The following is a 144,179-nucleotide window of genomic DNA, read 5'->3' as shown; positions in this document are numbered from 1 at the left end:
AATAGGAGTATTCAGCTTTTATTGATAAGGGGTAGCTAGCAGACAGAGGGAATGACTTCCTCTCCGTTGTCATGGTTTTCAGGTGGTGAGGGCAATCCTTGAACCTACCAGATTTGTGTAGGTAAAGTTGCTAGGCAATGGGGGGGAAGAACTTCCAGGTCGGCTAATCAATGAATTCCCAATTCTGCTAGAAGGTAGATTACTATTGGCCAAGATAAATAACATGTATTAATGTAATTGCACATTCAGTTTGGATGACAGGTTGGGCGGCAGAGACAAACTTTTGAAGAAGTATATCTGTTTTACACATGTACTGTAACGTCATAGAGAAGTTGGAATCTCCAGCTGTGTCTCCCATTGCGTATTGGTTAACAAAGCACATCTTTAACTACGTACGGATTTTCATGAGCCTGTGTATTAGTTGAGCTCAACTCAATACATGGCACCAGAGGGAAACCCTCAGAAAACCCCCTCACAGTTATATATCAAGATATCTGTATTTTTTTTTTAAGTAATTTACAATGATGTAAAATGAGGTTACCCATCAGGTAGTGGACAAACCCACTGATTAAAATGCTGGTTTTTTTGAAAAAACTTATTTTGAGCAGTTGTAATCAAAAAGCACCATATTATCTCTCTTAAATACAGTAAGGAATATTTTTCAAACTAAAGAATGTTTTTGCAAGAATAGCATTCTAAAACTCCAAATGATTTCTTGGTTCACAGCAGATGTTGTAGTTGGCAATATGCAGAGAAGTTTGAGTAGAACCTTGACAAAATAAAATACTTCTCAAAACTAGCAGTTTTGGTTGTAGTTGGCACTCGGTTATTGCATTCAAACTGGATGCTCTATCCAGTATCAATTCTGTAACTCCCATTCCCGTTGAGAAAGGTACAATGGATAGTGAATTTTTGGGATATTTAGAAAAATGCAAAACAACACATAGGCGGACTCAAGCTGCATGAATTTCGCCGAAGTGTAAAATGCTGAATTACTCAGTAAAGTCCAACAACTCTGCCCAACATGTCTCTCTTGTAACAGGAACACAGGCTGAAGGTCAGATTCTGTTCCCTCCTTATGTCAGTGAGCATGCATCTCACACTGCCCCAGCCTAGGAAATTTTAGTATATGCATTTCTATCAGAAATGCATTTTGTTCCAGTGCATCACATTTGAGAACGTAAATTGTTAAGCTAATAATAATCACTTTTAACATTAGCTACTTGCACATGGTTGTTTGACGGGCTTGTTCTGTTTCAGTTGGTATATATTTTATTTTTAACATTAGCTCAAATGCTAATGTTACGGACAGAGATTAGAGAGAGACTGCAAAACTCCCAATGCCCCTACTTTACAGTCCATAATCAGGGAGAACTTCTTTTTTTGGAAAGGAAAGTGAATATACCTCTCAGCCCGAGTGTATGGTCAATTTCTGAGTATTTATCAGCAAGCTTTTGTGAGTTTAAATTAAGAGGGTTATTTATTTTCATGTTTACTTCTACTGCTATGACAATCGTTAGTACACACACACACACACACACACACACACACACACACACACACACACACACACACACACACACACACACACACACACACACACACACACACACACCTAAAGAAAAATGCTAGGTAAATAGGGTAGTACACATTTGTAAACAAAGTTCCAAGTTCATGCATTTGGTTCATTGCATGAAAAGCAGTCACTTGTGGCCCGCTCATGAAAGCATTTTCATTCCTGAATGGGTAGTCTAGGTAGTTTTGCTAGATGCATTATTATCAGGATAATTGTAGGGTTCTTTTTAAGTTACGGGTGTTCAGCAGATCACAAAGTGAGTCACCTGTACTTTCCTTACCAGAAAGTCAGGTACAGATGGACTTAGAACTTTTGTTTACAAATGTGTACTATCAAATTTACCTATCGTTTTTCTTTAGGGTGTCTGTTCCTGTGTGTGTGTGTTTGCATGCGTATGTGCATGTGTGTGTATACTAGTTATAGTCATAACTGTAGGAATAAATTTGAGAATAAATAACCCTCTTAATTTAAATCCACTAAAATTTGCTGCTGATTATTCACAAATTGACCACACACTCGGGGACAGTTTTGAGGTTTAGAAATGTGTGGATCCAGTGCTTTCTATAGTCTAACCAGTTTCCCTCTTGGGATAAAATAGTTAATGATTTGAATCAGTTTCAGTCACATGATTAACTGTTATTTTCCACCCCAAATGGTTTGGAAGTCTGAACCCATCATAATGGGAGATAGGTGATGGCCATTTGGAGCTCGGGGATGGTAGGTCAAGGAGCCTATAGATGATGAGTGTTAGATCCACCACAAACCACAACCAGTGTAAACCACACAGATGGGGTTCAATTTGACATGATAGTTGACAGAGGAGACCCCCATCCATTGTTATTCAATCAGGAAATTGCCAGAGATTTGAGGCAGTAATTGCAAAAGTCACCTGACCTTTGGCAGCCATTTTAGCTACCTGTTAAAAATGACATCATCAGACCCCAAATAATGAATCTCGATGAGGGCCTCACCTGCCTAGAGCCTGTTAAAATTGCGGAGGGCACATTTTCAGTGTGTATCCAATGAGTATCATGCTATCTACATTTTAGCCTGCAGATGGCCTTTCTCATCAGGCAGTTGGACAGAGATGTGTGCTAACACCTAGGCCAGAATTTTACCACCTTGCCTGCCACAGGAATCAGAGGGGGAGAGGAGCGGAGCAAGGAAAGGTCTGTTGATCTTGGGCAGGGTTTTACAGTTTTGGGTCGAGCGAGACTGTAAAATCCCATGCCTTGCCTTTGATTTTATTTTAAATATTCACTATTATCTTTTCAGATAGAATTCATCAGTCTTTGAGGAGCGTCAATATATAATCACCAAAATGAAACTGAGGTTAGTTCATTCAGAAGTGAGGCACTGGGAAGCATTGCTTCACACAGGGTAATGGAAATCTGGATATCTTAGCCCAGAAAGCTGCTGAGGTTTGGACAACTGTAAATTTCTAAACTGGCACTGACAAACTTTTATTAGGTTGAGATATTAAAGGTTAAATGATTATGGAAGATAGATGGAGTTAAGATACGGATCTAATTGAACACAGAACAGGTTGAGAGTCTGAATTGCATCTTTGGAGTTCCTATGGTATGACTTTCATTGTTAAGCCTGAAATGAGTTAGAATACAATTATTTTTAAAAAAGAAAATAGGTCTTGGACTATTTGGGTGTAATTTTGGCACATAAGTCCCTTTTTTTGGGTGTAATTTTGACACACAAGTCCTTTTTTTTGGTTGCTGTTTTATCCAGCAATACAGACAACACACTGACTCTCCAATGTTTCAACTGAAATTATTTTCATAAAAAAAAGCTTTCCTTCTCTTCCACACCACCCACGGGAAATTCAGTGTTTGCTTTATGGAAATGAGGATGATTCATAGGGCAGGTGTTCAATAGAACATCTCTCCTCATCAGAAGGGATTATAATAAGTTACTGCAGCAGATTCATTAGAGTCGGGAAGTCCGATCATTCGATTCAAAGAGAAAGTCAGCAAAGCGGAATATATTCCAATTAATGTCATCTTAATCCTCCTTCCTTAATGTTACCCCAGATTGGCTAATCACAATTATGATAATTAAAAAGATTTGCAATGAACTGAAAATGTATTTCTTATAAAGTATTAGTGCCCTGTGCAGTATGTTGATACTGAATGATTCATCCAAGGTTCCAAACGATTGCATGCTATCTAACACTTCTAAAACAAGTTCTACTTGGAGATAAGTGACAACCCTTGCAATACAAGACTTGCATATCCCCACAGCACAGACTATCTACTTTCCTGTCAAATTAGTGGTGGAAGAAGTTGACTATTCTCCTTTATTTTTCCATGAAAACAAAGGCACGTGTGGCACACATGCGAAAAGAATCCTGCCTAAGGTTAGAAGCGATTCACTGCCCTCTTGTGATCCTGTTATTTATCAATGTGAACATGTGAACTGATGCGGAATACTTGGAATGTATTTGTCTTTGAATATTGTGGCTTACCAATCTGGAGGATTCATTCTTCTATTATATGATTATGAATGTTTCAGTATTCGGGGTCATATTTCCCCTTTGAGAACACTGTAGGGGGATGCACTTGAAAGCATTAAGTCTATCAAGGCAGGCTGCATTTCAAAGTCATCTTCTCTGTCCCTCTGTAGTCGATCAGCTATCATTCCTGGGGAAATGCTGTCATATCTGGCAGCATTGCGCAATGAAGCACAAGTTTTATCTTTGATGGTGACAGCATGAAGATCTTGTGTAGGAATTGGAGCGCATGAGAAATGTGCTGTTTCTCTGTCTTGGCCGTGAAGTATGTGGACAGAGAGAGAAGCCATGAAGTTATTGACACTTTTTCAAAACCATTCACCATTACTTTTGGTGCTTACAGTTACTCACCACAGAAGCTACAGCAGTGTCTCAGGGGTAGTGTCGTAGGCCCAGTCATCTTCAGTTCCTTCCTTCCATTATAAAGTCAAATATGGGGATGTTCGCTAGCAGTTGCACGATGTTCAGCACCATTCGCCACTCCCCAGATATTGAGCAGTTCATGTCTAAATGCAGCAAGACAATATCCAGTATTGGGTTCATAAGTAACTAGTAATATTTCCACCACGCAAGTGCCAGGCAATAACCATCTCAAACAAGGGAGGAACTAACTATTTCTCCTTGATATTTAATGGCATTACCATCACTAAATCCCCCACTGTCAACATCCTGGGGGTTACCATTGACCAGAAGCTGAACTCGATTAGCCATGTAATTACCGTGGTTACAAAAGCAGGTCAGAGGCTAGGAATCCTGCAGTGAGTAACTCATTTCCTGACTCACCAAAGCTGTCTACCATCTACAACTCACAAGATAGGAGTGTGAAGGAATAATCTCCAATTGCCTGGATGAGTGCAGCTCCAACAACACTCAAAATGCTTGACACCAATCAGGATAAAGCAACCACCTTGACTGGCACCCCTTCCACAAACATTAACTCACTCCACACTGGCAAACAGTGGCAGCAATGTACTATTTACAAGTTGCACTGCAGGAACTCACCAAGTCTCCTTGGGCTGCACCTTCCAAACATATGACCGCCACCATCTAGAAGGACAAGATTAGCAGACACAAGTGAACATTTTCACCTGCAAGTTCCCCTCAAATACGCTCACCATCCTGAGTTGAAAATACATCGCCTTTCCTTCAGTCACTGGGTCAAAATCCTGGAACCTCCTCCCCAATAACACTGTGGATATACCTGCACCACATGAACTGCAGCAGTTCAAGAAGGCAGCTCACTACCACCTTTTCAGAGGCAATTAGGGATGGGTAATAAATCTGGCCTAGCCACATCGCGTAAATTATTTTTTTAAAAGTTCAAGAAAGCAGCTCACTACCTTGAGGGCAATCAGGAATAAATAATAAATGCTGGCCTTGCCAGGTTTGTGGAAAAAGAAGGCGAAAGGGGTGACATTTATTCTTGTCACATTATGTCCAGCACCACCAGAGGCAGTCCATGTGGTGCAGGGAAACCCACAGTGTTATTGGGGAGGAGGTTCCAGTGTGCCCCATAGATTTCTTTGACTAGAAAAGGTAATTGATTCCCTCCAGCTTGGGGACCTTCAGAAGATCTCAAAGTGTTGGACGCCAGGCTTCTAATGGCACAAGTTCTGTGGAGAACAATCTCCTCAGCAGCTCTGCATCTATGTCCATTTGAGGTAGAGGCAGGGGGAAGATCCTCCCATGGTTTCTTTCCAATCCAAACTCACAGAAAATGCTCCTTTTTTTCACATCAGTGTCACTGTGCTGCATTGTAACCAGAATCATAAATAGGAATAAAATGAGTTGACAGATAAATATTATTTTTATGTTTATAGAGAAAATTACTGAGTGAAATGTTAAGCTTCAGTGAATATCTGTTGCTACAATCTACAGTCAATGACAAGCTTCAATTTATTTCAGCTTTCCTTTAAGTTTTCCAAATTGCTGCCATAATGCGTGATAGATTTTCTTTGAAATGCTTAGTTGACTATCACCTATAATTATTGTTTTAACTTTTTGGTGATAACTAATGTTTATACAAGGGCGTTAATTCATTATCCTTCTTCGTATCATGAACAGCATTGCATATAATATATGATCAGTTTGATAGACGACACTAATATGAAGCAGGGAGTTTTATACACAACTACACTGAGATGAGAGAACCTTCAACCGTTTTGTGGAACTAGACTAGAATCACTCCATGTGCCACAGAATGCCAATGTAATTAAATGTTCCATACACAAGTCACAAGGCAAGCCGGCAATGTGAAGAAAAAACTAAAAGGAGTTAAAGGAATGTGGAATATGGTGGTTCTCTTCTCAACCCCACCCCAAAAAAGACACATTATGTCAGGGAGAAACATCACATTTTCTAGGTTTCATGTAACATTGTAATGACTGCAGCTGCTAATGTTCTATAGCTGCTAAAAAATAGCATTAATCAAGGCAGGAATTTTCTTAATTCTTTCATGAGATGTGGGCGTTCCTGGCTAGGCTAGCATTTCTAGCCCATCCCTAATCACCCTTGAGAATGTGCCGGTGAGCTATTTTCTTGAATCACTGTGTAAAAATATGTGGGCTCTGCAAGGTGAAAACATGCGCTAGTGACATCAAGATAAACTTACAGCATTTGTGGAGCTTTTTTTTGGTCTTTTGGTAATTTTATCACCACATATTCCCCATTGCAAAATAGCACCTTGAGTGAGTTGAGGCATGTTGGTGATATTATAGCTACTCTGTGCTTTCTGATGTGGGCTTAATACATTAGCAAACAGCAACTGCAAGGAAATAAGAAAAATACTAGACCAGTCAATAACTGGGCACAAGTCACATTAATGTTAACTGATCTGTAATTTTCCAATACCTTAAAATCTTTACACCACCGGTACTATAAATTACAATTCAGACAGGTAAAATACTGCACAGAGTCTTAAGCCAGAGCTGCACAGTGATTTAAAAAGAAGTGACAGCATCTCCAATAAGAAATTACTTATTAAATCTTAGTGATGCATTGCATTTTATCAAGAAGCAATACAGTTGATACTTCCTGCCATGTTTTGTTATTCAATATGTGTAACATTAGCAGAACTGCATTCCTCATAATTTTCAAGACTTCTGTGAGATCACTTATATGTCCCAGGAACTCTGTAAAGAATTCCCCAGTCTCTTGCTGTAGTTTATTATTATTTTATTATTAGTGTCACAAGTAGGCTTACATTAACACTGCAATGAAGTTGATGTGAAAATCCCCTAGTTGCTAATATCCAGCACCTGTTCAGCTTCACTTAGGGAGAATTCAGCATGGACAATGCACCTAACCAGCACGTCTTTCAGACTGTAGGAAGAAACCAAAGCACCCGGAGGAAACCCACGCAAAACCTATATACTTTTCACAGACAGTGACCCAAGCCGGGAATCGAACCCAGGTCTCTGGCTCTATGAGACAGCAGTGCTAACCACTGTGCCACCCTGCCGCCCATGTTGAATGGGAGAAGAATTAAATCCCTGTACAGCAGGGCCCATGTTTGAAACCCCACATACAAAGGAATCTTGGTCAAGAGAGAGCTGTATCTTCATCAAATGGTCATACAGCAAGTGTAATCTTTAATGATGAACACTTGTAGGTTGTCCAACGATTCAGAGAGTTACAGCTCAGCTGGTAGGTAGCCACCGAGACAGGTTATGGTCTTGACTGCAGAGACTTGACAAGATGCAGGCTGACGTTGCCAGTATGGTGCTAAGGGACTGCTGTCTTTTCAATAAGAAAGTAAACTAAAACCCCAGCTGCCCTCTATGGTGTATGCCAAAGATCCCACAACGCTATTTCAAGTCAGTTTTCTTCAATGATACGTACGCACACAGCTGCCTCCCCATTTTGTGCCCAAACACACTGAATTGGTGCCATCCTTATGTCACACAGCGCAACCAGCCGATGATATGCCATTATTCCAAACTTGGACAATGTTGGCCTCGGTAATGCCTGCATTTGAGCAAAGACACATTAAATAGCAAGAAGCATCCTGAAATCAGAGGAAGGGCCAGGCACCTTAGTTCCTGCTTCGTTACATTTTTGGAAAGTTTTCTTTTGGAAAGTGAAAGTGTTTTTGAATGTTTTCTGAGGTTTGTATTTGCCATGGAATGTTATTCCATTCTCACAGGGATGACAGAGGTGTAAGTGACTTGTACACAGAAAGGTGTGGGGTCTGCCCTTGGCAGCATGACAGGAGTTGACACAGTTTCTGTGGATTTGTCAAGCTCTGCAACATGCCCGCTGCTTTGATGGAGCCAACCTCTTCCATGCTCCTTGATGTGACAGGAGACTGCCTGGTAGGCCAGCCAATGCATCTTGGTGTTCATGCCCATTCTCCTTTATGCTGTCCTATTAAACTCCTTACCTGAGACCTCTGCCACAGAACAATGAGACCACTGTACCTCCTCACCCTCTGGTGAAGTAGTGACCAAACAACCTAGTTGCATCTTACTCATGTCATGTGACTCACAATGAGCTGATTTCCATTCTGTACTAGCCTCAATAATTGTGGTGCCAGTATTAAGATTAAGTGATCGGGCCAATATCAGACTAAGTGATAGGGCTTTGTCTTCAATAGTGTGCCATTGCTTTCTCTCCTCCTCTCATTAATGGACAAGTGGTTATGGGGAGAGGGCAGGAATGTGGAACTGAGCCATGACAGATCAGCCATGATCTTATTGAATGGCGGGGCAGGCTCAAAGGGCTGGATGGCCTACTCCAGCTCCTATTTCTTATGTTCTTATGTGATAGTTCATGGGTTTCTGAAAATATAAAATCGGGGAGAAGTTGTATGGGATGAAAAGCAACAGGTCCATGATCACTCTGTCAGCAGCCGGTTCATTAGGCCAGATAACAGCATGGGGGTGAGAGTTGCAAAGAGGCTTAAGGCAGGAATGTAGTTTCATCCTCTCTGTTCTCAGTAACCTTAGATGCTCTGAGCTCTGTCAGAGCCAATCCCATGATGCTGAGAGCCATTTCCTCTATAGAGTTCAAGAAATGCAGATTCTCTGAATTTTAGTGAAGAGGATGCACAGCACATGTGCAAATGGAACAGAATGAGAGGCTTGTGTTGTGGTGGGAGGGAAATGGCATTAAAGATACATTCACTGGCATTGACCACCCATGTGAGGCCTTTAGAGTTCTTGTGGCACTGCAGCCAAGTTCTCCACTCTAGACTCTGGGAGTTGATCTTCCTGGCCAGCTTTTCACACGTCCTTCTCAAGGTGGACCTTGAGGGTCTCCTGGACCCTGCCACAGGATCATGGCATCTTTTCTTGTGCTCATTTGCACCACTAATGCCTTCATCAACATCTGTGTCTACGGATCTCTCTGTCTGTCCTGCTGATCAGTTTGCAAGAATTTCCACTTTTTCCCAGCTTCCCTTTAAGAGGCAACCTGCATCAATGGGCCAAATGGCCTCCTTCTGTAATGTAGGGATTCTATGAAAGATCAAGCTGACTGTACCATGTGGTCTGCAGTAACACTGCTAGTACCTCCCACTTTGTGCAGAGCTTAATGACAGCATTGAGAAGTGAAGCTCAATGCTGGAGGCAAAGAACCTGTAGCAGAATCATTCCACTAAGGTGGGTGGGCCAATTTTCCATCTTTGTAACTTCAATCTAAGCGGGTATGGGTACAACTTGAATGTGGCATCCAGGCCCAAAAATCGAAATGAATTAATGTTGTGCTTGTTATCCCCGTTGCTAGCACATTGCAGTTTGTGGGACTTTACTGTTTGCAAATTGACTGCCTTGTTTCCCACATTAAAGTAGTTCCTTAAAAGTGCTGTTAAGTGTATTGGGATGTCCTGAGGTTGCAAAAACCACTACTACATCAACACCACTTTTTTTCTGTATGTGAGGTTTTCATTATTTGACTCTCTGTTTGAGCAAAGGATAACACGTGTATATGATTGATAGAGGTTAACGGATAGAAGTGTGGAATCGGGTGGATCCCCCTATTCGTTTACTCAAGGCTGATAAGGTTAGCTGTACCGTACAGGGCGGGGTTCAGAGACTGAAACATTCTAGCTTGCGTGGTTCTGTTTGACAGCTTGTTAAGGAACAAGCAAAATGTTGTGATGTTAGAAAATAAAATGCTGAAAATACTCAGCAGGCTGTGGTAAATCTTTGGAGAGAGAAAGGAAATTAACAGGAGAGAATTCGAAAACCCTCGGTTCAGGCTGGTGTGGGGGGAAGGGGGAAGGGTTATAGTCTTAAAATAGTTAACCTAACCCAAAGTTATTGTACAAGTAACTATCTCCAGTTTAACTAAAATGGATCATAGAATCAAACAGTGCAGAAGAGATCCTTTGGCACATCGAGTCTGCACCAACATACGAGAAACACCTGACCTCTGGCCTAATCCCATTTGCCAGCACTTGGCCCATAGCCTTATGCCTTCCATGCTCATTGGGACTGGGGTGTATTATTGACAATCTTTAACCACACGTTAATTTAACGCTTGAAGTTTATTTCATGTTTTGTCTTTAGTTTTGGGTGGTTCCCTCCTTCTTGGGGGCTGTCTCTTTTAATTTGTCCCTCAGTCTTTTCGATTTGGTTTATTTCATTTGCCAAAAAGAATGAACCATAGCCTTGATTGATAAGATATGCCAAGTGCTCATCCAGGTACTTTTTAAAGGGTGTGAGACCGTCATCACCATCTGGGGTAAAAAGGTTTTTCCTCACGAGCCTCCTGCCACTCAACTTGAACCTATGTCCCCTCGCAACTGACCCTTCAACGAAGGGGAACATCTGCTCCTTATCCACTCTGTCCATGCCCCTTACAATCTTGCACATCTCGGTCAGATCACCCCTCAGTCTTTTGTGTTTTAACAATGACAACCCAAGCTTATCCAGCCTCTCTTCATAAATGTTCCATCCCAGAGGCAGCATCCTGGTGAATCTCCTCAGCATCCCCTCCAATGTAAATATACTGTTCTTATAATGTGCTGACCAGAATTGCACATAGTACACCAGCTGGGGCCTCATCAAAGTTCTATACAATTCCGACATGACTTCCCTGCTTTTGTAATCTATGCCTTAATTGATGAAGGCAAGTGTTCCGTGAGCCTTTTTCATCGCTGTACTAAAATATTTTGGGGTGGTTGGGTGTTTAGAGAAAGCAGTCCACCTCCGGGGGTGTCAGATGAACCAAGGTACAAGGCAATGACTCCCTGATTGGCCCATCAATCAAATCCTTAATCAATTGGATCCTTCTTTTGAAGGCATCCTTCATTTGATTGTGATTTGATTTATTATTGTTGCATGTATTAACATATGGTGAAAAGTATTGTTTCTTGTGTGCTATACAAAGTATGCCGTTCATAGAGAAGGAAATGAGAGAGTGCAGAATGTAGTGTTACAGTCATAGCTAGGCTGTAGAGAAAGATCAACTTAATGCAAAGTAGGTCCATTCAAAAATCTGACAGCAGTAGGGAAGAAGCTGTTCTTGAGTCGGTTAGTACGTGACCTCAGGCTTTTGCATCTTTTTCCTGGTGGAAGGAGGCGGAAGAGAGAATGTCCGGGGTGCGTGGGGTCCTTAATTAGGTTGGCTGCTTTGCCAAGACAGCAGAAAGTGTAGACAGAGTCAATGGATGGGAGACTGGTTTGCGTGATAGATTGGGCTACATTCACAACCCTTTGTAGTTCCTTGCGGTCTTGGACAGAGCAGGAGCCATACCAAGCTGTGATACATCCAGAAAGCATACTTTCTATGGTGCATCTGTTAAAGTTGGTGAGAGTCATAGCTGACATGCCAAATTTCCTTAGTCTTCTAAGAAAGTATAGGCATTGGTGGGCTTTCTTAACTATAATGTCGGCGTGGGGGAACCAGGACACCTAAAAACCATTTCTACTTCATCCCCATTGATGTAGACAGGGGCATATTCTCCTCTACACTTCCTGAAGTCGATGACAATCTCTTTCGTTTTGTTGACATTGAAGGAAAGATTATTGTCGTCGCACCAGTTCACCAGATTCTCTATCTCATTCCTGTACTCTGTCTCATCATGGAGCCAAGGGTACTCTGTCTAATCAGGGAGTTCATTCTCCAATAGGCCAACCTCAATGGCCTGATTGAAGTCATTACGGGGGGTAGCATGATGTTGGAGGGAGAGCTCAATATTATTGTTTCTTGTTAAGATACCCATTCACCTCCATATCTGTGGGTATTGAGATGTGTGGCACTTTAGGGAGTAAAACTGTGACAGGGAGCAGTTAGGTTCAGCAAAACTGTAAACCATGCAGTGCATAGAAAACAATAATATCTCACATGAGAATTAAATCCATCTCTTATTCATCACTTGAACTTTTATCATGCTTCAACACTGAATTCGAAATTAATGTGTCCAATTTCACTAAAATTCATTAAAAGTTAAAAATCTCTGCATACTTATTTGCAAATTCTCTGAATTACAGGCTTTTTAATAGTATTTCAATTATAACTGTCTATTTATAATTAGCTTTCCAGTTTTTACACTGACAGTTGTTTATGGGTCATAGATTTTGTCACATTCCTAATTTAGTCACAGCTGCAATGCGGAACAAACAACAAACAGTGGCTAAAAGGAAGGCAAAACACTGCAGATGCTGGAAATCTGAAGTACGAAACAGAAAATGCTGGAAACAGTCAGCCAACATTGATAGAATCAGAGAATCGCTACAGTGCACAAAGAGGCCATTCAGCCCCCTCGAGTCTGCACTGACCACAATCCCACCCAGGCCCTATCCCCATAACCCCATGCATTTACCCTAGCTAATCCCCCTGACACTCAGGGGCAATTTGCCATGGCTAATCCACCTAAAATGCACATCTTTAGACTGTGGGAGGAAACTGGAGCACCCGGAGGAAAACCATGCAGACATGGAGAGAACGTGTGAACTCCACACAGATACTCCACTTAATCACAGAATCCCTACAGTGCAGGAGGCCATTCAGCCCATCAAGCCTATACCGATAGCAACCCTACCCATACCCGACTCCCATAACCCCATGTATTTACTCTGCTAATCCCCCTGACACGAAGGGGCAATTTAGCATGGCCAATCCATCCAACCAATCATTTTTGGACTGTGGGAGGAAACCGGAGCACCCAGAGGAAACCCATACAGATACAGGGAGAATGTGCACAGACTGTCACCCCCAGGTCAGAATTGAACGCTGAGACAGCTGTACTAACCTTGTGCCACCCTGAAGAAAAAAACAAAATTAATGATTCAGGTCAGTGACTTTTCAACAAGAACTTTCCTGGCTAAAACGGGTCTATCTCAGAGAAACTGGGGAAGAAATTCAAAGATGTGCAGATTAGATGGATTGTTGAATTGCCCCTTAGTGTTCAAAGATGTGTAGCTTAGGGGGGGTGAGCAGGGTAAATACATGGAGTTATGGGAATAGGGCAGTACGGTGGGCTTGGGTAAGATGCTCTGCTAGGGAGGTTGGTGCAGAATAGATGTGCCAAATGGCCTCCTGTAGGGATTCTATGCCTCTACTCTATGTTTCTACAAATTGCTGCTTGAGTGATATCAATAGTGGCACATAACAACCCAAGGCGCTGCCAGTCCCCAGGCAATAAGCCTCAAAGTGCTATGCAAACGGATGCCACCCTCGTTGTGTTGTTTTCAGGCAGAGCTCTGGTTTGTGTTATTATTTGTTCTCTCACCAAGCTGCCCTGCCAACTTAGATATCATGGTCTCAGCAACCAATACCACAAAAGAGGAGTTAGCAAGGGACAAAACAAAAAAGAACTTGGATTCCAAACTGTAGCTTTTTCCTGTAATCTAACTCCAGTTTAGTGCTATGCAAATGCCAATAAAAAGAAGATTTACAGTCAGCATCATAACAAAGTTGCCAAAAATGTTAACCAATGTCAGCTGTGAAAAATACATGGGCCAATAGGGAATTTTTTTTATGTTGATCCTGGTGTAGCTAATGCTTGAGGGAGGTCTACACAGCATGGACCCAGAGACACTTTGAAAAGCTATTAATGGTTTATCCTGTGGTGTCTGGTTTGCACATTTTCAAGTTGACTCTCCCATTTGGCCAACATCACAAGCAAGTTCCAGTGAACTTGGGATAGAATTTCCTTTTATTCACCACCCATTTTGTGGCAATTTTAGGTGGAAAGCGTAATAAAATGGGACTAATTTCCTGTCATTTTGCTTCTCCTCTGCCCAGGTTGTGGATGACGCACGATCGTAAGTGCAATCCTACTCTCTGAATGAAAATTACAACTAAGTGGTGTCCTGTATCCATTGTTAGATTTTCCTCAGCTATCAACTGCGACTTTCCTCAAACATCACTGTCAGTGTAAAAGGTATTGTTGGTTGTTGAGTAGCATTAAACAAGCAGAAATACTATTAAAGTCTATCTTATTGTAACAGAAAAATGTTGGAAAATCTCAGCCGGTCTGACAGCATCTGTGGAGAGAATAGAACTAATGTTTCAAGACGAGATGACCCTTTGTGATGTGCCTTTACTCTCTCTCCACAGATGCTGTCAAACCTGCTGAGATTTTCCAGCATTTTTCTGTTTTTGTTTCAGATTCCAGCATCTGCAGTATCTATCCTATTGTATTTGTTTAAACCTTGCAACTAAACATTGTTTTTGTTGCTGTTTTGGGGCTTAATTCCGATCTGCAGTTTACTAATATCATTGGATGTTGCTCTTGAGATTGTTTCAACCTTGGAGCAATGGACACAATGGTGTTCCTCACTTACATAGATGTTTCTTTACTTGTGCTTTGAAGAGGAGATGGAGGAGCAAGACAAAGGAAATCTTCAGGCATTGATTTCACATGCTCCCCTACCCAAGCTGTCATATTTGCAAAGCTGCGGACAGTCATATCACAATCTCTTCAATATATGTGCTTCTCTTCCGAGATGATAGAGTACAAGCTGCTTGTCTCGACCTGAAACATAAATTATGCCATGGCACTCCAGATGCAGGTTCTTTTCAAGTGGTGTCAGGACATTTGTAATAGCAGCTAAGCAGACGGGAGCAGTCTTGTTTGTTTCTTATTCATTTCTGTCCTCATGTGGCACGGTAGCACAGTGGTCAGCACTGCTGCTTTACAGCTCCAGGGATCTGGGTTCAATTCCTGGTTCGGGTCACTGTCTATATGGAGTTTGCACGTTCTCCCTGTGTCTGTGTGGATTTTCTCTGGGTGCTCTGGTTTCTTCCCACAGTCCAAAGATGTGTGGGTTAGGGCTAAAAATTGCCCCTTACGGTCCTGAGATGTGTGGATTAGTGGGTAAATATGTAAGGGTATGGGGTAAGGGCCTGGGTGGGATTGTAGTCAGTGCAGACTCGATGGGCTGAATGGCCTCCTTCTGCACTGTAGGGTTTCTAAGATGGTTGTGGATCTGCTGCAAGAAATCATTGTCAATTCTTACAGATTCCTCAAGTTCCAATAATTGAACCCACACGTGTCCTTTTCTTAAGAGGAAGGAGCATAATTCTCCCAGTGAACAACATGAATGTGAATTAAACACCTCACAGTAAGGTGAATACATGCCATTCAAGATTCCTTTAGCTTAAGACAACTGCATCCCTAGCATTGTTTAGTGATCAAAACATTTTCTAATTGGCTGATTATTAACCAAGATTATCTTCTGGAGTGGATCCTGATGTTATGATTTCTGCATTAGCACAGATACAGTACCAGCTAAACTGTCATTGAGTACACCATTACGATTGTGTAGCACCTGGGGATCTGAGGGAACTGCGTGGCCATATCCTATGAAAGTGTCTTGTGATTTGCTCATTGTTGTTTAACCATGCCAACAGCAAAAGGTGACTGATTTCCCACAGGTCGAAGGTGAAAATTACAGAAATCAACTAGGGCACCAGGCAGCTAGCGCTCGATTGAAGAAGAGCAGAGGCAGGGTAATCCTTTGCCAATAGCAGATTCATTTTGGAAGGATTCTTCAGCTAAAGACTTTATTCTGAATGAGATTAAAGAAAATGCAGCACAGCCATCTCCTGGTGCAGGCCAAGGATGAAGATTGAACGGAGCGCACTGAGTTCTATCTGGATTTCACTCCATTTCTTCAGCACTATTTTTTGAATGGGGTGAGGATGTGATAAAGGAACAATGGACACAGCTTTGACCCTCCCTATCCCACATCAGTGTGGCATGTTGAGAGTGTCCCTGGAATACCCTGCAAATTCTACTCTTACGTGAGACTAATTGCAGGTGTGGCTGCATATCGAAAGGTTAGAAATCTTATTTAGACCAAAGTCCTTGATCCTATATAGCATTGAATGCCTTTTGACTGGCAGCAAAATGGCTCCATTTAAAGCCAAAGGCTTATAAAAGTAATTTTTAATGCTTTCTACAGCCAAGGAAGGGCAGTACGATGGGATAGTTGTTGGCCTATCCAAATTTCAAGAATGAATCAGGATAGGGTATTGCAGGCGTGATTGACCTGCTCTGACTTGATAAATGTCCTTACCCCTGCAACTGGGAGACAGGATCAACAGCCAAACAGTGCCAGGAAACTTGTATATATCTCCATCCAGAGGCTACGGATGGACATGGCACTCATATTTAATATGTAGCAGTGAATATCAAAGATTCCATGCTGTTAAGGGGATTCTACAAGATACATCTTCCCTCATGTTGGTCCTTCTGGCAATTCCATTTGAGCGGGGAGAGAGAGAAGAATCACAAGGTGCAGCAATTTTCTTTTATTTATTCATGGGATGTGTGCTTTGCTGGCTGGGCCAACACTTATTGTCCATCCCGAATTGCTCACCATTTCAGAGCTCATTTAAGAGTGGATCACATTGCTGTGGGTCTGGACATGTAGGCCAGACCAGGTAAGGATGGCAGATTCCCTTCATTAAAGAACATTAGTAAATCAGATGGGTTTTTAAGACAATCAACAATGGTTTTATGGTCATCATTAGACTGCTCATTCCAGATTTTTTTTATTGAGTTCAAATTTCAACATATAAGAACATAAGAAATAGGAGCAGGAGTAGGCCATCTAGCCCCTCGAGCCTGCCCCACCATTCAATAAGATCATGGCTGACCTGTCATGGCTCAGTTCCACATTCCCGCCCTCTCCCCATAACCCTTAATCACCTCGCTTATCAAAAACCCATCAACCCGCGTCTTAAAAATATTTAGCGAGGCAGCCTCCACCACTTCAACGGGCAGAGAATTCCAGAGATTCACCACCCTTTGAGTGAAGAAGTTCCTCCTCAACTCTGTTCTAAACCGCCCCCCCTTTATCTTGAGGCTGTGCCCCCTAGTCCTACTGTCCTTTGAGCGGGAAGAGTGTCTCCACCTCTATCCTATCCATCCCATTCATCATCTTATATGTCTCAATGAGATCTCCCCTCATTCTTCTAAACTCTAACGAGTACAAGCCTAGTTTATTCAGCCTCTCCTCATAGCTCAACCCCCTCAACTCTGGTATCAGCCTAGTAAACCTCCTCTGCACTCCCTCCAAGGCCAAAATATCCTTGCGTAAGTGCGGCGACCAAAACTGCACACAATACTCCAGCTGCGGCCTCACCAATGCCCTATACTGCGGCAGCAAGACCTCCCTACTTTTATATTCAATCCCCCTCGCTATGAAGGCCAGCATCCCATTCGCCTTCCTGACCACCTGCTGCACCTGCAGGCTGGGTTTTTGCGACTCATGCACAAGGACCCCGAGGTCCCTCTGCACCGTCGCCTGCTGCAGTTTTTCGCCACGCAAGTGATAGTCCTTCCTACCATTATTCCTACCAAAGTGGACCACCTCACACTTGCCAACATTAAATTCCATTTGCCATTTCCTGGCCCATTCGCCTAGCCTATCTAGATCCTTCTGCAGACTCTCCACACCCTCCGCACAATTTGCTGTTCCACCAATCTTGGTGTCATCAGCAAATTTTGACACCATACACTCGGTTCCCTCCTCCAGATCATCTATATAAATGGTAAATAGCTGAGACCCCAGCACCGACCCCTGGGGCACTCCACTAGTCACCAACCGCCAATCCGAAAAGCACCCATTGACCCCCACTCTGGATTACTAGTCCAGTAACAACAGTACCATGCCACTCCCTACCCAGAATGCTTCCTGTCATCCTAACCACACTGCCCCCCCGCACCCCACCCCCCAACAGTGTACATAAACTCTGGTAACACAACCAAATTACCTAGAGAGTGGTTTGAGTGTGAAACTCACCACTACCTGGAGGCTGTGACAGAATCCTATCAGCAGCTGCAATAAGATCTTAATCAACATTCCCTGTTGCAGTCAAGGTCATCGCAGCCTTCAGCTTCTTTGCCTTTGGCTCCTAGCAGTCTGTCACAGAGATTATAATATCAGCCAGTCTGCAATTTGGGTTGGTGTTAACAGGAATCCGCCTGTTGGTCTTAGCTTGTAGCTGAGCCATTCTGAGGCACTGGCCTCAATAGCATATTGCCTGACAGCTACCAGCATCTGGCTGGGAGGGCAAGAGATCATTGATCTTCACACTGAGCCCATCAGCAGGGCAAGTCAGGCTCACTTGCCAACTCTGGTTCAACCTTTCACCACATGACTAGCTTCTCCCAGTTACTGTGCTCTGTCAACTTGTCTTACTCCCCACATACTATTTTATAACCTACAACTAAAAGTTTTCTAAGAAAGTTAAAAATATTTAATATATATAACTGTATATATACAATGTATAGATTATATAATTGTCCTCTCAGTTTTCTCCCAGCTTTTCAGACAACCATACCCACGAGATTAATCATTAGTTCTGTGGATTTCAGGGTAATCCTGGTGGGTTGGTAGGCAGGGAAGCCACCTTAATAACATCCTTGATTAATCCAGCAGCAAGACATTCTTGTCAGGCCAGGGCACTCATCATCTTCTTAGGCGCAGTAACAAAAATGACAAGTTTCCTGGACCAATTTCCAAGGGACTTCTAGCGGTCCCTTTGAAAACCAGGTTGAGTCACTCAATACCCGGTACAAATCAGGACAGCATGCATGGCAAATGCTGGCTCATTTGTACCTGAAAATTGCAACTGGGGACTGACAGCACACATTAAACCTCAAGGTTGCATTGTTAAACTGTCCCTTCTCCCCTTGGCAGACAAATGGCCTACTCGGCTATTTGCATCTGAGAATTGCATCAGGCCCATCCTGGATATCAGTGGGAATCCAAGTTGTTGTCTCCACCACCCCCCCCCCCCCCCCAGCAATTTCACCCCCCTCCACCCCGTGATGTTCAGTTCCTGACCACCCATTATTTAAGTGTGAAACAGGTGAGCAGTGGTTGAAAATTGTCCAAACTTGTCTGACCAGATCTTTGAGCAGGTTTGTGCATTCATCTCATTTTAGTGTAGCTTTTAGTTTAAAGCCTCAGGCAGAGATGGGGGTTGCATTTTCATTATGTAGCCTTAGTGAAGGTAGTAAATTGATTAAATGTTTTACTTTTCTGTTGCTGGAATCATCACTGGCATCATGCTGAACACCTTATACTGGATGGAGACCCAGAGTTGCCCTGTATCTGTCTAACATCAATCCAAATCCCTGTTTGACTGCCTCTTGGAAAATGGCCCACAATGTATTTTTGCCAACAAAAACGTAATTTAGATTACTAGTTTGAACAGTTAGAAACATTTCACCTTTGGAAGCAGCTAACTGTTTGGTAATACAAGTTATAACATCTCATCTCCCGATTGATGTAGCTTCTCTCAGTTGAAAAATATTTGCCCTGAAGGTTTCTTTTTTTAATTATGAGTCTATTTATCAAAATGAATGAAGACACTCTGGGAACGAGCAAACAGATCAAGCCCACATTACCAAGTAGGACAAGGGTCGGAAGCAAAGTTGAATTTCTGTAGTTTAATGATCTGTAACTTTTAAATCATGCTTTCTGAATATGTAAATGTCTTTCCATTTGACTCTTAGGCATCATTTCCTGCAATTAATATGTTCCAAAATGAAGCCTAAATGTTCCTAATGGCTGTAACATCATTGACGGATATCTGAATTACCTCAATGTTGCAGCAACCGATATTATTATGTAGAATAATTATCCCCCTGTCATTAATGCCTGTAGTTGCCAGCATTTTATTTTTGCTAATAGGCTTCACCTGCTATTTCCTCAGCAGGGTAGAACTACAACAGAGAGTGAAGAATCCAGCAAAGGTTCCTCTGGACAATAACCTGCCTTCAGCTAGCTGCACTTCAGGAGTTTGTGCTCCTGAAATATGTATAAGGTTACATAGAGCCATCTTGTGTTCAGTAACAGAATTGATATCAAAATGAGAAGAAGTTGGCATTTTGGAATAAAACTTAACAGAAAGGCTGTACGCAGTGACTTAAGTTAGAATATAAATCGTTGCATGATGTCGGAATTAGGATAGAAGAATGTGTGGGAGGGTGGGCGGGGAGGCAAGGGGGGATGGTGATAAAGCTCCAAGATTGTGTGAGACTTGTATGGAAGCATAAAGAAAATGGAAACACATCTTTGAACTGGATGCAGAGCAACAGAAAAACAAATTCCAGGCCAGTACTTAATTGAATCCAATAACTTCCTTCAAACCTACTGTGGTGACAACCATGTGTAAATTGGGAATAATGTGCTGGGATAGTTGGAACTAAGAGCACAGCCTATAAAACCATCACAGAGCCAGGCTCCCAGGTTCGATTCCTGGCTTGGGTTACCATTTGTGCAGAGCTTACACATTCTCCCCTTGTCGGTGTGAGTTTCCTCCAGGTGCTCCGGTTTTCTCAGTCTGAAAAACACACTGCCGTGCTAAATCCTCACTCAGTGTAAGTGAACAGGTGCTGGAGCATGGCCAGCTAGAGGATATTCACAGTAACTTCATTGTAGTGTTAATGTAAGCCTATTTGTGATACTAATACATAAACTTTCAACAAACTGCGGGAGCAGCAGGTGAGAGGTAAAGTTAATTGTTCGGGAGCTGAACTGGATGGCTTATTTTTTCACATATCACTTCTCAAGGCTGTATACCACTGGAAAGCCAGCAGATGAAGCCTCGTAAATGGCAAGGATATGTCACAGAGCATAAAATGCCATGGTTTTAATGGCAGCAATTTTCCCATCCTGCCCTGGTTTCGTAGCGGATGGGAGTGGAGAAGCCAGTGGTAAGAACAAAGTCAGAGACTGTGGGTGGAAACCGGAGCACCCAGAGGAAACCATGCAGACATGGGGATAATGTGCAAACTGAAGTCAATTTTTCCTTTTCAGTTTAATTATTAGTCACAAGTAAAGGTTACATTAACACTGCAATGATGTTACTGTGAAATTCCTCTAGTCACCCAACTCCAGCACCTGTTCCGGTCAATGCACCCTAACCAGCACTTCAGACTCCACACAGGCAGTCACCCAAGGCCAGAATCGAACCGGGTCCTTGGCACTGTGAGGCAGCAGTGCTAACCACTGTGCCACCCATGCCGATGGTGGATTAATGTGGGGTTGGTTATCCTACTGCCATGTGTGTGAATGCCATGTGCATTCATTACCATCCCACGAATGCTCATTAAACAGCTGCCCACCGAAATTGGGTAAGTTTTTCAATCAGTGGAAGATGACATTAGCCTGAAACCCATTTGAAAATAAGTGGCCTACACATGTCAGACCTCAGTCCACTGGTGAATTCAAGGTGAGTGCACCATACGTCGCCTACCTGCCATAGTGCTGTGCTGGTCTTGTTGTGATGAACACCTCTCTGCTGGGTCTGGAAGGTCCCTCTCTCCCCACTCTTTGCCACCATTGTCCACAAGGCCATCACTGTGCTCTGGCACTCACACACGCCCCCACTATCAAACACAGGCCAGTACTGTGCCAGTGGTTGGGGAGTGCAGGGGTCTTATGCTCCCGGTGACTGTCCTGATTGTCCACAGGGACATTACTGTGCCCTGGTGCTCAGTCACAACTCCACTTTTACAAGTGAGCATTCTGACCAGGGGGGGGGGGGGGCGGGGGTCGGGTGTAAGAGGAGGGTGGGGACATGCCTGGTGATCTCTTCTTGTGTATGTCTTGTCCTCTGCCACTACCATTAAGGAGAGACAAGTGCTGCTAAAATACCAATGATAAGCTGCCCTCACGCAATTGTGTTCCGTAGGGAAGAAGGTTTAGCAATGCTTACATCATACACTTCAAATAAAGATTTAAACACATTATCCTCATGTGACACAGGGGTGTGGAGACTAGTTCAATTGAAGTTGATATCACATGAATATTCATCTCACAGTGGGACTATCACTGAGTCAGAGGGTGGTTAAACATGAGTATTCCAATGTGAAAAATCATAATGCCTTCAGTTGATCAAAGCACTCATGGGAGCATCAAATATATTCACAAAAGTGCAATTCTTTGTGGTGATAGCACAGCCATAACCCAAAAGTGACATCGAAATTTCTTAACTTTCTGAACCCTACCTCTATGTCTATGTATCCACAGCAGAGCTGGAGGCAGCCTGCTGACTGCTATACCCTGATGTTTGTGATGACCTTGGCAGATGTATTCTGAAGGCCCAAGGGCCCTGACCTGATCAGGATCTCCTGCTCTAGGGCAGACACACCCTTGGCAGTCGGCTCAGCTGGAGTGGATGTGATCACAGACAGAGGTGACTGTGAGTAGCTGGATACCTTTCTAGTATCCTGAGGGACGACCCTCGAGGTGTCTGTCTGATATTCATCCGATGCTGGAATTGAACCCGGGTCCCTGGTGCTGTGAGGCAGCAGTGCTAACCACTGTGCATCTAGGAAATTAATGACCTGACATTTATGCCAGGGAGATGGAGACAACACAGTGTAAAACTCAGCCCAGTGAGGCACCAGTAATGGCTTACAATTGAGAAGGGCATCCACTCAGGATTTTTACAGTCTGTTATCATCTTTCCCCACAACAATGCATAAGCATTATAAACCACTTTTCACTTTATCAATACCATATCTTTTACTTCAGTTGCCAGGCATTAATCAATTGCTAATCTTCATCTTATTCATACAATCTCATTGCAACTCAAACTGATGCTCATTTCCTAAGAAAACCAGGGCACTGGGTTTAATCTTGACTTTAGGTAACTCGTCCCTTTGAGGAGCAGGCTATTGAGCTCGTGAAGGTGTGTTGTGGTCTTGCTGTGAGAGGTTGTGAGTTTAGAGGGATAGTCCCAGTTTCAATTCAAGGACAGAACACCTACACCATTGTCCTAGGATTTCTGTTAAGCAATGCACATGCTGCCACCTTATTCTGTCTCCTTCATGACTTAAAGGAGTGAGAGGTACAAAGATTTTCATAGGGGATTCCAGAGGTTAGAGTATAGACAGTTGAAGACATGGCCATCAACAACTTGGAGAAGAAATTGGGGGATTTGCAAGAGACCAGAAATAGATGGGCACAGGGTCAGAGGGCAGTACGTGCAGAGGAAATTAGAGATAGGGAGGGCTGAGATCACTTTGACTGAGGGGAGTGGCAGGCCTTCAGTTGAACTTGAATGATTTACACAAGCTAATTCTAATCTCATTTACTTTCCGATCACAATTGAATTAAAATTGGCATCAAGAGATGGATGTTTTTACTGAAAAGGGAGATAATTTAAGGGAATCACCTTTAAATTAGAAACAGCTTTAAATGGGGAAGAAAGTTGAGTAAATGGAGAATTATATTTGTAAAGGAATTTCAGCTAATCAGGTCAAGAACCTCATTGGCCACCCATTCACAAGGCCACTCCTGCCAAAGGAAATTAGTCCAACCAATCATAAACTAGGCTTGTTCCCACTGATCTTTCTATCCATCCTGTCAATAGTCATAGAATCCCTACAGTGCAGAAGGGGGCCATTCGGCCCATTGAGCCTGCATGACCACAAACCCCCCCAGGCCCTCTTCCCATAACATCACATATTTATCCTGCTAATCCCCCAACTCTAGAGTCAATTTAGCACGGCCAATCAACCTAACCCGCACACCTTTGGACTGTGGGAGGAAACAGAAGCACCCGGAGGAAACCCGCACAAACACAGGGGGAACATGCAAACTCTATACAGATAGTAACCCAAGGCAGGAATCGAACCCGGGTCCTTTGCATTGTGCCATCCACTGTGCCACCGTGCTGCCACCCAACGATAGATGTTCTAAAAATCATTTTCATTGCATACTGAAAAAAGAATTTCTGTCTGCTTTTCAACATTTGGAAATTAGTAATCTAGCTTTAAGCAATCCAGTGAGAACCAATAAATTTGAATGAGAAGGGAAAAAGGCAGACAGAAGCTTCCAGAACACATGCAGAAGAGGGTTTCCATGGTAACTTGCAGTTGATCCACAGATCATTCCACCAACTCTTCCCTGAAAGCGTGAGGTGAAGTTGGTTAGTGGATTGATTGGAAGATAATATTTATCTTTTATCATAATCCGGAAAATATTGCTGCTTCTCCAAAGTGAAAGCATTAGAAAGGGTGTGTGATTCACAGCAGAAACTACCCTCAGCTAAACTGGTTACGCTGAAAATGTGAATCTGCTGTTTTCTTTATGATGCTGATTGGTTGGCTATGTGTTTTGAACACTTCATCTGTTTTGTTTTAAACATCCACCTTCCCATCCTGCTTATTATCTTGGAAAACCTTAACCACTTTCTATATTATGATGCAGCATAAACTGTTAAATTCATCAGTGGCTTTGCGCACTTATTTAATACTAATTGTATGTTCGAAACATAGGGCAGAATTTTCCCAAAGTTGCAGAGTGCTGGATCCGGTGAAAAAAGTTGTGTGAGACTCATTGGTTTCACATCTGCCTTTTCCTCTGTGCAATTTCAAAGGGCTGATGAGGATTACAAGTCAGCTGGCGGGGCAGAGCCTAAATCAAAGCTGGCATTCATAGATCGGGGCGCCCCTTTTAAAGGATGCTCTGATCTTGAAGTCAAGTTAAACTTGAACTTGATTACATTGCCTGTGGGGCTGAAGACAATCTCAAACTGAGATCTCACTGCCACAAGTCCATTATGGCCCTCTTGTGAGAGTTAGTAACCAAAACAGAATGTGCGCCCATCTTGAGTGGGCCCTGAGAATGGCACTGGTAGAATTTTATTGAGGATTTATATCATCACGATAAAAAAAGTGTTCATCAGTAAGCTAACAAGATGGGAAAAATGTGTTGTACAATGCTGCCCCAGTGTGGTGTAAAGGAACTGGATAAAAAGCAAGTCAGGCAAATGCAGTCGCAATTATAATTTGGCAGCACTTAAATTTATTGTGTTGTTTGATGGAAATATAACTCAATCAGTAATAAGGTGAAACTGAAATATTCTGTTAGACAGACCCAATTAATATTAACTCCGTATGGAGAAACTTAAAAATAAATACATTTGCATTGGTGTTGAAAACAGAGGAAATGATATTGGATATAATCCGATATTATACAATATCCCCTGTTGATCAAACAATTCCTGCTGAAAACACAATGATTAGAAATAAAGGCTAATGTTATCCAGGGGGCATTTTGTTCAAACTCAGATGCTGCTTTATGCTAATAAAATAGTTAAACCAGTTTTTGCAGGAAAAATATAAATACATAAATAATATTCACCCAATCGATGATGTTAGTCGAAGTAGGTAGCTCCTTGTTCTCCTATTCAGACATACCTAATACTGAAATGTAAAACTGAACCAATAATAATGATAAATTAGTCGAGCATCCTCATAAATGGTACCTTAAAGTACTGAACACATAACAAGAATATGAAGATCTGATGCTGCTATTGGCATTATACAGCAGAATTCAACTGTGGTTTGAACCATGCTGAGCACTATAATATTGTGACCAAATCAGAGCACAAATTGATAACACTGCCCTCACATTTCTATGCCTCCAGGTAAACTGGAATTACTCACTATCGGTTTTCCTCTGTTTTAAACTGCAGTGCTACTGCTCATTGAAAGGAAAGGTTGAGTTTAAGAGTAGAGGTGAAGGTTATTTTCTTGATGGAGCTATTCATAATGTATATCAACTTGTATATCCATACACTGAATTGTTACTCCAGGATTTGGGTACAGAGTCTTCTAAGCCTTTCTCCTGTATAGTTCTTTTACTTGCACCTATTAAGGATCCTCAGCGTGTGTGAGCTTTAGTGGGTTTTTCAGTCTGTGACAGAATATAAGTTTATTTATTAGTGTCACAAGTAGGCTTACATTAACACTGCAATGAAATCACTGTGAAAATCCCACTTCAGTGCTTGTTTGAGGGACAATTTAGTATGGTCAATGAACCTAACCAGCACGTCTTTCTGTCTGTGGGAGGAAACAACAGCTTCAGGAGGAAACCCATGTAGACATGGGGGGGAATGTGCAGACTGCACACAGACAGTGATCCAAGCTGGCAATTGAACCCAGCTCCCTGGTGCTGTGAGGCAGCAGTGCTGACCACTGTGCCATTGACGCATAAGCAAGACTTGTTTTACCAGTGCTCCTGTTTTCATAGTTATTACTGTTAATACTGTTCTGTTGAGTTACTGTCATTATTAAACTTTGTTATTTATTTATATAAAGAAATTCCATTTTTTAAACAACACATTCAATGACCTTGTTTTATGAGCTCATGGGTGAGATTTTACAGCCTTGCTTGACCAGAGACTGGAAAATCACACCAAGGTCAACAGACATTTCCATTGTCCATCCCTCATCCACTCCAATTCCATGGTGGGCGGGCTAGTAAATTTCCGGTGCTCAAGTCACTGTACTCGTTGACCATCAATTATTGTTTTAAACCCTTCTTACTTACTGATTAGCACAATTTCTGCTAAAGCCAAATAAAATTTGGACATTATTTTAATTCAAATTGGAATATCTTATATTAAAATCAAAAAGGCTACGGTTATAAGATGGGAATGAGATGAGAGAAAATGTGGTTCATTCCCTTTGGAATACACTTTGCAAAGTGTACTGACTTCAATCTGGCCATTGAGGTTGGCCTATTAGAATATGAACACCCTGACTAAGGAGTCAATTGATGGGCAAATCAGGAAGTCTTTTCCTTCTATATAACCGGGAGTGTCAGTTCCTCTGGCATTCCCGAAGGTAGACTGCTGGCTGATAGCACTCTGCATGCTGCTGTTAGAATTATAACTAAAAGGAGACTGGTGAAGGTACTTCTGTCTCCGAAGACTTATTACACAAAGAAAGATGGTGGTGTTTAAATCGAGAGGGTTTTAGATGAATTAAATCAGAAATAATTATGTCCAAAAGGCAGTGGTTGAGCAACTGGAGGCTATAAATTGAAAGAACAAAGAGAAAGGTTAGAATATTTTTTCACCAGAAGGCTATTAGAAAAAAAACTCACATTTATATAACATGTTTCATGACCTCCAACCTTTCCTAAGGACTTTAAAGTTAATGAAGTACTTCCAAGGTCACTTTTGTAATATACGGCAAGGTGATGGCTAATTGACACAGTGAACTCCCACAAAAGGTAACCAAATTAGTGAACAGATAAAGGCCTAGAATTACCTGAAAACTTGGAAATATTAATACATCTACAGTGTACGCAATTGGAACACAATTTAATTGAGTTTTTTGGGGGGAATGCCACACCAAGACTCCTGTTCAATGGCTAGAATCATAGAATCCTTACAGTGCAAAAGAAGGCCATTCAGCCCATCGAGTCTGTACCAATCACAATCCCACCCAGGCCCCATTCCTGTAACCCCATGCATTTACCCTACCAATCCCCCTGACACCAGGGTCAATTTTAGCATGGCCAATCAACCTAACCCGTACATCTTTGGACTGTTGGAGGACACTGGAGCATCCAGAGGAAACCCATGCAGACACAGAGATTAAGTGCAAACCCACACAGACGGTGACCAAGGCTGGAATCGAACCTGGGTCCTTGATGTTATGAGGCAGCAATGCTGACCACTGTGCCACCATACAGCCCACAAGTCTAATCTGAGTGTACAAATTCACTTTTACACTATGAAGTAACTTCATTAATTATTTATGAAGCTCATTTTTTAAGACTCCAAATTTGCTGAAAAATTAATGGCACATGAATGACCCAAACTATTATTAAATAGCTAACAACTCGTGGCATGGAAGAGATAACATCAAAAGTATCAACTCACATTTCCTGCAACATCATGAGCAAAAAACATTTGAGCTGATGGGTGCAGGATCAAATCCAAAAAAATGGAGCATGAAATGTCCCATTCTACAAAATCTCTCGCAATTAAATTCAGGGTCCGTCACGGATACCTGGCATTGGATTCTGAGAATAATTACATAAAACCATGCATTGCCTGCAAGGCATTCAACCCATTCCACTTACTAACAAACCACATAGTTAACAGAAACCTGAAGGGAAATTAATTAAAATCAGGCCAAGGAGAAGGAAGACTGATTGCCACTTTCACTTAACTAATTCACTGGCATAGGAATTGCACAGAATGTGTTCAGAATGTGGAAAGATAAAGTGATCTCAGCCAGGTTCACTTCCTGACAAGACAGACTGCCAGGAGTGTAATTAACCAGACACTGTGATGTGCAACAATAATGAGCAGCCTTAGTTTTCCACCCTGTCCTGATTTATAAGCAGCAATAATTAACTGCAAAATAGGAAAGTAGTCACCTTCATTCATTATTATTTATTTCAAAACCATGAGGCATCTGGACAGAGTAGATCAGGTAAAGTGTTCCCGGAACATTTGGTGGCGGAAGGATTAAGGGGCAGCAATTTAAGGTATTGGGTAAAGAGGCAACATCAACACAAGGCAAAACATGAAGTACATGGTCAGTGTTTGGAACACGCTGCCTGAGGGTGTGGCGATGGTAGATACAAGCAGGGCTTTCAAAAAGGAATTGGATAAGTATCTAAAGAGAAAAGATCTTGCAGTGAATCATAGAATCGTACAGTGCAGAACGAGACCATTCAGCTCATTGACTCTGTACTGACCACAATCCCACACAGGCACTATCCCCATAACCCCATGCATTTATCCTAGCTAGTCCCCCTGACACTAAGGGGCAATTGAGCAGAGCCAATCCACCTAAAATCTTTGGACTGTAGGAGAAAAACGGAGCACCAGAAGGAAACCCATGCAGACACGAGGAGAACGTGCAGAATCCACACAGACAGTGACCCAAACCAGGAATCAAATCCTGGAGCTGTGAGGCAGCAGTGCTAACCATTGTGCCACTGTGTCACCCTGGCTGTGAGGAAAAGACAGGGAAGTGGGACTGGGTGAGCTGCTCCTGCAGAGAGCCGACACAGCCACAATAGGCCAAGTGGCTTACTTCTGCACAGTAACCATTCCATGAGCATTCCCTATGGTAAAACATTTTAATTTATGAAATTGGAATACCTGCATGAATTGTTCCAATTTATTTTTGTAGATCAGTTAAATATTTGTCCAGTATATATCATGTACTGCAGCAGTTTAGATGCACATTGGACATTGGCTTTTGACTCACTGTTCTGCTTGCTGCAGTGTCATTAGTTTTCTGGTGAATTTTTACATAGATTTGCCACTGGAGGATCGGAGAGTACAGCATTCTGGCATTCTGTCTTAATGTTGCTGCAGTGTGGCCCAGGTCAATCTGCTCTGAATGATGTTGGTTGAGCAGTTACTGGCAAAGACACTGGAAGAATTATGGTACTCTTATTTAACATAAAGGTATATGGAATTTTTTCCACATCCACCTGAAACAGCAGACGCAATGTTGGATTAACTTATCTCATCCAATAGTGCAGCACACCCCGGGAGCGCAGTGCAGCACACCCCGGGAGCGCAGTGCAGCACACCCCGGGAGCGCAGTGCTGATACAAATGGAACCAGAAGAGAAAATGCTGGAAAATCTCAGCAGGTCTGGCATCTACAGTAATTTGCTTTGATACAAATGGAGATTGGCTTCTTTATCAGAAGTAATAGTGGAAGCAAGGTCCTTAATGATTTTTAAAAGGGGGCTAGATAAATATTTGAAAAGAGAAATTTAAAAGCATTTTGGAAAAGAGCTATTTAGTTCATTCAGATAGCAGGTCTGGACTCAATCAACCAACTGGCCTCCACCTATCAAATCCAGTTCCATGGAGATCATTCTAACTAATGCAGTGCTATAAAATGAACAAAACCGCATCATCCATGTATTAATTCCAATGGAAAGGACAACCAGGTGGAAGTAAAATGGGTTGACAATGGCTGTCACCTGTCTTACACCATGGGGTAAAATTGAAATTACACCCCCCATGATCCTAGTTGCAATCCTAGCTTAGTTGAAAGTTGTGGTGAATGAAATTAATTCTTCTTAGTAAGTAGTAAACAGGTATTTGTCTGAAGCATATCATCAATACCAATCTGAGATGAGAGTATCAAACTTTAATGTGGATGAAAAGTCATAGTCAGTTTCTGGGAATCATAGGGTCCCTCAACAGGTGAGCGAGACAAAGTGCTTTTACAATTAATGCCGACAATACTAAAGCTTATTGCAATGTTAAGGCATCAGTTAGCAATACATTAATTAAAACCCAGAACTATTGAAAGTATAGCACAGTAGTGACCCTAATTCAGTTGAAATGCCACAGCTCTGACTATTATCCATTAAGTATTAACAAAAAAAAAAATCACATGCAGATCCCAAATAAAGTGTAAAAAAATCAAAAGGGATTTAAATTTAACACACATACAAGAAAAGACCCTTGGGGTGTTGAGGGCATCCTGTTGGTGCTGGATATTCTTGAGGGGCTGAAAATAGATAAGTCCCCTGGTCCGGATGGGATCTACCCTAGGATTCTCTGGGAGGCTAGAGAGGTGATTGCAGAGCCTCTGGCTCTGATCTTCAGGTCGTCATTGGTCTCTGGTGTAGTCCCGGAGGATTGGAGGATAGCGAATGTTGTCCCATTGTTTAAGAAGGGGAACAGAGACTTTGCCGGGAATTATAGACCGGTGAGTCTTACTTCTGTTGTGGGCAAGGTTTTAGAAAAAATTATTAGGGATAGGATTTATAGTTATTTGGAGTGTAATGAATTGATTAGAAATAGTCAGCATGGTTTTGTAGCGGGTAGGTCGTGCCTTACTAACCTTATTGAGTTTTTTGAGAAGGTGACCAAAGAGGTGGATGGGGGCAAGGCAGTTGACGTGGTATATATGGATTTTAGTAAGGCGTTCGATAAGGTTCACCATGGTAGGCTTCTGCAGAAAATGCAGATGTATGGGATTGTGGGTAATCTAGGGAGTTGGATCAGGAATTGGCTATCAGATAGGAGACAGAGGGTGGTGGTTGATGGTAAATATTCATCATGGAGTTCGGTTACGAGTGGTGTGCCTCAGGGATCTGTTTTGGGGCCACTGTTGTTTGTAATCTTTATTAATGATCTGGATGAGGGTATAGTTGGGTGGATTAGTAAATTTGCTGATGACACCAAAGTCGGAGGTGTGGTAGATTGTGAGGAAGGGTGTCATAGTCTGCAGGGAGACTTAGATAGGTTGCAGAGCTGGGCCGAGAGGTGGCGGATGGAATTTAATGCGGAGAAGTGTGAGGTAATTCACTTTGGTAGGAGCAACAGATGTGTCGAGTATAGGGCTAACGGGAGGACTTTGAATAGTGTGGATGAACAGAGGGATCTAGGTGTATGTGTACATAGATCCCTGAAAGTTGGGAATCAAGTAGATAAGGTTGTTAAGAAGGCGTACGGTGTCTTGGCGTTTATTGGTAGGGGATTGAATTTAGGAGTCGCAGCGTAATGTTGCAACTGTACACTACTCTGGTGCGGCCGCACTTGGAGTACTGTGTGCAGTTCTGGTCCCCACATTACAAGAAGGATGTGGAGGCTTTGGAGAGGGTGCAGAGGAGGTTTACTAGGATGTTACCTGGTATGGTGGGGAGGTCCTATGAGGAGAGACTGAGGGATTTAGGGTTGTTTTCGTTGGAAAGAAGGCGGCTAAGAGGGGATCTTATTGAAACATATAAGATGATTAGAGGTTTAGATAGGGTGGACAGTGATAGCCTTTTTCCTCGGATGGAGAAAGCTAGCACGAGGGGGCATGGCTTTAAATTAAGGGGGGGTAGCTACAGGACGGATGTCAGGGGTAGGTTCTTTACTCAGCGGGTGGTGAGGGATTGGAATGCCCTGCCTGCTGCAGTTGTAAATGCGCCTAGTTTGGGGGCGTTTAAGAGATCTATGGATAGGTTTATGGACGAAAAGGGATTGGTATAGGCTAGTGGATCATTGTTTTTGTAACTGGTCGGCGCAACATCGTGGGCCAAAGGGCCTGTTCTGCGCTGTAATGTTCTATGTTCTATGTTCTATGTTGAGGGGAGGGTGGTTGGGGTGTTGAGGAGTCCCCTGGGGGCTTAGGAGTGTGGCAGTAGTCCAATGGGAGTTCAGTCTGGGCCTGTACAATAGTTACACAGAAGGAAGAAGTGGTTTAACTTTTCTAACTTTTTCTGGTTGACTATTCATGTAACCCTGTCAAAACGTTCCAAAGTTGGCAATTTAAATTGCATTTTCGGAGCGTTCCCAGTGGAGAGCAATTGCTCAAGGGAAGTTTGCACTTCTGAGCAATTGCTATTCAAACCTGACCTGTGAACATCTACAAAGGGTTACCCAGCACACCTTTGGGGTACTTCCCCAGTCCAACACTTGTCAGCTTGGTGGTAACAGCTCAATGTATATGTTTGATATATACATAAAAGCTACATTTGCAGGCTGTGCTGTGCTAAAGAAAGATCTTTTTCAAGATCACTTCCTCAGCTTCACTTTCCCATCTGCTCCATGTACTCCTTGATTCCCTGGGAGATTAAAGATTTGCTTATCTCTGTCTTAGGTACACTCAACAATGGAACATCTGCAACCATATGGGGGAGACAATTTCAAATATTCACAACCTTCTGAGGGAAGAAATTTCTCTTCATCTCGGTCCTAAATAATTGACCTTTTATTCTGGGGCTCTGCTGCCTATGTTCCGAGATTCCCCAGCCAGAGGAACAAATCTATCAGTGTTTGAGAGGTAAACAGGGTAGACGTTGAGAGATCGTTTCCCCTGGCTGGGGAATCTCTGAATATTGTTGATTTTGTATATTTCATTGAGATCACCTCTAAATTCCAAAAAGTATGGACCTGATTTCCTCAGCCTCTCATGGTAGAACAACCTTCTCTTGCCAGGAAATAATCTATCCTTCAATGTGCCAGCTGCAAGACAAGTATACCCTTTCTTAGATTTGGGGACCAAAGCTGTGCATAGTATGAGACCACATCTGGAGTACTAAAGCTGTGTACAATTGGAGTAAATCATCTTATTCTTGTAGTTAAAACTCCTTGCAATAGAGGTAAACATGCCATAAAAACAGGAAATGCTGGAAAATATCAACAGGTCTGACAGCATTTGTGGGGAGAGAATAGAGACAATGTTTTGAGTCTTGATGACCCTTCAGGTCATCTTCAGAGACTCACCTAGACTCGAAACATTGGCTATATTCTCTCTCCCCCCAGATGTTATCAGACCTGCTGAGATTTTCCAGCATTTTCTGTTTTTGTTTCGGATTCCAGCATCTGCTGTATTTTGCTTTTATCAAGGTAAACATGCCATTTGCCTTCCTAATCACATTCTACACCTGCATGCTAACTTTGTGTGTTCCTTGTATAAGTGCAGCCAAGTCTCTCTGTATTTCACACTGAAAAGTTCTATGCCTTTTAAAAACTTTTCTGTTTTCTGCTCTTACTATCACAGCCTCACCCTTCCCCACATTATATTCCATCTGCCATCTTGTTGCCCATTCAATCTCTTTGAAGCCTCTTTGTCTTCTCTTTGCAACTTACATTACCATCAAACTTGGATACATTACTCTCAGTCTCTTCGTCGAAGTCATTAATATAGATTGTAAATGACTGAGGCCCCAGCACTGATCCTTGCGGCACTCCATTAGTTACAACCTGCCAACTTGAAAATGCTTCATTTATTTCTATTGTCTGCTTCCTGTCTGTTAAACCATGTCCACTAGTTCTAGCCTCACCCACAAGGGGAAACAATCTTACAGCATCCACCCTGCCAAATCATCTCAGGATCTTAGATTTCAATAAGGTGACCTTATTGAAACCTTCTAAACTCCAATGAATATGGGCCCAACCCATCCAACCTTCCTTCATAAGATAACCCCGGATATTTTAAAATTAAACCTTTTTCAAACTGCTTCAAAAGCATTTATATCTTTTCTGAAATAAGGAGACCAAAACTGTACACAGTACACTGAGATGTGATCTCAGTAACATTACGTACAACTGCAGCAAAACATTTCCAGTTTTATATTCTATTCCCCATGAAGTAAACAACAGGATTCCCTTTGCCTTCCTAATGAATTGCTGTACACGTATACTCATGTCCCTGGTTCATGTACCAGGACACTCAGATCCCTCTGTATCACAGAGTTTTACAATTGCTCTCAATTTAAATAATACACTGTTTTTCTATTCTTCCTGCTGAAGGGGACAAGTTCATATTTCTCTGCATTAGATGCCATCTGCCAAATTTTTCCACAGTCTGTGGTTGCAACACATCACCTGTCCTGAATCTTTATTGTATGTGAATCAGTTTTTTTTAATTAATTTCTAATTCATAATCACCGCTACTTCCAATATCCTTTACTACCTAAAAGAGGCCAATATCCTTTACTAGTTCTAGTGAGTGTTACTAGAACTAATAAAACCTTATAATTACTAATAAATTACACAATATCTGAAGATAAGTGAGCATAATGCCACTATTCACTTAGCTGTTTTCCTATGTTATTGCAATTTGATTTTTCTCAAAACATGGCCACTCCATTCTGGAGCCACAGATTGGATAATAAATGGTGCTGACTGCCTCTGGGTTCTAGCTGGTGGTTGATGTATCCAGCTCTTGTCTTTTTCAATGGAAGGTTTTTTCTACTGAAAACTTTGAATCATTTATTTAAATTTTCCTGCTGTTTATTTACTGCCAGACCATTCGACTACCGTTTACAACCTTGCCTGAATACCCAGGTGCTGTCCAACACAGGGAATATGAGGGCCTTGTGTGATATGTTCAAAAAGGCAACAGCTTCATCAGCAAAGAGCACAGCTTCGTTCAAAACAAAGGCAGAGGGAGGTTATCACTGACTGCAATAAACAGTTAGGAACTTTATCTTGAGTTGAGAGTGAACACTGTCACCAGGAAGCTCTAGACACCATAGAGAAAGTGGCAGTCATCGAAGAACTGGATATCAAAACCACAGCAAAGGAGCCAAGCAGAACTATCGCCTCACCTACCATGAGTGAAGGACAAGGTGATGCTACTTTCCTACCTGAAGCCATCAAACACAGGAAACCAGCAGTGCCGCAGAATCATAGAATCCCTACAGTGCAGAAGGAGGCCATTTGGCCCATCATCTCTGCACTGAAAACAATCCCACCCAGGCCCAATCCCAGTAACCTCACATATTTACCCCACAAATCCCCCTAACCTACACATCTTGAGACACTAGGGCAATTTAGCATTGCCAACCACCTAACCAGCATATCTTTGGACTGTGGAAGGAAACCGAGCACCTGGAGGCTGGAGAAAGCCCATGCAGACGCAGGGAAAGCATACAAACTCCACACATACAGGCACTCAAGGCCAGAATTGAACCAGGCTTCCTGTCACCATGAGGCAGCAGTGCTAACCACCGTGCAGCTCTAATATGATGATAGAAAACTGGCTATGCATAAAGGAAGAGGCTTGTTTACCTGCTTTTTTCCATTAAACGTTTGTACCACCCACTCTGCCAGCCCATTTGATGCCAGGTGGTGCTGTGTTGACCTCACATGGCGAATATCGTTAGATTTGAGAATTGGGCCTGGGCAGATTGTGGGCACTGCAGACTTTTTCTGCACTGTAGCGATTCCATGATATAACACCACCTCCATGCCAGCCAGATTACTGATGGGACCTTGTTTAAGAACATTATTGGCCGTGATATTCACAAATTTAGTGGGGAGGGGGGAGGCCAGGCAAGTCTCCCAAAAGGAAAATCACAAGTCTGAAAGGAAAAACCAGAGTGTTTAAAGTGGAGGATGCCAGCTTGGTTAGAAACTTTGCAGCAGGTCCAGCATAGATAGCTGGTAAAATCGTTGGGAGAACAGAACCAGTCTCCTATATCGTGGAGGTATAAGGCTCCAGGCTTAGGAAATAGGATCACCTATGGAGAAAAATACAAGGGAAAACAGGGATACACACTTAACCCCTGCAGATAGTTTGAGGATGCCAGGTCTGGTTATGGGGATTTTGGTTGATAATATGGGACCAGAGCAATCAATGGTTGTGGAGTTGGAGAAGCCAGAAACTGCCAAAGAACACTAGATCCTGAATTAATGAGCCTGCCTTTCTCTCTATCTTTTCTGGCCCTTTAAATGCAAATGTAGAAGAGCCTATCCCAAAAGCTCTACCAGAGCCCGGACGTCTCCACACCAATTAACTTTTGATAAGTTTTCCAGTAGTTCTTCTTATACCCTCTTTACATAAGCACCTGTTGCGTATCTTAGTCCTTTAAGAGAGGGCTTTTCCCAAGGTACATGTTATCAGCGAGGATCTTAGGGATCATCCCGGTGAGAAGCTGAACCAATCAGCAAAAGGGTACACACCAAGGATCAAAGAGGTCACACAGTTGGAGCCAGGGAGTCGAGTAAAGCAGTCACATTGTAATTTGGTCTGACCTTGTTGTATGTGCATACATATATATATATTTCTTTATTTGGCAATCAAGCCTATTGTTCATTCAAGCCACATCGAGATGTCCTGATCCATTACAAACACTAGTGGAAAATGAACAGACTCTCTCATATCTGTAAAGAGTTTGGTTTGACCATCAGCATCAAGAAGCTTAATTTCATTGTCCAGGTTTTTGCCATACTGCTATATGTCAGCATTAACAATGTGACACTGGACGTTGTTGATAGTTTCACACACTTAGGCTCCACAATCGCCAGCAATCTGTCACTTGGTGCTTAAATCAGCACACAAATCTCAAAGGCTGCTGCGGTTATGTTCAAGCTGAGTAGGAGCATGCGGAACAGCAACCTGACTGAGAACACCATGCTGTGAGTCTACCAAGTCTGAATCCTCAGCATATTCCTCAACAGTGATGATACTGGGCCAACATATTCCAGACAAAGAAAAAGTTCCTACCTTTGCCATTCAAACGTATTCTCAGTATCTCTTGGCAGGACAAGGACACTAATGCAAAGGTCTGGGAAGTTGCTATTCCCATCGGCATACACTAATTATTATGCAAACCACATCGGCACCTGCTTAACCATGTTGATAGAATGTTTGATGGCCAAAGGCCTTCTGTAGAGTGAACTGGCTATTGGATCAAATGTGATCTTTTATTATGGGGTTACTAATTAACCTGCCTTGTTATACAGTTCTAGATTTAAATTACCTTAGTTGGTTTCACAATCTATTGATTTAGGAGCCTGTTACAAAGCATACTATGAACTCAGCTTCTAGACTATTTTTGCCACTTTGATTTATCCATAATGAAAGACCCCCCCCCCCCATTATTACATTGCCTTTTTAACAACGTCCAATTAGTTCTTGTTTAATGCTGTGTCCAATGATATGACCATTAGGGAGTTTACAAACTAATCCCACCATTCATTGTTACGAAGGATTTTGATTGTGACTTTCTTTTTTAAACCTTGATGATCTTGCCATGCATTCAGCAATAAGAACAATGCAAGAGGCCATTTGGCCCATCCAACTCCTCCTCATGTAGAAATGATCAGTTTAAATATCTTTGAAATAGTTCCAGAGAATTTTCTTTAGTACAGTTCGGGAAAAAGGAAACCGTGGGGGCGACTCTCCCAAAAAAATTTGAAGTGCTGAATTCACGTGAAAACTGGGGTAACTCCCTTCAATTCTCTTAGGAGGATTTTCAAAATGAATCTCCCACACTCTGAACAATACAGAGTGCCCGAGCAAGATTCACACTGAAAATCTGTGGACGGGACCTAGTCCTGTTGGAGAAGCAAACAGTATAGCACTGAGTGGGCCACTGCACCTGCACCGATCTGTCAGAGCAGAGATCAGCACATGCACAGTAGCCCTGCACTGCCGGCCTGCTAGCCAGCCACAACCCTTCCATTATTGCCCTTGCCGACCCCTCCACACCCTAATTGCTGGCCTCCCGAACCTCCCCGGGCCAGCCTCGATGTTTCCCCACAACCCCCCACCCCTCTATCTCCATTCTTGCTGAACTCCATCCCACTCTTGGCAGTTTTAAATCCTCCCCCACTGCGCTGGCAGCCCCAAATCCCCTGACAGACCGATTGACCGACTTGGGGGGCCAACCCCTATCACAGGAGAAAATAAGAGATTGTGAAAACACTTGATAATATTCCAAGATGGATTACACGGTTCAACAAATTTTCACTGCTTATAGGAACGTGATTTGCAAACATTTGAATCATGCATCTTGGTCACTTTATTCAAGCTTAAATCAAATCTACATATATCAAAAGGATTTCCTTTATATCTCTGTGGAGCAGCAATAGTACCAATTGCCCGCCCCATAAGCCCCACCCCAATAGGCCCCACCGCCTCTGGCCCCACCTCCTTGGCATTGCTGATGCCTGGTGGACATGCCAAGTTGCCCTTTGGACATTGCCAATTTGCCCCTTGGGCAGGGAGCCAGGCTGGCACTGCCAGGCTACCACTGCCGAGTGCAAACCCACCTTACCTCCGACCTCCTGCAGGGGCCTCAATGGCCTCTGTTCCCTCCAGTGGGGTCGGCCGCCAGTTCCCTGTTGGTGGGGAGCTGTTGTAAATCCCACTGGAGTGAACCACTCCTGGCGGGGGAGGAGACGCTTCCATTTCTGAAGTTCCGGAGCCTTCAGTCCTGGGCCAGTTAATGATATTGAATTCCAAATTTAAATATTTAAATCAGCTTTGCGCCGGTTTCCAGCACAAAGCTGACTACTCCAAAAATGTTCATCTGGGAGATGCTCAGAGGCTGTAGCACTCAGCAGGGAGCCCACTAACCTTCTCCACTGATGTCTCTCAGCCCATTGCGCTCCTAGAGCAGCACAACAGACAGGGAGAATCGTGTCTTAGTCTGATGTAGAAAATGTAGGTATTAACCTAGAGCTTTGGTTGAAGTTTAAATACTGACCTTCAGTTTGAGGGATTGATCCATCTGGTCGTACTAACCTCCTCCGTTCAAGTATTCAGGTGTGGATTTGATACTTAATAGCCACAGGAGAAAATAAGAGATTGTGAAAATACTTGATAAAATTCCAATGTGGATTACACAGTTCAACAAATTTTCACTGCTTATAGGAATGTGATTTGCAAACATTTGAATCATGCATCTTGGTCAATTTATTCAAGCTTAAATGGAATCTACATATATCAAAAGGATTTCTTTTATCCAATAAAACTGTAATTAAAAAAAGAGAACAAACCATGCCGTTACATACTGGGGTTAACTGTGCTGGAGAGAGAAACAGCATGAAGTATCAGCACAGAGCATTCTGAGTATCATATAATCTAGTTTAGGTAACATAAAGCTCCCTCTGCTCCAGCAGCAGAGTGCTGAATTAGGGATAACTTTATACTGTGGAAATATGGTTATCAAAAATTCAATTGAGCCTACCTAAGCACATTTCATCTTGGCGTTTTATAGCCAGAAGACAAATATCTGGAATATCCACAGCTCCCTCCTGATCTCCCACTGTAGCCTCGGGAGAAGATCACAGAATAGTTACGCCACAGAAGGAGGCCATTCGGCCCAGCATGTCTGCACCAGCTCTCGAAATGACCATCATGACTTAGTTCCATTCCCCAAACCTTTCCTCATACCTCAGCATATTCCTTCTATTTAAATATCTTCTAATGCCCTCTTGAACATCTCAATTGAACCTGCCTCCACCACAATTCCAGGCAGCACATTCCAGACTTGAACTGCCCATTGTGTTAGAAGATTTTTTTTCTCACATCACAGTAGAAAGACTAGACAAATAATGTAAATGGCAGTTTGTGCCAGCACTGCGGGGTTTCTGCTGACCTTCTGTCAAAATTATGATGGAAAATTTGGAAAGACTCTGCCAATAATGTTGGATGCATCAACATCTTCATCCTGGGATTTGTACATTCGTTCCAATGGTGAAAGAACGTTTGTCTCACAATCCAGTTCTTCTCTAACTTTATTATCCTTTTGCAACTTTCAAAATGACATCAGCCTTAGACTATTAATCCAGAAACTCAGCTAATAGTCGAGCCATCTAGGTTCAAATCCAGTCATGGCAAGAGGTACAACTTGAATTCAATAAAAAATATCTGGAATTAAGAATCTACTGACGACCATGAAATCATTGTCAATTGTCAGAAAAACCCATTTGGTTCACCAATGTCCTTTAGGGAAGGAAATCTGCCATTCCTACCTGGTCTGGCCTACATGTGACTCCAGAGCCACAGCAATATGGTTGACTCTGAATTGCTCTCTGAAATGGCCACTCAGTTGTTCAAGAAGGCAGCTCACCACCACCTTCTCAAGGACAACTAGGGATGGGCAATAAATGCCGGCCAGCCAGCGATGCCCATGTCCCACGAATGAATAAAAAAAAGTGAAGTGACACGGTTGTTTGTCTTCATTGTTCAAACATTGCTACACTGTACCTTATACATCCCTGGCAAAGGAAGCAGAATAATTTTAAAAAGTTAACATTCAATTGAATTATTAGTTAACGCAAGATGACAAGTTTGTATCAAGTATGACATATATTCAGAAATACATAAACAAGTTGTTTAGTTTGATGTTGAATAAAAATACAGGTACCTTAAATGCAGATGGAGCATCTGTTGTTACTTTGCTAAGGTTTGTTAAGTTACATAACACTGTCAATGTATCTGTTAGAAAGAACTACACATCTTAAACTAGATGCCATTGTTTAAGAGCTTTTTGCAGCACAATAGGTCAAAGGTAGCACTTGATGTTAATTATTTCTGCTTCGAGTTGCTTCAAGCCAGGAAGTGGAAAATTGCCCAGGTATGTCTTGTTCAATAAAGCAGGACAAATCCACTTCAGCATATTACTGCCTTATCAGTCAACTTGCCATCATCAGGAAAGTGATTTGATTTGATTTGATTTATTGTCATGTGTATTAGTATGCAATAAGAAGTATTGTTTCTTGCACACTATACAGTCAAAGCATACCATGCATAGGGAAAGAAAGAAGAGAATGCAGAATGAAGTCTTACAGTCATAGCTAGGGTGTGGAGAAAGATCAGCTTAATGGGAGGTAGGTCCATTCAAAAATCTGATTGCAGTGGGGGAAAAGTTGTTCTTGGGTCAGTTGATATTTGTCCTCAGACTTCTGTATATCTCTCTTGACAGAAGAAGGCGGAAGAGAATATGTCTAGGGTACGTGGGGTCTTTAATTCTGCTGGCTGCTTTTCTGAGGCAGCGGAAAGTGTAGACAGCGTCAATGGGAGGGAGGTTGATGATGGAATGAGCTTCGTTCATGACCCTTTGTAATGTCTTGCGGTCTTGGACAAAGCAGGAGCCATACCAAGCTGTGATACAATCGGAAAGAATGCTTCCTATAGTGTATCTGTAAAACTTGGTGACAGTCGCAGCAGACATGCAAAATTTCTTTAGTCTTCTGAGAAAGTAGAGGCATTGGCGGACTTTATTAACTATAGCGTTGGCATGGGGGGACCAGGACAGGTTGTTGGTGATCTGGAGGTACTGTAAGTGATGGAAGGTGTTGTAGATATCAAGTGGCACTTGCATATCAATAACGTGTTTAGCAGGGCCACTTGGCTTTTTTTAATATTCATTTATGGGATATGGGCATCATTGGCTAGCCAGAGGGAAACACTCCACCAGCCGGAGTCTTACCTATCAGAAATGAAGATGGTTGTGACTTTTGAAGGCTGCAGGAGTTTCTCAAGTTGGTGGCCTCAGCCTAGCCACCTTCAGTTGCTTCATCACAGGTTTTATCCCCGTCCGAAGACTGAACCTAACCACCTTGCCTTGAGATTCAATAGCATTTTCATCACTGAATCTTTGACTTAGTAAGTTAATGTAGAAGCCGAATAGGGTGGCAGAGAAAAAGACATAATTTGTTTACAGAAAATATTATTGTAAACTAATGTTATTTAAATGCTATATTTTAATTTGATACTGAACACCATTTTTATTTTCAACACATATATTCTGCATTTTATGTACTAAGATTGAATCATACCTTATATACATGATGTGGAGTTACCAGCGTTGGACTGGGCTAGGCACAGTAAGTAGTCTCACAACACCAGGCCAAAGTCCAACAGATTTATTTGGTATTACAAGCTTTCGGAGCACTGCTCCTTCATCAGGCGAATAATGAAAGTATGTGAGTGATCACCTGATGAAGGAGCAGCATTCCGAAAGCATGTGCTACCAAATAAACCTGTTCGACTTTAACTTGGTGTTGTGAGACTTCTTACTGTACCTTATACACAGTTTATAATGTGATAAGATGGATCTGAGCTTGCTTGGAGAAGAATCAGCATTAGATTGCCTTTGTCCTCAATTTCTTACCCTCTTTATTTCTTACCTTCTTTATTTCTTACCTTTTTTTTATTTGAGCCCATCTCTCCTGACCTTCCAACACATGCCGAGGGAGACCTGGGTTGAGCAGGGCTTTCCCAGTGCAGTTGAGTTGAAGGGAAGGATGCCAGTCCCCCTTTGTACAGCACCACCTGCCACAAACCAGGTACATTTAAAGGCCCATTGACAGGCCAGGGAGAAGCTAAGTGCAGAAGTGAGTGAGGAGGATTTGGGGAGACAGGGTGAGGGGGTGGTGGGGTGGTGTCTCAGAAGCCTGGGGCATCAGTGGTTCACTGGTGGGCAGTGGTCAGATCGGTGTCCGCTGTTTGGGGCAGGGGGGATGGCAGAAGTTTGGAGTGTCAGAGATCGAGAGGATGATCGGAGGGCAGAGGTGAGGTAGCTAGCAAGCGAGGGAGAGGGTGGTTGGAGAAGGTGGTGGAAGAGCTCCAAAGGCAGTGGTGTTTCCCATCACTTTACTGATGGATCAGGAGTTGTCTGCAGGGGTAGTAATTGGCTGAGTTTGATTTATCCTGCTTTTTGTGTACAGGACACACCAGGGCAATTTCCCACATTGCTGGCTAGGTGGCAGTGTTGTAGCTGTACTGGAACAGCTTAGAGAGGCATGCAGCAAGCAATGGAGCACAAATTCATACCTTTGCTGGAATATTGCCATAGCCTTTGCAGTACCCAGTGCCTTCAGGCATTTCTTGCTATCACATGAATCAAATTCACCAAAGTCTGGCATCTGTGATACTCGGGACCTCAGGAGGAGGCGGAGATGGATCATCCACTTAGCACTTCTGGCTGAAGATTATTCATAGGTCATAGGATCCTGCCCTATAGAGTCCCTACAATGCAGAAGGAAGCCCTTTGGCCCATCATGTCTGCACCGAATCTTTGACTCTCCGACAAAGCATCTTACCCAAGCCCACTCCCTGCTCTTTCCCCATAAATTCACACATTTATCCCCCTAATCCCCTTAACCTACACACCTTGGGACACTAAGGGGCAAATTAGCATGACCAATCCACCTAACCTGTACATTCTTGGGAGGAAACCAGCGCAACCAGAGAAACCCACACAGACATGGGGAGAATATGCAAACTCCACACAGATAGTCACCCGAGGCTGGAATTGAATCCAGGTCCCTGGTGCTAGGAGACAGCAGTGCTAAGCACTCTGCCATCCTGGATTAGAATAGTTTTGTCTGTAGACTGTAACAGAGTTTTAATAAAATTACCACGTGCCCAGCTTCATTCCCTAAAATTCGGCCTAGTACCACCCCATCTCTTGTTAATCTTTCGATGTGCTGGCTCATCTGATTTATTTGGAATCTCAAGTAGAATTACCCGATGTTATTCTCCAGCTCCCCCACTAATATTGGATCCCATCATCATGGGCTTTCCGGCCTGTGAAACACCTCTGCTCTACATGGATCTGTACTTACCCCATTTGATGGCTTTGTGCACAGTAATGTACAGAGGTGATCCCCACCCCATGAAAGCTTCACATACCACACCTACATCCCATATTACATCTTCCCTATCTACAGACTGGGGATGACCCCAGTGACCATCACCATTCCTTCTACAGCCCAGTGCAGAGCCTGCCCTTCCCTGCAGCTGGGGTACACCATACTTCCAGAGATCGCTCCTGCTACCTGCCCATTGCACTTCTGCACTGTCTCCTATCTCTGACTTCAGACTGAGGTCCACATAGCCTCTGGATCGCCTATCATCTGTGACTTCTTTCCATTACACAGGAGGAACCTCTGCATTGTGACTCCTATCTGCCAGCCCCTGAACTAAAATAATTTCCCTTTCCAAGGAGGACTAAGGACACAGTGACTGTCCCAAACCACATCACCCCCAACTTCTGACTTTTGATGCGAACCATCCACAATGTGCCACACTAATCAGTCCCCATCCCACACCCCTCCACTTCTCCACCGCCTGTTCCAGGGTCAGTGTGCACGCCTTTCCAGTTAACAATGTGATATCCCTTTTACCCTCTTGTTTGTTTGAGTTTCATGTACCCTTGTCAAGATCCAGTTTCCCTCCCCTCAGATTTCCCTCTGCCTTCCATTGTTTGTCATCCTCCCTGTCCCCTCTGTCTCCCATTCTGCTCCTTTGCCCACGCTTTCACAGCCTTTCTCACCCATTTCCCTCCTAATCTGTATCAGGCCCCCACTCAGCTTGCACCGCACCCCCGATTAAAATTTGGTTGGTCAAAGTGCAGGGTCCATGAGTCCCACAACACAGTGCTGTTGATATAGACATCACAGGCACGGAGCTGGAGGGCACAAATCAGCAAAGGCATGGTGGCACAGTGGTTAGCACTGCTGCTTCACAGCGCCAGGGACCCAGGTTCAATTGCAGCCTTGGGAGACAGCCTGTATGGAGTTTGTACATTCACCCCATCTCTGTGTGGGTTTCATCTGGGTGCTCTGGTTTCCTCCCACAGCTGTGCTGGTTAGGCTGACTGGCCGTGCTAAATTGTCCCTTAGTGATTCAAGATATACAGGTTAGGGGAATTAGTGGGGTAAACACATGGGGTTATGGTATGAGTTGGTTTAGACTCGAGGGGTCAAATGACCTCCTTCCGCAGTGTTCAAATTCTATGATTCTATGAAAGGGGTGTTCAGCCCAGCAAGAATGATGAACACTGTAGCATAGAATCATTGAATCAGAGAACCCTACAGTGCAGAAAGAGGCCCTTTGGCCCATCGAGTCTGCACTGAACACAATCCCACCCAGGCCCTACCTTCATATCCCTACATGGCAGGTGGGCTATGTTGCACTCACTTCAAACCCTAGAGTGAATTGAAGTGCACACTCTTATTCAAAAAGAGTTTGAGGCCAACACAATTCCTCACTGGAGTGTCACCAACTTGGAAAGCATGGGGAGATTCTGGCGAGCAGCTACTTTAATGGGTATTTATGACATGCAAATGAATGTCTTTGGTGTTCACATCACCAGGCAACGGAAAAACCCACCTGCCATTGGGAGAATTGCAATATGTTTTCACGCAGCTGGGTTTCTGACTTTTTGGCACCCACTGGATTTTCCATAGCCGCCTGTCGCCAAAGAATAAGGGTAAGAGAATTCCGCCCACAAAGTCTAATCCCAAATTGTATGTTTTCAGTGAAGTGAAGTGCTGAAAAGGAATGTAAGCTGGGAAATGATGGGGCACAGCTCCAGACTTTTATATATTTCAATCAATGATGGACAAAAAAATCAGGGGCTGCAACATTGTGATTCACCAAGCAACACTTTGCATGAATGTAAATCTACAATTTGTGGATTGTCACTAGTCAAGAGTATTAAGGATATGGAGCAGCAGGTGGATGGAGTTAGGAAGTAGGTTAGATGATCTCATTAAATGGCAAAGAAGGCTGTTAAATGGCCTAATTCCTGTATGGAGTGACAACCTAGCAAGCTGCTATTCTTGGATGATGTTGAGTTTGTTGTGTGTTGTTGGAGTTGCAATCATCCAGGCAATGGCAGAGCATTCCATCACAGTCCTGACTTGCGCCTTGTAGGTTGTGGGCAGGCTTTGAGGAATCAGGAAATGAATTTCTCTCTGCAGAATTCAGAACGTCTGACCTGCTCTTGTAGTCACAGTATTTAGATGGCTGGCCCAGTTACACTTCTGGTCAACGGTATTCCCCAGGATGTTGATAGTAGGAGATTCAGTGATGGTAATGTCATTGAATGTCAAGTGAAGATGGACAGATTCTCTTTTGTTAGGAATGGTCATTGTCTCTCACTTTTGTGTTGTGAGTATTACCTGCCACTTATCAGGCCATACCAGTATGTTCTCCATGTATTTGGAAATGGGCTGCTTCAGCATCTGAGGAATTGTGAAAAATGCTGAACATTGTGCGATAATCAGTGAACATCCCAATCCATGTCTTTATGAAGAAGGGAAAGTCATTGATGAGGCAACTGAAGATAATTGGACATAGGATACCAACCTGAGGAATGCCTGCAATGATTTTCTGGAGTTAGAATCGTAGAAGCATAGAAACCCTCCAGTGCAGAAAGAGGCCAATTGGCCCATCAGGTCTGCACCAACCACAATCCCAGCCAGGCCCTAGCCCCATATCCCTACATATTTACCCACTAATCCCTCTAACCAATGCATCTCAGAACACAAAGGGGCAATTTTAGAACAGCCAATCAACTTGACCCGCACATCTTTGGACTGTGGGCGGAAACTGGAGCACCCGGAGGAAACCCGCGCAGACACGAAGAGAATGTGCAAACTCCAGACAGACAGTGACCCAAGCCGGGAATCAAACCCAGGTCCCTGGAGCTGTGCAGCAGCAGTGCTAACCACTGTGCTACTGTGCCGCCCAGATGATTGAGATGATTGGGAGTTGAGATGACTGATTTCCAAACACTATAACCATCTTCCCTTGTTGATAGCAACACTCCAACCAGTGGAATGATTTTCCCAATTTCAATTTTTTTTTAAGGCTTCTCAATGTCAAATTTAGTTAAATGCTGTCTTGACACTAAGGGTAGTCACTCACCTCATCTCAAGTTGTTCTTTTGTCCATGTTTGGACCAAGGCTTAAGGAGGTTAGGTGTCAAAAAGCCCTGCATCAGTGAGCAGGTTATTGCTGTGCAAATGTCACTTGATAGCACTGTTGATGACACTTTCTATTATTTACTGATAATTGCAGGGTATCTGATAATCAGTAGGATTGGATTCATCCTACTTCTTGCAGACAGGACACACCTGGGCAAATTTCTACATTACTGGGTGGATACCAATGTTGTAGCTGTACTGGAACAGCTGGGCTATGAGCACAGCGAGTCTTGGAGAAGAAGTCTTCAGTACTAAGGCTCAAATGTCGGGGCTGATTGTCTTTGCAGTATCCAATGTCTTCATCCTTTCTCTTGGTGCCAAGTGGAGTGTATCAAGGACTGGCATGTGATGCTGGTAGCTGAAGATGGCTGCAAGTGCTTCAGCATTGTCTTTTGCACTGATGTGTTAGGCTCCCCATCCTTGAAGATGCAAAACCTCCTGGTCCTGTTAGTTGTTCAATGGTTCACCATCATTTGCCACTGGACGTGACAAACTGCAAAACTTTGATCTAATCCGGTAGTTGCACGATCATTTAATTCTGTCTACCGCATGCACCATCCACTGTTTACTACGTCAGTAGTCATGTGTTATAAGCTTCAGCATGTTCTAGATATGCCTGGTGCTGCTCCTGGTATGCTCCTCTGCTACTTTCATTGAACCAGGTTTGATCCTTTGGCTTAATGATAGGGTAAAGGATATGTCAGGTCTTAAGATTACACATGGTAGTTGAATAGAATTCTACTGTTCTTGATGAACTTATGCCTAGCCGTGAGCTGCCAGTTCTGAATCTACTCCACTTAATACCACACTATCACAATGGAGAGTATACTCCTTTTGAAGACAGGACATGCTGCTTAAACATATGCCTACCATCACTCGTACAAACATTGCATTTGTTCAATCATTCATCATATATGAACAAGTATCATTTATTCTCAAAAATTAGTAAAATATAGGTCTCAAAAGTTTATCTTCAGTGTGTTAGTATTCTAAGTTTAAGTTTATTTATTAGTGCCACAAGTAGGCTTACATTAACAGTGCAATGAAGTTACTGTGAAAATCCCCTAGTCGCCTCACTCCGACGCCTGTTTGGATACAGAGGGAGAATTTAACATGGCCAATGCACCAAAGCAGCATGTCTTTCAAACTGTGGGAGGAAATTGGAGCACCCGGAAGAAACCCACGCAGACGCGGGGAGAATGTTCAAACTCCAACAGTCATCCAAGCCAAGAATTGAACCTGGGTCCCTGGCATTGTGCCATCATGCTACCCCCATAAGTTCTTGAGAGTGGTAACTTTGCCAATCGGCAAGCATATGAAGAGTCAAAGAGAGCTCATTGCCCTTTAATAGTAAGCCACTCCGCCATTAGGAATAATGGCACCTGTCTTATCAACTAAGATGAATGGATTTCCTAGCGGAGGAGACAAAGCCATGACCCAGCCTGACCCTCCAGCTTGCTCCTACAACTGTTGACTGGTAGCCTTCACATGCTACATCAGAACACTGACTGATTGTCAGGACAGGTATCTGAAAATACCCAGCCTAGGACTCCCCTCGCCTGGCTACAGTCTTTTTTTCAGCAGCAAACTGTATTTGGGGCAAGATCCACTTCAAGTAGGACTGCTAGAACTGTGTGGGAAGCCCAGGCTCCAAATATCCAGTTTACAGTCTAATCTGCAGGCTCTACTGTCCTCCTGCCAGGGCTGACAGTAATATTGTATCCAAAAGGCCACAGACGTCTGGCCCCACAGTCAGTGAGAAAATCACTTTCACTGAACACCCAAACTCTTAAATTGAACTACTTTCTAGTAATTGGCACAAGCATAACTTTCCATTTGTACCAATTATTCCTTCCGTGAGTGCAACAGAATTTCCACAAAATGGCAAAACATACAACTTGCATTTATATATTAAAGTTATTTATTTCGCCCCCCCCCTCCCCCGCAAAGTACCATGGAGTCTGACATATGCTATTTATATGGTTAAGTAGATTGTAGAGACTGCGAAAAGGTAGAGAATGAAGGGAGATCTTAATGTGCCAAAATGGAGGGGTGAGAAACTAGCTTGTAAACGGATTAAATCAGGAACAAAGATTAAAAGGCAAACTCGCTGTTCCGACAAACATCCTAACTTCTCCCTGGGAGCAAAAACAAGGCATTCAATGTCTGCATTGTAGAAGCATATTTCAGTGTGAACACAGGAGACTCGGATTAATTGTATTTATTGTACAAAAATAGGCAGTACAAGTAACAAACTTTGTGATGACAAAATGTGGTCAATTATATACGAATAGGCTTGGTGTTTTCAAATTAAGCATGAAGTGCATTGCAAAACAGTGGTTTTCACAGCACTGAGTACAGTTAACACACTTATGTGAGCTGGTGACTGTGGTTATACATTGCATGCTTGAAAAGTTGTAACACTGCGGAATGTAACACAATGGTTCTCAACCATTATCTCCACCATCCATATTTGGAATGATACTAGGACTTCAACAGGGAAGGGGAAGAAATTAACAAGCAGTCCTTAAGCAGGATTTTTAAAAAAGTGCCAGTCTTTATGAAAGCTAATTCTTCATGTGCACTTTAGACTTTGTAAAAATTGTTTCAGTTCTAAAAATGCCTGCCTCATGTGGCTGCCACGCGGTGAAATGTGAAAACAGGAAGCAGAACCTGTGGCCAAGTGATGGAATGATGCAACCACTTGAACCTGCCTTTGCAAATGGCTGGTGAGGTAATGGCAATACAGAGGGTAGCGTAGCTGACTGTTATTGTCAGAGGCATCACCAGTCTATGGTGTACGTTAACTGCAGGAGTTCATGAAGCAGATGGCAGAATTATCCAGAGAGACTGCCAACAGATCCAGAACCTACACAGTCACTGCTAGGTAGCGACTCCTTTGCCGGTAAATGAGAATGAGGTGCTAACAGTGGGCCAGTCTCTGGCAAATCTAATACTCCCATTTCTTCTTCCAAAAGGCATGCAGTAAATAATAGGTGACCGCCACTGCTCAATATCATGGATATAACATCCAACAATGCCAGAGCATTGGGCACATTGACTCTCTGAAAGAGTATTGTACCTAGACCCACCTCCCTCCCCATCCATTTACCATGGCTAATCTACCTAAACTACACATCTTTGGACACAAAGGGGCAACTTAGCATGACTAATCCACCTAAACTACACATCTTTGGACACAAAGGGGCAATTTAGCATGGCCGATCCACCTAAACTACACATCCTTGGATACAAAGGGGCAATTTACTGTGGCCAATCCACCTAACCTGCACATCATTGGCCTGTGGGAGGAAACCAGAGCATCAGGAGGAAGCTTTCAGAGGAGACATGGGGAGAACATGCAAACTCCATACAAACTGTCACCCAAGGCCAGAAGCGAACTCAGGTCCTTGGCTCTGTGAGGCAACAGTGCTAACCACTATGCCACCATGCTGCCCACAAAGAGAAGTAAAATATGTAAAAATGGCTGTAAAATGTTGTTGCTAACCCTAACCTATGCTGCCCCCCCCAAACAGCCTATCTTGTATGGTCAGGCAATGATAAACACTACCCCTGGATGTTGCAAGGACCATGTAATAACAAACTCAGTCAAATTACCACAGGGTCTCTCAAAGGCATAGACTGACTCAATTCACAGACAAAGGCATTGTTCCCTGAAAGCAAGATGGCAACTGTGTCTCTGTAAATAACTTTCCAATAATGACAGGTAAATGAAGCTTTAACTGAAAAAGAGCTTTCTAGGAATTAACAAGAATCTGATGGTGAGATCCATGGAAGTACTGTCCATGACCACTGTCAATTATTGTAGGTTGATTTTTTTTAGGTTGGCCATTCTCTTTTGAACTCTTGAGTTTTAGAGATATTTAATATAAAAAAATACTGATTTTTTTTCTGAATTGACCCAGATTTCTTTGTAAGATTCAATACCTCTGCACTCATTTTCTCGTTTTAAGAATTCTAAAACTAGAAAGAGAAAAAAAAGGACATTAAAATGGTGTTAAAAATCTGATTGACCTATTGTTGAGCTACACTGAATATGTGCTTTACTTTGTAAATCACGTGATTAAAACTGACCTGGAAATAACTGACTGGGTAACGGAGGTCAAAGATGTTCCATTACCCTATTAGCCCTGTTGAGCATTAAAAATTAATTCAGAAAAATATTAGTATTCTCAAACATTTAAAGCCCTTTCATTATTCGGCAGGTTAATGGTACTCATAATGCACCTAAGGAGTTTTAACCAGTTAAACTATATTCTTCCTGATGCAGTTTACCAGGATAAACTTTGGAAAGTCTTTGTTCTGATGGCGCTTTTGACATTTCACAATAAACTTTACATCTATTACCACAAACATTTAAGATTCTTCAGACCAACATGTGTTAAGAGTTAAACTGTATAGCCTTTCTAATTATAAACCACTTGACAACAGGGGGCACTGCTACACAATATTTCCTAAGCTGGTTCTCAACAAATACTGATTGTGGTGCGATCGTGGACAGCAATCCTCCCCAGCAAAAACCAAATCATAGATTAATTGCATAATGTGCAGTGCAGGCATCTGTTTATAACAGTAACAGAGTTTTATACACAAAAAAAACTAGGCTTGCTGTGGACGGGGACCCTGACAACACACTGAACTTTGTCCCAGTTCAATCCATGGATGTAATAATTGACATTTCACCGGTCATCCTTTTGCATAAACAATTTAGACGATTTGATTATTTGTTCGAGAACATGCAAAGAATAGGACACAAAAGTTGGCAATTATTCTTGACTGATGGCAAATGCAGATGACAGGTTTTGCAAAAACTGAATCATCACAATTGTTCTGAGATATTCCTCTACAATCTTTAGCTCCAAGACTTAAACCGACAGGGAGGGAAGGAATAAAAAATAAGTTAAAAATAGTAGTTCTTCAATCCATTACCAAGCCATAATTATGGTACATGAATTCCTGGAAGACCAAAATAGGCACTATTATTGAAACCCCTTATGTATGTTTGGCAGCAATATTTAAACATATTCTGTAAAGATCTTGTCTTTAACCAAATTCATATCTGTCACTGAAAATCCCACAAAACATTTGCAAGAATCGTGAGGAATGACTTTTCCTGAAAAATTATTTACATAAACTTAGGGGTTCTGACGGTCACAGTGTCAAGAATTGACATTTTCCACGGGAAGTCAAACGATGGCATATGGATAGTGTCCTTTATAATTAGGGTTAAACTTCAAAACAAGCCATTTTGCTGAGTTTTGGACAAAGTCTTCAGAGAAGAGTTTAAAAATAAACTTAAAAAAATAACATTTTGAACTTGAACATCAATGTTTTGTTGAACATTCCACAATAGTGAAAAAAGCATTATACAAAACCCTTGATATTTTACAGTTCTATGAATTTGGTCTGCATTTATTTTTCCCATAAGAAAGAGTCATCATCTAGTAGCAAAGCCAGTTTTTCATTAAAGGGCCTATAGAAGTTCTCAAGAATCCTCCTGGTTTCCGGCAACATTGGTCCAAGGCTTTTGTCTTTGGGACGCCTGGTATTTGATGCAGGATTGTTTATGATGGCTGCCTCCTGTTGTTCTGTCAAGTTTCCTGTTGAAAAAGTAGCAGTACAGCTTTAGGAAAATACATCTAATAATAGCACGGCAAATTTAAACCTTTCCTTCTGAATTTGGCACCCTTTTTCTTTCCACTTTGTGAGCTGCCTTTTATTTTTTGCTCCTTATCCTGCCATTATTTAAAAGGGATAAGATATATTTGGTTGACATTTTGTGTCTGCAAGCTGAGGCTGGAAGTGATGGAAGGAAGATGTGACTTCTGAGTTAAATGGCATAGCTCAGTACAGTTATCAGAGTGTAATTTTTTAAACTGACATCTAGATATCCATTAACATTCAGCGACCTATTAATCAGCGAGGCTATTAATCTGAAGCACAGGCTACATGTGCTTAATAAACTGTTCCTTTTTACAAGAAAAGAGCGAGGCATTAGGTTACCAATTCAGCATTGTCCTCATTCCTATTAGCACTAGTAATGTCTTCAGTAGCTTGGTTAACCTGATGACCAAGAAAGAAGGGTTTGGGAGTTGACCAAAAAAATTCCAAGCAGCTGCAACGTCCAACTGAAAAGCAGGTTCAATTAAAGGTTGCATTTCATAGAATCTACAGTACAGGAAGAGGCCATTTGGCCCATCAAGTCTGCACTGACGACCATCCAACCCAGGTCCTAAACCCGGAATCTCATGCATTTACCCTACTAATTGCCCTGACACTAAGGGGCAATTTATCATGGCCAATCAATCTAACCTGCACATCTTCGGAGTGTGGGAGGAAACTGGAGCACCCAGAGGAAACCCACACAGACACAGGGAGAACATGCAGATTCCACACAAACAGTGTCCCAGAGGCCAGTGTCGATCCCTGGTCTCTGGTACTGAGGCAGCAATGCTAATGCTAACCACTGTGCCACCATGCCACCCTTCTGTGAATGAGCTTAACAAAATTTTGGTTTAATTCTTGAAGTCAATGGAATTTGTGAATTTATTGTAAAGAGGGCACTCCAAAGAATTAGAGGCTACTGATTAGTGGGCAGGCTACCAAGACTATATTATCATTTGAACCACTTGTAAATTCAGTTAATTCGGCCAAATTAACATTGAGAAGTATTATGGCCATTAATGTCCAGCCTCAATTATGTATATTGGTTCTTGCTGGGCTGAATTTTAGGAGGGAAAGCAGTTCAACAACAAGACTCTCCAATTAAGGTATTTACAAAGTTGATTTAAAACTCAGTGTTAGTAACCCATAAGATAGCATGGTCCATACCATATTATCATGAAATTTAGATTAGAAATCTTTTTTCCTCCCAGATAACAATGAAATATTTGATGTTATTGAACCATTGAATCAGCTAATTGCTGTTACATTGTCCAGTACAAATGCATATCAGCTATTAGATACTGGGGTCACATTCACTGACTACACAAACATAAAGATGACCATAAACTAAAAGATTATTCAGCTACAATATCCCAGAATTTGACTTCACTGGATCACAGAATACTGCAGTGCAGAAGCGCCCTTCAGCCCATCGAGTCTGCACTGACACATGAAAGGCACTGACCTGCCCACCTAATCCCACTTGCCAGCACTTGGCCCATAGCCTTGTATGTTACGACATGCTAAGTCCTCATCCAGATACCTTTGGAAGGATGTGGGGCATCTCCCCTCCACTACCCTCCCAGGCAGCACATTCCAGAACGTCACCACCCTCTGGGTAAAGAAGTTTTTCTTCAAATCCCCCCAAATCTCCTGCCCCTCACTTTCAACTTGTGTTCCCTTGTAACTGACCCTTCAACTAAGGGAAACAGCTGTTCCTAATCCACCCTGTTCATGCCCCTCATAAACCTGAACACCTCAAATCAGGTCGTCCCTCAGTCTTATCTGCTCCAGAGAAAACAACCCAAGGCTATCCAACCCCTTTTTATAACTTAAATGTTCCCTCCCAGGCAACAGCCTGGTGAATCTCCTCTGCATCCCTTCCAGTGCAATCACATCCTTCCTATAATGCGGCGACCTTCTTTTCCTATGCCTATCTTTGGAACACTTTGAAATCTAAGTTGGACTGGATCCCAACTTAGATTTATAAAAATTTTTTTATATAAGTAGCTGAATGTCTCAGTTTTGGAACATAGAGAAGGAGTCCATTTAGCCCCTTGAGCCTATTCTGCCTTTCAGTTTAATCATGTTTTATTAGAAGGTAAGGCGGGGAAAGGTTTGGTGGTTACAGCTATAGTGTGAGAAGTGAAAATAAACAAATGTACTGTGAAAATAAAGCTCTACTTTTCTCAGGTTACCAGCAGTAATGGCCGTACAATCTGAAAGGATTGGTAACTCTGTCACACCCCCTATAGGTCCGGACTCACGAAGCAACTCTCTAAAATAAGAGCTTTGTTGCAATATGCAAAATTACATGGGAAAGGTTGCCTTGGAGGGAAAGAGCTGAAGAACAGCCTTCGGCCAAGAGGGTTTTTAAAAGACCAATAGATATTAAGAATATTTTGGGTGTTATTTTCACTTTACCATTCAAGTAAGATTAACACCATAGAATCATAGGGCCTGATTTTACCATTTTCATTCTAAGTGCTGAATCTGGGCACAATTCAGATCCAACTTGGAAACCTATTTTCAGGCACCCCCATTCACATATAGCCTGAAGAAAAATCGTGAGTCTGAATCATGCTGTGGGCTGGGTTTATTGCGCCCGAAACACTGCAGCTCCGATCGGAGCACATGTAACGAAAAGAAATTTTCATTGTTCCCGTGTCACATCGCTCCCAGGCCAAAAAAAAGCGGATAAAGTGGTTTGGGAGCAAAAAAACGGGAGTGATGGCCCCCACAGACATCGCCTCACCCCTACAGCATAAATGTCCCCATTATCCACCCACCTCCCCCCACTACCCAGACCGATCTTGACCCTCTGCTCCCCTTCCCTCTCACCGATTGCCCACAGAGTGGCAGTAGTACCCCCCTACCCCCTGCACACCACCCGCCCCCCCCCCCCCCCCCCCCCCCCGCACCAGAAATCCATCTGGCCTCTCTTCTCCAACCACCGCCCCCACCAGAGAATGATCGGGCCTCCCTCCTTCCCATCCCCTCACCAAAGAATAAACTGGCCCGCTTCCCCCTGAAGCCCCCACCACCACCGATCTAATTAGAGAGCCTCGAACATGATGGTAAAGGGGGAAATGCTGATAAAGTTTGGGTGGGCAACCTATTAATTCAGTTTAAATGCATGCAAATACATTTAAATTGCCATTGCACCCGTTTCGGGTGCGGTTCGGATCCATTTTCAGGCCTTGGTAAAGCCGGCATCTGTGTGGACACAGGCACGAATCGCGTCATGCCTGACTTTGGCAAGTTTTCGTGTCTGTAACGGTCAAATCGGGCCCATAGAATCCCAACAGTGCTAGAGGAAGCCATTCAGCCCATCCAGCTTACACTGACTCTCTGACACAGCATCTTATCCAGGCCCAGCCCCCAGGACCCCACACTATCCCCGTCACCCCACATTATCCCCGTAACCCCACTAATCCCCCTAATCTACACATCTTGGGACATTAAGGGACAATTTAGCAGGCCAATCAGCTTAACCTGCACATCATTGGACAGTGAGGGGAAACTGGAGCATCCGGAGGAAATCCATGCAGACATGGGAATAACATACAAATTTCATATAGACAGTTACCTGAGACCAGAAGTGAATCCCTTGTGCTGTAATGCTTTTAACAGAGGAATGCAGTTTAATCTGAAAACATACCCAAGCTTAGGAATTCAAAAGACTCTGTGCATACTCTTTTTCAAATTAGCGGCAAATTGTGCTGTACGGCAGTAGGGCTAACCACTGCGCTGTCACCAGTTCCAAACTATTTAGAAGCAACCTAATCGGGGGGCGGTTGAATTCCAGGCCCAGTATGCCCAAAGTGACTTCAATTTGAGTTTTTGCTGAAATGAATCTTACATATTGAATTGGCTGATCCCTAGAGTTCTCAACAATATATCTTACAAAGCATACTACTATCAACTACTATGCTCTGGAATGATTTGTTTTCAACAAATGCTTTTAACAGAGGAATGCAGCTTAATCTGAAAACATACCCAAGCTTAGGAATTCAAAGACTCTGTGCATACTCTTTTTCAAATTAGCGGCATGTTCTTCCAGTCGGAGAATGAGGAATTGGTTTTTGTTATAAACTGTGTACCAGTCCCACAAAAAGACAGCATACAATCCAATTTGCAATCTCACCTAAAAAGATAAAGAAAGACAAAATTGGCAATTCCACCCTCGTTCATCTGTTTCTTTTGTGGCCAATCACTTTATACGGCCAATAGTAGTGAGTATTTTAAAAAGGAGTCTGATCAAGTTTGTCTCTTTGGATTACTGTACTAGCATTTTGTTAAGATCAGCAGCACAACACCAGTGCACTGCCACTCTGCACTAGAGGTGAACGGAGGGCCTGTCTTCAAAAACTCCCATGCCAGGAATTCCCAATGGAGAGAACACAGGAGGAAGGAATAAGACAACAAGGGGAACACTTCCATGAGGTTTTCCCAATCTCCTATTGTAACCTCAGCATAAATCTTAATGAAATGGTGCAAATAGCAATGTTTAACCATTTACCCTATTTCTCCAGGATTTCACTGATGAAGTTACAGTGAGAGGTCGTGAAAAGTGCCTCAAGAAATTTCCAACATAGCAGGCCAGGTCAACCCATGCCATCCTTAAAAAAAACTGTTATTGACCAATTGGAAAGAGATAACGACAAGAGGCCAAAGAAGAGATGATCTAACTGTCTTCTTGGTCATGGAATGCTGCAGTTACCATCAAGTTTCAATACCAGGCACTGTCGATTGTTGTGAAAACCCATCTGATTCATTAACATCCTTTAGGGAAGGAAATCTGCCGTCCTTACCTGTTCTGGCCTATGTGTGACCCCAGAGCCACAGTAATGCGGTTGACTCTCAAATGCCCTCTGGAATGGAGGACAGTTAGGGACACACAATAAATATGGCCCAGCCAGCGACACTCATGTCCCATAAACTAATTTTAATAAAGAAATTTTGCTTGATAAAGTGGACGGCAGCATAGCAATCCTGTTGCCATATGAAGATTATCATTTTGCAGAAAAAAGCAAGTAGATTGCAGCCGTTTGTTCACAACAACCTGCATTTTAACTCCAGTCCCTCCAGGTAGCCCAAGACACAAGGATGAAGATTGTTATGTTCTTCGATGGATGATCTTGTGACCTAGTGGCTAAACTTCACTAAAGAATTTTAATTAATTTTGAATATTTTTTCCAATAATTCATATGAACACATTGAAATGGAAGGTGAAAATATACAGATCTTTTCCGGCAAGCAAAAGCAAATCAACTCATAGCATTTCAAATGATCTATAGTTGGAAAAATTCTACAGGGATAGAAAAAGTAATCGAACACAAGTTAATGGGAAGCATTAAAAATAATGTGCCATCAATTGTATTGAGTTATGGACAAGATTGAAGTGCTAGTGAAGGCAGAACTTGAACTTATCACTACAGACATGGTAAATTAGGTGGCATTAATGGTCTCTTATATGGGATGTCAATACTTCTATTAAAGCAACATATTATGTAAATTGAGTGGCTGCTGGCAAATGCATTGCATTCTCAATTTTCCACAGTTAGTTTCCAGGTAGATAAGGCAAAAGAGAACTAGCTTTATTCATTGCCATTCCATCTGTGAGACTAAATGGCGGGCAAGGAATTACAGGAGATCACTACGTGTCGGATCTTGTCTCAATCTAAGTAAACAAATAAGCATTTTACTGCAGGAATTACGGGATGTTGATCAGCGGGAACAGAAACTGGAATTTTGCCCTTGCAACAAAAGATGTCTTTACAGTCAGACAGCCAAGCCCAAACTTGTTTAAGAACATAAGAACATAAGAACATAAGAAATAGGAGCAGGAGTAGGCCATCTGGCCCTTCGAGCCTGCCCCGCCATTCAATAAGATCATGGCTGATCTGTCGTGGCTGATCTGTCGTGGCTCAGTTCCACTTTCCCGCCCTCTCCCCATAACCCTTAATCCCCTCTCTTATCAAAAACCCATCAACCCGCTTCTTAAAAATATTTAGCGAGGCAGCCTCCACCACTTCAACGGGCAGAGAATTCCAGAGATTCACCACCCTTTGAGTGAAGAAGTTCCTCCTCAACTCCGTTCTGAACCGCCCCCCCTTTATCTTGAGGCTGTGCCCCCTAGTCCTACTGTCTTTTTTGAGCGGGAAGAGTCTTTCCACCTCTATCCTATCCATCCCATTCATCATCTTATACGTCTCAATGAGATCTCCCCTCATTCTTCTAAACTCTAACGAGTACAAGCCTAGTTTATTCAGCCTCTCCTCATAGCTCAACCCCCTCAACTCCTCAACATTTACCTCAAGCTGAATAGCCAACGGGATGAATAAGTACAAAAGGATAGGGAACAATTTCTGTCAAAAGTCAGTCTGAGGCTGGGCCATTAGGCCAACAGCAAATAACGTGAGCGGAGGCAAAAACTGACATATGCTGGTAGTTAAGGTTTACGCTGTAGGTATTGATACATTCCAAAGTCATTAGTGCTAGGAAAACACATCACAGCATTTTCATTTTAATATATTCAGAATTTTTTTACACTATATTGTTTGAAAAATTGCATGAAAATATATTTTGTCAGGAGGATTTTTAACAACACTGTGTATATATGTTTTATTTATGATCCTTAATAGCCAGAGAAGGCGTGCACCCTCTGAGTTGGATTCTAATACATGGCCTAGAAGTAGACAGTGCATTCGAACACACCAGGCCCGATTTTACCAATTGGAACCTAAGGGCGGGATCTGGACATAATACAGATCCGACACTGGAATCCTCTTTGCAGTGCGCCCATATGATTCTTGCCAGCTCCGGTCTGATCCGGGCAGTGGGCGGAGTTTAGCGCTGCCGGAACGATCGGAGCTCTAAACTGTGCATGCGCAGTTCAAAAAAAAACTGAAGCAGTGCACCCAGGCGGGAAAGAGGAAAACTGCAGAGGAAGGGGGAGGATGGACTTGGGAGAACCTTGCAAACTGAAAATGATGTAGCATCTTCTTTGTGCTGCCTAATTATCTTTGGGAAAGGTAATTAAACTAGTGTCCTAATGAGCAATTAGTGACCTGTATAATACACTTGTGATCTGTAACTGGATTGTTGATGTCCCTGTAGCCATGAATCAGGTGCTCAAATGTTCAGAGTTACGTGGTGAACTTGGAAGGATTGTCCGCGTGGTGGAACTTGGTTGGAAATAAGATTCGAGGAGATTACCAAATCTGGGAAATCAACCATAGAGAAAAGAAGTTTGTATCGGCAACTTTTCTCTCACATTCCATGGCAGATGTGCCCCTACTTATGAATCTGATTTGCACGGACAACATTGGGTGCAGCTAATCTGCCTCGGGAGCAGCCTAGGACCCTTTCTTTCATCTTGTTTTCATCAGAACATTGCACAGAATTAGAGGAATTCCCTTTGGAAGATAATGTCAAAATTATAATCGCAGGAACTAAAAACCTGACAGTCAAAAAATTTGGGAAAATATTTCAAAATATGGATGGGGGGATATAGGCAGCTGAGAAGCAGTGGTGCTGTCTCCCGGGGGAGGGTCTGATCTGGGGGGAAGGGTTGGGTGGTCTGCTCGGGTGGTTAACCCGGGGTGAGATCTACAAAGGATGGCCGAGGAGGATGAGCTTTGGAGGTTCCCCCGCAGAATAGGAATCCGCTTCGGATTTTTATTCTGCAGGTCGCTTACAGCACAGATCCGGAATGGACCAGAAGACATTTTGCAGCGTCAACCCAGTTTTTAATGGGTATATGTCTACAGTTTTAAACTGTAATATAAAATAATGTAATATTTCTGGACACCAAATTGGTAGACTCTGTGGGCTCAGAGCAGTTGCTGGCTCTGTCAAACAGTGATAGAGTCATACAGTACAGAAAAAGTCTTTCAGTCCATCGAGTCTACATCAACAATATTACAACTAAAGATGCTCTATTCCCATTTTCCTCGCTTGTCCCAAATCCTTGAATATTATGATATTTCAAGGAGTCATCCAAATATGTTTAAAACGTTGTAAGGTTTGAGCCTCAACTATCGTCCCAGGCACTGCATTCCAGATTCCCACCACACTCTTGAGTGAAAAGGTTTTTTCTCAAATCCCCTCTGAATCTCCTGCCTCTTATCCTAAAACTATGGTCTTCCATGACGGGCCCCTCAACCAAGGGAAAAAGCTGCTCCCTACTCACCCTGTTCGTACTCCTCATAATCTTATACACCTCAATCATATCCCCCCTCAGCCTTCTCTGCTTTAAAGAAAACAACACTCACCTCACAAAGGGGCAAACCCCGAAAGCTAGTGGCGTTTACTACCAAATAAACCTGTTGGACTTTAACCTGGTGTTGTGAGACTTCTTACTGTGTTTACCCCAGTCCAACGCCGGCATCTCCACATCTTAAAGAAAACAACCCAAGCCTGTCTAGTCTCTCCCTATAGTTCAAGTGCTCCTTTCCAGGCAATATTCTGGTGAACTTCCCTGTACCCCCTCCAGCACTATCACATTTTGCCATACTGATGCAGTAAGGAGGTCTTCTAAAAGGCTTGAACACACTGGAGAGGGACTGACTTTGCACCTCTCCATGCTATACTTGAGCTACAAGTACACGGTGTTGATAATTGGTACCAAAAATGTTCTATGCACCAGTGCACATTCCTCACTTGAATAAGATCATATGGTTTGCAGTGCACACCCAAATTTTGAAAAACAAAATTTAATGTATGACTACAAGAATTAAAAATGTTACGTTTAATTTGGTTCTTTGCCAATATAAATTGGATCTTTAAATGTTGGCAGAAAAAAGAAAAATAGAGACTTTTTGATGGCATGAATTATAAATTTGCCTGCCAAGTATTTCAGTTCCAATTTTACCTCTTTTTCTATAGTGTCAACATGCATTTGTACATCAGAACCATTCAGCTTGGGTGATGTTCACATGGTAGTTTCTGCCTTGACCATTTACAGATGAGCGTTGAGTATGTTGGTGAGATTGTACATCGAATCTTACGTACAGGAGGAGGCCATTTGGCCCATTGAGTCTGCACCAATTCCCTGGCAGAGCATTTTACCCAGGCCCTATCCCTGGAGCTCCATGTATTTACCCCACTAATCCCCATAACCTACACATCTTGGGACACTAAGGGGCAATTTAGTATGGCCAATCAACCTAACCAGCACATCTATGGAGTGTAGAGGATACCAGAGCATCCGGAGGAAACCGATGCAGACACAGGAAGAATGTGCAAACTCCACAAACAAACAGATACCTAAGGCCGGAATTGAACTCGGGTCCCTGGTGCTGTGAGGTAGCAGTGCTAACCACTGAGCCACTGTGCCATCGTGGCAAGGTTGCACTATGCGCTTGAGACCCAGAGCTAATCATTAGTTGCAGTTAAGCAGAGGGGGAAAGTAGTCATCCAGGTTCAATGTTTTTCTTCCCCTAATCTTCTTTGGGACTTGGAGCTGAGGGTTTTCATGATCATGGCATTGTTCACACTGATGTTAACCATTTTCTGGAGCCAGTGGAATGCCACATAGGGTAGCAGTACTAAAGAAATAGTCAGAAAGTGTAACCAGTTCGGATGAAAGATCACTAGGCTTGAAACAGTGGGCAGGATTTTCCATGCAACCCGCTGCGTGTCCCGCAGTGGTGGAGATGGCCTGCCCTTAGCCAGTAAGGGGATCTTATAGTCCCACTGTTGTCAACAGGGTTTCCCATTGAATTCACCCCTCGCTGCCGGGAAACCCGTGGCCAGGGTGCACTGATGGCTGGACCGAAAGGTCCTGCCAGAATGATCAGCCAGAAAGTTCTAGCTGTTAACTCTGCTTCTCACCACAGATGATGCAGAACCAGCTGACCTTTCCCAGCATGTCACAGAAATATTTGGAGAAAGTTCACTGTCACAACAGCGAGAAATATGAGACGAACGGCACAGGTCTCAGGCTTGCCCTGCATCGCAATCCTTCAACAGTCAACTTTTTGGATAGTTGGAAGCTTGAAATTAATACTGGCAGTGGGGGGAGGGGATGGGGGCTTAACACACCAATGAAACCAGCGTCAGTGTGCTCGGCCGTCAATGCACAGGGTACCCCGATCTCATGGCGCATCGGAGATCCCTCTCCCATCTCCGACAGCCATCAGACCTCCCCCTTTGTCAGTGGCATGTTCTCCACCCAGCCTGACACGGGGTTGCCCATATTGGGACATCAGACCCCTCCCCATGGGTTTCCTGGCTGACCCCCCCATTCCAGACATGACCCCCTTCGCAATCCACCCTGGCGTGACGCCTCTGCATAGCCGTGCCACCATGGGTGATACAGTGGCAAGCAGTGCTGCCTCACAGCACCAGGAACCCCAGTTCGATTCCCAGCTTGGATCACTGCGTGGAGTCTGTACATTCTCCTCGTGTCTGCATGGGTTTCCTCTGCATGCTCCAGTTTCCTCCCATGGTCTGAAAGACATGCTATTAACTGCATTGGCTACGTTAAATTCTCCCTCAGTGCACCTGAAGAGATGCATGAGTGTGGCGACCAGGGGATTTTCCTAGTAACTTCATTGCAGTGTTAATGTAAGCATACTCGTGATGACAATAATAAATAAATAGAGCCTCCCCCCATCATTGCCCCCATTCAGGCCCCATCCCCCGGCACACCGGCAGTGCCTGATATCCCTAGCCAGGATGTCTGGTGAGCAGTGCCGGGATGTCTGGTGGGCACTGCCAAGTGGGAACTGCCCAAAGACCACTGTTTGGCCATGCTCCTGACCACCCACTGGTTTTGATGGTCTCCAGGCTCCCACCCCGGCATGACCAGCTCATCAGGTCTGCGCTTGTGCAGACCAGCGGTGATTTGTGCTGGTGTAACATCTCGCTGGAGAGGTGGGAAGCATCCGGGAGGGGGAAGCATGCATGCTGACCTCGCTAATGATATTGAAATCCAGTCAGCCTCGTGCTAATGGTGTCCACGCCCTTTCTGGGCATGAAGTGGCCCACGCTACTCGAAAGGGGTCAGGAAAACTGCAAACAGTTTTGTGCCGGACACAATGGGATTTGCCGCTTTGTAGATTGTTTTCCCAGCTCGCCGCACCCACAGAATCACACTCCACGTGTGAAGAACTGTCAGGACATTATAAATTACAAGGTCTGGACAGAAACAGTCTGAACAATAGAAACATAAAAAGCTGGTTTTCCTCCCAATCGCTGGTGATTATGTATATTACAGTTCACTCAGGGAGGAGTTGCTTTGGTGACAAGCATTTTATAGTCAGATCCTTAATGCTGTCAAATGCAAATTCCAAATTCTAACCAACAAGCTTAGACTTGTAAAGACTCTCTCAGATACGACAATTAACTTAATTGCCAGGCAGCAAAGTGGTTTAAGCACAGTGAGAATTCCCCTTCTTCTGAAGTTCTCTGCCCAAAGGCAGGACCAACCCAGGCTGTCATCATTTCCACCACAGATAGAGAACGGCGGCAGGCTGCATATTCACCACAACCTGCATACATTATTCAGATGGCAACAACCAGCTTCCCACTTTTTGCATGGATCGTTCTGATTTAAGTGTTGAAATTTTCCAGCCCCGCCAGCTGCGGGATTGAACCCCTTGTTGTTGGTACCAATCTGATTCATACTGGCTGCCCAGTCAACTCAGCCAACACGGTCCAAGTTATTTTTTTGTTAATTCCTGTGACATGGGTGTCATGGGATGGACCCAACCCGAGCTGCCCTCGGGAAGGTGGTGCGTTACCTTCTTGAATACAACTGAGTGGCTTGCTAGGGCATTTCAGAGAGCAGTTGAGAGTCAACCACATTGCTGTGGCTCTGGAGTCACATGTAGGCCAGACCAGGTAAGGATGGCAGATTTCCTTCCCTAAAGGACATTAGCGAACCAAATAGGTTTTTCTAACAATTGACAATGCTTTCATGGTCATCAGTAGATTCTTAACCCTCCCAGATACAACAATTTTTTTTAATGGAATTCAAATTCCACCGTCTTCCATGGCAGGATTCGAACATGGGTTCACAGATCATTAGCTGGGTTTCTGGATTAATAGTCTAGCGATAAAACCACTCGGCCATCGCTTCTCCAACATGCACTTTTACAAGCTATAGTCCAGATCCACAGATAGTGATGGTAGAGGCTCCAACATTCTATTCATTGATTGACAAGGAACCTCTCACACTGTAACTGCCTGCCAATGGAGGTATCTGCAGTTTGGCCACATTATAAATACACCTCCCTTGGCCATTAAAACCTGGAGTGGGACATGAACCAAGAGTTCCTGGTTCAGGGACAGGGATCCAAATCACTGCACCACAAGACCTCTTTAAAAGTGAGATATCTAATGGTATTATTCCCAGGATAATCCAAAATAATACTATTATTCATTCACATCCGGACAGAATTGAGAGACATGACTGTCATGACTGTTTATGTGACCATCACTAAAAGGTACTTACAGGCATGGCAGAGTTCACGGTGCAGTTGTACACACAGGATCTGAGGGAAGAGTGCATCAAACATCCATCGAATATTTGCAGCGAATCTTTTACTTTTTCGTGAAAATCCTCAACAGATTTGTTAGCGCTTATGAAGTACAGATAATCAGAATATAGCCTAAAAAAGTGTGAACATATTAGTATCATCCAAGGGCATAAACTGAGTAACTTAATAGCAAAACATACCACTTTTACAAAAGCTAGTCTTCTTTCTCCGTATTACTGCTTTTCTTTAACATGGGGGCTTTTTTGGAACTTTTTTTTTCTACGTTCACAACAATCAATTTAGCGGCTTCAGGATAAAACTCCCCAGATTTCAAATATTAGCGTCAGATTTAAAAGCATAAATTAGTTATTGCCTTCACTCGACATTGTCATTGTACTTTGTAGGATCAGAGTGAGAAACGAAACTGAAGTTTCACTATTAGTATTGCCTTTGAAATTACGTAACAATGACAAACAACATCCGTTTCTCTAAGATTTGCTGGTTGCTTGACAAGATTCAAGATGTGTTAAAGACTTGAGAGGAGCTTAACATTGAGGGATATTGATTCTGGTGGTGTGAGGGAATTGAACTAACAGAGCTACATAGCTGAACAATGGAATGGATGAAAAAGAGTAAGTGAGTGCACATTAATACATTTCCCCTCCTTTCAGACTTGGTTACTCAAGGCCTTAGAATACATCACTTTGAACAAAAGACTTGAGGGAGAGGATTAATGAAAAGGAATTTTAAAATTACTCATAATCCTTTACAACTGTTTGACTATAATGGAAAGGTTATAAACCTATGGTAAAGTTTTAAACCTATGCTTAAGTTTAAAATCTATAAATTATTGTCCCTTTCTTTATCAAAAGTTTTAAACTTGATGTTCTTGGCAATTAAGTGTACAAAGTACAGAAATCAAACAGCACACAAAAATAGTAGGAAATCCTCCTTTCATCCACACAACATTGCTACTTGCATACTAGTGTGTGTGCAGCATGCACACTGGTGTGTGTGCAGCATGCGTGCACACACAGCATTGGAGGTATCTAAGCCCATTACGTAAGGAGAACATACCCATCTACAATGAAAATTAGTTGGCCCTCAGTCATCAGGTTTCAGAAGAAGTCACCAAGATCACAATTCTTAGCTATTCAGAACATTATAGGAGGGAGAAAACAAAAGAATGAAATAAAATAATGGGAGAGACTTTTTAGAATTATCCCGCAAGAATTCTATATGTAAAATACAAAACAAAAATATTCAGAGGAGGAATAATCATAAATTGAGAAAGAAATTAGTGATGAGAGAAAACAGAATATGGGTGCATTTTCTAAGTGTAGGTAACATTAGAATTTAAAGGATCTACTCTGTTCCAAATTGATAACGACTACCTGATCAGCACAAGTAATGTTTCCTTCATCTACCCCATTAAATGGAAATCCCAATGATTTAGCAGATCCTTGAGCATCTCTACTTTAACTATGTTAAAACATTCAACCCATGACCCCAGACTGCCACAAGGCTCAGGACAGTTCAAGGAAGACAAAACATATAACTTTCTGTAATCTGCGGTGTGCCATCAGGCACAAGTCCACATTTAAAACATGCTAACTATACTTGACAGGCTATCACCAATAAATACTATAAATGAGTTTAATCTGTACCCAGTCCCTAGCTGGGGCAGCCCTACAATTCTGCAGCAACAAACAACTCAACTCCAAACAAAAAGGCAATAAAGATGGCTGGGATGAGAAATAGCGCTGTGCAACTGGAGAGCTTTCTTTAGGTAAAGATTAAGGGACCATGTTGAAGCTGAGCAAAAGAAACCTAATGCCCAGCATCATCATATCTGAGCTGGTAGTACATGACGTTAACAACTGATTCAAAAGAAGATTCCAGAAAGTTGGCACTGACACCTTCACCTTTGTGAGCACAAATATTCACTACACTATTTAATGTTAATGCCTTTAAAGTTAAATGTTAAAACTAAAGAAAAAAACAGACAACATTTGTAATTAGCAGCTATTCTGCACAATACTGTAAATATTAATTAAAGTTAAATGTTAAAACTAAAGAAAAAAACAGACAACATTTGTAATTAGCGGCTATTCTCCACAATAATGTAATGTTAGAAGACATTTTGTATCTGTTAAGGATCCCGCCAGTGATCAATGGTGAGCCGTTTCTGCTGCCACAAGGAGATTAGAAATTCCTGCTCTACATGTGGAACTGTCAGGACATTGTAATTCAACAACATCGCTACTGAAATATTGGATCTAGGATTATGTTATGTTTTCCCTTTTTAGATATGAAATGAATCATAGAATTCATAGAATCCTACAGTGCAGAAGGAGGCCATTTGGCCCATCGAGTCTGCATCGATCACAATCCCACCCAGGCCCTATCCCCAAAACCCCATGCATTTATCCTAACTAGTCCCCCTAGGGACACTAAGGGGCAATTTAGCATGGCCAATCCACCTAACCTGCACCTCTTTGGACTGTGGGAGGAAACCGAAGCAGACACAGGGACAGCATGCAAACTCTGCACAGACAGTGTCCCAAGCGGGAATCACACCCAGGTCCCTGGTGCTGTGAGGCAGCCGTGCTAACCACCGTAAAAGTAAAATGAAACAATCCAAGTTAATTATTTTCGAGAAATTCTTGTCAGCATAGAGTTTTTAAAAAAATCAAATAACTGCATTTGTCAGTACGAAGAATTAAAATACAGTTCCTTGTACAATTACTGCACTAAACCTTGTCAATAATTTTGAATACTGATGGGATTGGGCTGAATGGCTCCTTAGGGCGTCCGTTTGAATCTATGGTACCGTTGTTCTGTTCTTTATATCAGACAGCACGGGAATGAGAGAGGTGCATTTTGCCTCACTTATATTGGCCAGGTTACTGCTGACAGACAGTGGCTCCAGTTTCCTCTGAAATCTGTAGTTCCACTGCACGTCACAAAAATACATCAGACTTTGGCTGCCACGTTGACTGTAGCTGAAACACTAGCAGCAGTGCAGCATCATTTCTGCGCCAAGCCACTGACTTGGATGAATTTCAGAGGGCGCCAGTGCAGGTGTGCCAATTTCAGACTCACACAACATCAGTTCAATGCCAAATTCCTACCACAGTCCTGGCACCAATTTGATGCAAAAATTCATAACAGGCTATTACATCTAAAGTACTTCAGCAATAATTGCCATAGCTCTCCAAAATGTTTAGCTTTGTTAACTTTCCCAAACCACTGTCAATTTCTCCACATGTCTCTGGCTTTTCCTAGGGTGGAATTTCAACGATGCTTTGCCCAACCTCAGAGAAGCTGGAAAACTGGAGTCAATAAACTGGGGAGTTAAACAGCAGAGCCCCATACAACTCCTGCGCTACATACACAAATTTAGCAGGATTTGCTGGACTTTAATAAGAGGTGCCAACTCTGCTTGATTTTCCTTCCCCACCCTCAAAACAGCGAAATTTACTATAATGGTCCCAGTATTCTACCCTAACTCAGATCAGTTAGTTTAGAATAGAATTAGACTAAAGGACCTTTCTAGGCTATAGGATTCAGTGTCATATCCACAGGTTGATTCATCAACTAACCCTTCCGAATCCCAGCACTTGCAGTTTAAGCAACAAAAGGCTAAAAACGAAAAAGTGAATATTTATCTCTTTTTTTTAAACAGTCTACTCCTAGTAAATTGACTATTTTTCTATTTATTCATTTGTTTGAATTAAGCAGGGTAGATAAACTCAAGTGTGAGTTTAGTTCTGCAAAAACTGGATGTTGCTAATCAGACTGTAATGTTTTAAAAATGTTTATTATGGGAACATAAATTCATTTCTTCTGATGATTTAAACCAAATTCTCAGTTCAGGAAAGTTGAATCACACATGGAAACGGCAGTGAACCAGAAATATTAAACAGTGTGGGAATTTGAACATTTCTACCAGTCATTCATGCACAGGTGTAACACTATGCTAGAATTTACATTTCCTAACAGTTTGGCAATAAACGCATTGAACAATTAACAGACGCTGCAAAACTAACCTCTCAACGGGGTCCCTCAGCATAACAATAAGTTTAGCAGCTGGTAGAACTGCATGAAGGAAGTCCTGAATTAAATATGGTGGTTCACCATTAACAGTGCGATGATAGAAATTCTGCCAAGCATTATTATCCCACATTGTGGAAGCACTTGCCTCACCTATAAAGAAAGAAAATGATTTTTTTAACTAAAGAGTAGAAAGCAAGCAAGATTCATTTCCCCATGGGAGATTGAGATATAGGGTGATCCTGACAATATTCTTTGGATTTGGTAACAGGACCAAAAAGTGGAAAGGTGCAGCACAGTTTAATACTGGGATGCACTGGGTAAGAGGGAAAGGCGCAGCACAGTTTAATACTGGGATGAACTGGGTAAGAGGGAAAGGTGCAGCACAGTTTAATACTGGGACGCACTGGGAGGAGGGAAAGGCGCAGCACAGTTTAATACTGGGATGAACTGGGTAAGAGGGAAAGGTGCAGCACAGTTTAATACTGGGACACACAGGGTAAGAGGGAAAGGTGCAGCACAGTTTAATACTGGGACGCACTGGGTAAGAGGGAAAGGTGCAGCACAGTTTAATACTGGGGCACACTGGGTAAGAGGGAAAGGTGCAGCACAGTTTAATACTGGGACACACAGGGTAAGAGGGAAAGGTGCAGCACAGTTTAATACTGGGACGCACTGGGTAAGAGGGAAAGGTGCAGCACAGTTTAATACTGGGGCACACTGGGTAAGAGGGAAAGGTGCAGCACAGCTTAATACTGGGATGCACTGGGTAAGAGGGAAAGGTGCAGCACAGTTTAATACTGGGACACACTGGGTAAGAGGGAAAGGTGCAGCACAGCTTAATACTGGGATGCACTGGGTAAGAGGGAAAGGTGCAGCACAGTTTAATACTGGGACGCACTGGGAGGAGGGAAAGGTGCAGCACAGTTTAATACTGGGACACACTGGGTAAGAGGGAAAGGTGCAGCACAGCTTAATACTGGGATGCACTGGGTAAGAGGGAAAGGTGCAGCACAGTTTAATACTGGGACACACTGGGTAAGAGGGAAAGGTGCAGCACAGTTTAATACTGGGACACAATATTGGGCAGGATTTTCTGTCCTGCTTGCCCTGAAACCGGAAAATCCCGCCCAAGGGCAATGGACCTTTCCATGATCCACCCCAATCCCTGCTACGCTTCCTGTGGTGGGCAGAATGGGAAAATTTGCCCTGTTGGGTAGAAGGTGCAGCACAATCTAATATAGGGTCACATTGTATTGGAAGAGGGAAGGTTCAAACTAACAAAGGAGCAGGAGTAGGCCATTTAGCCCCTCGAATCTGTCCTTTTGATCTATGACCTATCTCCATATAAAACACTTCGGAGGTACACCAATGTTGAGTTCCTAAACATTGAGCTCAAGTTGAAGCAAACACAAACCGTTGCTTCATAATGAATTCTAGTATCTGCATGTTTTGAGCAGGGAGTACATCACATCACCGCTCTAACATAATGTAGCCCATATAGACAATTCATCATTCAACCCTCATCTCTGCCACGAGGGCTGACAATGAATGGTGCAATGTCAGGGTACCAAAAGAGGGGAAAGGGAACTGAATGTACTTTTAAAACAAAACCATGCGTGGACAAATTAAATTTTGACAGCTGCTTTTACTTAGAATTACTTTCATCTGGTAATCCAGTAAAAGATCAGCTGCAGGAGCAGAAAGGCTTTCGTGCTTGAAACATGACGGAACTGTTCCTGCAAATTATCAGATTTTCCATCAGGTGAGCTGAAAGCTGAAACTATCTGAGCAAATGATCAGTTTAGAAAAACATTTCTGTAAAAACAATGCCCATTAATTGACATTAATCATACACTGACAAGCACGTAACTTGGGATTTAGCGTCTCAAATGTTTGGGAGCTGAAGAAATCATTTTAATACAGTGCGGGGGTGGAGGGGAGGAGGGAGTAACGGTCTCTCACCAATGACCATGTTGCTTTTAATGAGTTGTTCAGCAGATGAATTGGCTATCTGACTCTGAATCTGATGTGCTGCCAGATCAAAGAGATCCAGATAATCTTCAATTAGATATCGGTCATGGAAGCCGTTCCAGGGCTGAATAATACCTGCAAACAAAAACATGCTTTAGTACAGAATTTACATACCACTCCATTTTAAAATGATCTTCTCATTAAATTCATGGACCAGGGAACCAATTTAATGTCAAATTTCAAGATTACGCACTCAAAATTCCGTCAAGTGTCCTGAATTGTGTTTTATTACTGCATTTTTTGAAGCATCAGGAGTTTTGATTTCACTTTCCCATCCTAATAAAATGATGGACTAAGAACTGCCTATGCTCCCTAATGGTGATGTGCAATACACCACAGCAAGATATGAAATTCAATTTGATAAAACATTCTTTTATCTGTCCATGAATTATCTGGAGTCACATGTAGGCCAGGCCGGGTAAGGACAGCAGATTTCCTTCCCTAAAGGATATTGGCGAAACCAGGGTTTTTACAACAATCAGCAATAGTTTCATGGTCATCAGTAGGCTTTCAATTCTGGATTTTTTTTGATTGAATTCAAATCTCACCAACTGCCATGGTGGGATTTAAACCCAGGTTTCCAGAGCATTACGCTGAATCACTAGTTGTGATAATATCACTAAGCCACCACCTCCCCTTCAAAGGTACTGTTCAGTTATAAAAACCCAACTGATTCACTAAAGTTATCCAGGGAAGGAAACTTCAGTTATACAGTTTCTGATTGACCTGTGAGATCCTACTGAACTCTATTATTCAGCCAGATAATTCAGTTGTGAACAAGCACTGCAAAACACAATAAGTAGAATGTTGAATTAACCAATAACCTAGGTATTAGATGAGAACAATATCAGTAACAATTTCATCTTAGTCAACCCTGCAAATCTTTCCTCAAAAATATCCAGTGATTGTTGTGAAGCTTGGCAAACATACTCACAATCACGTCTACCAGCTAACACCCCGGCATCTGCACCATCCTTGGGTCCTACCAGCAGGAGAGTCCCATGAGAGGTGGTTCTGTAGCTGAATGGGCTCAGCCCTGCAAATCCTTAACATCAAGTTTACACAAAGTCTCATGACTTCAGGTCAACGTCACATTTTTTTGCTTTAGTCCCCTGCAGAGTCCACTGGATTCACAATCTGATTACCATATGCCACACCCATTAGTCAGTGAATAAGCATTCTTAATTATTATACACCATGTAAGAGGAAGAACTGCAGGAAACAAGGACACAACAGGTAACCTGAACAGAGGACATCAATGTTCACCACCATACAAAGCTCAGTAGTACGACTGCTCACTAAACCCAAACAAGTCCTGAAAGAATCAGCTCAAATTAAGGCTGCAAGAAGAGCCAACACAAGGCAATAATCTTTTTGATCCAATGTTTACCAACTTACCTGTTTTAGATATTTTTGTCTGCAATAGTATTGATGTAAGGATTACTACACAAAACTAAAAAAGACAGTTTCATTTCGCAGCAAGGATACCTTGCATCAGACAGTGTTTTCAATGTGACAAATGGAGAATAAATCGAGGACTGCAAAATTGGACATTCATTAGGGACTTTGGTCCTTCAGCACAAGCACTGCATGCTTCTGTTTAAAATTCATTTTACAGGATGTCGGCATCGCTAGCTCAGTTAACGTTTATCCATGTTGCCCTTCAGAAGGTGGTGGGTGAGCTACCTTCTTGAATTGCTACAGTCACTGAGGTGTACATACACTTCCAGCGCTGTTAGGGAGGGAGTTCCAGGATTTTGACCCAGTGACAGTAAAGGGACAGCCATTTATTTCAGGTTGGTGAGTGACTTGAGGGGGAACTTCCAGTTGGTGGTGTTCCCAGGTATCTGTGGCTCTTGTTCTTCTACATGGTAATGGTCATGGGTTTGGAAGGTGCTGCCTAAGGAACCTTGGTGAGTTCCTGCAATGCATCTTGTAGATGGTACGCACGGCTGCCACTGTTCATCTGTGGTGAAGGGATTGAATATTTGCGGAAGGAGTAGCAATCAAGCGAGCTGCTGTGGGTGGTGTTGAGCTTCCTGAATGTTGTTGGCGCCAGGTAAATGGAGAGGATTGCATTGCACTCCCACAATATTTAGATGGCTGGTACAGTTCAGCTTCTGGTCACTGGTAACCCCAAGATGTTGATAGTGGGGAATTCAACAATGGCTATGCCATTGACTGAACTACTACAAGCTTCATTACTATTAAACAAAGAACGAAAGCAAATCAAATGCAATAACTGTACTAGGAGCAGTACTAGATCTACCTCAAAACAAGACATTACAAAAGCTATGAAAATGCTCCAGAAAGACAAAAACCAAAGGTTAGTTTGGAAGGTTGGTTAGGAAGGTTCAGTCGCTAGGTATACATGGAGAGATAGCAAATTGGATTAGACATTGGCTCAATGGAAGAAGCCAGTGGGTGGTTGTGGAGGATTGCTTCTCTGAGTGGAGGCCTGTGACTAGTGGTGTGCCACAGGGATCAGTGCTGGATCCGTTGTTGTTTGTCATCTATATCAATAGATGATCTGGATGATAATGTGGTAAATTGGATCAGCAAATTTGCTGATGATACAAAGATTGGAGGTGTAATGGACAGTGGGGAAGGTTTTCAAAGTTTGCAGAGGGATTTGGCCCGGCTAGAAAAATAGGCTGAAAAATGGCAGATGGAGTTTAATGCAGACAAGTGTGAGGTATTGCACTTTGGAAGGACAAACCTAGGTAGAATATACAAGGTAAATGTTAGGACACTGAAGAGTGTAGTAGAACAGAGGGATCTGGGAGTACTGATACATAATTCCCTAAAAGTGGCGTCACAGGTAGATAGGGTCGTAAAGAGTGCTTTTGGAACATTGGCCTTTATAAATCAATGTATTGAGTTTAAGAGTTGGAATGTTATTTTGAGGTTGTACAAGACATTGGTGAGGCCGAATTTAGAGTATTGTGCGCAGTTTTGGTCACCTAATTACAGGAAGGATATTAATAAGGTTGAAAGAGTGCAGAGAATGTTTACAAGGATGTTGCCGGGACTTGAGAAACTGAGTTACAGAGAAAGATTGAATAGGTTAGGAATTTATTCCCTGGAGTGTAGAAGAATGAGGGGAGATTTGATAGAGGTATATAAAATTATGATGGGTACAGATAGAATGAATGCAAGCAGGCTTTTTCCACTGTGGCTAGGGGAGAAAAAAACTAGAGGACGTGGGTTAAGGGTGAAAGGGGGAAAAGTTTAAAGGGAATATTATGGGGGGGGAGGCTTCTTCGCACAGAGAGTGGTGGGAGTGTGGAATGAGCTGCCAGATGAAGTGGTGAATGCGGGCTCACTTTTAACATTTAAGAAAAACTTGGACAGGTACCTGGGTGAGAGGGGTGTGGAAGGATATGGTCCAGGTGCAGATCAGTGGGACGAGGCAGAAAAATGATTCAGCACAGCCAAGAAGGGCCAAAAGGCCTGTTTCTGTGCTGTGAGGTTCTGTGGTTTCTATGGTATAGAAAGAGCCAATCAGTCAGAGCAAAGTTCTGTATTCCAACAATGGCCAGTTGAGAATGATATTCAGATAACCAATGGAACGAATATAAAAATATCATCAACATGTTAGAGCCCAGCATTTTACATTAATGGTTAGGATATGTTTTATTTTCCTACTTCTTGAAAATAGTTCCTAAGATCTACCACCAAAGTGCTGAAGGGAAAATATCACATGATCATTCCAGTTCTCTTCACACACCTAACAGTGCACTAAGGTAGACTGTTGTTTGTATCCACAGTGAGTTATCCGTGGAACTGCTCACTAGTCTGTCACCAGAAACTTACATAGCTTTGACAAAAGGTCATCTGGACTCGAAACGTCAGCTTCTTTCTTTCCTTACAGATGCTGCTGAGATTTTCCAGCATTTTCTCTGTTGGCTAGAGAGGCGCAATTCCCCATCGAGCATGGCTGACCAGGAGTCTCTCCCACTCTTACCACCAGATATTGGTGTTTATAGAAGGAATTGCAAGTTGACACTGAGCCTGTTTGGTCACATTATGAACACACCTTCATTGGCCAACAAGTCCTGGGGTGAAACCTGAACTTGGAGATTCTGACTGCGAGCAGGAGTGTTACCCATTCTGTCCCAAGAGCCACATTATCATAGCTGTCAATATCAAGCAATTTGATTTACATAGCATGACATTTTATGCATTGGGTGCATATTAAGGATGGGTGTGTCTAGGCTGTATATAGGAATTGCTGACATTGCTGTACTTGAGAGAATCTTGATAGGAGGACTCTACGCTTTAAACATATTAATTAAAGGAAAGTTGAAACACAAAAGTACCCGATAGGAATATAGTCAAGGTGAGTGCACTGCTGAATTTACCCCAGTCGGTAGTGAAATCATACATGATAGCTAGGCTAGGCCCTAATTGGACTGCTGTCAGTAATTTTAATACACAATGCTGTGTCTATACTTGCCTGCCAAACATTAAAGCCCTGTTAGCCTCTCAGGAATCAGGGCACACATTCAAATATGGCTCAAAAACAAAATGTCAAGGATAATAAATCATTTTGCCAATATACAATATGCCATTGTATCCAATTTTGGAGTGTTTGACTGGAGAACCGGGAAAGTAATTTTAGAAAAATCAAAACCAGACTTAACGTTCTCTGAAACCATCTCAGTGTATCAGAATCACTCAAAGCATGACATTCGCTGACATCAGGTGACATCACGGAGGTACCATTCTACCAAGTGGACTAGCTCTACTGTGAAGGTTACATTTAAGATGTAGCCAAAATGCAGTGCTCCAACACAAATGTTACTACTTTTGGTGACATAGGAAATTATCCCAAAGCTTACCAACAGCATTAAAAAAAATTATTCATAAACAACCCTAAATGTAACTCTAAGGCGCATGAAAAATGCTATTTTGCTGGAAATGTAAAGCTAGTGGCTTTTGCTACCAAATAAACCTGTTGGATTTTAACCTGGCGTTGTGAGACTTCTTACAATGCATTTGGGACATGAATACGTATTTTAACGAGTAGAAATAAATTATATTGTTTTATATCTTTCAGTGAAAAGTAAAAAGGATTAAAGAGGGGTATTAATGTTAAAGGGACAAGATGGGTGCAATCTTACCAGTCATTTGCTGAAAGCAAGTTGGGAGAATTTGGCATCCAGTCAAATCTTTGTTCACTGCAGCAGGACCAGAGAATCCTGTCAGCATGAACAGCTGAAAGATTCCACCCAATGTCTTTTCTAAAGAGCTCTGATGCATGAGTCCCTGAAAAATTTGCTTTGTTACTTCATTTAAGGGGTTTTCTAATCAAGATTGTGATTGCAATATTTTTGTTTGAAAAGGTAGTTGCTTGATTTTATTGTAATTTACACTACTTATTTATTCTGTTAAAGCTTCTTTTTCTCAACTCTAATATCACTGGAAGGTCTCTGACACGTTTGCCTAAGACATCTGAGTATTTAAGTTAAAGTTAGAACATCCTGGTTGATTTCAAACGTTTCTCAATTTCCAATCAAAAAACTGGAAAAAATAAATTCACATTTGGATTTTTAACAGACCAATCCGACCAAACTTCTCCCTTTCGCTGAGGAGCTCTCTCTATCCAGCGGTTCAACACACGTCAGACCCCGCAGTCATTGTAAGCCCTTCAAATTTCACTTCATCTGGTCACGAAAACATGCGCAGTCACTTTACTTTGGAGGGGGGGATTGCTCTCTTCACTCCCTCAGTTAAACCTGATGTGTAGTTGCCGGCATTGGACTGAGGTAGGCAAAGTAAGTAGTCTCACAACACCAGGTTAAATTCCAACGGGTTTATTTGGTAGCACAAGCTTCAGAGTGTTGCCCCTTCATCAGTTGAGTCAACTCTTGGTAAATCTGTTGGACTTTAACCTGATGTTGTGAGACTTCTTACTCAGTTAAACTTGACAGTCCAACCCATCTTCCCATGGCACAGCACCAACCCGCAATCTTCTTCTGGGCAAATCCACCCCCTCAGTTCCTTTGCTCAAGAAAAAAACACATCTCCTCTGCCAATCTCCCTCTCCCATTTGACTGGCACTCTCGACCTCCATTCAGTTCCAGCTGAATTTGCCTATCCTCCCATTCATTGAGAGTCTATTTCCCTCAGTGCCATCAGTTCATGCTGTGCCTGTTCAGTCTAAAATACCTGCTCAGTTAATGCTGGAAACGCTCCGGCTGTCCTTTCCTCACTCCTGCCCCCAGTTTCTCTCCTCTCCTCACTGCCAGTCCATGGCTCCTTCTATCTCTTGTTGTGTACTGAGGAGTCAATGATACCGCTGAAACAGAGAACTTATTTACAGCTAACCAGGATATGCAACAACTTCATTTCTTAAAAAGAGAACTGTATTCTCAATAGCTTTGTGTTAATAACAGTACTGAAGGAGATCGCCAACCCAATGTACCTGTCCTAGACATCTCTGTTCATGGATATTTATGGCTGGCACCATGGCACAGCAGTTAGCACTGATGCCTCATTGCATCAGGGACCCATGTTTGATTCCACCCTTGGGTCACTGTCTTATGGAGTTTGCACATTTTCCCTGTGTCTGCATGTGTTTCCTCCAGGTGCTCCAGTTTCTTCCCACACTCCAAAAATATGCAGGTTAGGTGGATTTACCATGCTAAATTGCCACTTAGTGTCCCAAGATATGTAGGTTAGGGGGATTGGTGGGGTAAACGCGTGGGGTTATGGGGATTGAACCAGGGTAGAACGCTCTGATGGAGAATCGGTGCAGACGCAGTGGGCCAAATGGCCTACTCCTGCACTGTAGGGATTCTATGATTTGCTTGTGTTGATCAAAGCTCCCCCCAGTGAATTGAGAAATAAGCAACCAATATAATTTAAAAAACACTTAATATGACATGGAGCCATTTTGCATTTGCATCTCCACAATTCTTCGAAATGGTTAAGATTTGTGTGATCACATTAGTGAATATCGCTACTCCAGTCCCATATTTAACATTGTGTCACTGCTGAAGGAATACAATGTGAAATTTTAGCATGTCCCTGTTATCAGCACAATCATAGGATTACAAATTTTAAAAGTTATTTACTGACTCTCAGAATTTTAAACAAATCCTTCTGACAAATGATAGAAATACTGTTTGGAGCTTTGAATAAAGTAGTTGTGGTTATTGTAGGAGCAGCAAAGCCTCACCAGTTCCAGCAGATGACTAAATTATCCAAATTAGAGACTACAGTGCAGAACATCCCACAGCTTGGACACCCATACTTAAAATTCAAATATAGAATAATTTATAGGTTGAAATCTGTAGTAAGGCAATAATCCAAAAGCTCCGATTGTGCTAAACTTTGCAAATGGCTTAACGAGGATATTTTCTTTGTTTCTCTCTACCCTCCCTCGATCCCAAACCCCTGAACAGACAACAAAAATCTGTGGTCAACCCACTTCCTGGTCCTTTCCAATGTTGTTTTGAGTTGACCATCATGCACGCTGTGTCTGGGAGAGAACCTCCTCCTGGACTGAGCATTATTCAGTACCCCCTTTATAGTCGAGTGCCTGAGATTGAAACTGACCTGCTGCAGAGCCACGTACTGGTGCTTCAAGACCATTGTACTTCCTCATGTTCTTCAACATGACTTTCAGATGACCTTTTGAAGTAATAATTGTAACATTGCAAAAACCATTATGAAACAAACAGACAAATAATACACAATCTTGTGACTGGTAGAAAGATACAACAATTTTCTTTGAGATACATAGAATTACATAAAGCGTAGAGCACAGGAACAAGTCACTGGGCTCAAATGGTCTTTTCTAAAGTAAACGTTTCACGAGCCTCCTCCTGCTCCAGGTGTTTCATCTCAGCGTTTCCAGATATCTTTCAATTCCCTTTTCGCTTATGTGCAACCACTTTCTGTGGAAGTGAATTCCATATTCTAACCACTCTCTGAGTGACGGCATTTCTACTTATTTCACGACTGGATTTATTAACATCAACCCTTTCAGTAACTTGCAGATTCCAGTCCAATTTGTGCCTGCCTTGAAGTGTTTCTTCCCTATGAGTATCTGTTCATACTCAGTTATATGTTGTCAAATGCAAAATCTGTGAACCAATGCAATTAGGTAGTATTTTAAAATGTTATTTTCCTCAGAATACAAATGTGAACATACAAAATAGGAGCAGAAGCAGACTACACAACTCCTTAAGCCTGCTCTGCCATTCAATCAGATCATGGTTGGTCTTTTTGTGTTTTGAATTCCACATTTCTGTCTACTTCCTATAACCTTTGATTCTTTTGCCTAACAAGTATCTATCTACCTCTGCCTGAATATCCCCCCCCACCTCCACTGCCCTCTGAGGCAGAGTGTCCCAAATTCACACAACCCTCTGAGAGAGAGAGATTCTCCTCACCTCAAGTGCTACTCCTAGTTTTAGAAACAGTACACCCTGGTTCACCCACAAGAGAAAACATCCTTTCCACAAGCACCTTGTCAAACTATTCAGGATTTTGTTATATTTCAATTAAGTCACCCCTCACACATATAAATTTCAGTGGAAACAGACCCAGTTTTGTAAACCTATCATCATAAGACAATCCACTCATTCCAGTCATTGATCTAGTAAACCTCCTCTGAAACGCCGCCTTTATGTCCTTCCTTGAATAAGGAGACCAAAACTGTACACTGTAGTCGAGATGTGGTCTCATCAATACCCTGCATAACTGAACCATAACATCCTTATTTCCAGGCTCAATTCCTCTTGTCATAAAGGATAGCATTCCATTAACCTTCTTAATTACTTGCTGTACCTGCATACAAACGTTTTGCAACTTATGCACCCAAAATCCTACATCCCTCTGCACCTCAGCATTCTGCAATCATTCTCCATTTAAGTAATACTCTTTTCTTTTATTCTATCTTCCAAAGAGAACAATTTCACACTTCCCCACATTATCCATATGCCACCCACTCCAACTGTCAGATTTTTGTCCACTCACTCAATCTCTGTGTGCCACCTCCATATGTACTCTTCATAACATATTTTCTGACTTATATTTGTGTCATCTGCATTTTTAGCTACCACACCTTCTCTCCCCTCACCTAAGTCATTGATACAAATTGTAAAAAGTTGACGACCTTGTGTGACTCCACTCGTCACATCCTGCCAATCAAACACAGACCCCTTCTATGTAGACTCTGCTAGCCAATCTTTCATCTCTGCTATTGTTATGTTAAGCTAACTGGTCTATAGTTTCCTGTATTCTGCTTTCCTCCCTTCTTGAATAGAGTGGTTATATTTGCTATATTCTAGTCTAATAAAACATTTTCAGAATCCAATGACTTTTGGAAAATTAACATTGGCGCATCTACTACCTTATTAGCCACCTCTTTTAAGACCCTTACATAAGGTCCATCTGGATCAGAGACTTGTCAGCCTGCAGCTCCATCAGTTTGCTTTGTGCCATTTCCCTAGTGATTATAATTTTACCAAGTTCCTCTCTCCCCTCCTCCTGCTTTACAGCTATTATTGAAATGTTTTTGTATTCTCTATAACAAAGACCGAAGCAAAATATTTGTTAATTTCAGCTGCCATTTTCTTATTATCTACTATTAACTCACCATTATCACTCTCTCAGGACCATCAGTCAATTTACTTAGTCTTTTCCTTTTTAAATAGCTATCCATTTATAAATTTCTAGCCATCTTTCTCTCGTACTCTAATTTCTTTCCCCGATTCACCTTTTAGCAATTTTCTGTCATTCTTATTTTCTCAGCAATCAAATGACCTTCATGCAGTTATGTACTTTTTCTTGGCGTTTGATCCTTTCCTTAATTTCTTTAGTTAAACACGAATGTTTGGATCCTCTTCTGAGAATTTTTCTTTGTAGTAGGAATACACTTCTGCGAATTCTAAAATATTCCCCAAATGTCTGCCATTGCTTGTCTATTGATCTGCCGCCTTGCCTAGTACCCCAATACACTTGAGCTAGCCTAGCTTTCATGCCCATATTGTTGTCCTTCTTCTTTAAATTTACAACACTAGTCTTAGACCTACTCTTCCCCTTTTCAAACTTGATATAAAATTCATATTGTTACCTGATGCCTTCACTGATTAATTATTCCTGTCACATCACATAATACCAAGTCTGATATAATCCATTCTCTGGTTGGTTCCAGAATATGCTGCTCCAAGAAATTATGTGGAAAGCATTCTATGAAGTCCTTACCCATGCTACCACAGCCAATTTGTTTCTTCCAGCCTCTATGTGGATTAAGGTCACCATTTATTGTTATCCCTTTATCACAGGCTCCTAATATTTCTTCTTTTATACTTTGTCCTACATTGTAGTTACTATTAAGGGTCTGTAGACCAATCACACTCCTGTACTAACCTGTATCTCCACCCAAACTGATTCCACATCCTGATCTCCTCAACCAAAGTCATCTAGAAATATTGCACCAGCACCATTATTGATCAACAATCCTACCTCTCCACCTTTACCAAGCCTCCTATTCTTCTTGAATGTCACATTCCCCTCAATATTCAAGATCCATCCCAGTCATCCTGTAGCCACATCACTGTAATGGCTATCAGATCATATTTATTACTTCAATGTGAACCATTAGTTCATTTATTTGTTACAAATTTACTCTAAATATTTTCCATTGTAAGGGACAACAGGGTGAAGATTTTTTAAAACAGAAAACAAGTTTATTGAAAAAAAGTATTTGTACTTTTAGGAAAAGGCAAAACAAGGGACCACGAAGGATCTGTAATTTCTGCTTTATTGCCCTGGTTTTCTCAGCATGATTCAAAAAAATAAATCAATACAGAAGAGTGGAGTGTTTTAAACATAAATTGCATTCAGAGCAACTTGAGTTCCTGCAATCACTTGTGTTAGTATTAAAGCCTTTGGGCTTGAAGCAGTCTTCGCTCTCATCCCCAAGGTTATCACCACTGGGCGTATCTATTAACTGCATTAATTTGCTGGCCTTCAGGGATACTTCAAAAATCAAACGGTTCTTTGAGGTCCAAGGACACTTGACACCACGTTCTATAAGCTGTTAAATACAATTTGTGTGTCAACTCATGAAGAAGCTGACTAAATTAACTTCAACATCACAAGAAATTAGCTCTATAGGATTTTTCAAAAGTGAATTTCCGTCACTTAAAACTGAATTACACAGGTGATGATTGATTGACACCCATTTTTTTTAAAAAGCACAAACTGTTCAGCCCGTTCATTATTTAAGACCTCTGTCAAGTCATCTTTAATTCATCGCCTTATCCAAGGAAAAGAGCCCTGACCTGTTCAATTTTTCATAATCGCTGTAATCTTTCAGTCCTGCTACCGTCCTTTTTAATCTTTTGTGTGCTTTCCCCAGTGCTTCCATGTTCTTTTTACGGCCTGGAGACCAGAACTCTGCACAATACTCTGACTGTGACCAGACTAGAGACCTATACAAGTTTAACATAACTATTTCTGAATTCCATTACCCCTCAAAACAAATTACAATGCGTTGTTAGCATATTCTATTGCTTTTCTGACCCTTAGCATTGCTTTTAATAAATTGTTCATCCATATCCTTGGATCCCTTTGCTCTTCCACCCTTTTTAGCCCCTTTCATTTTCAAAGATGTAAGTGATGATTCTATGTTTCCTATCAAAAGCCCTCACTTTAACATTTATAAATGTTAAAATCCAATTCCTTGTATGCACTGTTCAGTAGCATTGCAAATAATCTGACAATGCCATTGGTATATTTGCCAGCTGGAAACTTGGTGGCATGGCGGCACAGTAGTTAGCACTGCTGCCTCACAGCACCAAGGACCTGGGTTCGATTCCTGGCTTGGATCACAGTCTGTGTGGAGTTTATATATTCTCCCCATGTCTGCTCCGGGTGCTCTGATTTCCTCTCGCAGTTCGAAAGAGACGCTGGTTAAGTGCATTGACCATGCTAAACTCATCCTCAGTGTACCCAAACAGACACTGGAGTGTGGTGATCAGGGGATTTTCACAGTAACTTCACTGCAGTGTTGATGTAAGCCTGCTTGTGACACTAATAAATAAACTAAAACTAAAAAGCTTTTTGAAATGTGCCAGTTCCTCGTAATACTGGAAATTAATGTTGCCTTTCATTTTCCAACTACAGACTGTCCCGAACACAGCTTGCCCAGTGTTAAATACCTTTACAGTAACTGTTCCCTTTCATTCACAAAACTGTGGGCTAGTATCCATCCCGACAGTTCCTCATAGGCATGTAATCTAAATGATGAGGCCAAATGACAAGTAGGCTCCACACAATAACTTTTATTTAAAGTTTCTTAGCTCTACAATGGGAGTGTGCAACAATGCATGCCACTTACCAAATCTTTTTCTTGTCCACCAGTGAGGTTCTTTGACAATGGAAAAACTCACTTCTGGATGAAGTCTAAGTCTGTTGTACAGATCTGTAGTCCCACATTTGGGTTGCCCTATAATGTAGAAATAAGGAAGACAGCGCAGGCGGTAGTGTTCGTTCCCACGGTGTTGCAAGTGTTTCCAAATGACCTTTTTCAAGTAATCAAATATAGTCTGAAAATGCTTTGTGTGTAAAAAATAGGCATTTTTCTTATAAGGGTCCGTGGATGCAGTCCCCGTGTATCGTGTATACCAACAATGGTTCTTCACATTTTGAAGAAACTTTTGTGGAATGACAGAAAATAGCTGTAATATAAACATAACAAAAAAGTTAAGGAAGTCAATCCCTAGCTTTCATTCTAAAATAAGCTTCCACAAATACACATGCCATCAAGAATATGGCTTAACTAGCCACATTGGGATAGAAATTGGCCATGATCTGTTTTCTGTCACGCACAGTCCACTTCCAAATCCAAGGTTCACCCGAAAACAGGTCTTGGATTTCATCTCAGTAATTTGAATGATCTGTTGATATCAGTCAAGCCCAGGGACCCAGCACAGCTAGATCATAGAATCATAGAATTGCTATCGTGCACAAGGAAGCCATTCAGCCCATCGAGTGGATGGCATGGTGCACAGTAATGAGCACTGCTGCCTTACAGCACCAGGGACCCAGGTTTGGGTCATTGTGCAGAGTTTGCATGTTCTCCCAGTGTCCACATGAGTTTCCTCTGGGTGCTCCGGTTTCCTCCCACAGTCTGAAAGACGAGCTGGTTAGGTGCATTGGCCCAAACAGGCGCCGGACTGTGGTGATTAGGAGAATTTCACAGTTACTTCATTGCAGTGTTAATGTAAGCCTTACTTGTGACTAATAAACAAACTTTAACTTTACTTGAGTCTGCATCAACCATAATCCCACGCAGGCCCTATCCTCACAACCCTACTTATTTACCTACTAACCCCCTGACAATAAGGGCCAATCCACATAACCCACCCATCTTTGGACTGTGGGAGGAAACCAGGGCACCCAGAGGAAACCCACGCAGACACAGGGAGAATGTGCAGACTCTGCACAGACAGTGACCCAAGCTGGGAATCGAACTGGAATCCCTGGTGCTGTGAGGCAGCTGCGCTAACCCACTGTGCCACCGAGCCGTCCCAATAAGATTTTTTTAATCTCAGTGGAAATGAGAACAAAGAGGGATGTAACTAGGCAGTTGATTTGCTACCATCCATTTTTTTAGCGTGATATAAAATTAAAACAAGCCCCAAGTGTTTACAGCAATGTAACCTTCAATCTGCAGACGGCTGGGTCAGCAGTTCTCCTGATTTCATTCCCAATGAGCTAAACAATTATCTAGTTGTGCTGGCTCACCGGACATGAGAGGTGCCAACAGCTCATCCAAATTACTGAAATGAGAGCCAAGACCCAATTTTGGGTTAACCTTGTATGCAGAGGTATGCTATGTGCACATTGTTTTTTTTACCTGAGAGGAAAGAAATCATGGCCAATTTCTATGCCAACGTGACTCGATCAGGGGTGGCAGCGTCTTACCAACAATCCCGAATATCTGTGAGTTCAAATTTCACCAAAAATTGGAAGAACCTAAGTTGCTTTATGCAGAAATCTGGAAGAACTTCCTGAGAACTGAGTTCACGGAATTCTGTATTTTGGAGAGGCACAGTGGCACGGTGGTTAGCACTGCTGCCTCACAGCGCCAGGAACCTGGGTTCGATTCCCGGCTTGGGTCACTGTCTGTGTGGAGTCTGCACATTCTCCCTGTGTCCGCGTGGATTTCCTCTGAGTACTCTGGTTTCCTCCCACATTCCAAAAGACGTGTTGGTCAGGTGCACTGGCCATGCTAAATTGTCCCTTAGTGTACCCGAACAGGCGCCGGAGTGTGGCAACTAGGGGATTTTCACAGTAACTTCATTGCAGGGTTAATGTAAGCCGAATTGTGACACTAATAAATAACGTTTGGTCGCTTTGATTGTAGTTTAGCATTAAGAATTGCCAGGAACAAGTTGAAGAGCCAGGCATACACTCGGGTGTTCTGGCCAATGTTCCTCCAACAAACAATGCCACGCGTTAAAAAAAGAGATTAACCAGTCACTTGTCTCGATGCTATTTGTGGGACCTTGCTTGTAAAAAAACTGTCAAATTTACCCACCTAACACTAGGAATGACACAAGATAATTAATTCCGTGTGAGGTGTTTTGAGACGTTACTGGGAGATGTGCTAGGTCACTATATAAATGGAAATTCTACCTTAAAAAAAATTATTAACTTCCTCACGATTCTTTTTCAGACACTCAAAGTAAATGAATCCATCAATGGAACCTTGAGAGTTATGCTGCCTCTTGGCAATCACTAAAAGCTTAGTATTTTGGGATATTCTCAAAGGATTGATGTGAAAACTAAGATGCACTTCGCATCTTTCCAGTTTAAAACATATTTAGTTTTATAAATCTCAAGATACAGCATACGGGAACTAAAAAAATGGTTTTTGAACTCTGTTTATATGAATTGCGCAATCCTCACTGAAGGTTACAGCAATAAGTATGGACATGGATAAACAAGCACTTCATTCCAGGCTGCTGGCCCAAGGTGTTTTACTGAACAATAGCCCAGACTGAATAGTGAAGATATGATATGATTGATGGGTGTTCTGGAAATTTGTTCGTCGCTGGGCGAGTGAATTATGTTGCATTTGTGTATTATTTGACAAAGCCATGATTAAATGGATGGGCTTGGAACCATAAAATGGTAGGCAGTACTGAGTTTATAAAAGAAGTTTACATCTTGGGACGTTAAGGGGCAATCACCCATCTCAGTACTAATGAATAATTTTAAAAGCAAAATCACTCCCAGTATTAGATCCGCCACAAGGTAAATACACTGCATTTCAGCATTTCATAGTAGTTGGTTGGCATACCAGTGAAAGATGTTTTTCAAAGTCAGGAACAGAGATGATCCTTAGTATTGACTGCATTCCAGTAAAGTGAGTCTAACCTATTAGTTACGTGCAGTAACTTGTAAAGTTAGTCTAGACTGCAGCACAGAGTGAGATCCATAAAAAGTGATGGCAATAATTTAACTACGAATAAATACACTAAGTGGAAAATTGTTGCGTGCTATATACTGGTGGCTTAATAACCCATCTGAATGTTGCAGGAATGCTTAAGTATTGTTTTCTGAAGACATCGTGGAAATCATTGCAACAGATATATTATAGAAGAATATACTTCAACTCACATGTGCTTCTTGCTTTACAAGGTCCTCCCTCCTTGGCAGTCGTCTTGGCATGAGCTGAGGTTTGGAATCACTTGTTTCAGTGAAGAGTTCCGGTGTTGCATAGCTGATTCTTTCCAACCAACTAAACGGCGAGGAATCAGCGTCGCCCTCAATTTCTGCAGAGTCTAATTCTGGAGATTCTTCATTATTTGTGTTTGTACTGTATTGGAATGGGGATGGAGTCAGCAGCAATTTCTGTTGGTCTCTGGTTAAAATATAAGACGCCATAACTAGGCAGAGTATAATGACTCCCAAAAACAGGGTGCCATGTTTGGCTTTCCATGTGAAAATGTACCCACTCCACCCAAACCTGCGCTCCGCCTTGATCTCCAGTGTTGCCAGCAGTTTCATTGGCTGACGTTCTGCTTCATGAAATAGTGGCGGCAGTTTTTGGTAGCCTTTGTTGCACGTGAACGAGGCAAGCTTATTTTCTATATGATCAGTCCCTGGATGCATGTTACTCGGTCATGTACCTTGTAACCGTGAAGCAAAGGTACACTGCAATTGTGTATTAAGTAACTACATCTTCAACTGATGTCCTGGACTAAGTTATTTTGTCACCCTGACATTGAAAATAGTCAACCTCGGTCGATAAGTGGTTTGGCACAATCTTGTTCGTAAGTTGAGAGGACACTTTCCCGATGTCAATCAGTGGATCAGACTACGTTTAAATATATCTGCCAAAAGAGAGAAAAACATGCAATAAGTATAAAGATGTACCTTCTTTCACTTACTAAAAAATACCAATAACCATCTTACACACACAATTTAGGGTGGCACGGTGGCATTAACACTGCCTCACAGCACCAGGAACCGGATTCAATTCCGGCCTCAGATGACCGTCTGTGTGAAGTTCGCCCATTCTCCCCGTGTCTTCCAGGGTGCTCTGGTTTCCTCCCACACTCCAAAGATGTGCGGGTTAGGTTGATTGGCCACGCTATACTGTCCCTTATTGTCCTAAGATGTGTAGGTTAGCGGGATTAGCAGAGTAAACGCATGGGGTTAAGAATATGGGCCAGGGGGGTGGGCCAGGGTAAGATGCTCCGCTGGAGAGTCATTGCAGAATCAATGGGCCGAATGGTGTCCTTCTGCACAATAGGGATTTTATGATTCTATGAAATGTCAGATAAGGATTGGGGGTGGGGGGGGGGTTGCTAGTGAAACTTCCCCAAGTCCATTGCCATTGTGCCCTTTAACCAGGTCCCCTATTCACCCTCTATGCTGAGACCCCCTGATCCTGCATTTTACCGGGGCTCCTTGACATGGTGGGTCAGGCTGCAGTCCCAGCAGTGGCCACAGTACCTGGATGGCAGTACTAGCCAGCCAAACATATTACTGGTGAGAATGGGGATTAAAAATCTCTTAAAACCAACAGCTTATTCCACAGCTCGATTGGCTGGTCTCTCTCTCTCTCAGCAGGACTTCCTCCCTAGAAAAGGGCGTACGTCTTGCTTCAATACAATCCCAGCAGCACTGCTGGTGCTTAAAGCTGCCAGCCTCCCATGGGCTGGAAGCTCTCAGGGATTGGGACATGGCACCACACCAGGGTGTCCGGTGGGGGGAACGTTGCCTCACAGAAGCCAAGAAGCCTAATGGGAGCAGGTAAATGCACCAATGGGACCCAATCCCATCAGGCCTACTGAAAATGGCAGCAGTGAGGTTGTCACAGGAGAACAGGCCTCCTGCCATGATCATTAAGTTACACCCATTGATTTTGTTTCTTTCTCCATAGATGCTTGCACATTTGCAGCTTTTTCTGTTTTTATTTCAGCTTTTGCAATGTTTTGCTTTTGATGTGAAAGTATGAGACAGAAGGTATAACCATCTCCTGTCTCTCTCGGTTCTCAGTGAGTGGTTGTGTTGTTTCATCAGGGAAGGAACATTATAGCCCGCAAAGCACAATGTACTATTGTGGCGCTTACGTACAGGCATGTCTCTAATTATCAAATTGTAGTTAAACAGACATTGACTGGATAAAAGCAAATTACTGCAGATGCTGGAACCTGAAACCAAAAGAGAAAATGCTGGAAATTCTCAGCAGGGCTGGCAGCGTCTGTAAGGAGAGAAAGGAGCTGACATTTCGAGTCCAGATGATCCTTTGACAAAGCAGCTTTGACAAAGAGTCATCTGGATTCGAAACATCAACTTTTTCCTCTCCTTACAGATGCTGCCAGGCCTGCTGAGACACTGACTGGAGTTCATTCAGAAGTTTGTTGTTACTTAGGGTGGAGATCAGAACCTTGGCTTTGTTTACAGTAAAAGTCAACTCAGAAAGTGTAGACAATGTGGCCTTCCTCTCTGGTGGAGGAACGGAATTATTTTTAGACCATGAACCTGACCTCCAAAAAGGCAGGTCTTCCAATCACTCTTTATCAAAACAAACCTATTAAGAAGCTACCTCCCAACTCCTGACGAATTAGAGAGGGTGGACAGGATGAAGTGACCATTTGATCAGAGGAAGGTTTTCGCTTCCTCTGCTTTTGAAATGTTTTGCTTTTGATGTGAAAGTATGAGGCAAAAGGTATAATCATATACAAAGTTTTCACAATATTCCAGATTGGAAAAACCCAGCGGCACAGCTAGCGGCCTCTACCCTCTGATTTCCCCAACCCAGGCGAAAACTTTGCCAACAACTGTCAAAATTCTGCCCAACAGCCTATGTAAACTTGGTGCGAGAGGCATTGAGTGAGCGTGAGAGGGACGATATGGAAGGGATAGATCTCTAACTGGTCTACAGTGACCCAGTTGGCCACAAGGATTACAATGGTGGCCTTTGCAAAATTTCACATGTTGCTCCACACCACAAAGATAACCATGGACAACATCACAGGAGATACGCAAATTATATTGAACGAGAATTTACAGAGTCACTATCTACACCTGATCACAAAACACTTACACAAAACCTGGCAAAAAATGTGCTTATTAAACTAAGACCATAAACAATGGCAGAAAATATATTCTCATCTCATCTGAAAAAAAGACAAAATAGCTGGTTAGGGTAACTGTGCCACTCAAAGTAATGAGAAGTTAATGCCAATGAATTAAAAATGGCAAAAAAATTTAAACAACTTCATAAACATAGGACGATATGTTCTTGGTTCCAGTGGAGGAGTTGGAAAATAATAGGCTTTTAAAACAGAAAGAATGCCTTTGTGTTAAAAAAAATTGTTCTGGAGTTCCGACAAGTTACATCAACTGCTGTGGAAAATTTTATTTCTATGTCTCAAGAGTTGCCACATGTCCAATTTATGTAGGCGCACCTTGAAGAAAACACCAGCATTCATACGAGCTTTAACCAAAACACCAGCAGCTCATTGAATGCTTTCCACAGCTTTGCTTCTGCATTGAAAAACAATGCCATGTTTGTCCTGCTTCTTCGTAGTTCACAACCTTTAAATCAGCTTACTGTTTCATAAACCTCAAATAAATTTTAAGGACAGGAGCATTTCCACCGAATTGAAATGTCTGACTCAGCAACTTTCTTTTTAATCATACTTCTGAACTGAGACGGATTTGAAAACTATCACCTCAATATGAACTAAGTATATGTCTCAGCATTTTGTCTGACCCAAATCCTTTCACAGAGATGCTGATGTTACACTGCAGAAAGGAGGAATTGAAGGACCTATTTTGAATACAGTCACTCTATCCTTTAACATCATTTAACGTCTGCAAATCGATGGATCAGACTCAATAATTCAGGATGGAAAATCAGAGGGGGCCGTGTATAATATTTCAGGGTTTTTAAATATGATAAGATGCGACCATGTGACATAAGGACTGGTATTTTACCACTTTGCTCAGGCAAGGCTTGTAAATGCCTGCCCGAGGCCAATGGAGAATTCCGTTCTGCGAGCTGTGCCCTCCCTGATGCCGGGGCAGCAGTGGTGGTAAAACTCCGGCCAAGGGGTTTGGTAGGAACTTCCTGAGAGGGTGTTGGAGGTAGGCTCAGTCGAAGTATCCCAAATGGAATTAGATTGCTGGCTGAAAAGAAAGAATGTGCAAGATTTGGGGACAAGGCAGGAGAGTCTGGTTAGCTGGAGTGTTCTCTCAGTGAGCCAGTGGAGATCTGATGGGCTGAATGGCCTCCTGAACTGTAAAGAATCTGTGATTCTGTGCAATATCATGTGATCTTCCCTTTCTCTTCAATATCAAATCCAGAACACTTACCCGCTCATTTATTTCCATGTTTCAAGAGCTGCCTAATGTCCAATTCATGACATTTTAAAGAAAACACCAGCATTCATACAAACAGCAACCAAAATATCAGCAACCCACTGTGTGCTCTCCAAAACGGGTGGCATGGTGGCACAATAGTTAGCACTGCTGTCTCACAGCACCAGGGACATGGGTTCAATCTCAGCCTCGGGTCTGTGTGGAGTTTGCACATTCTCCCCATGTCTGCATGGGTTTCCTCCGGGTGCTCCGGTTTCCTCCCACACTCCTAAGAAGTGAGGATTAGGTTGATTGGCCATGCTAAACTGTCCTTAGTGTCAGCGGATGAGCAGGGTATGTGGGGTTGCAGGAGTGGGGCCTGGATGGGATTGTCGTTAGTGTGGGCTTGATGGGCCGAATGGCCTCCTTCTGTACTGTATGATTCTATAATTGGCAAGCAAGCAGTGAAGACTCTTCAAATCAGTTTAGAAAGAGATGGGGCTGGTCTGTGATTTTAAAATTCTCATCCTTGTTGTCAAATCCCTCCATAGTGATGTCTCCATCACTGTGTAATCTCTTCCTTCCCAACAACCGTTAGTGCTCATCCAACACTGGCCCCTTAAGTATTCTCAATGTTAACCACTTGAAACTGGTGGCCATGTCTTCAGTCACTAAGGCCCTAAGTTCTGGAATTTTCTTCCTGTACTTTTCCCACCTCTCTAACTTGTTCTTCCACTTTTAAAACACTCCTTACAACTAACCTTCAGTGAACATGTTTTTTGGTCACTTTACCCAATTTCTCATTATGTGGTTTGGTGTCATATTTTGTTTCAGATTGTTCCTGGGAAGCACCTTGGGACAAAGCCCAAGTAGATGTCACTGTCCTGAAAGCTGAACTATCAGATGGTTGGTCACTATTCTTCTTCCACATGGAATCACCACATTCCAGTGTGAATAATCTCATGCTGTGTTCAAATTAGATTGTGATTCGATTTCAACTCTGCTGGAAAACAAATTCTCGTCACTTATCTAAATGATACAGTGCTGCTCAGAAAGAAGGTGAATACGTGTGGCAATATTCCAAACTAGGCTTGAGCTGACAATTGGATTCCAGCTGCTGAAATATTTATATCATAAATATCCGTAGCTCTGGCAGAATGATTTGATCACCAGACAATTCAATGCCTCACTACTGGGAAAACAAGATATAGTTCAATAAGTTTCTTCCAATACCATGCTCCCAGAAAAAGAGCAACCAAATGCCCATGCTTTGTTGAAATGATACCCCAAGACAGACAGGTTTTATACAAATTCAGGACTTTCTACCTCCTGGCTGAATAGGACATGTATATTCACGCTGTGGATCCTGGGCATTTAGACCAAGATGTGGAGACGTCGGTGCTGGAGACAATATTCACAATCTTCCTGGAGATCCTGGCCACTTACAGCCGGCAGTTCAACATTCCAATCGTTATTTTGTAAATTGTGTTCATGTCTTTCTACGTCCTGTTTGTGAACTGAAATCCCACTCACTTGATGAAGGAGCAACACTCCAAAAGCTAGTGGCTGTTGCTACCAAAAAAACCTGTTGTACTTTAACCTGGTTTTGTGAGACTTCTTATTGCATTTAGACCAAATCAGAGAATCAAATAGAGTCCCCAAAAAAAAGAAAAACTTACATTTATATCATACCTATTATGATCTCTCTAGTAATAATAAGGTAAAAAGTGTGTGCTATAATTAAGGCCACATAAACAACAATGGAATAAATGACTGGATAATTTGTTTCCAAGGTGTTGCTTGAGGGAAGTTTGGAAGTTCAGATGAGCAATTCTCGGAGTTAGAGTTGGAGATTTTGGACAGTGCTACGGTACTTACTTGGATAGTTACCCTGAAAATCACAGAGAAAAATCCTAGCCCTGCTTTTGAGTAACGAGAGAGCTGACCCTCCCACAATCACTCACATCATCAACCAGCCACCCACCCCTCCCTCCTGCTGTACACCACATCCTGCCAACCTAGCCCCACCCAAATACCCTCTAAAATGACTAAATTAGCGTCCAACCTAACCCAACCACCCCTCCTAACCACGCTAACCCCAACCATCTCACTACTCCCTCCCACCTGACCTGACTAACAACCACCACTCGACTAATCCTTACCCACTAACACCCCGCAAATCAGACAAGATCTGACCACCCCTCTGACCCGGCCTGACTATCCCCTGAACCAAACAGCTCATCCCTCAACCAATACCTGGTCTGACCCAACTACCCCTGACTACCAGACTCCACCCAACCATAATAACCCCTGGCCACCTGACAACCCCTGGCCACCAGACCCCTCCCAACCACACTCACCCCCAGCCACCAGACCCCTCCCAAACACACTAAGCCCTGGCGATCCGTCTACCTCCTGACCACTGGACAACCCCGACCACCAAACTATCCCCAACTACCCAGCTAGACTAACCCCCATCTCCCGACTAACCCATACCCAACTATCCTTCCTGAGCTGACCCAATGACTGCCCAGCCCACCTGCCACCTTCTCTCTCCTTGCCTATCTTCCACCTTGCACACTTACCCATTTACCTACCCAACCATTCATTTATTCTTCCACTCACCCATTCACTAACATTCACTCCAGGATTTTAGTGCTGTAATAAGCGGGTGTGGCTTGTCCTGTGCCCAGTGCTACATTGCCACAATGGAGATTTTTGTTGGACTGTACACTTTGCATTTCTGGAGATGTCTGGTTCTGAAGACTCAGCCAGAAATGCAGAGCACTTTTGGGGAGTAGGAATGTTTGCATGGAGCTGCAATCCAATGATGAGTAGCACTTTACAGATGATCCGGGCCATTGTTACACAATATCAGACCCAGGAACTGTCACTACAACAAGCTTAACCCTTTGGGTCGGAAGCTAATGTTGTTGCTACCTTTCCTGTTGGGGACAGTTTGTAATACAGCAGACACCACACCTGATGCATCAGAAACTCTGGAATTTGGCGTTCCAATTTTGATTCAACTGTAGGGAGAGAAAGAAAACACAAGGATGGTAGAATTGGATGGGTGGTTACAAAACAGTGTGCAGTTTGGGTCTTCTTATCTAAGAAAGGAAATACTTGCTGTAGTGAAGGTTCACCAGACTGACTGCTGGGATGGCAGGACTATCCAATGAGGAGAAATTAGATCGAATGGACATTTATTCACTGGAATTTAGAAGAATGAGAGGGTATCTAATTGAAATGTATAAAATTCTGACATGACTGGGCAGACTAGATGCAGGGATGAAGTTTCCTCTGGTTGGGACGTCTAGAACACATGGTCATGGTCTCAGGGTTCAGGCCATTTAGGATTGAGATGGAGAGGAATTTCTTCACTCAGTGGGTGGCGAACTTCTAGAATTTTCTATCACAGTTAGGCTCTGGAGGCCAAGTCAGTGGATATTTTTAAGAAGAAGAAAATAGATAGATTTCAATGCTTGAAAGGTGTCAAGGGCTATGGGAAGACAGTTGGAATATGGCGTTGAGATAGAGGATCAGCCACGCTCATGCTGAATGGTGGAACAGGCTCCAATGGCCAAGTGGCTTACTCCTGCTCCTATTTTTTATGGTTTTGTGTTTCTATAATTGACTCTTCTATGTGCAAGTAAGATCAACATTCCTTTAGTGGTGTAAAATGACTTAAAGATTCTGAGGTTATCCCTGAAAATCTGCAGCCTCTTGAATGTAATTTTCTATAAGAACTGCATAAGGTAAAATGGGAAGAATGTCTGCTTTTCTTTCCAATCAACAAATCCATAAAACCACATTCTTTGGCAATTGTATAATCCAAAGGCTTAGCTCCACAAGTCACTGATAATGGGTTATAATTATAGAATGGGCAGTACTGACGAGGGACTTGCAAAATTATATCCTTTATATTACGTGTTGGTCGCCAATAGCAACAATGGTGTTAGAAAATGAGAAATAAAGGAAAATCTTGCATTTTGGAAACATCTCTGTGGACCATTGGGAGACTATCATCTTCCTGAATTCCTTTGACAATAGTACCATCTTCCATTGCCAACATCACCACCTTGACACCAACTTCTGATCTCTCGTCTTACCAATACAGTTTAGCAGCGTTGCGTTTGGATATGAACCATATAAAGATCCTCTGCATATATACAGTTTTCCCATTATGCAAAGCATGTGCATTTATGTAATGTCTTTCACAACCTCCAGGACATCCAAAACTGCCTCACAGCCAATGAAGCATTTTTCAAATGTCATGTATGTTGTGAGGTAAATGGGGTAGCCACAAACTAGCAAATGCCTCTCCATTTGCCAGAGTGTAAAGAGAACAAGTTAGAAATATAGAAACATAGAAGACAGGGGCAGGAAGAGGCCACTTGGCTCTTCGAGCCTGCTCTGCCATTTATCACCATCATGGCTGATCATCCAACTCAATGGCTTAATCCTGCTTTCACCCCATAGTCTTTGATCCCATTCATGTCAAGTGCTATATCCAGCTGCCCCTTAAATACATTCAATGTTTTGGCATCAACTACTTCCTGTGTTAATGAATTCCACAGGCTCACCACTCTTTGGGTGAAGAAATGTCTCCCCACCTCCGTCTTAAACGGTCTACCCTGAAGCTCGACAACATCCTAGACAAAGAAGCCAGCTTGACTGGTCACTCTGAGTCCTTGTGTACTTCCCCTTCTGGATCTCAATTTGCCTGTCATTTTTATCATTTATGTAGCCAGGGAAGATTTTTGTATTAATTTTTACGTTAGCTGCCAGACTCTTCTCATGCTCTCTCTTTGCTTCTCTTATTTCTTCTTTCACATACCCAAGTTATCTTGTACTATATATCTGATATGGGTCATATCAGCCCCTTTTCCTGCTTTTTCTTACTCTCTCTCTCTTTTGTCATCCATGGAGCTCTGGCTCAGTCCTACTTTTCCTCCTAGTGAGAATGTACCTCGACTGTCTTATAGTCCCGCCTCTTTAAAGACAGCTCAGTGTTCAGTTACAGGTTTGCCTGCCAATCTTTGATTCCAATTTACCCGGACCCGGTCCATTCTCACTGCATTGAAGTTGCACCCCCCCCCCCCACCCCCGGCCCCGACCCCCAATTAAGTATTTCTACTCTAGGTTGCTCTCTGCCCTTTTCCGTAGCTAACTGAATTTATGATGCAATGATTTAGTCTGCAGCAATTTCTACATTGCAGCATTTGGAAAGCAATATTCAGTTTTGCCAAATATTCAAAGCTGAATATTGCTTTCCAACTACTGCTGTCATGGTAATAGATAAATTAAGCTCCATTAATAAAGAAAAGTACTTAAGTTACAGTGAGGCACAAAAATGTAGATTTTGAGATGTGAAATGTATCAATATGCTTTGTGAAGCACTGATAATGGTTATAACATATAATCAAAGCATGTAAGATAGTAAAGTTGCTACAAATGTATAAATAGTATGACAAAATTCTTGCTGTATCCAGTTTTATCCATATTTAAGTATTCTCTGCTGTGCACTTACTTCTGCTTCAACTTCAATATCGCATTTAACATCTGTTAAGAATAATTTTAAATCATTGGCTATCTAGTTTCCCATTTTCAATTAGCAGCTAAAACTGCACTAACAGGTGCCTCAAAATCTAAAATCGCCATCCACTATTACAGAGAGGTCAAAATTAGAACAGATGCCCTTTTGAAAAATGTACATAAGATTACGACTGTAAAACTACATCTACATTTTTAAATTGTTATGCACTCGGCATTCCTTTGTGTGAGAGTCACATTACACCCTATACAAACAACTCACCTATTGAATTCTATCTCTACCAAACTGATTTCCGATTCATTTTACTTGTGTTTCTCTGACATTGGTAGTGCTCACTATTAGTGCCCTGGAACAAATGTTTTAATATTCTTTCATGGGATGCGAGTGTTGCTGGCAAGGCCAGCATTTGTTGTCCATCTCTAATTTCCTTTGAGAGCTGTTGAGACACCCATATTGCTCTGGGTCTGCAGCCAGAACAGAAGACGGTAGATTTCCTTCTCTACAGGACATTAGTGAACCAGATGGTTTTTTTTTACAACATTTGATGATGTTTCATGGTCACTGCAACCAATTACTAATTAATTGAATTTAAATTCCACCAGCTGCCATGGTAGGATATGAACCCATGTCCCCAGTGGATTAGCCTGAGCCTTTGTACAGTGACATTACGCACAATGATACCATCTCCCCTAATCTGCACACTACTCATTGTTGGAGTCAGTGACATGCTTCTCCATCAGATCATTTAAATGTTAATTACCTAATGTACCAATCTGAAAAGCAAATGGAAAGTTTGTGTAAAAGAATTAATTTCTCCACTGCAGTTAATGTACTGAGGGCAGAAACTAGGGCCATGATAAGAAACTAACTACACGCTTCAAACTGAAAGTTGCACTCAGAAAAACAATAAATACGCACGAAAGTAACTTCCATTCTATACATAATATTCTATGAGAAATTGGACTACCAACACATAGTGGCAGTAAGAAGTATGAATATGAATATGAAGTAGGAGCAGAAGTGGACTATATGGCCCATTGCGCCTGCTCCAGCATTCAATACAACTGTGGTAGATCTTTGGCTTCAACTCCATTTTCCCACTTGCTCCCTTAACTCCCTGACACACCAAAAATCTGTCCATCCCAGCATAAAATGTATTCAATTATGGAGAAGCAGCCACAGTCTCTCCATACAAGGTGGGTACCACTTACAAGGTTTACTGCAGCAAGTCATCAAGCCTTCTTTGACAGCACCTTGAAAACCTGCAACGTCCAACCATAAAAGGACAAGGGCAGCAGATGCATGGCAAGTTCCCTTCCAAGCCACACACCATCCTGACTTGGAATCACATCGCCGCTGTCTCTTCCCTGTCACTGGCTCAAAATCCTGGTAGTCTCTCCCTAGCAGCACTGTGGTTCTTCCTGCACCACGTAGACTGCAGAGCTTCAAGGCAGCAGCTCACTACCTTCTCAAGGGCAATTATAGATGGGCAATAAAATGCTGGCCCTAGCCAGAGACGCCCACATCCCATGAAAGAATAAAAAAAAGCCAAGAGATGGAAAAAGAAACCTCTTAGTGACTTTCATCATAAGCTCATAGAATTCAACAGAGGAGAAGGAAGTCATTTTGTTTATTGCTCCCATATCAACTATGAATAGCTATCCAATTATTTCATTGGGAAGGAACAAGGAAAGTGGGGTTAATTCAATTTTTCTTTGATGGCACGCTGTATTCATTGTGTAATTTTATTTTATGATTTCCCCTTTTAAAATATTCACTTTGCTTTTGAAAGGTTGTTCTGAATTTTGCCTGTTCCATTGTTTCTGATAAGCTGTCTCACACCCAAACAGTCCTTTGTATATTTTTTTTCTTGTTAATTTGTTGTTTTTTTTTATTTTGTTTGTCTTCAATCAGTCCCTTTAGTTACTGGCTGGCCAAACAAAAAGACTGTTCCAGTTCGCCTCATCAAACCTCTTGTCAAAATGTGAATACCCCGATTGTCATTCGTCTCAACAGATGGGAGATTAATAGGTGATTTTTCTGTGTGAGGTGTTTTGGTCATTGTCAATGTTACTTCTTAAGTTGGAACAGCTATGTTTTGTACAATTTACCTGACATCCCTTTTGGTTGGCATGATGGGGTGCACAACAGGTAGCTAACCCAGCTAATGCTGCCAGTTTCTGCTCCTGCTGAATGGAAAGTTAATGCAAAACAATAAAGTTTCATTTTGTAGATGGTGCCATACATCATGATGTACGCTGCTCTTTGTAGTAACCAAAGCAGACATGGAGTGGATGCTTCCTCTTGTGGGGGATTCTAGGACAAGACGTCATCATTTTAGGATAAGGGATAGCAAATTTTAAACAGAGATGAGGAGAAATTATTTCTCCCAGAGGGTTGTGAATATGTGGAATTCGTTACCTGAAAGTAGATGTTGGGACAATGAGTAAATTTGAGGAGTTAGACAGATTTTTAATTGGTAATGGATTGAAGGGTTATGGGGAGAAGACAGGAAAATGGAGATGAGGAGCCTATCAGCATGATCAAATGGCAGAGCAGACTTGAAGGGCCGAATGGCCTAATTCTGCTCCTATATCTTATGAACTAATTCAGCTTTCTGAGCGCTTGGTATAATTGCTGCAACTTTAAATGCAATCATGAAATCATACCTTTTCACTGTTTGGAGAACTTATTTTGTACCACAGAAATAACTTTTATAGAATCATGGATTCCCAACAGTGCAAAAGGAGTTAATTTTAATTAATAAATTCGCACTCAACCAAATCTCTGTTCACTGCAGGGCCAGAAAAGCCTACCGGTGTGAATGGCTGGAGAATCCCACCCCTCAGAAGATATTAATTATTAAAATTAATTCCTTCTCGGCTGAGCTTGACCAAAGATAAAGAATTTTATGGAGTGTCTTAAGGGGGAAAGTGAATTAGAGAGGGTGTCGGGAGGGTTATCCAGAGTTTATGGTCCAGCCAATTGGCAGCAGAGTCACCGATAGTGGGGAAATTCAAATTGTGGGTGTTCAAGATTTGGAGGGATGCAGCAATCCTGGAGGGTTTCAGGGCTGCAGGGGATTAGAGGTAAGAAGGGGCAAAGCCACGGAAGGATTTGAAAATTTTACAATTAAGGGACTGTTTAACTGGAAACAAATGTAGGTCAGTGAGCACAGCAGTGATGGGCCAATCAAACTCGTGTTAGAATTTTGTGTCTGCATTCATCACAAGCAGCGACATGGGTGCAAAATCTCACAACAAAGAATGTCGCCAGCAAGATCTTGTTTTTTCATTCTCCCCGCCCCGCTGGTTATATAATGAAGTTCCCACTTAGGAAGGTCAGGAACCTCATTTCAATACATTTTAATATAATTAGCAGTGTTCCCTGCTAACTTGTACCCCCAAATTTGGAAATCCTCTCACTGATCTGACGCCACATTGGTTCCCATATTCAAAAAGCAGTTGTAATCCTCGCCAAACAAAGGGAACCCGCCAGGGGCACACAGGTAAATACAGCCCCTGGGGTGAGAGGGACATACCCGGGCAATACCCTGACACTGCAGTGGCACTCTGGCATTGTTTCTTGACAGTGCCACTAAACAGTAGGCACAGCTCCTGGACACTGCCCCAGGTGACTTTTGGGGAGCTTCATTGGGAGTGTGTGTGGTGTGTGTGTGTGTGTGTGTCTGTGTGTATGTGGAAGATCGCCTTGTGTGTCCTGACTTGAGGGGTGCTGTCTGGGTCTGTGGGAGTATTTCCATGTGCAGGTGGGAATGTTTCCTTTGTTTTGTGTCAGAGATTGGTGCGCCTTTTAAAAGTTTTGCCCTGCCTTGCCCCACTGGGTCAATGTGACAGCATGGAATACTTGGTACCTCCATGGGTAACACCAAACCAGCAGGTTTTTCGGACAGTGGGAGGAAACCGGAGCACCCAGAGGAAACCCCTGGGGAGAACGTGCAAATTCCGCACAGTGACCCACGCCGGGAACTGAACCTGGATTCTTGGCACCATGAGGAAGCAATGCTAAGTACTGTGCCACCATGTCAGTAAGGCAAATGCCCAATCTGCATGGTTTTGCAAATAATATTAGGGGATATCCTGCAGGACCACTTTAATGCATGTTGTTTTGAATAATATTTTGAACGAAGATGCATGAGTATGACATGAGGACCACTAGCTCTCCCTGTGCAAATACATACCGTAAAAAGTCTGACAACACCAGGACTTTTTACTGTGTTTACGCCAGTCCAACGCCGGCATACCCACATCACAAATACATACCACCACTTTACATAACCCCACAGCTATAATTGAGAACTCAATGGCATGGATGGTTAAACCAGTTTGCTACCATTCCATGAGACTCCATCTCTTCCTGTTTTGTGTAAAGCGTATAGTGGATATTTAGAAGAAAGTTCATGACTTGTAAGCAGTAAGATAAGTTTGTGAAAAATCAGCGATGATTTGCTTTCAAACCATCGGGTGTTTTCCACTCTCTACGTCTGGACAGTATTTCTTGATTTATTTTTTCCTATCTTCTAATATATCATTTCCCTTGTGGTTGGAAACATGTCCAGTTGATCTTGATCTCTGACTTCCATCTATTGTGACATCAAGTAAAGTTTACTTTTTAGTTGCTAGGTAAAACCGTAAAATGGAAATCTTTATTCAAGTTAGGCATCAACCACGAGCCACCAATCTTGTCCTTTCCTAGACCAGTCAGAACAGTTCCAACAGTTGAAGTATTAGTTTGAAACTTTACATAAAGGGGATAGCCTGAAACAGCACACTCTCCTAACCCAGGCAATCAGAGGCTGTGACTCTCCACTCTAATATCTTGACTTAGAACAAAAGTACAACAGTCAGCAATTCAATGAAGCTCCATTAAAAAAAAATCACGGAGTCTTTGCGTGAGTGTGCGATCACTTAAAGTTTTGTGAATACCTTAAAGCTGTGTTAACTGCTGGAATGAACTGCACAGTTTTAACAACGGAAGTTTCACAGAGCAAACCACAAGTTTGGTTTTCACAATTTGAGATCTGAAAGGTTTACGACTGATGGCTAAATATTGTTCTTTAACTCTCCATCGACTTTAATCAGTCGGAAAAGATCTGAAGAGTTTGATTTTTAAAGAAGGTAATGAAGGGCAGGGTGCAGTGACTTGTTAAATTGGCATGAACCTAATCGAAAGAAAACGACTTCTCCAGGTGGTGAAAAAAAAGTCGGATGGAAGTGGGAGAACAGAAACAGCCGATGTCCCATTCAGGAAACCGCAAAACCTGCCCTGAATTCTTACTGTGAGTCTGCCGTGAGGCTGAAGATCTGAAGAAGAAAAGACTATTCTGCACTGAGTTAGCCTGGAGAGCAAAATGCTGCTGGGGCTGATGTACCACCTCCTGTTATTGTTGGCTTTAAGAAAGAACTAGGTAACCTTGATTGTGTTAGCAGGCTATTACTGCAGTAACCGCGGAATAGAAATGAAACACTCTGTTTGAGGTGTCAAGTGGCTTTACGCAATTATGTCAGTATTTGAAACATTCACATATTTCACCATTATGTGTATTAATAGTGAGAGCCCAGTAGCAGATTAGTTAGTTGTAACGAAATAAGCCAATTCTGAGTTGTTGCATCACATGAAGAGAATTTTAAACATGTGATTTTAGTTCCCTTTACTTTTTTGAAGTGTTGATGTTAGGTTGTTTAGGTGCTAGGTCCTTTATGGCATTCAGTCCAAAGATGTGCAGGTTAGGTGGATTAGTCATGTTAAATTGCCCCTTCATGTCCCAAGATGTGTAGGTTAGATGGATTGGCCATGGTAAATGTGTGGGGTTATGGGGATACAACCTGGATAAGATTCTCTGTCAGACAGTCCATGCAGATTAGATGGACTGAATGGCCTCCCTCTGCACTGTAAGGATTCCATGATTTGTTCTAGGTGTCGATTCTTTATGTGCATAAGGCATTAAATGTTCACATGTATGAGACAATGATGATTATAGGATTCCACTGGACATACAGATACATGCTATGCAATTGATTTTCTTTGCCAGGAATCAGGAACCCATGCTGATTTTTAACTTCTCTTACTCCCTCCTCCTAACGCTGGGGAATGGCCATGAGATGTGAAATTGTAATCTGGGAAATCAAGAATTGACTCTTGGTTGTATATGCACAGCATCATTTCAACAAATATTAACTAGCTGTTGTATGAGGCTGACAAATAACTGTCTATGAATGTGGGCAGGATGCCAATTTAACATTTGAGGTTATGGACAGTTCAGGAGAATATGCTTCCCATCCTGAGTTTTATCACAGCATACAATTATAATTAGTCAGCATGGGACTTCATACAGTGTGCTATACTAATTATTGTGACATTGTATGTTTGTCACAAGGAAGGGTGGAGAGGAGAGATTTACCTCAAAGACCTGGATTTTCACTCAGTTGGGATGAATTGGGAACTCTTTCAAAAATGATGCCAGGACCTGATTTTGGGATTCCTGACTCCATTCCTGGGGTTTCTGACTTTCACCAGAGGCTTTTAAGGGCATGGACTGGTTCAGGTCTAAAGCCCACACCCTGCATTCCCTGACCTGTGGAGATAGGCATTCCATAGTCCCTCACAATTTTCACAAAGTTGGGTCTGGTTTTCAAAGAGTCCTGGTTCATTGCCCCTCAGAGGAATTCCTCCCTCAAAGGAGTTATGAACCATAGTCTGAATGAGGGAACCTTTTAAAAAGTAAGTTGAAAAGGTGCTCTTCATGCCCTCCCATGCCAAGACATGTCCCCTTCCCAAACAACCCTGATGCCCCCTCATATCCCATCTTCCCTCCCTCATGCCCTATTCCCCATGCCAATCTTTATCCTCCCACCCACACTCCCGTGGCCATCTCGGGTGGCTGTGGGGGAATTGCTTGGCTTGGAGGCATGAGGGGCTCTTGAGAGTCAGTGGGGGGCATGATGGCATGGGGGACTCATGAGTTGTGTCTGAGAGGTGAGGGTTGGACAGGACCTTTCTGTTTTTATTTTAATTGGGACAATGTCCCACAGCATTGAGGCGGTTCTTTTTAAACAGCCTGCCTTGGCACCCGTCAGGCTCTGTGGCTGCCTCGAAACTTGTTCCAAAGGTTGGTTGGCCTGACTGCAGCCACACCCTCCCTCAACACACAATGGGAACCCTGTGCTTGCGAGCACTTCTTCTTAGACAGGCAGACTGAGCAGGGAATTTTCACAATTCCCACTTAAGGGTGAGAATTCATACCAAAGTGTAAAGTTATACTTTTATGGTAGACATTTTGTACGTCACCTAAAGTAAGGCTGGCATGATGGCACAGTGATTAGCACTGCTTCATCACAGTGCCAGGGATCCAAGTTCAATTCCGGCTTCGGGTGACTGTGTGGAATTTGCACGTTCTCAACTTCTTGTTTCATTACTTCCAGCTATTACTTTACCCTCGGTGAAGGTCACTAATCTTCCTTCAGAGAATCAATTAAAAGATTACAAAAGACAGATTTTTGTTTCTACTGTCTCAGGGCCAGCTTAATCATCATTTAGGCCAAACTCTGCGCTACCATTAACTTGCTGCATGTTAAAAGAATTTGGTGGGATAGGTACAGAGAAACTATTCTCTCTGATGGGTCGGGGATCACAAACAAGAGAAATTGATCTTCGAGTTGGAGCCAAGCTGTGCAGTAGCAAAATCTGGAAGCACTTCTTCAACACGAAGTGCAACTGAAATCTGGAATCTTCTCTTCCAGAAGGCTGTAAATGTTAAGTCAGTCGGGGCTTTCAAACTGACAGTATACGTTGCTGAAAAGTAAGGATATCGAGGGATTGACAGCAAAGGTGGGAAAATGGGGCTGAGTCTCAAATCATCCAGGATTGAATTGAATGTTTGGAGCTGACTCAAAGTGGTGCATAGCCTATTCCAGTTTCCAGGTCTTATGCCTCTGTCAAGTTTTCTTGTGAAATTGAAGGCAATGTGAATGGGGAAACAATCCCACTTGCTGGAGTCACACCAAACACAAGGAAGAACAATTGTCCAATCACATCTACTGCAAGGACATCGCTGCAGGAGTGCCTTAGGGAGGTGTCTTCCATCCAGCCATCTTCAGCTGATTCATCAATGACCTTCCCTCCATCGTCACTAATGATGTTTGCTGGTTATTATAGTGCTCTGTTCCATTCACAATCCCTCACACAGTGGAGCAGCCCATGACTACATACAGCAAAACCCAGATGTGATGATTTCAGCCAAGCTATTGAGGTTGGCTTGCTAGAGTATGAACTACCTGATGAATCTTAATTGGTGGCTAAATCAGAGAGCCTCATGCTCCCTATTTAAAGTAGGTGTGTCAGACTCCCAGCTTGCATTCAGCGGGAAGCAACTGGAGAGCTGGCTGTGAAGAGATGTATGGTGTAAATAATGTAATTAGGTGATGGGACTTTCACCTTCGTGGAGTTATTTCACCAGACAATATTCAGGCTCAGACAGAGAAGTGACAGGTAGAATATATGCCACACAGCTGCAAGACAATAAGCATATGAACATAGGATTTAGGAGTAGAAGGAAGCCATTTTGCCCTTCGAGTTTGCTCTGGCATTCGATAAGATCATGGCAGACCAGTCTCCAATCCACTTTCCTGTCTGGCCCCTCCTCCTTAGCACTTTACTCCCATGTCTGTCAAATATCTTTCAAACTTTGCCTTGAACAAACTCAATGATCCAGTCTCTACTGCCTTCTGGAGAAAAGAATTCCTCATTCTAATGACCCTCAGAGAAAAATCTCTCCTCATTTCTGTCTTAAATGAGAGACTTCTTATTCTTAATCTGTGACACCACATTCCACTCCCCCCCACACCAGGAAACACCCCCCTGGTTTCCACCTTCTCAAGTCCCCTCAGGATCTTCTATGTTTCAATATGATTACCTCACATTCTCCTAAACACCTCGGCCTACCTACTCAGCTTTTCTTCAAAAGATAAGCCGTTCAGCCCATGAATGAGTGAACTTTCTCTGAACTGCTTCTAACACAATTACATCCTTTTTCAAATAAAGAGACCAACACTGTATACAGTGTTCAAGACGTGGTCTCATCAGTGCCCTATATAGCAGCAGCAAAACTTCCCACTTTTATATTCCGTTCCTCTTGCAATAAATGCCAACATGCAATTTGCCATAAAACACAAGATTGAGAACATCTTCAATTACAGAGTCTAAACAACGTCGCCTGGACAATTAACAGCATTCCCTCCACTAAATTCCCTACTATCAACATCCTGAGGGGTTTAGCATTGACCAGACACTGAACTGGAGCTGGCACACAAATACTGTGGTTACAAAAGCAGTTCAGAGACTGGATATTCTAAAGCGAGTGATTCAATGCCTAACTCCCCAAAGCTTTCCCTTCATTTAACAGGCTCAAGACAAAAATGTGCTGGAATAGGCTCCAATTGTCTGGGTGAGTGCAGCTCCAAAAACTCTGAAGATGCTCTCAACACAGTCCAAAACAAAATAGCCAGCTGGGTTGGCACACTATTCACCACCTTGGCTTCTACCCTTACCACCGGTGCACAGCAGCAGCAGTGCAATACCAGCTACAGGATGCAGAATTACACTGCAGCAACTCACAAAAGTGCCTCTGCACCTCCCAAACCTGCAACTTCTACCAGCTGGAACAGCAAAGGCAGCAGGCACAAGGAGGGACCACCACCTCCTCTAAATCACACTCCTTCCTGATATCTTTCATTGCTGCTGTCCAAGATCCTGGAACTCCCTCCCTTACAACAGTGAACGTACCAACACCACATGGACTTCAGCACCACCCACTGTCAACGGCGAGTAGGGAAGGGTAATAAATGCTGGATTTCCCATCGATGTGGATATGCTGGCGTTGGACTAAGGTGAACATAGTAAAAGTCTGACCTGGCAGTAAAACCTGGTGTTGTCAGACTTTTTACTGTGTTTTCCCATCGATGCCCACATCCTGAGTGTTAATATAAAAATCGTAGTTTATGGCTTTAATGCAATAACCTCAAAGGTGAAAGCCACTTTTATGCCTTAGTTCTTCAAAGTATTAACGATTGTAGATTAACTGGCTGAACTTACACTTTCAGAATGTTTAAATTGTCAGCAATTATAGGGCAGTCTGCCAAAGACAGCTCAGAGGTTCTGCACAGTTGTTTACAAGGATGATGCCAGGGACACAAATTAATTTACTTAATCATATCATGGCTCCATTTCCTAAAATGAATTAGAGTATTTCTAACCTTTGATTTCAATGAGATCCAATCCTTAACCTGTGAAATTACTTTGCTGGTGAGTAATCAGGCTGACTTTCAGAATGACAAGATGGTATGAATCCCTGAAGGACAGCCAGTAACAGCCCATGTATATCGACAAACTGATGGCAACTGAAACAACAGCCAGAATTCTCCAGCCCTGCCTGCAGCTGGGATTTTCCAGTCCTGCTGCAGTGAACAGAGATTTGGCTGAGCTCCAAATTCTGGCACGTAGAGCTGGAGAATTCTGGCCAATATTTCACATCGGGAGGACAGGTAGATATATGTCTCCCTGTCATACATAATATAGTATTATAGCTTAGAATTACTTGGAAGGAATACTCAAGGAGCCGCTACAAAGAAACGAAAAATTAACTAAGTATCCTTGCTAAGATAAGGTATCTTGAAGAAGAAATATCATCGGTGATCGCTGCATTGCTGACACCAACCAGTTTTCTCATCATCACCATTATCATAAATAAAATGATGAATCCTGATACCTCGCTAGCTTCATCTACCACAAAGTGAAAGACAAGGCCAACTCACTCCAGAGTCATTACATTCCACATCTTTACATGATACGTAGATAAAATGATGGGCTGGTTATCTGATGATTCACATTAACAATCTATGTTACATCTCTCCATTTCAAGCAGACTGCTTATTGTGTGGAACTTTACTGGCATGTCTGCCAAGTTCCGTGCGATCATGCCCAAGGCCAACAGAAAATGCCATTTTCCAAGCCCCACCCACCCCCGGAAGCAGGGCAGGCGTGCCAGTAAAATTCTGGCCATTGTGATCTACTCAAATGTGGCAATTTTTTTTAAATCTCTCTCGGAGCTTTTACACAGGAACGGGGGTAGGCCGTTTAGTCCCAGTGACCTGTTCCACCACTCAGAGAGATCATGGCTGGTCTGCAGCCTAACTCCATATACCATCTTTCCCCAAATCTCTTAATAGCACTGGTTAGCAAAGCCCTGTCAATCTGAGATTTAAAATTATGAATTGACATAGTATCAGATGCGGTCAGTGAAAGAGAGTCTCAAACCTCTATCATCCTTTCCATGTAAGACGTTTCACAACACCAAGCGGGACGTTTTACTGTGCTCACCTCAGTCCAATGCTGGCATCCCCACACCATCCTTCCCATGTAGAAGTGTTTCTGAAATTCACTGCTGAAAATCTGGTGGTCTGCCTCTAATTCTTTTGCCTCTCTCCCCTAAGTCTAGACTTGCCCAACAAAAAAAAAAATTCCTCCCAATCTACGTACTAATATCTTGAAATATTTGTTTAAATAAGCTTTTAACTTTCAAAATTCCAGGGAAAACCACCTTAAATTTGTGTAATACCACTTTGTAACTAAACGTTTGAAGTCCAGGTGTCTTTGTGGTAAATCTACTCTCTACAAGGTTAACATAACCTTTCTCTGGTGTGGTTCCCAGAACTGAACAAATTACTCCAAGTGTGGTTTTAAATCGGGTTTTATGGAGACACACCTCTGCTGAATTGATGTGTTACAATGTTACAGGATGGCACGGTGGCACTGTGGTTAGCACTGTTGCCTCACAGAACCAGGAACCTGGGTTCAATTCTGGCCTTGGGCCACTGTCTGTGTGGAGTCTGCATGTTCTCCCCATGTCTGTGTGGGTTTCTTCCGGGTGTTTCGGTTTCCTCCCATAGTCCGAAGATGCGCAGGTTAGGTTGATTGGCCATGCTCAATTGCCCCTTAATGTTTGGGGGACTAGCAGGGTAAATACATGGGGTTAAGGGGATATGGCCTCAGTGGGATTGTGATCAGTGCAGACTTGATGGGCCAATTGGCCTCCTTCTGCACTTTAGGGATTATATGATTCTGTGTGAAGTCTTTCCAAAACAAACATATTGGCCGGGATCCTCTGTCCTCATCTATGGTTGGGATTCCCCGATCCCACAGCAGTGAATGGAGAAAGGCCAAATTCTGTTGTTGCGTAAGTCCATAGATGCATTTGATTTTATTGTGTAAACAGTATGTGAAATCTATTCACGTGCATAGCCAGTCCATTGACCATTGTCCATTAGAGAAGGCATTAGAGTGGTGAAGAAGACATTCAGCATGCATGGCTTCATCGGTCAGAACATTGAGTACAGGAGTTGGGACGTCTTGTTGAAGTTGTACAAGACATTGGTAAGGCCACACTTGGAATATTGTGTGCAATTCTGGTCATTCTGTTATAGAAAGGATATTATTAAACTAGAAAGAGTGCAGAAAAGATTTACTAGGATGCTACCGGGACTTGACGGACTGAGGAGAGGCTGAATAGACTGGGACTTCTTTGGAGTGTAGGATGCTGAGGGGTGACCTTATAGAGGTCTATAAAATAATGAGGGACATAGGCAAGGTAGATAGTCAATATCTTTTCCCAATGATAAGGGGATCTAAAACTAGAGGGCATAGGTTTAAGCTGAGATAGGAGAGATACAAAAGTGTCCAGAGGGGCAATTTTTTCACACAGAGGATGGTGAGTGTCTGGAACAAGCTGCCAGAGGTAGTAGTAGTAGAGGCGGATACAATTTTACCTTTTAAAAAGCATTTAGATAGTTACATGGGTACAATGGGTGTAGAAGGATATGGGCCAAATGCAGGCAATTGGAATTAGCTTAGGGATTTTAAAAACAAAGGGTGGCATGGACAAGTTGGGCCGAAGAGCCTGATTGCATTCTGTGAACATTTATAACTCTATGACTCAATGACCATTTTGCAAACCTTTTTTGGGGCTTAACACAAAGATGAGGATTTGTAGCTAAACATTTGAGGAAAATGTCAATAAGTGCAAACGTCATTCGACAAGATGTTGAAGTCACATCTAAAGCTAATTTAGCCATGAGCCCAGCAGTGGACATTCTGCAATACATAAGATGGAGAAGCAAAGAAACTTTTCAAATGTTCTACAAAAAGCCCATTAAAGACAATGCAAATATATTTGCTTCAGCACTCTTGCAGGACTAGAATACATGCTAGTGCTCACTACTTGTGAGAATAGTGTTGGTTGAGAATTAAAGATTTTGAATTGAGATTAACTCCAAAAATGTGGGGGTTAGGTTGATTGGCCTTGCTTAATTTCCCCTCAGTGTCAGGGAGATTAACGGGCTGCATGCGTGTCCTCGGGATGGGATTGTCGTCAATACAGGGTCAATGGGTCAACTGGCCTCTTTCTGCACTGTAGGAATTCTATGATTCTAATGTGATCCACAGGGGAGGGAAAGTGCCTGACAGGAGTATCCTTTTCTTTTTAGACATGCACTTGGATTTATAATGCAAACATCTGTGGCACCGTGTAGGGCTTTATCATCTCTGTTTTCCTGCATATACCACAGTGGATGATTTGCATTAACAGCGTTACAGAAACTGCAGATTTGACTAGATTTGTTACTCGTTTAGCTGACAATGTGTGGCCAGAACGCTCTGTGAAAATCTCACGTTATTTCAAACAAACACTGTTACAAAACAAAATGGAAAGATTAAATGAGAGCTTACATGTTTGATCTTCATTTTATGAGATAGGTTGAGTGAGAGATAATGTGCCTTCCATCCTCTCCAATGTCTCTGCATATATTGAGTTGAAATGGAAGTGTATTAAACTATATAACCAGTCTACATGTTTTCACATGGGTTCAGTTCCAGCCTCGGGTCACTGTGTGGAGTTTGCACATTCTCCCCAATTTTGTGTGGGTTTCCTCCGGGTGCTCAGGTTTCCTCCTACAGTCCAAAGGTGTGCCGGTTAGGTTGACTGGCCATGCTAAATTGCTCTAGTGTCTGGGGGATTAGCAGAATAGAGTGGGATTGTGGTTGGTGCAGACTCGATGGGCTGAATGGCCTCCTTCTGCAGTGTACGGATTCTACGATTCTATATATTCCATTACTATTACATATGCCACTCTTCACTGCCAATGTCAATAGTTGGCACTGACAAGAGTTCACAAACTAAGAACATAAGAAATAGGAAGAGGAGTAGGCCATCTAGCCCTTCGAGCCTGCCCCACCATTCAATAAGATCATGGCTGATCTGAAGTGGATCAGTTCCGCTTACCTGCCTGCTCCCCATAACCCTTAATTCCCCTGTCTAATAGAAACCTATCTACCAATGACTTAAATATATTCAGCAAGGTAGCCTCCACCACTTCAACAGGCAGAGAATTCCAGAGATTCACCACCCTTTGAGTGAAGAAGTTCCTCCTCAAATCCGATCTAAACTGCCCCCCCGCCCTTACCTTGAGGCTGTGCCCTCTAGTCCTGCTGTCCTTTCTAAGCGGGAAGAATCTCTCTACCTCTACCCTATCTATCCCCTTCATTATCTTATGCGTCTCTATAAGATCCCCCCTCAGCCTTCTAAACTCTAATGAGTACAGACCCAGTCTATTCACACTCTCTTCATAGGCTAACCCCCTCATCTCTGGTATCAGCCCAGTGAACCTTCTCTGCACTCCCTCCCAGGCCAAAATATCCTTGCAAGTGTGGCGACCAAAACTGCACACGTACTCCAGCTGCGGCCTCACCAGTGCCCTGTACAGTTGCAGCAAGACCTCCCAGCTTTTATATTCTATCCCCCTCGCTATAAAGGCCAACATTCTATTCGCCTTCCTGATCACCTGCTGCACCTACAGACTGGGATTTTGCGACTCATGCACAAGGACCCCCAGGTCCCTCTGCACCATAGCATGCTACAGCTTTTCGCCCTTTAAATAATAATCCCTCCTACTATTACTTCTATCAAAGTGGATAACCTCACACTTGCTAACATTACACTCTATCTGCCAGGTCCTCGCCCACTCACTCAGCCTATCCAGATCCCTCTGCAGACTTTCTACACCCTCCATGCAATTTGCTTTTCCACTCATCTTCATGTCATCAGCAAATTTCATCACCCTACGCTCAGCCCCCTCCTCCAGATCGTCTATGTAAATGGTAAACAGTTGAGGCCCCAGCACCGATCCCTGCGGCACTCCACTGGTCACCAACTGCCAACCAGAATAGCACCCATTGATTCCAACTCTCTGCTTCCTGTCAGACAACCAATCCGCTATCCACAACAGCAGGGTGAGGAACTCTGTTCTCACTTTTAAGACCTCCTCTGCGTGAGCTAATGAGGTTTCACATTATGGTCAGGATTTGGTTCCCCACCCCACTTCACTTATGGTGTGTTTTCCAGCAGCAGAGGCAGCTCGCCATTGGCCACCAAAGCCAATGGCCATTTGTATTGCTCACCAGCCAAGCCGCCAGGGAATTGGACACGAGGGGTCACCTTCAGTGCAGCCGGAAGATCCAAGCAGCAGGAAGGGCCAGAAAATCCCTCTCAATGGGTGGAATTTGCCAACCACACTTGCTGCAAAACCGAAAAATCCTGCCCAAGGTCAGTGTACCTTGGCATGGTCCTGTCCTGCCCACTACAATACCCATGGAAGGTGGGTTGGGAAAATTCCGCCCTTTTATGTCTCACTCAACCTCCCTTATAAAATGAATGTTAAACATCAGACAGGTAAGTTCTCATTTAGACTTTCCATTGTCATAATCCAATGAAGTGTACCCCAGGTACTTACAGATACAAATTCACTCGAGGTAACCATGCAGGACCACTTCTAGCTAACACAGCTGCAGTCACACTTTAGCAAACGTGTGACACTGTGTTCTGTTGCATACACTTTAAAGCTGCACTTCAGGTGTTCATTGAAGTAAATATTCCAAAAGCATTTAGTGAGATTTTGTCTAATCTATGGGAATACTGAAATAATAACTTAGCACAGGTTTCAGTCACAGCAGCCCTGCTGTTGTTGGTGAATTAGTCATAACATTCAATATGTCAATGTCACTTTAATGGAGTGGTCAGGACACCAGTACTCAATTGGTTTTTAAACCAGGGATGAAACAACACATTGAGATGTTCATGTCTGCAGCTATAATCTTGTGTGACACTGCAGAAAATGATTTTATCTGCTCTAATTTTTCTAAGTATCTGTAATCTCTCCGCTGCATCTCGTTCACTCTTTTTCTCATAGCTGTGGCCACACTAACAGCTTGATGCCTTTGGCGGAACTCATACCAACTCTGCTTTTAGCGCCCAAAAGGTATAAATACCTGAGTCAGCACATAGCAATTCTCGTTAGGTTAGTACAGATCGTTGATTCGATTGTCTAGTGCACTTCTTATACAGGGCTGTCCCCTGTCCAACTTAGTGGGAGATTATCAGACTTTATGTTGGTTGCCCTGAGACTTTATAGTCTGATAAATTCTGATTTTTCATCACCAGGAAAAACATCAGAACTCAAGCCAGAATTCCACCTGCCCTTGTTCTGGCCGAGTCTTAGCTTGGCAGGGAAGTTGCTAATTGTTCCCTTCTGTGCCTCTACATCAACAGTTTATTTATTTCACTAAATAACATCCTATCAGAGGCAGCATTTTGAGGTCTGGCACTGTAAGTTTAAAGATAATGAAATGACGATGCTTCAGGAATAAATAAGGACATTTTCTAGACTGTCTGACCAAATTTGGATAAGTTGTGGCATAAACTCCTAAGATTGCTTAACGAGAGGTTGAAGAGCTGATTTGTTTAGGGAAGAATGAACAAATAACTTTGGCTGAAACTACTGATTTGTTTCTAAAAAAAAATCTTAAAGGTCCCACTGCTGTAATGCCCGAGTGCCTGTACACAAAGATAGAACAATTCTACAAGCGCATTGTCTTTTAGGAAGGAAATATCACAAAATGTTTTTGCTGCACAGAATGAGGCCATTAGGTCCTAATGAGCTTGGGCAACTTAAACATCAACATGAGTCAACATATCCTGGTACTCTTTTCTCCCTCATATGCTTAGCTATTTTTCCCAAGAGCACATTGATTGATAATTGCCTCACCCCTCCCTGGGGATAGCAAGTTCCACATTCTGAGTAAAAGAAATGTATCCTGAATTTCCAATTGGATTTAGTAAATGACTATTTCATATTTATGGCCCTTAAAAGAAAAGCTCATGCAACTGAATTAATTGACGCTGAAAAACACTTTTTGCCAAAACAGAAACATATCATTTCCAAAATGGTTCATCGTCTAACCTATTTACACAGAGTAGTGTTCGTCCAGCAGAAGGAACTTTTCAGTTGCAAGCAATAAATTTACTCCAGAAAGCAAATCAAAGAAAAAGGCTTAATTAAAGCAACTTCATTACTCCAACACTTGAGGCCAGACCCTGGGCCAGACAAGCTCACAATTCCCATCTGCTCCTTATTTATACTGGATCAGCAGACCATCACATCATTTTGTCATTGGTTACACTGTCTACTGGGTCAACTGACCCTCACAGCTTGTTATCATTGGTTATACTATAACAGATCCAATGTTATCATTGGTCACATTCCATCAAGTAACATGAGGATCACAATGTAGATGTAATGCATCTGGGGACAAAAAGGCCTGCATTATGATGGGGTCTTCTCAGGATTTCCGATTTTTTTTGCAAATGTTTCAAAAGTATGAATCAAATGTTTCTCCAGCAACTTTAGAATAGGGGATTGTAGTTTAGGTAACACAGTGCACATTACCAAGCAATGTTCAGTCACTAGACTGCAGAAGAAAAATGCTTCTGGAATTTAATTTTTCATGTTTGACTTTCTCATTAATCAGGAGCGGTGCAATGAAGCAGGTAGTTATGGAAATGAACCTGCCAATGCACAAAATAAATTCGACACATAAGGAGAAACAAGGAATAAAAGAAAATAAGGTCCAGCCTGGGCTGAAGGGCACAGTCCAAGAGATTTTTCACAGGCTGCAAGTAACTGGAAGAAAACTTGACATTTTTACTTGTTGCTAAACTCTTTATGATTAACGTAATATCCAAAAAAAGGTTTGACCAGAAGTCATTTCTTAACATACATAATAAAGTACACATTGAAACCACAAGCTGTACAAAGCATCATTCTTCCTCCACCCACCCCACCCCCACCAAGCCCCTGCTTCCAAAGAATTCTCTGCAGCGACTTTCCATATCTACAAAGGTACTTCAACAGCCGGTATTCACATCAGTGATTTTTCACACCAAGTTACTGTTGGGGTGATGGCGATCATATTCAGTTCCTTGGGAAAGAATGGAAGTGGGTGGGGAAGGCAACATGCGGATAAATCATTTCAACCCACCCTGATACACATTAACCAGGTCAAACAAAATTAATGACATTCTGTGGACTGAAGGGCACATGGATTTTTCACAAGCTATGCCGGTAAGTGGAAGAAAATGTCACATTTTGTTTTGCCTGCGTCAAGAGGATTCTGGGGAAAAGGCTGAACAACACATCAAGTGGGTCAAGAACAGAGAGTCATAACTGATTTATTAATGTCTTTGCACTTCACCTCCACAAGTCACACCACAGGAAACTGCTGTACGGTGGGCGGCTCTTTGTTTAATTTGAAGCTGCTGAGAACACATAGGAAGCAGGGCATACTGATGCTGTTGTGTAACTCCAGTTTCACTCTATCTGGGTAACTAACTGGGCATTAGCACTTCAACTTCCATTACAGTCAAACCTTTTTAAAGAAAAGGAAAGGCAACTTCTGACCAATTGCAAAGATACTTACAGATCAGAAGGTGGTCATGAGAAGCAATGAAAATGTGAAAAGAGAATGGAAGGGAAGCAGGTCAAAGATCAACTTGTCTTAAAAAATATGAGCTCGGTCTTACATAGGGCACTGCACGTAGGGTTGAACTTAAGCTCCAGTAGGGGGTGCCATATCTACAAAGAATGTTGACTGTCATTTTTCTAAAGTACAGATTTAAAAAGTAATGAAGGATGAATAATTCCCTCACCCACAGCTCTATATGTGCTCAAGTAACAAAGTGGTAATGATAACTTTGGCTTTTTGGAGCTGGCTGTTCTCTCCATGGACTACTGATGGATGATAAGTGTATCAATTGTCCTTACAAGAAGCCCATCCGCACTAAACCAAATAGACAAGTAGCAATGGAAAATGAGAAATGCCATAAATTATACACAGGGAAAGGGGTTAAAGGAATTGTGAAAATTGAAGTTGGCAGTCCTCAGAGAAATTGGATTGAAAAGAAGCAGGCTAGAGTGGAAGTGAAAGTCCTGCAATATTGATGCAACTTTTCAATGGGAGAGTGGGTGTGCTGTTGAGAGGAAATCTAGGTCAGAGAGGTTATCTAATCATGATGCTGCAAGAGGTGCAAGCACACGGCATGCATCACTTATTCTCTGCCTCCGATTCTCCTCTTCCGGGAGCACAGAGGCTCCTGCCATGATACAGTGCGCAAGCTGCAGTCAATCACTTGGTACCAAGCCAAAGTGACCATTCTGCATGTTTAAAGCAAAGAGGAATAAAGAGACTGGATTTAGGGACAAAAGAAAATGTTAAACCGAAAGGGAGAAAAAAAGGAAGAAAATAAGCGTAGTGGAGGCAAATTCGATCTAGGCATTCAACAGGGAAAAAGGAGCAATAAGCCTGGTTACAGGGAGAAGGCAGAGAGAAGGCACTAAGTGAATTACTTATTCAGAGAGCCAGTGCAGAGACCATGGGCCTCCTTCCCTGCTGTAATAATTTGGTGATTCTGTGAAAAGGACCTTCTCGTTCAGCTGTGTTTAGCAATTGCTGTATTGTTCTTTGAGAGGTTGGTGAATGAATGACAGAGTAGGTATATAAAATGTACCAATAACATCGCTTCTGAAGCACAAAACTCATATGGAACACTCAGTAAGAAGGCCACTTCCCTACTTTCACACCAACATGAGACTTTCTAGATTAAAAAGGAACACCGTGGCCTATCCAGTTTATCTTCCCCCATTCTGGTGGCCCACAGTGAAATGACAATGCAATTGTTGACTGATCAGGATCATAAAACTCCATCCACTAATTTAAAACACAACACAATGAAAATCCAAGCAATGAAGAGGTTTGGGAATCATAGCTCAAAACTCACCTCTCTTCCAACAACCACATTTAGCGCACTACACACTGCATTTCATGGCTTTCTTTCAGAAAATATTATCTATTTGGCATCTGAAAGCATGATCCTTTTCTGAATGACAAAGCAGTTTGTGTCCTGAAAATTATTACCTCTGGCACTTCCAGGAATGTGGATGAATGCGTCCTGGCATAACGAAATAATAAAAAAACTTCCAGGGACAATTCACCACTAACTGGATTGAGACTCCATAGTTTCGTTGGTCCCTTTTGGACCAGCAGAGCCGAATGTCTCAGGGGGACCATTACTAGGGTCCTCTTATCAGTTCAAAAGGACAATAGTGGAAATAATTCATAATGTCATAAGTCAAGGAATTTCACAATCACACTGTTCAACGTGAGACCAAACCTCACAGCTGAATGATTTAAATTACATGGCAACTTGCATAGAATCCAAACTTATGGCTTATCTCTTTTATTGTATAAATTGCTGGTTATTTTATAAATAATGGTAAACAACATTGATGTGTCATTTTAATACTGCAACTTCCTGGCAATCTTTAGCCTTTTTGTTTGCTGTTGAGTTGGCATTGTCACCATCCCTTGATAACCTCCTTGCGTTGGCACCCTCTACAGTTTGAGGATCTCTTAGATACTGTCAATTTAAAAATACATGTCTATTTCCAAAACCAACAAGATCAAACTGATTCTACGTCGCAACAATGTTCAAACGTCTGCTGATTCAGACTAAAGAGCCACATCCTGAAGACTCGAGGAACCAGAAGCAAAATTAGTGAAATAACATGTTGAAGCTTAAAGTGCTTTATAGAAAAGAGTTGAGTTTTTTTCCTTCAGATGGATGAAAAAGAGATCAATTATCGAAGCTTGCATTCATTATCAGAATGGTTACGGTCAGTCAGAACATATTTACCTTTACCCTTTAAACCTAACATGTAAAACGTTGATAGAAACTTAGATTCTTTCAATTGCTACCATTTCTTATTTACACAACAGTGACCCTATTATCATACCCAAATACAGTATAAAAATAGAAAGAAAACTTGTGTTGTATTTATCTGCCACTAACTGTCAACAGTAAGCCTCTGTTATTGAAAATTTAAATGTAGAGAAACTTGATAAGCAGTCAACACCCAGGCAGTTATTCTTAAACAGAGATGCTGAACGGTGCATGGATTTTGAATGTAGCTCAGTCAAGATTTATTCTCAGGACACATGTGGTAGTCTTTAATTAGCATACCAAGTAAATCACTATGCCCATGCCATCCACATCAGAACCATCCTCACTCAGTCCAATGCACCACTTTAAAGAAACACAGTATGCTATTAAAGTTTTACAGTTAACCCCTGTGGCTATACTTTCACAGCAGCACTGTAGCATTTGCAGCTTAACTTCCTAATATGATTCTTTCTTCTGCATTTATACAATTATTTAATCTTTAACGTGATAAACTATTTACGTCAAAATGTCTTGAGTAAACGGGGGAAGATGTGGGTCCAAGCCCACGATTTTTCACACAGTGATTTTCCATTTTTAGCTGCATCCGCCATCTAATCCTGCACAGGCAGAGAGGATTAATGAGGACACTCACTCTAGGCAATTCTCATCAATCGCCCAGCAGTCATAAAGAAATGTTAGGAAATGTCCGGCCATAATTTCCCCTCCTGTACCCCCTGGTAAAATGAATGAATGATGCAACATGACCTAAAAGGACTGAGATGAAGGCGAGAATATATAAGATTCCTGACAGCACTCTATTTTATGTCCTAAGAGACAAAGTAAAATTATATCCTAGAAATCTTGGAAATTTAATTGGTCAAATATTCAAAATTACAATGTAAATGATTGATTATCACTTAGTGGCAAAGGTTCTTTATTAAAACTTATCTTTTAGGTTTTCTTCAGTCTCCAATATACTGCGGTAATAAAATACAGCTACAAAATTCTTAAGTGTCTACGAGAAATGGTCCAGGTACCCTCTCCCTCACTATTTAACTGAACTCAATCCCAACACTTGATATAGTCCCAAGGCTACAGCAGACTGACAGCTCCAAGGTCCACCCTTCCAGCAGCAGACTGAAGCCACAAATTACTGAACTATTAACATCTACTGATCTTAGATTCTAGACAAAGCATCAGCTTCAGCTCCTATACCAGGCTCCTAATCCATCGGCAGCCCATCACCTTAAGTTGGTCACACTTGGCAGACGTAATGAACCAGAAATAGGAATGCGGTTCTGCAGCTCAGTGCTGCGATTTTACAATGGATTTACACTTTTATAGCTGGAAATTCTGCATGAATGATCACAATACATCGGTATTATTGGCAGGAAACTTTCACGTACTAGCTCAAAATTAGTTCATTGACTTTCACTTAAATTAACCTCTGTACGGTGGAGGTGTCGGTACGGCGGCATTTTAAGATTTGTTTTGTTGCATTTCGTTTGCATCAAAGTAGCTTAAAATTTGTTGTGCCAACCTCCAACACAGATATATCCCCCAACCATAAATCAATCAAAGAGTTGTTGTTATACAAGAATAAATGGATACTTACAACAGTGTCAAAAAATGGCAATAAATCTGTTTGAAAAGTTGGTAGCTTAGAGGTAAATTCTCCATGCCTGTTCTCTAAACAATACTGAACAGCTGTCGCCAGGTTAGGATAGCAGAGGAATTGGTACAATTGACTAGAATCTCAATAGGATGAAAAAAACTAACAGGGTTCCTGCTTCTGATCACTGTATGGCTACTCCATATTTATTCTGATGTAATGGTCTCTATGTGTAAGAAGGTGAGGCAGCATTCAAGTAAATATTCACGAATTACATTGAATGTATTGCACAGAATTAGGCCATTTGGTCCAACCAGTACTTACACTCCACTTGATCCAATTACCATTCCTCCTCATCTAATTCTATCAGCACAACCCTCTAATGTCTTCTTCTATGCAAGCTTACTTAGCTTCCCCTTAACGCAATTCATATGAACTCCCGTTCCTACTAATTCCTGGGTAAAGAATTTTCTTTAGAATTCCCTTTATGATTTCTTAATGACCATCTTGCTAAAGCATGGGAGCAGGAGTAGGTCAATAGGCCTACTCCGCCACTCAATAAAACTAAAGCTGATCTGACTATAACTTCATTCTGCCTGTCTGCCCTCTCAAAACTCTTAATTACCCTGCAGATCAACAATCTATCCAACGCAACACTGAATATATTCAATGACGGCTTCCACAGTCCCTCAAGTCCTTGAGTTCTGCTTTTCCCCACAAGTGGAAAGAGTGAGTGCGAGAGTTTGTGTGTTTGTGAGAGAGTGCGAGAGTGTGTGAGTGTGACAATGTGTGTGTGAGTGTGTGTGTGCGAGAATGTGTGTGTGAGTGTGTGTGTGTGTGAGTGTGTGGGTGTAAGAATGCGTAACTGTAAAAGTGTGTGAGTGTCAGTGCAAGAGTATGTGTGTGAGTGTGTGTGTATGCATGTGTGAGTGTGAGAGTGTGTGTGTGAAAGTGTGTGTGTGTGTGTGAGTGCGCGAGTGTGTGTGTGTGTGTGTGAAAATGTGTTTGAGTGCGAGAATGTTCGTGTGTGAGAGCATGTGAGTGTGTGCAAGTGCTTGAGAGAGGGTGAGACAGGGTGAGACAGAATGTGTGGGAGTGTGTGGGAATGTGCCTTTATGAGTAAGTGAGTATGTGCGGGTGTGTCCACTGTAGTACAGGAAACTTTAGAAACTTAGAATTTTTAAGAGGAAAACCAAGCCTATTCGTACTTCCTCGTTAGGTATAAGTGGGTATGAATAATTGCCATGGCGGCTATGCCAAATAGCAACTGACATTCATGGGACTGCCAGCAAGAAAGGAGAGGAACAAACCAAAATTAAAATAGGAGCTCTAAAAAAAAGCATGGTCGGAGCACTTCCATCAAACCAAAGCAGGTTAAACCAAGACTACCCAAAGACACATGTTTGAAAAGGATGAAATGTATACTTGATTTGAAGAAGAAACCACATTTCTGGTAGATAATTAATTGCTGCTGAGAAAGTTATCTCAATTAACGAGACTCCATTAGTAATTATACAGGCTCCATTTTCAAGCCTTTCTCAAAGTGAATAATCTTCACCTTACTTTCTCCAAAAACAGGAAAAGAAATCTGCTATGACACATAGCCACGGATTCATCTTAAGTAAACCCATTGACTTGGGCCCCGAGTTTTTCATCTTTATTTGGACTTGTGTGTTATGACTTTAACGCTGAGTAAAGTACAGCACTTAAATTTGGTAAAGAAATATATTTATTACTTCCTGTATTATGTCTAAAAAGAAACCAAAGCCCAATGTTGAATGATGCTACCATGGATTTTCAATATTAAAAACACGGCAGCATGTCCTATGAAAAAGAAATCACATTCTCACATTGTCCGTCACTCCCTCCTGCTAGCCCTGATCGGGTGAGTTTTATTAATTTTAAAAAAGGTTACTTAATGAAGACTATGAAAGAAAGAAAACATTGATTTTCAGAAGAGCTGTAGTGTCACACATGACATCACTGGCCAGATTTCCCAATCACAAAAGCCCTGTCATTAATGACCCTTATGAAGAAGTGCACAATCCAAATATCCGACGCTTCCTATCGGAAGGCGTTGCAACTAACTCCATGGGAAATACATACAATGGCACAGTGGCTAGTATTGATGCCTCACAGTGCCAAGGAACTGGGTTCAATTTCCAGCTTGGGTCATCGTCTGTGCCTGGGATTTCTCCCCTGTCTGCCTGGGATTTCTCCGGGTGCGCTGGATTCCTGCCACAATCTGAAAGACATGCTGGTTAGGTGCATTGGCCATGCTAAATTCTGTGACCTTCAGCGTGTCTGAACAGGTGCCAGAGACTAGGGGATTTTCACAGTAACTTCATTGCAGTGTTAATGTAAGCCAACTTGTGACACTAATAATTAAACTTTAAATACTGTGGGACTGGAGGGGAGGGCAGGGGCTGGGGTGAGGGGTGTGCACAAGGTGCTGATTAATATCTGTCCAGGAAATATTATGCACAAAATTATGAACGGACATTGCCTCCGTGAAGCATGTAGCAAAGCTTTTTTGCTGATTTACGCTGTGACATACTCTAGATGTCGGTGCATTGGTAAACCAAAAAATCTCTCCAAAAACAGGGATCGACTTATATTCCGAGTATAGAAGTGAACTATCAGCATGGGTATGGGTCTCATCATCCTTGCCATTCCCCACATGGGGTCTGCTCTGTGTCAACGTACCTTAAACTCCCACACATCTTTGAAATACATCTAGTATCACCTGCTTGATCAATAGTACCTACATGTAAGGTACAGATTTTGACCTGATTTGATTTATTATTGTCACTTGTATTAGTATACAGTAAAAAGTACTGTTCCTTGTGCACTATACAGGCAAAGCATACCGTACATTGGGAAAGAAAGGAGAGAGTGCAGAATATAGTGTTATAATCATAGCTAGGATGTGGAGAAAGATCAGCTTAATATAAGGTAAGTCCATTCGAAAGTCTGATGGCAGCAGGGAAGAAGCTGTTCTTGGTTGGTATATGACCTCAGACTTTTGCACCTTTTTCCCGATGGAAGAAGGTGGAAGAAAGAATGTCCAGAATAAGTAAAGCATGTGTGTGTAGGGTGAAAAATTGAAGCTGGTTGCTAATGCGAGTGTAGCATGGCGTGGCTGAAAGCAGGAGTCAACTTACACACTGAACATATGCAAAATGTGATTTATTTTGGGGGCCAGAAAAATGAGTCGTCTAGCACACTGCATCAACTTATACACCATGATCTACGGTGAATCATACTGAAACTCCTGGCTGCCTCACTCGCATGTGACTTTATTGGAACAAAATAACCCTAACTTCCCTCATTTTTCAAAATTACTTTCTATAGGGATATTGGTCTTTTAGTCAAATCAAAATATTCCCTAATTGGCAAAGTTATTACTTACAGAATGAATAATATTTGACTAGCTTACTGAGCAAAAACAGACTCCTTTAACTTTCAAACATTTTAGATTGTCATATACATTCCCTCAAAGAAACTTTACCATTCCTTTATTAATCTCCTGCATTTGTTTACTCTTGAATGGGAAGAATAAGAATGGAGCTTCACAGAGTTCCAGCCAGTGCTACACCTGATAGTCAATAGAGGTTACATCTACAGGGACAAAACGGGGCTCAACAAAAATGTAAATTATACAGTGCCTTTAACAGAACAAATTTCCCAGTCAGTTATGGGAAAATGAATGCTGAGTCATGAAAGGAGAGAATTAGGGTGCTAAAAGCATGAATGTAAGATTAGATAGAAGGAGCAAGAGAAACAGAGCATCCTAGGGAGGCTTCAGAGGTTAGAGCTAACTTGTGAAGGCTCTGCCACCAAATGAAAGGACAGGGCGGTTAAGGGCAATGGAAGAGATCAAGACGAAAAGAACATTCAGGGGAAGATGTAGATTTGGAGGAGTTTGCAGGCAGAATGATGCAAGACAAGACTGAGTAATGAGTAACTAAGACAAGAATGATGAAAGACAAGGCTCAGTAAGCTAGCCAAATATTATAGCCCTGTTGCACTATATTGTTGCATCATATAATCTGCTGCATCCAATCGCTTTGCCCCCAAATGCCTATCATTGGTTGCCCACACACTGCTCCTTGCAGCTGATGGTCAACAATGACTGCTATGATACCAGCAACTCTTTGGATCTCGGAAACTGCTCCATCCTTGGTGTGGTTTATATCAGTTACAGCACTCATGCTGCAGACCAACATTCAATCCAAAGCACTACATGGTCTTGCTATGAGTATGCTTAGAGCAAAACAGGGGAAGAAAATGCCTGTGGTTGGGGAAATGCCTGGGTCAATAATTCCAGGAGCAATTCAGGAGAATTGTCAATCCTTAGCAAGGCTGTGGTGAGATATTTAAACAATGGCACTGCTTGTGAATATAATGCAATGTGAAATGCAAAGTTAGTGGGCGAGTGGGTCATACTGCGAGGAAGGGTAAGCACGGCAGGGTTCAAACAAATTGGAATTCATGAAGAATGGGAAGGCAACAAGAGGACAATAAAGTCATCATATCTGGAGGTGACAGAGCATGAGTAAGAGTTACATCAGTGGAGGAGCTGAGTAGGATAATGATGCAGGCTGATTAAAGTTCACCATACGTTCTCTGAAGCAAATAAATTGAATTCCAACTAGAACCTACAATACTGCCACAATTATTATTTGTATTAAACATTGAGGAAAGAAAAGCATTTAAAAGAACACATTTTTTAAAAATATTGACCTGAGGTGAGAACAACTAACCAGATTGACTATGGTAACTAAATGAAGTTTTATACTGGTGTAGGTCTATAATACAGAGAGCAGGTTTGTAGTTCATGTTTCTTCATTTACTTAGTTTACCCTATAGACTGGAGAAACTCTCCACTTGTTGGTTGGTTAATGCAGATACTGGGTACCCAAAATTAAAACTGTTCTAATACCAGCACTTACATCAGTTAACTTGAGGAACACAAAATTCAGTTAAGATCTGTTCATATATTTTGCTAGCCCCAAAACTCTCACTGCTAATACTTGACTGTGAAAAATGGACAGGAATAAAAGACTCAGAATATATTGTTGGACCAGATGTCTCACTGGAATTTTTTTTTTGACATAGCAAAAATTGCATCTTACTTCACTGGCTTACCATACTTAAATACAGGAATACGCAGACTGCTTAATGCCACAGGTACAGGAGGCTGAAATGGCAGTGTGTTTCTCAGATACCTGAGCACAGATCTTTTACTACCCTGAGAGACAGTTCAAGTGTATTATCTGGCACAACATATAGAAATTCCTTAACTTTATTCCATACATATTTCACAGTTTTCAATTTTTTTTGAAGGAGAAGTGAGAAAGGTACCATGGCAACTTCCATGTATGATCCAAAAGATCAGCCTGAACTGTCATTATCAATCAGACTCTGGGCCAAGCACTGGGTGAAGGCATTAGGTGGGAGTTCAGGTATTTCTCGTGCGTGGGTGCAGACTTGATGGGCTGAAAGGCCTCTTCTGCACTGTATGATTCTATGAATCACTTTATTGTCTAACATAGTTAGGATGCAAATAGTAACTTCACTCCTAGTATAACATTTTTTATCGTTTTTACACACCACCTCTATATTTTAAAAACAGATTAATCGAAGTTGCATTTTAAAAGTGACATACCTAGTTATTTTTAATAAAATATCACACTTTTTAATTAGCAAATGGCAAATACTTTGTATTTGGATGCAATTGCCCACTTTATGTTAGAGACTGCACGCAAACAGCAAGGGCACAAATTGGCAGGACATCTTTGGAGAGAGGAACACAAACATGGAGAGCCGAATGGGAAAATGAACACCATCTAGCTAGGTATTCCAGACACATGGAAAATCCTGAGAAGCGGAAAGGCTCCAATGCATGGCAATCTTGTGTCTTTAAGAGATGCAAAATTATTCGACGGCGACATAATAAGATCCAAGATAGTTAAATAGCAGTCAAATCCACTTTAAAAGCTAAACTGAAAAAAAATACAGAAACGTCAAAGTAAGAATGCTTACTTGCCTGTTTCAACATCAACCTGCATCGTGAATCCAAAGTAAGGGTTCACGTTATGGTAAGAGATACATCTTGATCAGCATAAAAATAGAGGCAACACCATAAAACTCTGATAGAATATGTTTAAAAAAAAACTAGTTCCCTTAAACTGCAACCTTCCCAGCAACTCAGGGAGTTTAAATAAGGGTTAAAAGAAGGAAAGGAGGTGGCGGGGGGAATGCAACCGCTGCTTTCTGGAAACAATTTGCAAATCATTTTTGTGTTTTGTTCTTTACGTTTATCACGGTGATTTCCTGTCAACTGCCTGGATCACAGCTTGTGTGGATGTGGTCCCAGACGGGCACTCACTTGCTGCAGAGTGGCAGCACACAGGGCGGGTCAGGAGAATTCAGCAAGTAAAAAATCCAAAGGACAACTTTTGAGTCAACGCCGTGATGAACAAGAGAGGTGGAGACAGAGCATAAGAAGGTGGACAGGGAAAGGACCCCCTCCCCATTATGTCCACATTGCCCCTTCCCCTCATACCGACACTATAATCTCTCATGCCTATACCCAATGTTTCAGAGAGAGGGGGAAAGGGGTTGGCTTTTGCTGGGATGAAGTGTCTCGGAGTTGAGGCGAGTGGAGGGTTTGTGTTATGGGGAGCAGGGCCGAGACTCGGGCTTGGGACTGTCGGAACCACCGAGAGCAGCACTGAGGAGCCCGGCTCTGTGTAGCCCACTCCCTCGGGACTGAGCACCCCCAGCCCCGGGCACTGAGAACCCCCCCACCCCCAGGGACTGACCCCCCCCGAGACCCCCAGCCGCGGGCACTGACCTCCACCCAGACTCGAGCACTGAACCCCCACCCCCGGACACTGACCCTCCCCCCGAGACCCCCAGCCGCGGGCACTGACCCCCTCCCCCAGCCCCGGGCACTGACCTCCACCCAGACTCGAGCACTGAACCCCCCCCCACCCCCGGACACTGACCCTCCCCCCGAGACCCCCAGCCCCGGGCACTGAGACCCCCCCCCCCAAGTCCCGGGCACTAAGACCCTCCAGCTCCAGTCCCCAGTTTCCGAAGCAGTTTCCCGAGGCTGCCCGGTAAAGTCTTGTAAAGTCAGTCCAAGTCAGCACATCCACATTGCCACTTACCCCTTTCCAATCTTTTAACACCGTCTCTCCATTCAACACATTGCCAGCTCCCGGTAAAGGCTCCTCACCTCCGGGCTTTGGAACTCATCACCGCCCCAAATCCCGCTGCACAAAGGGCAAAGTCGCTGCTTCTCTTCTGATCTCTCCGTCCTTTCTGTATAAACTTCCCGTGAAGATTCTTCCTCCGCTTCTGAATGAGAAACAGAGTATCCGGCCACTGTGTACCCAGCACCCGGCTCAGGCAGCAGCGACTCAGCAGCCCTACTCACACACACTCAGCAGCAAACCCACAGGCGACAGAGCTGCAGCTCAACAGAAACCAGTCAGATCATAATCTCTCCTCCCACCTCACAGTACAGGAGCAGACAGCCCGCTTCACAGTCCTCCCAGACACCACTGTACAACAGACAGACGCTTCACAATCATCCAGACACAGGCCCCCAGACAGCACTGTACAACAGACAGGTGCTTCACAGTCATCCAGACACAGTCCTTCTGACACCATTGAACAACAGACAGAAGGCTCACAATCTTCCAGACACCTCTCTATAGCTTACTCACAGTCCTCCAGACAGCATTGTACAATGGACAGACCACTCTCTATCCTCTAGACACCACTCTACAGTCATCCAGATGATTGTACAACAGACTGACAGCTTTCACTTTTCTAGATACCAGTGTACAGTCACCCACAGTTCTACTGACACCACTTCACAGCAGTCAGCAGACTTCCACACAGTCCTTCAGACACTGCTTTCACAGCCTGGATACTACTCAATAGCAGACAGACAGCTCCAGACACCACAGTATATTTGGCTTGGCTCCTAGTCCTCCAGATATCACTGTACGCTCATCTTACAATGTTGCAGACACTACTTTACACTCCACTCACAGTCCTCTAGACGCCACTGTACTGTCTACTCACAGTCCTCCAGACACCACTCTACACTCCACTCAGAGTCCTCCAGACACCACTCTTCTGTCCACTCACAGTTCTCTGGACATCACTGTATCTTCCACTCAGTCCTCTGGATACCACTGTACCATCCACTCACAGTCCTCAAGACACCACTGTACTCTCTACTCACAGTCCTATAGACACCACTCTACACTCCACTCACTGTCCTCAAGACACCCCTGTACTGTCCACTCACAGTCCTCTGGACACTAATTCACACTCCATTCACAGTCCTCTGGACACCATGATACACTCCACTTACAATCTTCTAGACACCACTCTACTCTCCACTCACACTTTTTTAGACACCACGCTATACTCCACTAACTGTCTCTGGACACCACTCTACACTCCACTCACAGTGTTCTAGACACGACTCTACACTCCACTCACAGTCCTCTGGACACCACTTTACACTCCACTCAGAGTCCTCCAGACATCACTGTACTGTCCACTCTCAGTCCTCCAGGCACTATTCCAGCAACTAAATCACAGTTTCTCCACCCCATAGATAAATAGAACATAGAACATTACAGTGCAGTACAGGCCCTTCGGCCCTCGATGTTGCGCTGACCAGTGGAACCAATCTAATGACCCTCTAACCTAAACTATTCCAATGTTATCCATATGCCTATCCACTGACCATTTGAACATCCTTAAAGTTAGCGAGTCCACAACTGCTGCAGGCAGGGCATTCCACGCCCTTACTACCCTCTGAGTAAAGAACCTACCTCTGACATCTGTCCTATAATTACTACCCCTTAATTTAGAGCTATGTCCCCTCGTGTTAGCCATCACCATCCGAGGAAAAAGACTCTCACTGTCCACCCTATCCAATCCTTTGATCATCTTGTATGCCTCAATCAGGTCACCTCGTAACCTTCTTCTCTCCAATGAAAATAACCTCAAGTCCCTCAGCCTTTCCTCATAAGACCTTCCCACCATACCAGGCAACATCCTGGTAAACCTCCTCTGCACCCTTTCCAATGCCTCCACATCTTTCTTATAATGCGGCGACCAGAAATGTACACAATACTCCAAGTGCGGCCGCACCAGAGTTTTGTATAGTTGTAACATGACCTCACGGCTCCGAAATTCAATCCCTCTACCAATAAAAGCTAACACACCGTATGCCTTCTTAGCAACCTTATCAGCCTGGGTGCCAACTTTCAGGGAGAATAGCCAGCTCACCATCCAGCAGCCATTGTTCACCGTCTTTCAAGCCTGTTAGCACTCATGCAACAAATTGGTAGACGACTAAAATCTCATTTTCAAACTGCCGCACAAATACGCTTGAGGTTAATTTGCTTTAGCTATCAACCCAATCAAGTTTTAATTCAGCTTGGTAGAAAGTTAAGTCATGGAATCATTTTTAGATTGATAATTAATGGCAGTAAGCCCAGCTTGAGACCTCAGAATAATCATGTTCACTCTTGAAAGTCTGGAGAATTAGAAATATGCTGAAGTTGGAGTTGAAGTCTTTTAGTTCAACTGTATGGTGCCTATAAGAGTTGGTTATTAGTAAAGTTTTGAAAATGTACACATCATTCCACTTGTGATACAGCAATCTCCTGCCATTTGCAACAGATTGGGTGTAATTTTTCCAAAAGGTTTCTAAGTGTCATACATTGGCCTTCATAGCAAAAGGATTTGAGTATAGGAATAGGAATGTTTTGCTGCAATTGTATAGGGTGTTGGTGTGGCTACACCTGGAGTATTGTGTGCAGTTTTGGCATCCTTATCTGAGGAAGGATGTCCTTGTTTTAGAAAGAGTACAGCGAAGGTTTACCAGGCTGATTCCTGGAATATATACAAGGAGAGACTAAACCAGTTAGGATTGTATTCATTGGCGTTTAGAAGAGTGCGAGGGGACCTAATATAAACTGATACAGTTCTAACAGGGTTAGACAGGGTAGATTCAGAAAAAATATTCCCAATAGTGGGGGAGTCCAGAACAAGGGGGTCATAGTTTGAGGATAAGGGGTAAACCAATAGAATAGAGGTAAGGAGAAATTTTTTCACAAAGAGAGTGGTGAATGTGTAGAAAGTAGGTGAGACTAAAACATTGTCTGCTTTCAACATATAGATCTAAGGACGAAAGGGATCAGGGATGTGGGGGGAGGGGGATCAGAACTTTGAATTTGATGATCAGCCATGGTCAAAATAAATAGTGGAGCAGGATCAAAGGGCTGAGTGGCCTACTTCTACTTCTAGTTTTTATATTTCTATAATAGCATAGTACAAAGTTTCATAACACCAGGTTAAAGTCTAACAGGTTTATTTGGTAGCACAAGCTTTTGGACTACTGCTCCTTCATTAGGTGTCGATATGCATGATCTTCTTGGAGATCCTCTCCACTTTGAGCCGGCAGTTTGCAATGTCGGTGGTAGCCATGATGTGGAGATGCCAGTGTTGGACAGGGGTGGGCACAGTAAGTAGTCCTACAACACCAGGTTAATGTCCAAAAAGTTTATTTGGTAGCGCGAGTTTTCAGAGCGCTGCTCCTTCATCAGGTGACTCACTGTGCCCATCCCAGTCCAATGCCAGATCTCCAAACCACATCTATAATAGCATGTAAACGGGAATCCTCCATACCAGTCATTGGGGCGAGCTCAGCACTGCAATCTTCCAGCACGAATCTGCTGGTGCACTGAGAGACCTTCTCTCAACACCCTCAACAGACATTGAATCCTCACCAACATATCGGTGACATGGTCACCCTCCACTCCACACCCATTCAGGTCATTGGCATTGGGACATCAGGAACCCCCTGATGAGTCTCCTGGTGGACCTCTGATATGTCCCCCCATCATGACCCGCTCCATGACCTGCACCTGCATGGCACCCCAACCCTGCATAAATCCTTTCCTTGCAGAGAAACCCCTTTTGCATGATCCTTCCACTGAGAACATCATTTGCACGACTACCCCCTTGTAGTTCGCCCTTGCACAACCCTCTTGCAGAGATAACCCTTTTGCAGAGATTCCCCCCCTTGCATAACCTCCCCGTCTTAGCCCCACTCCAGTCATGCCCCACCCCCTTGACACTACCTTGACACACTTATGGTGCCCAACTGGGCACTGCAAGGGTGCCAGGTCAGCACTGCCGTCCATGCTCCCCATGGGGCTTCAATGGCCTCTGATCCCCCTGCGTAGCTATGGTGTCCAATCCACGCAACTGCTGAACAGTAACGATTCTTGCCAGCGTGATGTCTCACCAGTGAGGTGGGAAGAATCCAGGAGCATGGAAGCAGCCATGCTGGATCCAGTGATGTATTGCATTGAAATATAGTCAATTCCATGTAAATAGACTTTGCACCCAGAAAGGGGACAAAGCTGTTCTCGCCAGCAAAGCACAGCTGGGAAGACAGCAATCCAGTTGATACCCGGAGTGAACTGTATTTTTGGCCTCCAACGCTATCCCCCCTGGCTTGCTATTTGACCAATCGGCACGGTGAGCCAATAGGATCGCGCCCGTTAATGTGGATGTCCCAATTTTTGCTCTCGCTACTCAAAACTATTCCCCTTGCCCAACCCTCTCCATTAATATGTCGGTTGGTATCTTGGAAAATACATTAAATTATTCCTCAACCATCTTTGTGGCAAAGCATTCCAAACCCCACAACCCTAGAGAAATAACTGCCTCCAAAGTCTTTCTCTTTACTCTTAGTGATAACTTCAAATCAATAATTAAACATAACAGCAGTCTATCAAAACGCTTCATTTTTAAAACCTTCCTTAATCTTAGTCCTCCATATTCCAGGAAAAACTCACAGCTCCTAAAAGGACTCTGGGGGCATTTTTTGCCAGGTCTATTCGGTGCTAAAAAATCTCCAAGGTGGTCAAGTTGGCGTCTTAAATTGGAACATTGGTGCAGTGCAAGGCGTTATCTTAATAAAAAAGGTTCATTAAGAACTGACTGCCACTTAAATCACCCACCAGGGCTCATTAACTAAGCCACATGACATTTTGGTGAATAACGCTTGACTTAACACTGTCTCTTAACAGCGACCACCTGATTGGGAGTAAAAGAAATGTCGTTGAGCATTTTGAATGCTACTGAAAGGCATATTCACTTCTTACTGTTCGCTGACTGCTGGAGCTTTGAAAAGGACTTTTGAAATACATCGGAGCAGTTTGTCATAATTTCACTAACACACTATCACTGATTATTCTGGAAATTCATAGAATCATAGAACCCCTACAGTGCAGAAGGAGACCACTGGCCCATCAAGCCTACACAGACTACAATCCCACCCAAGCTCTACTCCCATAACACTGTGTATTTACCCTGCTAACCAGCCCCCCACGCACCCCCCCACCTCGACACTAAGGGTCAATTTAGCATGGCCAATCAATCTAACCTGCACGTCTTTAGAGTGTGCGAGGAAACCGGAGCACCCAGAGGAAACCCATGCAGACATGGGGAAACATGCGAACTCTACACAGTCACCCGAGGCCGGAATTGAACCTGGGTCCTTGGAGTTGTGAGGCAGCAGTGCTAATCACTGTGCCGCCGTGCCACCCACAAATTCCCTGAGCACCTCTCCCAAAAGCAATAAGTGCTGTGCGATTCTTACAAGACATAAGACATAGGAGCTGAATTCGGCCACTCAGCCCATCGACTCTGTTTCACCATTCAATCACGGCTGATATTTTTCTCATCCCTATTCTCCTGCCTTGTCCCCATAACTCTTGATCCCTTTATTAATCAAGAACATATCTACCTCTGTCTTAATGACACTCAATGATCTGGCTGCTACAGCCTTCTGCAGCAAAGAGTTCCACAGATTCACCAGTCTCTGGCTTAAATTTCTCCTCATCTTTGATTTAAAGGATCGTCCCTTTAGCCTGAGATTGTGCCCTCTGGTCCTAGTTTTTCCTACTAGTGGAAACATCCTCTCTACGTCCACTCTATTCAGGCCTCGCAGTATCCTGTAAGTTTCAATAACATCCCCCCCCATCCTTCTAAATTCCAACGAGTACAGAACGAGAGTCCTCAACCATTCCTCATATGACAAGCTCTTCATTCCAGGGATCATCCTTGTGAACCTCCTCTAGACTCTTTCCAAGGCCAATATATTCTTCCTTAGATATGGGGCCCAAAATTGCTCACAGTATTCCAAACGGGGTCTGACCAGAGCCTTATACAGCCTCAGAAATATATCAGATATATTTCTTGTGTTCTAGCCCTCTTGACATGAATGTTAACATTGCATTTGCCTTCCTAACTGCCGACTGAACCTGCACATTAACCTTAAGGATTCACCAGGAAAAAGGGAGTGCTTGGCCGTAAGCTAATGGTCCCTCATGGTCTGCAAGGGAATGGGAGGAGAGCACGAGGCCAGCCAGAGCAGCACCAGCCGCCACGGGGGTGGGTGGAGGGGGTGGGAGCAGGTGGCAGTGGGCTGGGGGGTGGGGGGTGAAAGCAAGGAGCACTCCTTTTTCCCTGCAGATACACACATCCCTTCTCAGCCAGGCGGTCCTGTGTACCCTTCCGTTCAGTCCTCCTGGCAGTTTGAAACCTGCCATATTGTGTGTCAAGCAGCACATTCTGCACCTTTAATAAACCTGTGAGTGATGCCCAATATACTGCTCCACAGCAATCGCATCGAAACAGCACCTGAATGCTAAACAGATGTCTGTTTTAACACCTCCAGGCAAGTTCAAAATTATAGTTATCAGCAAATAGGATAAAATTATTTGCTAAAAGCAGACTTTCAAACAGGTGTATTTTGGCACAGTGACTATTTAGCCCTTATTTTCACCCTTTCACCAAAACACTCTTCACTCCACAGTTTCAGAGTAAAATTCTCCATTATGTTCCTACCTAAAATATATGCTGGCTGTTGACTGCTGAGTGCAGAAATATGTGGCAATATTGTATTCTGCTGTAACTGGGCCACAGATTGCAGTGCAAGTTATTCATGTTGGAAAGAATAAAGTCATTCATCACACAGGATAGCTTCTATTGTATAACATAGTGCCATGTTGTACATCATCATCACCCTGTTGCATCAAAGCATGTGCTACAGTACGTTAGTGTATCCAGCATTGAGTTTCAGCAAGGATAACCTGGTATCACATCCAAAGCCATACACCTACAGATGTATTCACACTTCCTATTCTATGGGCTGCCATTAGCACTTATTAGCCTTTCCCTCGTTTTGTAGCTATGACTCATCTTTCATTCCTTCACCCTACAGTATGAATAGCTCTCACTTTCTATGCCTTTTAGCTTTGGCAAAGGGTCATGTAGACTCAAAACGTCAGCTATTTTCTCTCTCTACAGATGCTGCCAGACCTGCTGAGATTTTCCAGCACTTTCTCTTTTGGTTTCAGTGCATCTACTGAATCAAACACAGCCTGATGCCAGGTATCGAAAACATTTTGAGGGCTATGGAAGGAACAATGGTGGGGTGGTCGGATTAGTTAAACTGCTCTTTTGAAGAGCTGGCACAGGCACAATGGACCATTGAGTATTCTGTATGATTGTGAGCCTGCACACAGTGCTGAGATGAAAGTGAATCCGAAGATTGGGAAGTAAAACCACTGTTTAAACCTGAGGATTGATGTCCCATTTGATCATCAGCAATGGCGATTATACATTGTGGCAAAGCAACTCTTATTAAGCAATGTCAAGTTAACCATCGTTTACGTGATGTTATTTGTTTCAAAGCTCATTCTGTCACCTTAACAATGTTCTGTTAAATCAAGCAAGATGTCGGTCTTTATCAGCTCTCACGAATTGGGGAACCTGTGAAATGAAGTTCACCTTACAAAGCAAATCATTTCCACATTCAGATTAGAAAGGAATTGACCTCTCTAACTTTACTGAACAAATGCAACATCTTACAGCCCACCTGACATTCAGATGGAAATCTTACAATAGTTCCACGATCGAATGTACATAGTTCGAGGGACATGCAGGGTTCATGTTACTAATATACTTTACTGGTCACTTTCAAAGATCTCACCTCACAATTCTCTTCAAAGGTCACTCCAACCTGGACAACCTCAATGACAGCCCTAACTGTAGTAGTGACTCTCAGTGACTCACCTGATGAAAGCTCATGATTCCAAAATGCATTGAATTTAATAACCATTTCTTTATGCTGAGTGAGTAAAATAACTTGCAAAATCATTAAAGAAAAAAGCAGACCACAAGTCATGCAGTAAACACCATTTATTGGTTACAAATTAAATCTTAAAGTTGGATACGTGAACACCTCAAAGACTTCCAAACAACTGCTCAGTTGCCTCAACAGTTGAGTCAGAAATCATTAATGGAGAGAGTTACTTTACAAAACAAGTGACAAAGGTTACAGAGGCAATTCAGTGTTTCATTGTAAATCAGCATTACTGGATGTAAAGCAGTAGATAAAACAATAACTTCAAGATTATCAGTAGCTTTAGGAATAATTCCTTGCATAGCTGGCAAGTGAACAGATTTGAATAGTTTATTTATTAAATATCTCATGTCAATGCATGTTTGCAAATGTGCGGAGCTTATACACCCCTACTCTCAATGCAGAGTGGGCCCTATTCTCAATGCAGAGTGGGCCCTATTCTCAATGCAGAGTGGGCCCTGTTCTCAACACAGAGAGGGCCCTATTCTCAATGCAGAGTGGGCCCTATTCTCAATGCAGAGAGGGCCCTATTCTCAATGCAGAGTGGGCCCTATTCTCAATGCAGAGTGGACCCTATTCTCAATGCAGAGTGGGCCCTATTCTCAATGCAGTGTGGACCCTATTCTCAAGGCAGAGTGGACCCTATTCTCAATGCAGAGAGGGCCCTATTCTCAATGCAGAGTGGGCCCTATTCTCAATGCAGAGAGGGCCCTATTCTCAATGCAGAGTGGGCCCTATTCTCAATGCAGAGTGGGCCCTATTCTCAATGCAGAATGAACCCTGTTCTCAATGCAGAGTGGGCCCTGTTCTCAATGCAGAGTGGACCCTATTCTCAATGCAGAGTGGACACTATTCTCAATGCAGAGAGGGCCCTATTCTCAATGCAGAGTGGGCCCTGTTCTCAATGCAGAGTGGACCCTATTCTCAATGCAGAGTGGACACTATTCTCAATGCAGAGTGGACCCTATTCTCAATGCAGAGTGGACCCTGTTCTCAATGCAGAATGAACCCTGTTCTCAATGCAGAGTGGGCCCTGTTCTCAATGCAGAGTGGGCCCTGTTCTCAATGCAGAGTGGACCCTATTCTCAATGCAGAGTGGACACTATTCTCAATGCAAAGTGGACCCTATTCTCAATGCAGAGTGGACTCTATTCTCAATGCAGAGTGGGCCCTATTCTCAATGCAGAGTGGGCCCTGTTCTCAATGCAGAGTGGACCCTATTGTCAATGCAGAGTGGGCCCTATTATCAATGCAGAGTGGGCCCTGTTCTCAATGCAGAGTGGACCCTGTTCTCAATGCAGAGTGGACCCTATTCTCAATGCAGAGAGGGCCCTATTCTCAATGCAGAGTGGACCCTGTTCTCAATGCAGAGTGGACCCTATTCTCAATGCAGAGTGGACCCTATTCTCAATGCAGAGAGGGCCCTATTCTCAATGCAGAGTGGACCCTGTTCTCAATGCAGAGAGGGCCCTATTCTCAATGCAGAGTGGACCCTGTTCTCAATGCAGCATGGACCCTATTCTCAATGCAGAGAGGGCCCTATTCTCAATGCAGAGTGGACCCTATTCTCAATGCAGAGAGGGCCCTATTCTCAATGCAGAGTGGGCCCTGTTCTCAATGCAGAGTGGACCCTGTTCTCAATGCAGAGTGGACCCTATTCTCAATGCAGAGAGGGCCCTATTCTCAATGCAGAGAGGGCCCTATTCTCAATGCAGAGTGGACCCTGTTCTCAATGCAGAGTGGACCCTGTTCTCAATGCAGAGAGGGCCCTATTCTCAATGCAGAGTGGACCCTATTCTCAATGCAGAGAGGGCCCTATTCTCAATGCAGAGTGGACCCTGTTCTCAATGCAGAGTGGACCCTATTCTCAATGCAGAGTGGACCCTATTCTCAATGCAGAGTGGACCCTATTCTCAATGCAGAGTGGACCCTATTCTCAATGCAGAGTGGGCCCTGTTCTCAATGCAGCATGGACCCTATTCTCAATGCAGAGTGGGCCCTATTCTCAATGCAGAGTGGGCCCTGTTCTCAATGCAGAGTGGGCCCTGTTCTCAATGCCGAGAGGGCCCTATCCTCAATGCAGAGTGGACCCTATTCTCAATGCAGAGTGGGCCCTGTTCTCAATGCAGCATGGACCCTGTTCTCAATGCAGAGTGGACCCTATTCTCAATGCAGCATGGACCCTATTCTCAATGCAGAGTAGACCCTATTCTCAATGCAGAGTGGGCCCTGTTCTCAATGCAGAGTGGACCCTATTCTCAATGCAGAGTGGACCTTATTCTCAATGCAGAGTGGGCCCTGTTCTCAATGCAGAGTGTGCCCTATTCTCAATGCAGAGTGGGCCCTGTTCTCAATGCAGAGTGTGCCCTATTCTCAATGCAGAGTGTGCCCTATTCTCAATGCAGCATGGACCCTATTCTCAATGCAGAGTGGACCCTATTCTCAATGCAGAGTGGACCCTATTCTCAATGCAGAGTGGACCCTATTCTCAATGCAGAGTGGACCCTATTCTCAATGCAGAGTGGGCCCTATTCTCAATGAAGCATGGACCCTATTCTCAATGCAGAGTGGACCCTATTCTCAATGCAGCATGGACCCTATTCTCAATGCAGCATGGACCCTATTCTCAATGCAGAGTGGACCCTATTCTCAATGCAGAGTGGGCCCTATTCTCAATGCAGCATGGACCCTATTCTCAATGCAGAGTGGGCCTTGTTCTCAATGCAGAGTGTGCCCTATTCTCAATGCAGCATGGACCCTATTCTCAATGCAGCATGGACCCTATTCTCAATGCAGCATGGACCCTATCTCAATGCAGAGTGGACTCTATTCTCAATGCAGAGTGGGCCCTGTTCTCAATGCAGAGTGGACCCTATTCTCAATGCAGAGTGGGCCCTATTCTCAATGCAGAGTGGACCCTATTCTCAATGCAGAGTGGACCCTGTTCTCAGTGCAGAGTGGACCCTGTTCTCAATGCAGAGTGGGCCCTATTCTCAATGCAGAGCGGACCCTGTTCTCAATGCAGAGTGGACTCTATTCTCAATGCAGAGTGGGCCCTATTCTCAATGCAGAGTGGACCCTATTCTCAGTGCAGAGTGGACCCTATTCTCAATGCAGAGTGGACCCTATTCTCAATGCAGAGTGGGCCCTATTCTCAATGCAGAGTGGGCCCTATTCTCAATGCAGAGTGGGCCCTATTCTCAATGCAGCATGGACCCTATTCTCAATGCAGAGTGGACCCTATTCTCAATGCAGAGTGGACCCTGTTCTCAATGCAGAGTGGGCCCTGTTCTCAATGCGGAGTGGACCCTATTCTCAGTACAGAGTGGGCCCTATTCTCAATGCAGAGTGGACCCTGTTCTCAATGCAGAGTGGACCCTGTTCTCAATGCAGAGTGGACTCTATTCTCAATGCAGAGTGGGCCCTGTTCTCAATGCAGAGTGGACCCTATTCTCAATGCAGAGTGGGCCCTGTTCTCAATGCAGAGTGGACCCTATTCTCAGTACAGAGTGGGCCCTATTCTCAATGCAGAGTGGACCCTGTTCTCAATGCAGAGTGGACCCTGTTCTCAATGCAGAGTGGGCCCTGTTCTCAATGCAGAGTGGACCCTATTCTCAGTACAGAGTGGGCCCTATTCTCAATGCAGAGTGGGCCCTGTTCTCAATGCAGAGTGGACCCTATTCTCAATGCAGAGTGGACACTATTCTCAATGCAGAGAGGGCCCTATTCTCAATGCAGAGTGGGCCCTGTTCTCAATGCAGAGTGGACCCTATTCTCAATGCAGAGTGGACACTATTCTCAATGCAGAGTGGACCCTATTCTCAATGCAGAGTGGACCCTGTTCTCAATGCAGAATGAACCCTGTTCTCAATGCAGAGTGGGCCCTGTTCTCAATGCAGAGTGGGCCCTGTTCTCAATGCAGAGTGGACCCTATTCTCAATGCAGAGTGGACACTATTCTCAATGCAAAGTGGACCCTATTCTCAATGCAGAGTGGACTCTATTCTCAATGCAGAGTGGGCCCTATTCTCAATGCAGAGTGGGCCCTGTTCTCAATGCAGAGTGGACCCTATTGTCAATGCAGAGTGGGCCCTATTATCAATGCAGAGTGGGCCCTGTTCTCAATGCAGAGTGGACCCTGTTCTCAATGCAGAGTGGACCCTATTCTCAATGCAGAGAGGGCCCTATTCTCAATGCAGAGTGGACCCTGTTCTCAATGCAGAGTGGACCCTATTCTCAATGCAGAGTGGACCCTATTCTCAATGCAGAGAGGGCCCTATTCTCAATGCAGAGTGGACCCTGTTCTCAATGCAGAGAGGGCCCTATTCTCAATGCAGAGTGGACCCTGTTCTCAATGCAGCATGGACCCTATTCTCAATGCAGAGAGGGCCCTATTCTCAATGCAGAGTGGACCCTATTCTCAATGCAGAGAGGGCCCTATTCTCAATGCAGAGTGGGCCCTGTTCTCAATGCAGAGTGGACCCTGTTCTCAATGCAGAGTGGACCCTATTCTCAATGCAGAGAGGGCCCTATTCTCAATGCAGAGTGGACCCTATTCTCAATGCAGAGAGGGCCCTATTCTCAATGCAGAGTGGACCCTGTTCTCAATGCAGAGTGGACCCTGTTCTCAATGCAGAGAGGGCCCTATTCTCAATGCAGAGTGGACCCTATTCTCAATGCAGAGAGGGCCCTATTCTCAATGCAGAGTGGACCCTGTTCTCAATGCAGAGTGGACCCTATTCTCAATGCAGAGTGGACCCTATTCTCAATGCAGAGTGGACCCTATTCTCAATGCAGAGTGGACCCTATTCTCAATGCAGAGTGGGCCCTGTTCTCAATGCAGCATGGACCCTATTCTCAATGCAGAGTGGGCCCTATTCTCAATGCAGAGTGGGCCCTGTTCTCAATGCAGAGTGGGCCCTGTTCTCAATGCCGAGAGGGCCCTATCCTCAATGCAGAGTGGACCCTATTCTCAATGCAGAGTGGGCCCTGTTCTCAATGCAGCATGGACCCTGTTCTCAATGCAGAGTGGACCCTATTCTCAATGCAGCATGGACCCTATTCTCAATGCAGAGTAGACCCTATTCTCAATGCAGAGTGGGCCCTGTTCTCAATGCAGAGTGGACCCTATTCTCAATGCAGAGTGGACCTTATTCTCAATGCAGAGTGGGCCCTGTTCTCAATGCAGAGTGTGCCCTATTCTCAATGCAGAGTGGGCCCTGTTCTCAATGCAGAGTGTGCCCTATTCTCAATGCAGAGTGTGCCCTATTCTCAATGCAGCATGGACCCTATTCTCAATGCAGAGTGGACCCTATTCTCAATGCAGAGTGGACCCTATTCTCAATGCAGAGTGGACCCTATTCTCAATGCAGAGTGGACCCTATTCTCAATGCAGAGTGGGCCCTATTCTCAATGAAGCATGGACCCTATTCTCAATGCAGAGTGGACCCTATTCTCAATGCAGCATGGACCCTATTCTCAATGCAGCATGGACCCTATTCTCAATGCAGAGTGGACCCTATTCTCAATGCAGAGTGGGCCCTATTCTCAATGCAGCATGGACCCTATTCTCAATGCAGAGTGGGCCTTGTTCTCAATGCAGAGTGTGCCCTATTCTCAATGCAGCATGGACCCTATTCTCAATGCAGCATGGACCCTATTCTCAATGCAGCATGGACCCTATCTCAATGCAGAGTGGACTCTATTCTCAATGCAGAGTGGGCCCTGTTCTCAATGCAGAGTGGACCCTATTCTCAATGCAGAGTGGGCCCTATTCTCAATGCAGAGTGGACCCTATTCTCAATGCAGAGTGGACCCTGTTCTCAGTGCAGAGTGGACCCTGTTCTCAATGCAGAGTGGGCCCTATTCTCAATGCAGAGCGGACCCTGTTCTCAATGCAGAGTGGACTCTATTCTCAATGCAGAGTGGGCCCTATTCTCAATGCAGAGTGGACCCTATTCTCAGTGCAGAGTGGACCCTATTCTCAATGCAGAGTGGACCCTATTCTCAATGCAGAGTGGGCCCTATTCTCAATGCAGAGTGGGCCCTATTCTCAATGCAGAGTGGGCCCTATTCTCAATGCAGCATGGACCCTATTCTCAATGCAGAGTGGACCCTATTCTCAATGCAGAGTGGACCCTGTTCTCAATGCAGAGTGGGCCCTGTTCTCAATGCGGAGTGGACCCTATTCTCAGTACAGAGTGGGCCCTATTCTCAATGCAGAGTGGACCCTGTTCTCAATGCAGAGTGGACCCTGTTCTCAATGCAGAGTGGACTCTATTCTCAATGCAGAGTGGGCCCTGTTCTCAATGCAGAGTGGACCCTATTCTCAATGCAGAGTGGGCCCTGTTCTCAATGCAGAGTGGACCCTATTCTCAGTACAGAGTGGGCCCTATTCTCAATGCAGAGTGGACCCTGTTCTCAATGCAGAGTGGACCCTGTTCTCAATGCAGAGTGGGCCCTGTTCTCAATGCAGAATGGACTCTATTCTCAATGCAGAGTGGGCCCTATTCTCAATGCAGAGTGGACTCTATTCTCAATGCAGAGTGGGCCCTGTTCTCAATGCAGAGTGGACTCTATTCTCAATGCAGAGTGGGCCCTATTCTCAATGCAGAGTGGGCCCTATTCTCAATGCAGAGTGGACTCTATTCTCAATGCAGAGTGGGCCCTGTTCTCAATGCAGAGTGGACTCTATTCTCAATGCAGAGTGGACCCTATCCTCAATGCAGAGTGGACGCTATTCTCAATGCAGAGTGGACCCTGTTCTCAATGCAGAGTGGGCCCTGTTCTCAATGCAGAGTGGACCCTATTCTCAATGCAGAGTGGGCCCTATTCTCAATGCAGAGTGGGCCCTGTTCTCAATGCAGAGTGGACGCTATTCTCAATGCAGAGTGGACCCTGTTCTCAATGCAGAGTGGACCCTATTCTCAATGCAGAGTGGGCCCTATTCTCAATGCAGAGTGGACCCTATTCTCAATGCAGAGTGGACCCTATTCTCAATGCAGAGTGGACCCTGTTCTCAATGCAGAGTGGACCCTGTTCTCAATGCAGAGTGGACCCTATTCTCAATGCAGAGTGGACCCTGTTCTCAATGCAGAGTGGACCCTATTCTCAATGCAGAGTGGACCCTGTTCTCAATGCAGAGTGGACCCTGTTCTCAATGCAGAGTGGACCCTATTCTCAATGCAGAGTGGACGCTATTCTCAATGCAGAGTGGACCCTATTCTCAAGGCAGAGTGGGCCCTGTTCTCAATGCAGAGTGGGCCCTATTCTCAATGGAGCATGTTAGTGCCACTCTTCCTTGTAAACATTCTCTGGTTTTTAAAGTGTTGTGTTGTTGAACTCGCTTTCACAGCATCTCCTTTGGTTCCAGTTGAATCCATTATCTGAGCAAGTCACAATATTTGAGCTGGTTTGACTCTCATGTTTCTCTAATCTTGGGGACTTATAAAGTTCTGGCACATCTTTCTCTACCAGCACTTGGTATTCTAGTTCGTGCTTAATTACACTGTACCTTAAGATAGTTGCCTACATTTATTATGTATAGTTCCTTGCCGATCATAGGGAACCTAAGTCAATGAACAGTGACTGCTACAAGTAAAACTGATCAACCTAAGAGATATAAAACTTCCTATTTGAAAAGCTTAGCTTTAAAGCAAGGGATTCCTGCACAATGAACCTTTCAGGACGATTCTGGAGTCAGAAAGCTTCACCATATTCTGCCATCAAACCTGGAATCCTGGTGTTATCACTGCATCTATGATGCATGGCCTCTCTCGCTAAAGGAAAGCTTTCTTGTCTCCCATGTTTATGCCTCCACACTGATCTCGGGTTTCCTCAAGACTTTTTTTTAACACCAATAAATGGGACCAGATAACACCTTTCTTTAAGATTTGTACTCCATTCTCAAAGTTACAAAGCCAATGCTCAGAGTGGACCTAGCAGACCCAATTCATTCCTTGCCTTCTCCAAAAAAACAGCTTCAAATTGAATCCAATTCATGGTCCCCACAAGAGAGACAAACAAGATCTGAGCTGACAAGGTAAGGCATTATACCTCATCTTGGACTTGACCCTGATGCTTGATCTTAGCCACAAGACCAAGAAGCTATCACAGATACTACACTTGACTTTAACCAAAAGGCCAAGATCTTTATGTGCTAATAACTGTTACTCATATGGTTTGCATAGACTTCTCATATTGGTAAGGGACGCATGTAGTATGAATGCAGCACTTCTTGGTGCAATCAACCTGGAGGTTTTATTGCTTTATTTCATTTATAGCCTTTAGTTGAGAATTTTGTTTAGCTAAAATATCTGGGAAAATTCATGGCTAAAACTCTGGGTGACTGGGTGATGAGCTGAGACCTTCAGCTAAATGCCTTTTCCCAGCAATTCAGTGCAACGGCTGACCTCCAAGTTATGTGGTCAACTTCCAAGCTAAAATTCCATTTTAGGTCCATCATCAGGCATTTCCTTCAGAAACCTCAAAGGCTTTGGTAATTTATCAGGTTTTTGTCCTCCAGATTGTGATGCATTGTTGTAGAGAGAGTTCAGATGTGATTTGCTACAGATTCTCCCACAACCCTTGCTGTTCATTATACTTTCAAAAGGTGAATGGAAGTACTTCGGTTTTCAATAATATTGAAGCTAATCTGTTAACATATAATTTCTTTCTGTCCTTATTATTTGCTTTTATAGTTTGCCCCTATAATGTTTGTATTCTAGTGAATTATGAACTTAACATTTATCATAAGCCTCCTCTCCAACTTTAGTCATCCAAGGAACTCTGGCTTAGAAAGTGCTTTCTGTCTCCCTCTTGGGAACGTGTCTAGTCTGTACCTGAACTATCTGTTCTTTCAAGGTTTCATTTACTATTTTATCTGCCAACCTCCGATTGCAATGAACCTGGACCAGAATCCTTTCCATAAACACAAAATACTGTGGATGCTGGAATCTGAAACAAAAACAGGAAGATGTTGGAAAATCTCAGTGAGCCTGGCAACATCTGTGGAGAGATAGTAGAGCCAATGTGTCGAATGTAGATGACCTTTAGTCATTCTGTTTTCCAGCACTTTTCTGCAAAATTCTTTCCAACTCACTGAAATAAGCTGTTATCCAGTTGAGTATTTACATGTTTGATTTGCTTCTTGTCCTTTAGCATAAATACTCTAAACTTAATGGGTGGGACTTTAT

General features: G+C 42.9%; 1 protein-coding gene across 2 annotated transcripts; it reads right to left on the bottom strand.

Moving 5' to 3' along the window:
- Positions 1–49,463: 49,463 nt before the first annotated feature.
- On the bottom strand, positions 49,464–127,180 carry LOC145354402 (carbohydrate sulfotransferase 15-like). Of its 2 annotated transcripts, XM_080205674.1 has the most exons (9): positions 126,900–127,180; positions 87,175–87,890; positions 83,885–84,224; positions 79,090–79,164; positions 71,455–71,598; positions 69,486–69,642; positions 65,409–65,565; positions 56,942–57,089; positions 49,464–52,878 (listed from the first exon to the last, which is right to left on the bottom strand). In XM_080205674.1, the coding sequence occupies exons 2-9, from the start codon at positions 87,667–87,669 to the stop codon at positions 52,691–52,693; spliced, it is 1,704 nt and encodes a 567-aa protein (XP_080061800.1). In that variant the 5' UTR covers positions 87,670–87,890; positions 126,900–127,180; the 3' UTR covers positions 49,464–52,690. The 2 variants fall into 2 exon arrangements, with proteins under 2 accessions (XP_080061800.1, XP_080061801.1); XM_080205675.1 differs by lacking the exon at positions 79,090–79,164.
- Positions 127,181–144,179: the final 16,999 nt, after the last annotated feature.

Source organism: Carcharhinus amblyrhynchos, chromosome 17 (genome assembly GCF_965287045.1).
Source record: "Carcharhinus amblyrhynchos chromosome 17, sCarAmb.v2.hapA, whole genome shotgun sequence".
NCBI lineage: Eukaryota > Metazoa > Chordata > Chondrichthyes > Carcharhiniformes > Carcharhinidae > Carcharhinus > Carcharhinus amblyrhynchos.
Note: the sequence above shows the minus strand (reverse complement) of the source record. Positions and strands in the feature narration are given on the sequence as shown.

Excerpts from the sequence above, each read along its gene's own strand:
- LOC145354402 (XM_080205674.1), bottom strand. The coding sequence starts at position 87,669 with ATGCATCCAGGGACTGATCATATAGAAAATAAGCTTGCCTCGTTCACG. Across the intron at positions 84,225-87,174 it reads TTGTAAAGCAAGAAGCACAT|CTATTTTCTGTCATTCCACA; the intron begins GTGAGTTGAAGT and ends TTTATATTACAG. Across the intron at positions 69,643-71,454 it reads TAAAAGCAACATGGTCATTG|GTGAGGCAAGTGCTTCCACA; the intron begins GTGAGAGACCGT and ends CTTTCTTTATAG.